The 126,365-nt window shown below is 38.0% G+C and overlaps 1 protein-coding gene across 5 annotated transcripts; it reads right to left on the bottom strand.

The window, feature by feature from the left end:
* Nucleotides 1–11,540: 11,540 nt before the first annotated feature.
* On the bottom strand, nt 11,541–95,861 carry TDRD15 (tudor domain containing 15). Of its 5 annotated transcripts, XR_003535372.1 has the most exons (6): nt 95,634–95,861; nt 94,394–94,474; nt 52,309–52,439; nt 13,281–13,442; nt 12,812–12,947; nt 11,541–11,736 (listed from the first exon to the last, which is right to left on the bottom strand). XR_003535372.1 is itself a non-coding variant. In XM_027690315.1 (3 exons), the coding sequence occupies exon 3, from the start codon at nt 92,516–92,518 to the stop codon at nt 86,555–86,557; it is 5,964 nt and encodes a 1,987-aa protein (XP_027546116.1). In that variant the 5' UTR covers nt 92,519–92,523; nt 94,394–94,474; nt 95,634–95,861; the 3' UTR covers nt 83,754–86,554. The 5 variants fall into 5 exon arrangements, 2 of the variants coding, with proteins under 2 accessions (XP_027546116.1, XP_027546117.1); XR_003535373.1 differs by lacking the exon at nt 12,812–12,947; XR_003535374.1 differs by lacking the exons at nt 11,541–11,736; nt 12,812–12,947; nt 13,281–13,442; nt 52,309–52,439 and adding exons at nt 62,455–62,718; nt 62,814–62,884.
* Between the last annotated feature and the right edge of the window lie 30,504 nt (nt 95,862–126,365).

The raw sequence follows: 126,365 nt of genomic DNA on the forward strand, positions 1-126,365 counted from the left end.
ACTGACATCCTGACATTTGTCATCTCCTTTCATAGCAGTTAAATCTTGCTTTATCTGTAAATGTCACCACGTCATTTATTCATGAAAAGGGGTCACATTCCTAAAATAGTACACTCAGCTTTTAAAAGGGAAGTTGGTTTTATTCACTGTGGTAATCCTTGGACAAACTTCACTGCTGCTAAGTACTGACATTTTTCCCCACGCAGTTGTTTACATCCCAACATACAGATTTCAGGTTTGATTTTTTTGAAAATAAAACCCTAACAGAAAGACAAATGATCTGGATGAGAAAAGTAAGGGCTTATTTTTTCAGCTTCCTACATTTAATCCACACGGATTTACCGGCACTGAATTTACTGTTGTGAAGCATAATTTTAATTTGACATTGTACTGGCTGAGAACCCACCAGTTGTCTTTTCTTACTAAGGCTTTGGCATGTAGTTCTCAGCTGGACTGTATTACAAACTCACAAAAACATAGTTTAAATAATCCTTGATAATAATACTTTATTTTTTCATCTTCAAATGTCCTGAAAGCTTAATTAATAAAAGTCTAGGCCCACCCTGTGAGATATATGGACATTCTTGTCTAAAAAGTGAAGGAAAGAAATAGAAGCTGAGGCAAGCAGGATGACTCTTACTATGATCTTGGAAGAAGTTAATTAAACCCACGTGCAGAGTCTGAATTTAGGAGAGTAGAGTCTCCCTCTTACCCCGTTTATACACCAACATGCATCTTTCCTGCAGCAGCATTACCTTTATCACCATTCCTCCCTTTTATACCTCTTTATACATTAACATTTTAGTGGATGCCTCGAGATGCTTGTGTTTTCTTGATACTTATGAATTTCACTTTGAAGTTCTTGTTCAGTTTTCCCTCACACCCATCTTAACAGCCAGGTATGTCATCTGGAGCGCCATCTTACTCAGGTTATCATTGTACACTAGCATTATTTCTGGAAAAAAATTGACTGTGGACAAATTTTAAGGCCAGATTCTAAGATAGCATGAATTATCTTAACAGTTGGGATCCATATGTATATTTATATATGTATATACATATTTATATATGTATATACATATAGTTATCTAGTGATCTGCCATCTTGAGGTTTTCTATAGTGATAAAAACATAGCAGCTCACTTCCCTACAGTAATTTCCAAATCATTTTATAAGCTGTATGAAGTATATGCAGCAATTACTTTTCACACCACTCTCAGCAGCTGCTTTATGAGCTCAGCAATGCTCCACAATAGCTGAAGGTAGAAAATAATAAAAACTGAGGCCTGAGTTTACCAGGGGGTTAAAAGGGCCGCATCTCCTCCATTAACGTTGCCCCCTGAAGCATATAATCAACAGCTGGATCCATTTCTGAAACTGTCACATCTCTTTGAAAGTAAAGAGAATAATTTAAGTAAACTGAGCAGTACCACAGAAACACAGAATAATTCAGACTGGGAGGGACCTCTGGAGGTCATCTTTGCTGTGAGCAAAGCCACATCAGATCTGGTTGCAGGACTTTGTCCACTTGAGTTTTTAATATCTCTAGAGAGCATCAACAACCTCTTTTCCAGACTTTGGCAGCCCCCATGGTGGAAAAAACCATTCCTCATATCTATTCTGAATGTCCTGAGTTCCAGCTTTTGAACTTTGCACTTCACCTTCTCGCCATGCATCTCTGAGGATGCTCCAGAGCCTCCTCTGAACACACACATCTCCCTTAGACACTCCTCATGCGCCAGCCAGACCAACAGTGTCCTACACTGGACTTGCTCCAGTTTGTCCCTGTCATTCTTTTATTGGGATTTCTTAAAGAGCACCATCTGTGGGTGCTGTCTGAGCTGCCATGTCTCACATGTCAAATCTAGGGGGAGAATTTTTTCTCTCACTGCAAGACATCACTGCTGAGGTGAAACCCTGGTTCTCCAGGTGCCACTGGCAAAATACGCTGCACACTTCCTCCAACAAGTAATTCAGGTTGCCATAGTTTCTGCTTCAAGTTTTCAGTGTCTCTTTTCTGCCAAATTTCCTGCCACTTTCCACCCTCCCCCCCAGCATGTCTTTACAACTTTCAGTTATGTGATTTTTGAGACCAGCTGGAACATAAATGCTCAGAGCTGAAGAACAAATAAAATGGTTGCTTTCAGAAAGTTAACAAATTAAATTCCCCTCTGTGCCAGCTATCTGTTGAAGTCAGGGTCATTACATCTACTTTAACCAGCTGAGAATTTCATCAAGTATTTGACCACAGCTTCTGATCACACCAGGTGTGGGACCAGCTTTCCCTGAGAAATCTGTAGTATTCCAATTATGCTGAGTTCTCAATTTAGACACACGTTTACTTCTTAACAGTATTGACCATATTGTATTTTCTAAACAATAAAAACCTCTCTCCTCTACTAAAAATTGGCTTCTTAAATTTGCCTCTATAGTTTTGCCAAACCAGCAAAGAAGGTCACAGAATAAACCTGTATTTGTAACTATTATATTTGAAAGGCTTCAGTATCAATAAAGGAAAAAAAATACTATCATCACACAGATTTGATAAGATTTATTAAGAATAGAATCTGTCCCCAAGAAATTCTGAAAATAGCTTTACTGGATATTCTAAACCACCATTTACTTAATACTGAGCTAGGTTTCAGAGAAAACTCTTTACCTTCAGGATCTCTACTCATCATTTTTTGCAAGAAAATTGATTTATTCTAAAGAAACACATACAAATTTTTCCTTTTGAGATGAAGGGTAACACATTGTTTAAAGATTTCACTACAATAAGGCAAAGTAATGATAATCAAAAGGAGAGGGACTAGGGTTCTGAAAGCTTATTTTGCTGTAGGTGTATTTTGCCAAGTGAAAAACATAATGGATGTAATTTTTGTTTCATGAAAGCCAATGGGAAGTTTGTCACAGGCTTGAGTAATGTCAGGAACTGACACTATTTCTCAGTCTGACAACAGTTTTTCCATATAACATGCAGTATTCTTGATGTGAGCTGAAAGTTCCTACAATTAACTTCATTTATCCAAAAGAAAGCCTTTTTTTCCTCTCTTTTTGCTTTTTTCCACTGGATTTTTTGTAGCTTTCCTAAATATACTGGAAAGCCATACATGCAGGAAATGTTTTTGTTCAAAATGTATTATCAATATCTTTTTGCATGTGTCTATGTGTGTGTGCACATGTATGTACACACACGTGTGTATACAGAATGTTTTGTCAAACATTAAATAGTATTGTGGATATTAAGAGATTTCTGTTCTCTCAACCCACCATGAAGCTTATTTTCTCCTGATAACTACAGCAAACTCTATTGACCTCTGATATTGCATATTGCCTGTTAAAACGATTGGAAAAGCAACTCCCTACTTAAGCAGAAGCTGCTCTTGTTCGTGTGAGATTTTGTTCCTGAATCTTTAAACAAATTTTGAGATCAAATGCTGACAAGCCAAATACTATATTTCTTATTATCAGATTAAACTAGTAAAAATGATCACACACACCCAGTCCTTTTTCTTTTAAAAATGCTTCTATTTTCTCTCAGTACCTTTATTCTCTTTTCTCTCAACACCTTTAATCTCTATTCCTTTCAGAAATAGCCTTCTTTATTGCACCAATGCAAATCAAGATTGTAGAATTCAAACACAGATCTGCTTTCCTGTATTATTCTCAGCTTACAGCATGTTTGTATTACTGGCTTCATCTACCCACTGATTAATTGTTTGACCAAGTACCTCTCTAGTTTGTGGTTTCATATTGTTTTTTTAAATCAAATGCTGACCAGTGACAGTGCCGCTTGTTGAATAGCACTGTCTATCACGTACGAAAATTGAATCACAATAAGGGATGCTGAAGGAGGGATAATCCACTTTTTTACTGACATCTGGCTTATAGCTATGGCTCACATTTCATGTAGAGACATAGCTCACAGTGAAAAACTGAGTGAGTGGTAAGTGACAAACGGTGGAAAGACTCCCTTCGTAATCCAAGGATTGGTAGGCGTTTTCATGTCCAGGTTCTCAAAGATGTTTCCACATGCTACTGATATTCTGGACAGCAATGATTACAGATTGGAGAACCAGAAATAACGGCATAGAAAATGAGGGTAATATGTCATAAAACATAACTAATGATGGATGGTATCCTGCCACATGGCAGGCATTTAACAGAGGGTCTACACAGTGAGGCTCAGCACATTCCCACCTTAAAGTCAGGTGCCCAGAGACAGGTAAAGTGTTAGTGTTAGCTGAAACCTCCAGATATCTCTATGAACACCAAGGAGGAGAGTTAGCCCTTCCAAATGTGGTTCACAGCTGGGAGAGTTATCACACACAGGGATATCAGAGCCAACGCACAGGGTCTGCCAGCAAGGAAGGATGAGCAGCAATGGGCGGAAACTGATGCACAGGAAGGTCCACCTGAACATGAGGAAGAAGCTCTTTACTCTGCAGGTGACCAAGCACTGGAACAGATTGACCGGGGAAGCTTGGAGTCTCTGTCACTGGAGATATTCAAAAATTGTCTGGACACAAGCCTATGCCATGTGATCTAGGATGAGCCTACTTGAGCAGGGAGGTTCGATCAGATGACCCACTGTGTTCCCTTCCACCCATTCTGTTTTTCTGTTTCTGTGAAGGTATCTCAGAACTGCACTTGGCATTCCTGTGAGACAGATGCAGAACCTGAGCACATTTCTGAGTACAGACCTCTACCTCTTCCTCTGCCTAGTCAGCCATTGAAGGATTTGGCTGTCAATTACAGCAGCTAAGGATTAGCCTATCCCCAGCCTGTGGGAGAGGAGGCAGACAGCTCCTATGTTCCAAGAATATCCAGATATCTGGCAAGCAGTCTGCCTGTAAGAGCTAAGTCATATACACGAAACCAAAAGGAAAGAAGCCAAGACTTACACCGCAGTGTCTAAGACTTACAAGTCAGTGGGAGGAAAATCCTATGATCTGCCTTCTCCATAGACTATCCAGTTGTCTGTCATTGTGAAAAATGAATTAATTCAGTGTATTCTTCCTGTCATGCCCTTACATCGTTGTACAAGTTTTAGTAAAACTCAATACAAATCAGCTAAATTCATGCAACAAACTGGGCTCTAGTTTGACCCTACATGTATGAATGGTGGTTTTCTGAATTACCCAAGAGAGACATCTCCTAAGCAGTAAATACAGTAAATATGTGATCCTGCTGTGCATTCCCAGTGTTAGAACTCTGTCTGAGGGAAGGTTTTCCCAAAAAATCTGTAGCAACTGGGACAAATCTGATGGCAAACAGCCTTGGAGAGGTTTTCTTGAATTCTACAGAATTTAAACTTAATCATTTTGCTTGAGTGACATATTTGGATTTTAAGTGCTGTGTTGATTTCTTAACTGTACCATAGACAGGAATCATTTTGGTCCACTATTGCTGCCAGAGGGACACATAGCAGTATCACGGTTGGTCTACAAAAGTGAAATTTCTGAGGCAAAATTCTGAAATGCTTCAGAAACAGTTCAATTTTCCCCAGCAGAGATGTGTTCCAAACCAAAACCAATATTCAGTGAAACTCAATTTCCTTTTCTCCTCCATGCAGAACATACAGTAGCATCAAAGGGATTCATTCCTGATCATGAAGGATAAAAACCCCAATCTGTATATCAGGGAACCAGGTGGAGAAAAAACAGCCTTTATTAAAGTGTAACACCTGTGGCTCACTTTCCCAGCTGCAAAGAGTGAGTATATGCTGAGGACATTTGACCAGACATGTACAGAGCTAAAAGCTGTATAGTATTGTATAAGAAGTTTCTGTCTCAGCACAATATGTTCAAGTAAAGAGACGATATCCCAAAATACATTTCATGTATTAAATGGAGTTATGTAGGTAGGCTCGTGAGGTAAGTTTTATTTCACCTATGGAGAAATGTGTTATGCTCTTTATGCTATATTTTGAATAGAAGGAATTTGATGTGGGATGAAAGACTTGAATAGTCCTAAGAGTAGCAGGAAGGATTATTAGGTAATTTGTTTCACCATCTCTTTTACAACCCTATTTCTTAAACATCCCCCACCTGCGCTCCTACCATGCCATGAAAAGTTGGCTGACATTTTCCACAGTGCTTTACAAATGTGGCAAAATAAGAAAAGAACAGAACAGATCTGCAATTATAACCTGCTATATTTCAAGACACTTTAACACAGGTAACTACACACTATAACTTACTAAATAAATCCCCTTTCTGATCCTCTAAGGATTACTGAAAAACCAAATAAACCATCCAGCTATTACACATTCATTTGCCTAGAAAGTATTTTGGATGCCCTCCCATTAATATGTCATTTGAAAGAATATTTAGTTCAGTGGGAGATGAAGCGTCATCACACAGGTCATGCCTAAATCAACAGAACAGCTTGTCTCTCTCACAGCCAATCTACACATAATTGATTTTCAGCATACATATTCAGCATCGAAAACTGGTTCTTTGAGAGATTCCATTGCCACATTTCACAGCTCTCTATGCACAACTTTGGGCAAGGTCCATCTTCCACTGCTACAGCATCAGTGAAAAATTATATATTGCAGCATTCCCAGATGATATTCTACCTATTGCAGCTGGCAAAAAGTCATAAAACACTGTTAGAAAAATGATTACTGAATTTATTAAAACCTGCTTTCAAGCTCCTCTTTTTAAATGACTTACACTGACTGTCACCCACACAGCAGCATATTCAGTGTTAGTGAGAAGTGTTAAGCAGACTTGGTTTGTTCTTCTTCCTCTGCACATTCTTGGTTTTGGGAACAAAGAAATTCCCACATAAGTTGAACAGATGAGCAGACATTTAACATTATCACCAGTCTGAGGTAATTTCCATAACAGCAAACAGCCATATGACACCAGCCTAGGACACAGTACTGGAACTTTGTCACACATCCTCAGCATGTCATTTGGATTCCAGTCTCAGTATAAATCTTAGCACGAAGCTACTTCATTGCTAACAAAGCGTCACACCACTTTGGTACAAACACCCACAAAACTGCAAAGTATCTGAAACAGAATGAGCAGAAATTTGTGGGGTTTGGATTTTCCAAGCTCACCCACAGATAATGATGCACATACATATACAGAACCTTGAAAACAGTGCTGTTGTGAAATATTTCCTCCTAGAGAGGAAGGCTGTATGTCAATGATACTCTACCACTCTTTGCAAGAGGGGGCTCCTGGATAATGCGAGCTCTGAGGAGGAATCACCAGGGAACTTTCTCCTCACCATTCTGCTAAAACCACGCTTGAATCTGCTCCAACTGTTATTGATTCAGTGGAAATTCTTCCTGTTCTTTCAGTAACAATGCAGATATGTGAGAAGCGCTTTTCCTCCAAATACCAAATGTTCTTGAACAGTCTTGCGGTTCAATTTGTATTCATATTATATTAATTTTAGCCTAAGAAGTACATGAATGAGTCTGGGGGGGGTTACATAGGAGGCAGGGAGAAATGTCAGAATTCTTGAGCCATGGGAGATGAAAATCACAGAAATGTAATCTTAGCTGCAAATTACCAAGACAGAAAGAAACTAAAAATGTTCATTTGAACTTATCCTGTTATCCAACATTATGATAAAGCAGTGACAGTCAGTACAGATTATTTTTATTTGAATCCTTGGGAGATAATTATTATTTTACCTGAATAATCCATGAGTTATTTAAAAGGAGCACTGGCAGAAGGAAGCAAGCTTTAAGCTGTAAAATGTATTGCTATCAATGAATATGTAATTTGTGCTTCAAGCCCACATACAGTAAAAATACACGTAAGACTCCAGAAACAACAAAAAAAATTTAGTTTGTGGCAAATAATGAATTGCCAAGTCAAAGACTATAGAAAATATTAGGGATATACTTTTTCTATAAATGATGCTCAAGAGGGAAGAGGAAATGGGAGAAAAAAAGAACGTCTCTGAAATGTAAGATGGGTCTTCTCATGGGTACTGTTAATGGAACAGCAAGAGGGACACTGAAATATATTGTTCACTTTAGTATCTATTCCTCTTACCCTCTCTTCCTTTATTCTTCTAGACACATTCATCAATGAGAAACAGGTTCACATTACAATCATTTACCTATCCACCAACCTAAATACATTAAATAAAAATAAAATGATATTCTGGAACAGGATGAAGTAACTGCACTCAAGCTTTAATTCATCTTTTGAATAGCATCGGGTTGAGAAAAAAAATGTAAAAAATCTATTTAAAAAGTCCTCTTTCTCTCCAAAAACACGTAGCTGTGAAGCACTGGCTAAAACATATATCTTAAGGAAACAGTTCTCTAGGGACCATTTCTAAACACATTTAATCTCGGAGGCTAAAGACACCATCTTGCTGTTTCCTGGTAATATACATTTAAGAAGCTAAAAGATCCCAGCTTCACAGCCCTTCCCGTGTGGAAAGATTGCCAGGCAGACAGTGGGGGAAGGTGTCCTGGATTTCACCACAGGGCTTTAGAGAGGCTGGCTCACATCACATGGAGCACAAGCGCATTGTGACATCTGGGCCAGTATGTCCAGACCTGAGTCCTGGGTTACATGCCTGGACAGTAACTGAACATCTGAAAAACCCAGAGATTTGCCAGCCTGCTCGGTTCTCTAACACAATTTCTAATGTAATTTTATTTTATTTTTAAATAAAAGCTAAAGATTGAAAACAAAAAGACTCTTTAACAAAAATACAACTCCAGAATTGAAAATCTCAGGCTATAAAAGTCATAGGATTGATTTAAATTGTATTTGTCTTTCTCCCTTGATCTCTCTGTCTGTCTTTCTTTCCATTTCACTCTACCCTCCCAAATACATGCAAATAATCTAGTCCTCTAGCCTGAGGGTTTGTTTTTCTCAAAATGTTGTTCACTAGATTATTTGCATTTTCCTTTAGAAAATAAACATCAGACTGACTAGCAATAGCACCTTAATATTAAAACAATTTAATATATTTCATAATCATAAGGAAAGACTAAGAGCTGACAACTTCACAGGGAAGGCTTTAAAAACCACATTTTGTCTTTCTGTCTTTTCAGAATATTGATGCATCTCCCTCTGTCTGACTCTAGTCCCTTTTACCCTGCTCAGAAGTCTCTCTAAGCTGCTGGCTGACCCAGCCATGTCAGGAGCACACTCTGTACTGCACACTTTGTTGTTGCTTTCTCTTCTCTGCATCAAGGAAATAGTTGTTCTTCTTTGATCCTTCTCTCAGCTGCATGACTTTTAGTTCCATCTGTCCTGTCTGCCGTTTATAAAATAACATTTTTTCCAAGTTCCTGCCAAATAACCTTATTTTGATATTTCCCTCTTTATGCTGAATGCCCAGGCATACATCTTTCATAACTGCAGGGTGTGTTTGGTTCTCTGGGTTGTAATTGAAGGCCTGGCTTGAGACCGAAGGGTGAAAACTTCTGTTGTTGAGAGTAATTTATCTGCGTGAGTCCCATTAATGTGAATGGAAGGTAGGTGGCTAAATCCCAACACAGCTCACGAAAAATATATAACTGACTCTCTATTCCTCAAAAATAATACACTGGATGTATTATTAATTGTATAGTGCAATTTACAGGGACTGAAATACAGAGTTGTTTAATTTCAGAGGTTGCTTTACGTGGATTTAAAATCAAGAGGACATTTGCTGAAGATTAGATATAAACAAGAATTCAGGTCAACTGCAGTACATCAAAAAAAATGTATTTAGATAGTTTTAAGTTTCCTTTATACTTAGAAGGAAAAACTTCAATATTTGTACTGTTCAGGCTATTCATCTGAATATTGACAAATTCTTGCTATGGGAGGAAATGGAATGCTGAATATTACCAAGGACAAAAAACATCCAAGAACTCTTCTTTTTCTTTTTTAAATTTACAGTGGCCAATGAGAATATCCTTCACAGAATAAAAGCTATGCCTGGCACTTTTCAGGTAGTCATTTTTTTATTGTCATTAATTATTGACTTGTCTGTTTGCCATTTATGCATTGCCTTACCTTTCCCCCTTGCCTTTATTTGTATCTTTTTATTCTGTCTCCTCAATTTTTCATTAACTTACATGAAGCTTTTCTTCTCTATTTTGCATTCCAAGAACCACATTCCCTCCCGTTCTAGGTCATTAAGCTGTATCATCCTGTCTTAATCCAACTGCCACATGAAGACACAATACCAGAAGGAGTGTAGTGACACCTAGGGAATCAACAGGTTGTAAAATGACCTTTAAGTCCCACCATGTAGCACAATAAGGCCAAAACCACTTAAATTGGAAAGCAGAAGACATAGAAAAGAGCAGAGTTAATAAGTAATTCATGAGTACCCATATATATCCTGAGGTTGTTTCCCTATGCAAGTGGCAAGCTTTCAAGTGCCACGACTAGCTACAGAATATATTTCTGTGTATCCAAATACTTAATAATTACCTCCTATTAAATAATGATAAGGAATATGCTACATGGTCTCTGGTTGAAACAAATAGCTTTTGCCATTCTCGTGTGGCATATGGCTCCTGATGATTGTACTATCACCTGAACTCTTCATAACATATTATCTTTTTTAATTTTTTTGTGATGCTAAGCAAAACCACTGAGTTACTCATCACAAGCAATGACCGACATTCCATCTGCAATGCAAATGTACGGGGATATCTATGGAAAAAGAGCTTTTTCACAGCTTCATGAGCAAGTTAAGAAGCAACTGAACAACTGGAGACACACACTAACAGAAGGCATGGGCAGCAGCCAGGACAGCATCTCCAGGCACTCCATATGTGGACTCTCTGTTGCCTACAGCAAATAAACTTTTGAAGCCAGCAGTGGTAGGAAATCTGACAGAACGAACTAAAAAGTGGCAGCAGGGAGCCAAATACTGCTGTAGTGGAGGTAACAGGGAACTCCCTGAACTCTGGGTAGGACAGGCAGTGAGAGGGTTGCCAGTGACAGAGAAAAGCAGCAGAGGGCAGGGATAGGTACGCAAAAGGTCCTTTCAAGGTCAGGAAAGGTAGAAGTAGAGGACAACTGTAATTACAAGTGCAATTTCCAGGAAACCATGGAGGAACAGTTTCCCTTGAGGGATGACAGAAATACAAATTCCTGCATGCAAGTATGTGTAGAACAACGGACAGCCATGAACTTGTGGGGATGATTTACTGGAAACATTCATGAGCTGTCAAAGAACTGCCAGATTTCTCTTTTCAGAAGAGAAATCTCCAGAGAGTGAATGACAAGGGAAAATGAGGCTCCAAATGGACAAAATGCAAGCAAACTAAATTTGCCTAGAAATTCCTGAAACCCTATAGTTAGGTAATGTTACTCATTTTCCAATTAAAAAAAAAAATATTCTGAGCATGCTCCAGATTTGTATTAAAAACTGATAGAAGAGGTGCCAACACATGACAGTCACAAACCCTTATCAAAACTTCCAGCAGCATACAACCAGCAAAACACCTTGTTGTGCACCAGAAATGGCTTCCTAGTGTAGTTTCTCTACACGCCATTCTTAACACCACTGTCTATTTTCTCATGTTTTATTATTTACCCTGTGAAGTGCAAATTTCTTCTTCTGTTCTGAAAGTCTTGTCACACATATACAGACACTGTAAGATAAAGTGATAGCTTTCTACACAGTTCTATTATAAGAACTTGAACATCAGCCCAAATTACCTGTCATCAGCTGTTCAAGTCTTCTTTCCATTACTGACAAAACAAATGAACAGCTGCTTGCTCCACAAACCTGTGCACTGAAAAAAAGATACGCTAATAAAAAAAGCTGTAAACAGAAATCAAAATATACATATAAAAGTTCCAAACGTAATACCAAGTTGGTTAAGTCTGCCTGCATTCTCAGCTACCTAAACAGAAGAGCCTCCTCTAAGATGCTATTTTATAAAATGGTCTCATTTATAAAAGTATTTCAGCAGCAGCTGCTCTATAAAGATGTAAAGAAAAAACTTAATTCTTTGTGGATATAAGCCTATAGTAATTTTTTTTCTAAGTACTGGAAAAAAGGTAAAAGCACACAGGTATCATGAAAATAATTTAATCATTAAATGATAGGACATGAGTCTCTATTTATTTAGGATTGGTTACAAATTTTTCAAAGTTCATTAAGCTGGGAAAAAATGTCATTGTACTGTTTCATTATTTTTCTTTGCATATGTCATGAAGGAAAACAGAAATGTGCTTTTCACTTTATTTTCAGCCAAATAAAAAACTTAAGACTAAAAGGACAGAGAGAAAAAAAAGGCAGGTAAATAAAAATATATAAAATTAAATAATATGTATTTTTTCCAAAAACTTATAAAAATTAAATTAGAAATAAATCAAACCAAAAATTTTAGATGCAAAATCAAATTTAAAACGAATGGATGATAGTGGGAGTAAAAATTCTGTCTAATTATTTTTCATTTTCCCTCCTTATCATTTCCCCATTTTTCATTTTCCTTTTTGCCTTAGTTAATAATTTCTCCCAGGCCTCTTTGGAAGTTGAAGCAACACTGATAAATGTACAATGCTACTTTTCTACCCTATGAAAACAGGTTTTGAAATTCATACATTTCAAAGCCAGAATGAATAATTGTGAGTATTCAGTCTGTTGCTTGGTGCATCCTGGGCCGCAAAATCTCACCAGGAATGTAACCAAGCTCATCTCTTTGCTTTGCATGGCAGCACATTGTTTAGGTATGCATTCAAGGCAGCGAGAAGCCTCTATATCCCAAGATAAGCTTTTACAGTCACTAGCTGTGACAGTCATACAGCTTCCTCCATACAGCTTCTTCCACTGTAAATAATGTGCGCTTTAATTTCTACACTTACTTTGTGCTAGTTTAAGCTTTCAACTGTTGGATTTTATGCTGTGCGTTTTGGGTTTTTTTCTGGAAGATTAAAGAGCCTTCTATGATCAGAAACTTCTTCTTCAGATGTAATCGTAGGTTGCAACCTCTTAACCTTCCTGGACAAACAAAATTGATAGCACTTCTTTAGTTTCTCACTACAAAGTATCTTTTCCAAACCCTGAAATGCTTCAATAGATCTTTTCCAAACTCTTTCCAGAATGTCAATAATTTTTTTTTTAATTGCATTGGGGTGCTATCATCTAATTTCAGTTTCACTATCTTTCCCCATATCTGATGGATGGAAATTCAGCCCCCTGCAGTGATGTTTCACTTCACCCCACAAAAGGCACTTCACCTGCATCAGCTGAAGCACAGGGGAAGGTGCATATTTTATCTGTTGACTTTAAAAGGAATCTAGTTTCAACACAGGAATATTAATTCTTGGATACCTTTAGTGAGGCAGATGAATCCCCCTCAGTGTGGTCACCAGGGGACAATCCAGCTGTCTAGACACAGGAGTTCTGTGTGGTTTCAGATACCTCAGGCATCACACCTGGCTGCACCCGTGGATGCCGTGTCACATCTGCCAGCTGCACGCAATGTCTCTGAAACTACAAAACATATAGATATGTTTCATCAGGATGATTTCTTTATGAAAATATTTCACGATCTCATCAAAACAAAGGAACATTAGAAAAAAATATTTTCCGTAATGTTGCACTGGCTGACATCAATTGTAATTTAAATTTCCATTCAAGTCACCCAAGAAATTCTTCCTAGGTAAGGCTTGGGCTATCTAGCAAATTGTTTTCAAGGCCAGTTAATTCACTATTTGTTAATGTTGGGCCATGACTATTTTTCCAAGCTTCTGGAAGTCCTTCAGAATATGGATTTGCTAAAATATTAATTCAGGCAACTCCACAGAAAAGTGATTTTCTTGACAGTGAATTATCTAATTCTGTAGATTTGAAAATATTTAGTGTTGCTGCTTAGAACTCTTTCTCAGAAGTGAGAGAAAATATTTCATTTTTCTTTTAGAAAACAGATGTATATATTTAATTCTGCATTTTCTCTACCACGGTTAACAATTTTACCATCCATAGCTCTACAAACTGTAAGCATTTTGTTCCTGTTTAAAGAACTTCTTGTTATCTTTGCCCTATTACCCATAGATTTTCAACTGACTGCTTTAGTTTTCTTTATCAGTTCTCTCCATTATCTAATACTGAATTTATTCATTGCTATCAGGCCCCATACTTTTCCCATTATTTTTTCATTGTGGACTTCACCTCCCTTTTAGCCAGGATTGGTTTTTAACTGAAGAAAATACTTTTTGTCAGTGCAAAACTCCATTTCTTTAGGTATCTAACACAACTTCGAAAAACTTCCCTCACCTATCAACTGTACTTTTTTCTTAGGTTTTTTCTGCTCAGTTTTGGTGCTAGTAGTTTTCCTTTTGGAGTGTTCATTTTATAATTAAGGAATAAGTAATCTGGAACTAAGGTGTGTGTATAAAGTCTGAATCCTTCCAGACTCCATTCTGAGAGATTGTTAAATTAGGGACAGATTTTAAAAATACTGAAATGGGACCCGTGGGTATGTCTGTTGTTACAGGCTGAGCCACAGAATCTCATACAGAAACAAAGTAGGAGATCGTAACTCATTAAAAACAGAAGCCATGAGGTCAAAGCCTTAAAGCAAGCTGAAATCAAGCAGAGAGGTATGCAAACACACTCACATTGCATAACATAGCTGCTACTACATCAGCGAATGACTGTCTCAAAAGGATGACAAATGATGACAAAACCATAAAGGTATAATCACATTACTATGCTTCAAACTACATCAGATGTTAACCCTTCATGCTTGCCTAAATTTACTCTGTCAATAACCCTGTAATTCTACAATATCCAGAGGTGTTTGAGGAGCCATCAAATTGGGGAGGTGAAAACTAAAATAAAAATAATGATTTCATGTTCACATTTTGAAAATTCAATTTTTTTTTCTTTGATTTGTTTCCCTACTAAAGTACTTTGTCCAGGAGTATAGTTGGAAAAGGCTAAGGAAAAGACAATCAGGTTCCCTTTTTTGTTTTTCTTTTTCAAAATTTGAGCAAGCCTCAGTTTAGAATATAGCCTTACCCTCAAAGGGACTAGAATTTATGCTTGTTCTGTTGAAACAGTGGTAGTGCTGACTAAGAAGGCTTGTTAAGTACATCATATAGAATAATCTTGGGAACTTTACAGCATTTAAAGAACCCATGACAAAAGAAGTGGCCATGTATCCAAAGCTCATCAATAAAAGATTCATGTCCTAGTTTCTAATTTTCCTTAAGGAACTTAAAAAAATTAAAAAGTCTATTGACCATGTTATTTAATGGTGTTAGCTAGCAAGAAGTAGTTGTTATTTCTTCTTCCTATTGAATTTAAAAGTGATTAATAAGTATAAACATTAATGTTTTTATTTATAAATAATTAGCAATATTTATTGCTCCTTTTGTCTGAATATATGCATTTCTGTTTCTGGTGGCATTATTAGCAGCTTCCTCGAGGATAATAGTCCCACTATGCTAATGAAGTGGCAGAACAGAAGACAGTTCCCAGATATTAAGAAGAGCTCAGCACCACTGCCCTTTAGGCCAGAGACACGTAAAGGGACTACAGTAAAGGTAACGAAGCCCTGCAAACAAAACCTATTGAAAGCAAGGCCATAAATGTCACAGACCAGGGATCTTTTTAAAAACAGTGTCACAACTGTAGACAGTGAACCCTACAGTTGACTTGGTTTGAAAATGTGGTCCCCGTATTGATAATCAATATGTTCCATTGTGACTGAGCAGACATATAAATGGATGCTTTCAGCTTAGATTGGATTAAAGGAGGCTATGGTAGTCAGTGGGCTGTGTGGTAAATGCTGCTTCTTTTCTAATTGAGCCACTTGCTTTTGAAAGAGTCAAAGATGTCCCTGGTGGACATAACATGGGGTGTGCTAGAAGGATAAGGTTAAAAGAAAGGAGGCTAGAGGAGTTCAAGGCACTGTTTATTACTTTGAACATTTCTGAACAAAGGGAGGGTTAGCTTTTCAGTGAGGAGAATGCAGCAGTTTCACTCTTGACTGTACTGATTCGTAAGGGTGTCTCTCCCCTTAATCTTATTCTTTGTTCTTTAATCTGTATGTTTTATAAACCTTATCTTTTCTCTAACATTACCTTTTGAGTTAATCCCTAGTGTCCTACGGCACTATGCCCGTCTGGGTCTATTCAGTTTTAAAAAGACACTCAGTGTTTCCAGGAGCACCACAGGGATCAGGAATGAGCAACATCCATCCTAAGGTCTTTCCCTTGCCTCTTCAAAAAGCCTGTGTTCTGTATCCACAAGCAAAAGGGTCATCACTGACATATGTTAAGTCTCTTGTGTTTCCTAAAAATTGAGATGAGAGACATAGAGACACAAATAGAGAGAGGAACAAAAAGAGAAAGAAAGAGAAAGAGAAAAAGAAAGAGAAACAGAAGGAAGGAAGGAAGGGAGGGAGGAAGGAAGGAAGGAAAAAGGAAGAAGGAAGGAAGAAGGGAAGAAGGAAGGAAAGAAGGAAGAAAGGAAGGAGAAATAAAATTTCTCTACAAGTGAAAAGAGAAATTCAATTCAAATACAGGAGTAAGTTAACAGCAATATTGGAAAAACTGGATACAAGCAAAACGCTAGAGGTTAAGACTTCCTGGGCTCATGATATAAGAGGCACTGCTTTTATTTTTTTAGCTATCAGTTAAATAACCAGGGCCTATAGCTACATTCTCATTGAAAATAAATGTGGGAAGTAGGCAAAAGTTTCAGGAAATGTCACAATAATCTTAGAGAAGAATGACAGACAAAGAAGCTCTGTGCAAACCAGAATCAAACAGGCTTTTAGTTCAAGACTGTAACTGTGCTAGGATTTTGTCTAGTAAATAAGAGAGTAGGCAAATCATGTTAATAAAGTAGGGATCTTTCATAAACAAATTGATGAGGGGAAGGTTCTCCTCTCCTCATGTCTTTTTCTGAAGTTTCAAAAAGAAAAACTTTGCAGATCCAAATAGCAGATTGGATCCTCAGGGTTGCAGATAGCCTGAAACTTTGTTCAGGGCTACAATCTTCTCAAGAAGTTCTTTCAAAGAAGTTTTCCCACAAAAATGCAACTATTAAAGGACAAGATGTTCCTAAGCATAACCACTTTTGTCTATATTCACACAGAAGCCAGGAGGTTTTGCTTCTGGGCCTGTAACACATGGCTGTAAAGTTGGTTTTTTCTACTTGTATAGGAAAGGACTTCTAGTGTCTTTGATACCATTATAAAATAATGACAGCAGAATAAGGTAGATCAAGAATTAGAAACATGAATTTCATAGGAAAAAAGAATCTTGTTTAGCTGATTGAAATCTGATTAATATCATAGTAGTCTTGGGGTTTTTTGTTGGTTTTTTTTTCCCCTTAATTTGCTGTCTTTTCCTGATCTGCTTTTCCTTGTCTTTCCATTTATATACTGCTGTCTTGAAGACACTCTGGAGAACAAGGACACAAATGGCCTGTATCAGGAACAGTGTGGCTAGCAGGATCAGGGAAGTGATTCTTCCCCTGTACTCAGTGCTGGTGAGGCCACACCTGGAGTGCTGTGTCCAGCTCTGGGCCCCTCAGTTCAGGAAGGATATTGAGGTGCTGGAGCAGGTCCAGAGAAGAGCAGCAAGGCTGGTGAAGGGACTGGAGCACAAGTCCTATGAGGAGAGGCTGAAGGAGCTGGGGTTGTTTAGCCTGGAGAAGAGAAGGCTCAGGAGAGACCTCATCACTCTCTACAACTCCCTGAAAGGAGGTTGTAGCCAGGTGGGGATTGGTCTCTTCTCCCAGGCAACCAGCAGTAGGACAAGAGGGCATGGTCTTAAGGTGTGCCAGGTGAGGTTTAAGTTGGATATTAGAAAGAAATTTTTTATGGACAGAGTAAGCAGGCATTGGAATGGGCTGCCCAGACGGTGGATTCACCGTCCCTGGAGGTTTTTAAAATGAGTCTGGATGTGGCACTTAGTGCCATGGTCTAGTAAGCACAGCGTTGTTGGATCAAGGGTTGGACTTGATGATCTCAGAGGTCTTTTACAACCTAGTTGATTCTATGATTCTAAGTGCAGATCATCAGACTGAATACAGTGTAAAAACATTGTTTCTACAGTCTTTTGAACTTTTAAAGTTTTTTTTTTTATGGGGAAAAAGAGAAGTAATTCCTCCCACTTGCCCTGTTCCACAAATCTGTGGAACATATTAGTGGTAAAGGGCATAACCTTTCCTTATATTCTGTGAATAGGACTACTGGGCCAAAGTGGGCACAGACATTCACCATACTAATAAATTTTCAGTAATTGTGAAGGCAAAAGGGGCATCTGTAAATATGCTGGCAGAACATAACCTTTCCACAAAGACATCCATCAGTGGAATAGAGCACAGATCCAGAACATGTCAAGGAGATGAGCTGTGGAGCAAATAATACCATCTGTACTGCTCATGATGTTCTTGGACCAAAGTATCAGAAAGTTGTAAATGAATGCCACATTTATGTTCCCAGAATACAGCCATGATGGATAATAAGCTACAGATATCAATGAGATTTTTTAATTTGGTGGAACAGAAATAATTTTGGATTAGAAACTTTCATGTGCATTATCACATAATTAATAGTAGTCTGCGGAATCACTCAAGCTGTAACCTTCCATTATGCAAAATATCACTAGTGGAAAAGAAAATAAATATTTACAGATGACTTCAGTAAATGCCTCCATTTAGAAATTTGTAGTATTCACCATTTGCAGATGAAGATCTTTCAGGAAATAGGTCACGAAAGGCCAATTTTAATCTTTTCGGGTCTATCTGGGACATCCGACAAGTATCTCTCAGATATTGTGGATGTCCCATCCCTGGAAGCATTCAAGGCCAGGCTGGATGGGGCTCTGAGTAACCTGATCTAGTGGAAGGTGTCTCTGCCCGTGTCAGAGGGGTTGGAGTGAGATAATATTGAAGGTCTCTTTCAAGCAAAGCCATTCTATGACAATTCTATGATGATAATTCCAGTTTTTGAGAAATTCCAATTCCACATTTTCAACAGCAGAGCTACCACAACTTAAAGCATGTCCACTGCACAATTTATTCTGGATTAAGGGTATGAAAGATTGATGGACAGGACTGTGAGCATACTCACTACATTAAAGAGAAAAGCTAACAAAGCCTCCCTGGATCTCCATGCCATGGCCACTCCAGGCATGAGGGTCATTTTGAATTTCTATGGTGACGTAATTTGAAACATTACAATAAAATAAGTAATTACTAACTTCAAAAGATGTTAACTTACCTAGAAGCTACACAATACTTCAGTGTTTTCATTTCAAAATACCTTTTCTTGGCCCCCATAAAGGTGTTAAGATAAATTTAATGCAGACCATGTTAACATAGTCAAAGTCACATCCTACTCATATTATTAGGAATTTTTCTGTTGATCTGAAAGAGAAAAAGGTTATCCCTGTAGTCCAGTCAATTACTATTCTGAACAATTAGCAAAATTAATCCTAGTAGTCATTGCTTCAAAATTAAATTAATCAACTATTTCCAATCATTTCAGAATTGGGACTCTTTCTATTTTTTTCCACTATCATAAAATAAAATTCCTTTGCCATGATTCTACTGGGGATCAACCAACTTGAATGTAAATGAATGTTTTCCATTGAATTTATGTCTCTGGGTTTTTTTTAAGATTTTTCTTATTATTGAGAGGAGCTGGAAAGGAAAAGAGAAGTCAAAGAAAGTTGTAAGGGGAGAAATATGACAAAGACCAGATAATTAAAATGGGCATTTTGAGATTTTTCAAAGTGAAAGCGCACACTTATAAATGTGCTTATCATCACAGGACAATACCATATGAGGCATATGTAAGACTCTATGCTGGTTGGTTTTAGTCTGTTACAATTGTTTATTTTGCTGTTCCTAATGTGCTTCTCCAAATTATCTTCCTTATTCTGTTTCTCTCCTTAAATTTCAGCATCTTAGAAATGGTGCGAAAAGCTAAGATTCCCTAGGAAAGTATATATATATGTATGAGGTACTTTTTTAATAAGCATTCATACCACAGAAACTGAAATGAATTCTTAAAGATCATCAGGCAAAGGGAACATTAATAGATGTGAGACAGAGAAAACAAAGGAATTCAGTAACACGTTTGCATATAAAATTTGCAGTTCTAGTATGGACTAAAGCTTTGATGTAACATTTATACCTCTGTGAGATACAAAAAAATACTTCATGCTTTGCAGAGCCAACAGATACCATCTGACTGCAGAAGATTGATCTCAACAGGAAGATAGCTTTGAGAAACAAAACCTAATCCTGATTGCAAATTTACCACTGGTGAAGAATCTCTTAATAAGCTGCATTAAAAGCAAACAATGCATATTTCAAAGACACGTTCATGTTTCCAGTCTTAGTTTGTCTAACTAAGATTCAAGCTAAATTTTGCTTGAAGAATGCACTATTGCCTCTTGTTCACCAAACAGACTTTCACTCCATAATCTTCTCTTTGATAAACTAAATACATGGAACTAATTTACTCCTTCAATAAAATGTGTTTTCCAATTCATTAATCATTCTCATGGCTCTTCTCTAAATTTTCTCCCATTTTTTAGCACTCTTCACTGGATATCAGAAATGATCCTAATACAGAGGGGTCAGTGAAAAACCCAACAATGCAGTCATTTAATCTCTCTATAACTTCTCATATCCTCTTGTGGATTCATGTAGTGGTCTCATTAACCTTTTTGCTACAGTGTTATCTTTAGCAGCTCATTTTCATCAGGTTAACTCCCATGACCTCTAAGTCCTTTTCACACTCTCTGCTCCCAAGAATATATTTCCAATCCTGGATGTACAACCAATTTTTTTTTTCCTGGCCTATGACTATGTATTGGACAACACTGAGAAATAATTTCCCTGTGACACAGTTCCAAGCAATCAGAGTGCCTAAATTTTCATAACCCATTTTCTTCATTATTTATATATTCCCCTAGATTTTTTTCAACCACAAGCTTTAGCAGTACAATTCTCTATTTTCCAAATTGTGATAATGCATGTGTAGTGAAGAATGGATCTTACTGGGGCTTCCCTGAGAGGATGTCTGCTTCCTAATAATTCCCATTTCCAGCTTGGGGTGGGTTGAGCTTTGCTGGTGACACGTGCCCACTAAGCCACTCTCTCAAACCCCATATTCATCAGGAAAGAAGGAAAAAAAAATTATGAAAAATTAGTAGTTTGAAATAAATGCAGCTTAATTAAATAAAACAAAGTGTCTGTGTGACTTTTTTTTTTAATAAGAATATTAATTTTCTACTTCCCATCAGCAGGTGATGTTCAGCTGCTTCCTGGGAAGCAGGACTTTGGTACTCATAGTGTTGCTTCAGAAGAAAAAAGACTTAATAATGAGTGCTCCTCATCTTCTTTCTCTTAGCTTTTATGGCTGAGCATGACATCATATGTTATATAATATCCCTTTGGTCAGTCTGGGTCCGCCTGTCCCAGCTGTGTCCCCTCCAACTTGTCACCCACACCCAGCCCATTGGCCTTCGGTGGGGGAGGGTGGAGTGACAGCCTTGGTGCTGTGCCAGAACTGCTCAGCAGCATCCAAAACACTGGTGTGCTACCAACACCTTTCTAGCTACCAATACACAGCTCAGCTCTGTGAGGGCTGCCATGGGGAAAGTTAACTCCATCCCAGCAAGACTCAATACACAACTGCATTTTGAGCAGCATGAATTACTTTTTTCATGGTTTTTAATCCAGTGATTTTGCACCATTCTTCCTATTCATTGAAATATTGCACTGTACCAAGTCAAGTGCCCTGGAGATGTCTAACTGTATTAAACCAATTCCTCAATCAAACTTGCAATTTCATGAAAATGTAGCAAGCTAGATCAACAAATTTTATTACCACATACTGATGGTAATTGGCAATAATTAAAGTAACCTCTTCTAATTCTTTATTAATTTGAACTGTGTCAACCATTTCACTATTGTTCAACAGGTTCATAATTATCACTGATGTCCTCTGTAACTTTCCCAAATATTGGTGCATTTATTTTCTTCCAGACCTCCTTTGGGTTATTTTTCAGGCTAAGATTTTCAAGACTAGTGGGAAACAAGTAAAAATACTCTAGAGAGGGATCCAAACATAACTTTCAAAACTCTTCACTGGGAACAGTTAAACTCAGTTGGATAAAAAGTATGTAATGCACGTCTTGTATGCATCAGCTTTCCTGTTGAAACACAAAATATGTTGGTACAGAATAATATATTAATATGGTGTGATATGAATGAGCCATTCCACTTTCTCCAAGAGAGATCAGAAATATTTATATGACTCATGATAACCATTGTCCTGCATTCAGGCAGGATTATGTGTGAAGGGAAAAAAGATGCACATTTTTGTCTTAATCTGTGTATGGCTCTAGCAATAAAAACAGTTTTCCACCTCTGCCTGACAAGGATGGAAAAATGAGAAAGGTTTTTGACGCTGTAGCTACCTTACATGTCCACATAGCAGCATATTTCTCATTAATGTCAATGAGGATTACAAGAACACAGGTGGGGGTGACTATGTCAGTAAGCAAAGAAATTGCCATTTGACTGTGTATAAATTTCAGAACATAGGTGATTCAACCTGCATTAGTTATCCAGCCTGCAACCCAGGATATTGACTCTTATTTACTGAAAGAAACAGAAAATTATTAACTGGCAAAGATTCTTCTCCATTAGGGCTGGAGCTAGACTATCTGTTCTCACTTACTGCTTCTGAGTCACTATCAGATTCTGTTACTGTGAAAGAACTTTAATGATTGTTTATTTTCTCTTGATTTATAGACACCGCTAGCAGCATTACTTTCTGCAAGTCTTCTAATTGCTGAAAGGTTTGGGTGTTTGTATGTTGATTAATAGAACCGAATTGGCAGCTAGATGTTCTGCCACCTACTCCTAATATATGTTCACTCAGGGTTTACTAGGAATGTGTAATCCACCAAATGTGCATTTACCTTCCCAATTCCCACAATAACATGGTGATAAGCACTGAGATAAGCACTGCCAGTTTGCCTGACAGCACCATGTTTCTGTTCCACTTAGATTGGGGCTACAACTACTCTTGGCAATACCGTGAACCTGCCTCAGCTGCCCAGTCTACAGAAGGGTTATAAAACTATTTCTCTTTTGGCTGCAGACACTATCTTTTCAGCTCAAGCTGCAGAGACTTCTGGTTTTTAAGTTAAAAACGTTCCTGGGCTGAATCTCAAAAGACAGCTAAAGTGGCAGCTGTCATCATGTTCCCGTGCCAGCAGAGTCTGAGGCAGAGATTCTCAAAGAAACTAGGGGGAACCCCAACACAACTGAGCCCTGCTGAACTTCCACTGATACCAAGTATGGCTTAATAGAAATACAGACCATAGTGTCTGCCACCATCTCTGTCTCTGAGCAGAGACATTGCCCATCACCTTTTCCAACAAGGGTCAATTTCTACACCAAGGCAGGGATGAGCTATAAGGCTTCTATTGTACAGCATATATCTAGGCAAAGCAATGGATTATAGCTGAGAACTAATGAATTAAAGCAGGTGCACACTAGTGTAAAACGTGCAGCATGTTATAGAGCTTTGCCATATATCCATGCTTTGTCTAATGAAGCAAAATATTCAGTTATTCTGCAAGGAAACTTTGTAGCACCGTAGAACTGAGCCAAAAAGCACTTTGTGTTTAAAGGTAGCCTTGACTGCTATCAGAGGGATCAGTGAATTTATTCTAGTTATGTAAATCGAATGTCCTATTGACCACATATTGAAACAGGCCTTGTAGTAACAGAACATGGGGTAGAATGCAGAGCATTTAATTTTGTAGCTGTGTTCCCCATAGTTGCATCAAAACTAAACTTAAATCTGTCCCACAAGGTGATTCTTTCAACTTGTTCTTAAAACCTCCAAAAATAAAGATATTGGATACCTTGCCCTAACATAATGCCTTATGCAAATTCACAACTATGTCAAAATACAATATAAAGACAGAATTTTTTTTCCTGTGTTTATAAGGATTCCAGTTCAAATACCATCAGAAAAATAAATATAATTCAACATACACTTGAGGGCTGACAACCAAGCAGTTACTTAGCAAACTGAAATGAATTATGTGAAAAATGAAAGGAGAAATCCAACAGAAAAAAAATCTCTAAATATATCCTGTATTTCAGTTATTGAAATGTAGTCTTGTTTAAGTAATTCACCAAAGACTAACACTCAGCTACTGTTCTGGCTTCAGAGATCAGAAAAAGTGCTGTAGAGCAGCTAAGATATTTGCACTAAGCTATAGAGAAAAGAAATTTCAAGTGATGTTTTTCTGGCCTCTATTCCTGTGCTTTGTCAAAACATTTCTAATCCATTTTAACCACATTATAAATATGAAAATATTTCATCACCTTTATATGCAGCAGCTTATAGAGTAAAAACTATATACTTATGGCCATTTTATATCAGTAATGTAATTAATATGATGTCATCATTAATATATACAATTAGCATAAACTGATTACATATGGCTACTTAACAAAGACATTTACATTTGCTACCTTGAACATTTTTAATATCTTTAAAAATATGTGAACCAAAGGATGGGAATTCTGTGCAATTCCTTTCTGCTTTATTTTTTTGTTTATTTATCTATTTAGTCACCCCTGTTCCACTGCCTTATTTGTTGAGACAGGCTGAAATAAGTGGAATTTATTAGGAATTACATTAAGAAAAACAACAACAAAATCCCAAAACAAAAAAAAAAAAACAACCAAACAAACAACCACAACAAAAAACCACAGAAATGAGCTCACTCGACCAGAAAGAAATCTGTGGCTAAGATCCTTCCTTTATAGATGTTCCAGAAACTAGTTCAGCCAATTCTTACTGTCATGTCAGAGGCAAAGTGCCCCCCCTCTGAAACACTGATAAGGAACTACACCAAAGCGAACAGATGATAGCCTTGTTATTATACTATATCATGTTCAAAATAAACCCCAAATATTTAAATTTATAAGCCTCCACAATGAGACTGTACAAGTTGTGCGAGAGATAAGCAGAAACATACAAATAGGTATTGTGTAAATTGAGAGTGGGGAGAGACAGAGTGAGTACAACACAAAGAGACTTTTCAATACTATCAAGAACCTCACCCTAAAGCCTTCTCCACATGACAGTGGCACCAGGGGGAGCAGATGACAAAGTGCTAATGGAATAAGGAGACATATCACAAACCTCTGGAAGCTGGGGCAGGAATCTGCATTATAGTCAGGTTATTGTGACAGTTCATATGAAACACCAAGGTATGTGCCAGACTTTATCAAGTGAAGGGTAATCATTCAAATTGGCATAAAAGGAAAACCTCCTTTGTTTTTATTTTTTCAGGAATCTATCCCCTGTGTGTCCTGATGTATACATACACACACAAACACACACACATTGTGTTGTAGCCAACATGAGCAGAGATTTGCATAATGCACAGTGCACACATCAAATTCTAGTCAGGTGCAGGAAAAGAAAGGAAAGGAAGATGTAGATTCTACAAATACAAAAAAAAGTTCGTGATGTCACGTCATGAAAAAGACCTGAAGGAAATTCAAGCAATACTAGACATTTGAAGATGATTGAAGAATTACTGTATGCTCTAACCAACATACAATATCATTGGGTGTTTTGGCATCCACCATGAAGTAACTATATGACAGTGATTCACAGTTTTGTGTGCAGCTTTCCTCTAGGGACATGTAGGGGAAGACATGGTCTTTAAAGGGATGGAGACTGAATAAAAGTGGGGAAACTGAAGCAATAAGTTTGGTCCGTTTGACTACATGGGTAGTATAACAAAAAAGATTTAGCTCTTTAAAACTTGGACTTCAGCTAGTTCACCACACTGGTTACATGATAATAAAACAACAAGCTGTCTTAAATTGATACCAGGCTATAAGCTGAACTATTTCAAAAAAACAACTTTTGGAAGCCGTTTTAAAACTGACTAAAATACAATCTTTTCCTAAACTTGAAAGTTATTTTGGAAGACAGAACAAGAAGTGGGCTGTAGTCAATTTATGGCTGTTGGTAACTTCCTTTCTTGCACAGAACCAAATTATTTTGACCACTATATACATGTATATTCATGAGTAATTTCTGCATTCAGATTCAAAAGAAAAAAAAAGTAAACCCAGTACCATATCAAACACTATGTTGTGCACAAAATAAATATTTTGAAAATCAGAATGTAACTTTTCATTAACTTTTGAAAAAGATGGGGATAAGGCAATGAAGTCTTAAAGCTTATGATGTAACTGTAACCAAAGCCGACCATTTGCTTATGGTGATGTGCCTGTCATCAAATGTAATAAAGACTTTCAAATGCACCAAGTCCTCACCAAGCTGCAGTCCCTGTCTGCTTACATTGCTATCATCATCACGTGTTCTTGACAGGTTGGGTTTCATCTAAAAAAGTATGCGGCAGGAGAGAAAAAAAAGCTGATCCTTGAAGTCACTTTCTATCTTCCATTGACAGAGGGACACTTAAGAGCATGCTTAAATTAGATATCAGCATTTTTATTGATCAAAGTGATGTGATGAATCTCACATATGTGAGTGGCCCACATTAGACTCTTAACTTCCTTCTGACATAAAAAACGAGTTTAAATAAGAACAGTGCTATCTTTCTCTTTCCTTATTCTGTCACTATACAAAGCAGAGATTATCAAAACATTTCACAGGTTCCTAAGTACAAGAGGGCTCAATGGTGCACAGATGGCCAAAGACAAAAATGTAGGGGTTTTTTTCAGTCTTCACTTGATCCAGTGGCTGTGATTAGATGTCTAACACAATTAGCATCAACGACAAAAGGGTAAGAACTCGGGATGGAAAAGGTAAAGCAGAGGTTTAATTCTACTTTGAAAAGCTGGATGTTTTTAAACGGGCTGGTCCTGATGAAATTCATCTGAGAGTATGTAGAGAACTGGCTGAAGTGATCTCAGAGCCCTTGGCAATTATTTTGAGAATGGAGTGAGAACAGGGAAAGTTTCAGAAAACGGGAAAAGGCAATCATAGTTATTACCTTTAAAAAACTGAAAAGAAGTATAGATCAGTCAATCTAATTTCAATTACCAAGAAAAAAAAATACTGGTTCAAGTATTCAAACGTCTGGATGGGAACAAGGGGATATGAATCAGCCAATGTTGATTTATCAGGAACAAATCACATCAAACAACCTAGTTTTTTCCTATGACATGGTGATAGGCCTGTGTATTGAAAAGAAAAATATCTTTACTTTAAAAAAATTTTTGACAGTGTCTTTTTTAACATTTTTCTGTGCAATCCAGGGTCTTCCTGAAATTGTTATAAGGTAGGGACACAACTGATTGGGATACTATCCATAAAGAGAAACTTTTCAGCTGGAAGGATGTAATGGTGAGGTCTGCTGGGGCTGATTTGAAGTTTAGGTTATGGAACACTTCCAATAATAAAAACTGCACAATGGAGTAGAGAATATAGTTCCTCAATTTCGAGATGATTCAAAGCTGGGAGAGGCGATGACGGGGTTAGAATTCAGACTGATTATTATAAATTGGAGAAATTATCTGAAGTGACTGGAATGCAATTTAATAAGGGCAAAAAATCAAAAGTTCTCCACTTAGGTAAGAGTAACCATCTGCACAATTATAGGATGAGTAATAACAGTTCTTCTGAAAACGGATGCATGGGCTATAGTGGATCATAAATTGAGCATGAGTCAGCAATGCTAGGCTATTTCAAAGAAAAATGGAGGCTTCATCCTGGAAGAGAATCATATAGAAGACAAAGTAAAAAAACTTTCTGTTTATTTCACTCATCTCAAGTGCTTTGTCTAGATTTAGGATATCTTCTGGAAAGATGCTGACCAATTAAAGAGATAAGAATAATCAAAAGGTTATAAAACACAACCTTTGAGGACAACCAAAATGAGTCAAGTTGTTTAGTGTAGATGAGAAGCACCTGAAGAGCATTTTGTTGGTCTTTAAGTATTTTAAAAGACTGCTGCATAAAGAACTGGAGCAAATCCAAACAGGAAAGCAACAAATCAGTTAGCCTAAAATGCAGCAATGAAGATATAAATTAGATATTAGAAGAAAGAACATCAAATATTCTTAAGCACTTGAATAAATTGCCTAAAGAAAATACAGACTTTTTAACACTGGAGATTTTTAAGAATTGGTAAGCTGAACATCTGTCAGGCATGGTTTAGGAAGAGCTGAACCTGCCTTGTGGTAAGGGGATGTACTGGATAACTTCTCAAGAACTCTTCCAGAAATGTGATTCTTCTATGACTTTTATTTAATGGGTTTGAATCCTGTGATAACAGAGACACATGGAACATGAGAAGGGAATTTTTCTAATAATATGTATGGCAGATCTAGTTTAGTTATATGAATGCAGTACTTCTGGAAAATATTTATTAATGGGACTACCTACACCTCTTTGTAACACTTCTTAGTTCTACAATGTCTCAAAAAAAGTTTCCATTTAAGTCAAGAAACAGTGCACTGGAATTACTGAAATGAAGTGACACGACTTGCCACAGGCACATGTAATAGAGAGAACAGCACCATGGAAGACCCAGAAGAATGTTCTAAATCGCCTTAATGGGTTGAGGTGGACAAGTACATCAAATCAAACTGGTAGCATGCATGCATTTGCCAGTAACTGTCAGAATCTAAAAATAAAGAGAGGGAGGGGGAAGTAAGAGCTCTAGTTGCTCTTGACATGATTTCATTTAACTCGCTGGGTCTCTGACCTTTCAGCGCTGGTGGAAATAAAAGTGGAAATGTAACACTGAGGGGGGAAAATTCATGCAAATAATAACCTTTAAAGCCACCAAGTGAGACTTTTTTTTTTTTTTAAGGAAAGAAATCTGATGATCCAATTATGCAAGTCATTAGGAAAACAATGCTGAAATTTTGTGGCTAATGGGATTTTAAGTTATATTGACAATGAAAACCAATTATACTTTCAAAACTTTTTTTCTCTATCTGCAATTGCATTATTTTAATGAAATAGCATGCTAAACCTCAAGTAACCAAATGAATGTTAATTATGGGAATAGTTGAGTTAACAAGAGAACCCCTCTCTTTTCATGACCTCATAATTTCACAAGTTTGAATAGAAGCATAAAGTCATTCATTTTGCCTCTAAATTGTTTGATGTAGTAAATATAGAAATCTTCAAACTCTTCAAAACTCCTACTTCAGAATAAAATTTAGACTAATTTTCTTAAGAAATACAGTGGAACCAGTGCTCAACCACAGGATGAAAGTAATTCCAAGACTTGGGAATATTTAGATAATGACCCAATTCTTTCAGGTCAGAAGCAATTCTAGTTTAACACATTTTAGCTTTTCTGCTTTAATTGATTTTTCCACTATGTATTTATCTTTCTAATTGGATAGTCAGGTACTAGGTTAAAAAAAATCTGTAAAATCCAACCAGTTCATGTAAGAAGTTTCAATGAGTGAAAGGGCTGATGGGAAATTTCGCAAGGTTAGTGGATAATTAATAGAAGTCACAGAATTAAAACAAGTTTTTGTCAGTTGCTAGTGTCATCATGCTAATGGCACAATAAATCTGTGATATCCTGAAATGTATTCCTCACTACAACACCAATTTTTAAGTTTTATTGAGTTGAATATGCAGACCGTAAAAAAATCATAGAATAGCTCAGGTGGGAAGGGACCTTAAAAATTATCTAGTTCCAACCCCCTGCCATGGGCAGGGACACATGTAGTAGAAGTGTTTTGAGTGGGAAGGAACATTTGAGGATGATCAGGTCCCACTTTCCCTTGAAAGAGGCCTTAGCCTCATTTATCAAGCCCAGCCTTGAACATTCCCAGCAAGAGAGAGTCCACCAGTTCTCTGGGCAAATTACCCCAACATTAAATCTTTCCCAAGATGAAGAATTTGCTTCTTATGTCCTTATAGAATTTCCTTTAACTTGTGCCTGATACTTCTTGCCCTGTCAGCACGCAACCTTGTGAAGTGAATACCTCCATCTTCCACATAACTACATTTCAGGTATTGGGAGATCATGATTAGACGCCCCTGGAGCCTCCCCTTCTCTGGGCTGAACCCTATTCCTTCAGCCTTTTTTCATACATCAAGTTCATCAACACTCTAATCCTCTTGCTGGCCCTTTAGTAGACCTGCTTTAATGCTTAGAGTCTCTCTTCAACTGGAGAAACTCCAACTAGACATGATAGTTCAGGTATGGCCTAACAAGTATGAAATATTATAATCACACCCCTTGATCTTTGGGATATGCTCTTGCTAATGGACCCCTGGACACAGTTTGCCTTCATTGTTGCAAAAGAATGTGTTGTGGGAGCACTACAACCTTGCCTTGATCGACAGCTGAGTGCCTGAGTATAGGAAGCTGCAGACAGCAGAGCAGTGCAAAAAAGTCCTGAGTGTAATGAGCTCGATGAGGGCATGGATCGGCAGGTGACAGGAGAACAATATCCGAACCTGCTGGGAAGGTACACTATGATAATCGACATGTGACAACATCTGACTACACACACACCCCCTCCGGGTAATAGAGGTCATGGAGAAACATTTTTACAAGGATATCTGACACCAGATACAAACAGGGGATGCCAGGTGGGACCATTACAGACCAGCACTGAACCACCAGCCAGTCGGTCTCCTGCCTTCACTGCTGCTTCTGGTCAGGTGCTGGACTTCCATTTGTCTATATATAGGCTATGAGAGGAAATAGGTTAAAGTGGACTGGTTGCTCCTTTCTTAACCTAACAATGTGCAAGAATCTAAAAATCTTGCCAAATTGCCTTCAGCAGTTGTATCACACATGAGCGAAAGAAGAGGTGTGTAAGCTTCCCTTCAGTGCAATTGCAATTCATTTCTTTGCCAAACAAAAACTTTCCTCTTAAAATGTGCCTGGGTCTGCAGCAGTATCAGATAGCTTACAGTCTACTGTTTGGCATAGGATTTTGGCTGTGAAATTAGTCATTTGGCTTCAAAAATATTCTTAGGGCTAAATTTATTTGGAGGTAAAATAGTCAGGAGCGAACATAGATTAAAGAACAGTATCCATGCATTAGAAAAAAAATATCTTTCCAGCTTGGCCATAGATCTTTTCTGTGAATTTGGGCAAATTATTCATAGTTTTGTATGGTTATTCTCCCCATCACCCTTGAGCTGTTTGTTATACTGAAGTGCTCTGGAGCTGGTATTATCTTTTAGCACAAATAATTGATAGTGCTGCTGCAGAGAATGTAACTTGGTTCTGAAATACAAATGACAACATATAAATGGACCCAGACAACTCACAGAGGTCAAATATCTTTTTTTAAGACAAGTTTACAGAGAAACAAGTGGTCTTCCAGCCCACTGATACTGAAAAAATTATAAAGTCATAGATAATTTATGTTGGAAATTACTTCAAGAGGTCACCTCGTAGAACCCTCTCTGTGTTCTTATTGCATCACTTGAGGCAGTCTCCCATGTCAATAGAAAAATTCTTCATTACACCATTTAATTTTTATCCTTGTTCTGAAAGTTTTGTCACAACAGAGACTTAAAAGATCTAAAAATGGATGAGGACTTAATAGATTCCTCTGCCCAAGTCTGCAGGCAATGCCCTCCTTCCTGTAGCTGTAAGGTGCTAAAGACAGTTTGCCTTTGACATGAGAAAAGGTATTTCTAAGAGTGTCTGGAGAGGATACCACTTCCAGAGCCAGATTTTGAGACACTTGAAGATCACATGAATTTCAGATTTTTGTACTAATTAATCTGCCTCCAAACCTACCACCTGCAACAATCCAAGGGAAGACCAAGAAGAAAACCAATTCAAAACATATGTAACAGATATTAGTCAGGTCTTGTAACGCACAACTGGAATGTAGTCAGAAATTTTGGTGATCAGGACAGAATCTGAAGCAGTGTTTAGGGGAGGGGGAACAAAACCCAAACACACTCAGAGAACCTGGTAAACAGATCCCTTGGAAGAGAAAAGCCAAAGCCTGATTGAACATCCCAGATTAAAAGGGCAACCGAGCTGGTATCCATGCTTGGGAAGGCTGATGAACGCTGATGTACTGATGTACTAAACATAGGACTAACAAGATTTTTATCAAAGTGGGGTTTCCCAATGTACTAGGAAAGGAGATGTGTGTCTTCAATAATGTCTGCAATTCATCACAAAGAAATACCTTGTTGGTGATATTTTTTATATAGATTGCTCACTGGATGCAACACATCAGGGATCCTCCTGCCAGCCTCTACCTACCTGACATTACTTATTAGCAGCCAAATAAAATACTTTTTTTTCTAGTTTAAACAAACATTTAAATTATCTTTATTATCCTTTGCTTTAAACAATACAGGTACTTATGTCTTCATACCAGACTAGAATATTGGCCTAGCTTTCATTGCAACAGCTATTTGAAATTCATATATTTTGATGTTAAAAAAAAAATAGGTGACAGCTACTTTTAATATCCTTTTTAAGAGCATCTATTAACAACAGCTACAGAATCATGGCAATTCTGCTAGCCATGAGAAATAGATTGGGTTGATTATTTCAGTCTCACCAGCTTCATCTTTGATTTTAATAACATCTTTTGAAATGGTTGTTTTTCCCTGCAGAACTTGCAGTAACTCAATGTAGCTAAGTGTCCTCAATTTCAATTGAAATCAAAAGAATCCAGACATCATCTAGAAAGTTTCAGTGTGGAAGACTTTAAACCAATAATTTTTGTATCATGTATTTACTGGGGTCCTAGACTCCTTGTACAAGAGCATACTCCAGGAGAAGGGTAATGTGAGCAAAGAATGCAAGATCTGAGATGTAAGCAATATTGCCTTTTTCCAACAGCAAAAAAAAATTTAAATTTCTATTTTATGCTAAAAAGTCAAAGCAATTTAATACTGCCTTAAAAAATATTTTTGTTTCAGGACACTTAAAAACCTCATTAAGAAAATTTAAAGGAACCAAACAAGCAGAAACAAACAAGCCCAGAATTTCTAAATCTGCTGCAGTTCTACATCAAGCAGTATGACAGGATATCTAAGTTCAGTGCTACTAACATCAGCTCAGTTGCTCCCAATTTCTGGTAGCTTCACTCCACAGGCAGTTTAAGCCCCAATGCCCATCCAATGCAGGATGAGTCCCTAGCAGAACTGCATGTGGCCAGGTGGAAGAGGGAGGACAATATCTCTTTAGAGCAGCAATAAACACTGATCAAGTTGAATTCACAAGAGGGTTAGGATTTAGATAATTTGATAGGAGCAGAATTTAAAAAAATGGCAGATGTATTTATTCTTTCATCTGTAATAGTATCCTTCCAATAGGTTTAAGAGACCTATAGCTGTCTTTTTTCAGAACATACTTAGGCAGGTAATAGCTGTGCTTCCACATTCAGCAGTAACACTGCGTGTGCCAAACCTGTCTCTGGCAGCTAAATCCAACCCCCTGGGAAAGAAATCCAATTTTAGCAGCCAGTGTCAGTTCCCCACAACAGCATTGCAGAAAGCTCAGTGCAGATGCAGGCATGAGTCAGAAATGAAAGGGTTAGGAGTGGTTTTCCTGGCACTGGCACTGGAGAAATAAGGGATGCCAGGTCTGAGATGGCCAAGGGTGCCAGAGCAACCCCTGCCTGCATCTCACCTTCCAGCTATTCCCCCCGAGGTTTTTCTGTGCTACAAAACAATAACACCAATGTTATCAAAACATAAGCAGTGTCGTGTAATAAGTTACAACTTAGTTCACTACTCTTTTTCTTCAGAACTTTAACTCTTTTCTGAGGATCAATACCCGATCTCTGTTTTCAAAAAACATTATTAACCTTAAACCATGTATGTAAAAATTCATAAGCAATTATCAGTAACTCCAGCAAGCTTTCAAAGAAAGTATCATATACTGTCTGAGTGAAACTCATTTCTATTCCCAAAGCAGAGTACATTCAGTATTCACAAAAACACAATTAACAGACAAATTTAAAGATGCTGTTCAAGCAAGTCAGTATTTATTGCTTCTACACAGGTATCCTCTAATGAAGGACTTCAGCACAAGCACTTCAGGCTAGCGCACCTCTTCCCTTATCTCTGGCTAGTTGCATTTGAACAGCACCTCATGTTGAAGGCTTGGAAGGTAATTTACAAAAAACACTGTGGCAACTTGAGGCCATGGGACCACCTCCATTAACTCCCGCATTTTACCTTCACTCCAAAGCCTGGCCAGTAGCTGAGTCTTTCATGGCATCTGATGCCTGCTCAGCTGGTGCTAAGAAAAAAATCCAGGAGCCGTTAGTTGGGGTGAGATAAGAAAGGGTTTAATTGTGCCAAGGCAATAGATGGTAAACGACGCGCGCGCGCCGGGCTGTGCCCGAGATGTTACATTTATAACAATATCTGGCCAATCCCAAGTGTGTCCTCCCCGTAACTTTTGCTCTGGTCCACCCCCTGGCCCACCTCCTGGAATTGGGTCGGGGGGCTTTTTGGGACCCCCTCTTCATCATCCTTCATCATCTTCGGGGTACAGAGAGCAGAGTCACCCAGTTCCTTGACTCTGTCCTGCGGTTTAGGCCAAGATACAAGCGTTCTCCAAACGAGACAGGCTTGCCTTGACAAGAGACTAAACATTTTCTACTGGATACGGGAATAGGGTTGACATGGGGGATATGGAATGGAGTGAGAGGATTAAGGAATGTATAAACTAAGGGGTGCTAGGGGAGGAGGGAGAAAGGGGTTTGTTTCTAAAATCTACTTCTATTACCTATAAAACTTGTAAGGCTTACAAAATTAGAAAAATAAAAAAACATTAGGGGGCTTAAGGCATCACATCAACAGCACAGAAAGTTACTATGGCAGCAGGGAGCTGCACATCTCGGCCCAGGGGTCATGGGGTTTTCAGGGATGATGGGTTGCAATAACTCACTCTTTCTCCTCCGTATGTCCTTCTTCCTCTAAACTAATAGAGACCCAACTTGATCTTATTAGGGGAACTATTCCCTGTTCCTGGAGAATGTCATTGGGCTGTTCCAGTTTCACCACAAAGTGACATGAAGATCTCATCTCCTCTTTCACCACATGGGCAGACGATGCAGATGGGGACTCAGCTCTTAAACAGTCAATTCTTCCCAGAGCTAAAGTGGAAAGACTATGCCACGGCTTGAATTCCACACTCAGAGGTATAAAGAAGGCAGAGAAGGAGGTACAGAGGATTTGCACAGCAGATAGAAGGTCCTGTCTCAGTAGGATAGGACATAACAAAGTACCATCAGAACATGAGTGGTGTTTCACACTAGCCCTGGTAGTTCTCAATATTTCCAAATCTTTAGATTCAAAGTCCTCATATCCAGTGCTAGAAACACAGACTATCCCAGGGAATACCACAACTCCTTCCTTTCTGCTGCTTCCTCCTCCTCCAGGGTAAAAAAACTAAAATGTCAAATGTTCACAGAAAATATTTGTGGGTTTCATGTACATTTTCAGCTTGTGGTATATATATAATACTCCTTGTATAAAATGCAGCTTTGCCACATTTCACTAAAAGAGACTTTATACCAAGTGAAATGGGAACTTATAATAACCTTCAAAATAAAACAAGAAGAGTTATCATCTTGTTTGTTGGTACAGAAAGAAAGAACTGAATATCTGCACGTAGGAAAGGCTTGTTCCTTTTCCAAGCAGACGGAAGCTCTGTGCTGGGAGACAGGAATGGATATTTTACATACTCCAGCGCCATCTAGCCCAAGGAAATAAAATTCCACATTGGACAATGGCTGCTGAAGGACACTTTTTAGTGCTAAATGTTAAGTTCATAAATAATTTCTGACCCTGGATGAAATTTAGCTTTTGGCTTATTGTTTGACATTTTAATATTTTTTTTCTACCCTATAAATGCAGCTGAGCAGTATAGAAGCTCCTCTGAAAGCCATCTGCTATGGGAAATAACTGGTGTGTGCTATTTTCATGATTTCTCATCTAAACTGAAACTTGAGGTGACCTGAAATAATGCAATAAATGAAAACCCAGGGCACGTACACTTTGTGGGTGTTTTGGTAGAAAACTGAGACCTTCAATAACAGAAGAAAGGAAAATAATAATAAAAAAATTCTAATAATAAAGGAAGATCTTGCCAGGTTTTCCATAGTGAAAATTTGTTATAAGGGCAAAATCTATAGCGTATTCTCTTACTTCTTTTTTATTTCTAGAAATGTCAAATGAATTTCTTCGCTTTTCCATAAAAAGTTCAATTAACTTGTACCAGTTTGAAGTTTATCTAAATTAAATATCTGGTTTTGGATAGAAGTGATTTTAAATCCACCAGGGGAAATAAGAAAGGCTTTCAAAAGTCTAGATAGCTTCTTCATGATGATGTTCAGTCTAGTCAATTCAAAATGTGCTCACAGGTCTTCTAAAATGTAAGTTTTCAAAGACCACATTGATATTGTTCCACTGTTTTCCCTTCACAGTCCGTATTCTGTAATTTCTGAGGAATTCTAGTTATAGCAAGTGAGAATTAATTTTAATTTAAAGTAAGGGCACATCTACCTTTGAAATTTATCACAGAATGAATCATCCTGTCTCTTGATTATGAGGGAGCTTACATAACTAGTTTAGCTCCCACTCTGTACACCTCAATTTTACTAGGACAGACCTGTTTCTTTGAAGAGTGTACTTGAGCCACAAAATTATTTTTTGTTTGTTTCTATGAGAACAGAATTTTCATAAGTAATTTTTTTTTAGCTTCAGGCATGTCTTTCCATACAAAGGATAACCTAAATCCAAATAGGGGATGCATTCCATAGCAGTGCTACAATGTAGTACTGTGTGAGCTCTGAGAAAGCAGGCTCGGGAATCAGAAACCATGTAGATCCACTAAAAAGGGTTCTTTGAGAATCTAATACACACTGTTCCTCAGGTAATTATACAGCTAATTCAGAGTTGTGTATCACCACAAGACACTGTACTGTGACACAAAGACATACTGTAACTCTTCAGTTGACGGACAAAAGCTTTTCCACGAAGAAAAAAATACATGTGTTGCTGCTGAATGAGAAGTTGGCAGTAAGCACACCCACAGGAATTTTAAATAGCACATTTCCAGTTTTTTCATAATAGTACTAAAAACACACCGGTGCACAAGTGGACCAGCACTGTTTAAAAAGACTGGTCCGCAGGGTAAAAAACAATGGAAGAACTGCAGCCACCCAGAAAGCCAAATATGCCTCAACAGGAGGACCAAGATTACTTGATGGCCTACAGGCTCATACCAAATGAAGTCTGTGCTAACATTCAAGAGCTTGGCACAAATGAAGCTTCCCTGGGCATGAATCCTAGAATTCCAGAATGAATTCCAGGAACCCACTGTGGAGCAACAGTACCAAGGTGTTTCACAACTATGGAAATATGTTTGTAAGCTTTTTTTTTTCCACAGTGCACATACTGGCCTACCTGAGGACCTTTATCACACACATTTATCCAACCACATGTTACTCCTACCTTTCCATGTTACTATCATTGCTAACTAATTTCAGTTAATTAAAAGATAATTATCAAATTTACTAACAGGTAAACTTTATTTGATGGTCAGCTTCTTGCCCTTTCAAGCTAGAAGCTGTTAAGAGGTGTGTGGTGCATATATAAATGCTGGTTTGTGTTTGTACTATTACAGAGCCCATAGTCATATAAATCTTATCATATAACATGCTGTATTGCTGTGCCTTTGCTACCCTGCAGCAAAAGAGGGATTTTATTATAAATCAATGTATAAGCACCAGTTACAAGGTATAAGTTAAAGTTCTTAATAATATTTGTTATTGTTATTTACAGTGACATCGAATAATTACAATGAAATAGGGTCATGTTTTTCCATCAAAAGTTGTCAATTTTAAATACAGTCTTTATACTATCATTTATTAGTTAGAAGTGCTGCATTCCTACATAATATTACTGTACCATTAAATCTGTATATAATGTTATGTTGGATGAAAATGAAGGAGGAGCTCTATTTTGCATATATTCAATATCTAATTAGGTTTCATAATTAGGCTTTTGACCCTGCTTTCAGCTGGGAACCTGAATTAGCAACTGAATTTCTGTTGGGCTGGTGACCCTATTTGCAGTGTCACAGCCTGAGACAGGAGAAACAGTTCCTTGGGAACCCTTGCCTTGCAGTTATATGTTCTCCCTGTACTCACTACAGCTCCCTGGGAGACTCAATTAGGGTAGGATCAAGTTCCTCTTTCTTGTATCAAACTTGCTTCTACAATTTCAGAGGCCTAATGAGTCAGACAGTCAAAAATAAGTTTCATAATATCAGCAAGGAGATGTAGGTGATCATAAAGGCTTTCTAGGGAGAGAAGTCATCTATGTAATTTGGTACCTAACCTGAGACTGGCAGATTCTCCCTCTGGACTCATAGAATCATAGCATGGTTTGGGTTGGAAGGAACCTTGAAGATCATCTAGTTCCAATCCCTCACCATGGGCAGGGACACCTTCCACCAGACCAGAGTCCTTCAGAAGCATCTGTTTTGTCTACTGACCACACAAGCAATTTAGATATTTACCTTAGGAAGACTTACTGATAAGACATATAAAACATATTAGGAAGTCAGATGCCTATGTGCCTAGGTTTGAACCTAGCTTTGTTCTCATCATATTTTAATTCATATCTCCTCTAGGCTACCAACATCTACTTTTAACCAATTCTGACCTACTTACTCATTGAAAAACAGGCAGAAATAGGTGGAAAAGAGAGAAAAGACAAGATGAGGCCTGAATTTAAATTACTGTCATGCATGAAAAATCGAACTTTCTTTCTCAATGGCATCACCTCTGAATTTTGCCCTTAGAATTTACATTTTATCATCTTCATCAAGTTTAAAAAAGTGCTTCCCTTCCCTTCAAAAACAACTCTAAACCTTACAGCATAAAATATAGTATAGCCACTCAGGCACCAAGTATAATGAAATCTAGCAACAATAACTCAAATATGTGTCTCCTTGTCTGAGTCACTTTAGAGACATCCAGAAACATAAATATATGTTTTCCGTGAAAGGTAACAGTTTTCTTCCTTTTAATCTGAAATAAAATTCTGTCCCCATCTCCCAGGGAACTAAAGGTGACAATAAGAGCTTGACAATGTTCAGGAGATGTGCTTTTCACATTAACATTGCCAACAGCTGCACCATAAATACTGGCTATATGGAAAATGCATTCGATCATTATAGGAGGTGCAATTTAAAATCTGAAATTCACTCAAATAAATCAGTAGAAAAGAGTTAAGGGGTCTAAGCCTCCAAAACCTAAAATGTACTGCTTTTGTGTTCCAGCTTTATTTGCAAGGAATTCTAAAATCTACTGGAACAAAATATTCCCCTTAATGTTCTGTAAACTGCTTATGAAATATCAAGCTTTGTTCAGTTCATCTTTCCTTTTCCTGTGCTACCCCCTTGCCAGACGTCAAGAGGCTCATGCCAAATGTCTGTGAATTCATGGCTTACGAAGGGCAGGATTGGATGAGTGAAGGAAAATCATGCACAAAAAGCAAATATATTACCCTCCTCCAACCTGCTCTCCTTTATCATCACCAACACACAGCTTCACACAGAGAGCCGGGAGCCAGTATGAGCATCTTGGAATTATTTGAGATATAGCACATGCTGTCAGACCTCTTGCATTCAGCCCTGGAGGTCCTCCATTCTGTTCCTGAGGATATCTGATATGATGGCATTGACTGCATCCTCTCTGCTAGGTTTGCTCTGCAGGGGCCAAGGGCTACAGGGATGTTGATATCAGCCCTTGCCAAAGACACCCTGTCCTTGAAATAGTGCTTATGTCCTGCTGGCACACACAGAAAGTGCCCAAAAATCTCAAGGGGTGCCATGAACTGCAGTAGTGACTCAGGTCAATATTCTTTCTATCCTTACAACCTCAGATGCTTTGTGAAAGAGTATAAGGAACAGAACAAGTATAGGATGAAAAACCTTTCAAAAAGCCTACAAGAAAAACACTGGAGAGTCCTGAGCCGGTTTGTATCTAGGACACACATTTTGTGAGAGCACAGTGAGCCAGCTGACATTCCTGAGGTAGACCTGGTGACTATTTCATGAGCAGATGGGAAATGCCATGTTCCTTAGAAGACTGTTAACAAGAAAACAGCCTGAGACAAAACACTAAAATTATTATTCACTCTCTACATTTCATAAAAGAAGTCTGATCTTTACCACAGGCATTAAAACTTCCTCTATTGATTTATCAGATCTACATATAAGCGTTTTTGCTTTAGCATCCCCATTCTTGAATGTCTCATGCAACATAATTGAGGTAATTTCCCAGTATCTCCTTTTAACAAAATTAGTTCCATTAGAAAGTGAAGATAACGATGAGGGAAACAGAAACCGCTATAAAATATAACTGATTGATTTATAGTCTCTTTTATAGAGTGATCTAACATGTCTAATATGTCTATGTCTAGCACCCACCTCATCTGAAAAAAAAATGCATTGCCAAAGTTTAGCCCATTTTTATAAGCCATAAATTTCAAGAATAACAACAGTTTCCCCACACACATCTTCTAGGCTGTCCTTATCAATAACTGCCATGGGAAGTTCAAAAAAAGGAGTATAAGAACTGGGTGAAATACAGGGAACAAAAATTCTCAACCTCCTGCAGTCCCACAGCATCTGGAAGATCTATTCTGCAGTCCTTGCTTCATTCTCTTCACATTTGTAAAAGATACCATTAAGTTACATATTTACAAATCTGGAACAAGCCCTATTTCTTCAAAAACAAGTCCCAGACTTTAAAAGTCACCCTGATGACTCTCCTGGATCGCTGAAAACAAGGGTAAGGATTAAAGCAGGATGAAAACATATTACAGATTGCCTCAGAAAGTAGTCCTTGGGGAATTGCTTTTGTAAATAAAAGCAAAGTATGAGGAATTTCTAATTCTGTCTTTCCCATTCAGCTTTCACTGTTATTGAAAATGGTGTACCCAAACACACAAACTGCCTCTGCAGCTTGACATTCTCTTTCAAGTCTCTCGGTGCTACTGAAAAGGAACATTCTTTTGATTTGTTTTGCCCTTCAGAGCCCATTACTCTATCCATCTAAAGTACCTTCTGAAGTTCCTTCTATCCAGTATACAGAAATGTCTCTTTTATCCAAAAAAATACACTTTTTTTAATAGCCCCCTACTTTTCAGTAGGACTGTTATGCTTTAACCCCAGCTGGCAACTCATCCCCCCACAGCTGCTTGCTCATTTCTCCCCAGTGTGATGGGGAAGAGAATTGGAAGGGTAAATATGAGAAAACCCATGAGTTGAGACAAAGACAGTTTAACAGGAAAGCAAAATCCCCACATTACAGCAAAGCCAAACAAGGTATTAATGTACCACTTCCCATGGCCAGGAAGGTGTTCAGACACCCCCAGGAAGGCAGGGCCCCATCACTCGTAACATTGACTTGGGAAGACAAACACCATCACTCCAAACATCACCCACTTCCTTCTTCTTCCCCAGGTTTATATGCTGAGCCTGAGGCCACATGGTCTGGGATATCCCTTGGGTTAGTTGGGATCAGCTGTCCCAGCTGTGTCCCCTCCCAACTTCCTGCTCCCCTGTTCCCCCTCGCTGGTGGGATGAGGTGTGGGGCAGAAAAGGCCCTGACTCTGTAAGCACCACTCAGCAATAACAAAAATTTCCCTGTTTCCAGCACAGACCCCAAACAGGCTCATACCAGCTACTGTGAAGAAAATTGCCTCTACCTCAGATAAAAACAGCACTTCTCACAACATTTTCTACTTCTTAAGCAATTCTAAATGAATGAAACGAGAAACAGGCATATATAAGAAATTTAGGGTGTTTTCAACATAGCATACATGCTACTGTATTGTAAATGACCATTTTATAAAATGATGCAGTCCTGTTTGATTCCAGTCGCAGCTAAAAGTAAAATAAAGCCATTTCCTGCTTGATTTCAGTTGGAATTGGAGATAGTTTTTCAATATGACCCTCGACAGTGCTTAAAAAAGTGGGGGAAAGAGGCAGATAAGGTACTGAATGAAATAAATGGATCCAATCTGTACCCAGTTACTTCAGAAGTTGATAACATATTGGAAAGGCAATACACAACCAGTAACCTCAGGCATAAGAAACTTAATGATGGATGAAAATCAAAAATGTCAGGATGCCTATTTATCTATGAGAATTAGAATCCTTTAAACAAGTTATGAGTGAAAGAGCTGTAGCTGAACCGGATTTTAAGCCAATTAGAAATGAATGAAAAATCTAATTTGAATGGACATAATTTTTCACTAATATTAGAAAAACAATACTTTCTACATTTTATTGGAGGTGATAAATTTATTGTGACACCTCAACAGGACAGCTATTTTATACTAAAAGACAGTTTCCTCTGCTTAGATAATAGCAAAAACTAACCCTCAATTTTGAATTTTTTTCCCTGGTTGCCAATCATTCATAATTTTAAATTATTCTTATTAGTTTTAACTATAATTGATGGATTAAAACAAACTTTTTTTGGCATACTCAACAAACGTAGTTTGAACTTTGCTGCATCATTATATCTTGGACAATTCTGTCTAATAGTCCAAAAGATAAAGTGTTTACCTGCCTGATGCATGTTAGTTATAAGGTGCTGGATTCTGTACTCCTCCACACCTCTGAAAAATTGCATATCTTTACATTCATGGCTATGTAACTGAGTTCAGATCTGGTCTGGTATATCTAACTTACCAACATGTTTTTGGCATCAGTTGGCCATTATATTATGACAATCTTATGAGTTGCATTGCCATGTCCTCTAAAAAGCTTCTGGTGGGACAAAATTGAGGTTATGAACTCTCTTTTCTCCATTCCTACGCATATTCACAGAGAGTATAGTAGAGAGAAGCAGAAGAACCTGTGAGGTCAAAGACTTTATCATCTCCCAGCCTCCTTGCAGAGGTGGCTGCCCTCTTCAAAGGCTGGCAAGAAGATTCATGGGGAGGAAATGTAGATATTTTTTGAACTAGGAGGGGAGGAAATCTTCAGGGCTTTATACAGCAGCCACCATGGACGACAGCAAAGAAACAAGGCCTTAAAGCTTTGTTGATCCAAAGGTTGGAGCTCAGTGCAGAACATCAAATAGAAAGGTAAGAGGAAACCTTCTCTCAGTCTCTCTGTAGGTGAACTACATATGGAAGGTATCTTACAAGCAGTGGTAACACGACTGTAGAGACATACTTTCCTATCACAGGGATAGGACAAGGGGGAAAGTTTTTAAACTTAAAGAGGAGAGGTTTAGATTGACATCAGGAAGAAACCAGCCAGGGGTTGGTGAGGCACTATAACAGGTTTTCCAGAGAAGCTGGAAACACTTCCCTGGAAGTGTTCAAGGCCAGGCTGGATGTGGCTTTGAGCAACCTGGTATAGTGAAAGGTGCCCCTGCTCGTGACAGGGGGTTGGAACGAGATGGTCTTCAAGGTCCTTTCCAATCCAAGGCTTTTTGCTATTCTATGAACACCTAATGTTGTTCAGGCTTATGATTTTATGGTGGTTTCTGGGACATAAATGAGAGCAGAGAAATAGCCTTCTGCATCAGATTTTCCTTGGAAGCTGATATTGTACATCACAAGCAAACATGATGTCAGCTGATGAGCAATGATCCTTCTGATCCACAAATAAAAAGGTTATTTAGTATTGCTGTGGCCTATGGTATATCATTATACTGAATTTTTTTAAGGTCAAGCAGAAACTGTAAGATTTATTAATTGGATCGTACCATGTTTGTTTTTTTTTTTTCCAAAAAGCTTTCATAATAAACATAATCTTTCTTTCCTCCATTGCTCTGATCTCATAAAATTTTAATGCACACAGAAAGACCTATACTATGCTATCCTCAGTCTGGAATATCATTTAACAGAAGAATAGGTGAATCTGTTTGACAGTAAATAGGAAAATTACTATTTTTTTTCTTAAATAGGCATTCCAAAGCATAGTCATTAAATTAATAAAACTAAAAATTTTAACTTGAACAATTTATGCTGTCACCCAAAGGAAAATTTCATATTTCCATCCCTCAGTCACTACAAAACTTTTTCTCAGAAGATCAAAAAAAAATATGTATTTTCCTTCTGGAAGGAAATACAAAAGTAAAACCTTACAAGAATACTATCATTTGAGCAATTGTATAAAAATTGCTTTTCCCATTCATAACATAAGCTTACTTTAGAACTGAATGGAAATCTTCAATAAGAATGCCAAAGTATGTTACTTTAATTCCAGATATATAGCTCTTCACTATTGTCAATTTGCTAGGATGGCATTTTCTTGTTTTCTACTGAGGACATCTAACCCTGTGCTAGGAGTACTTGCTTGGAATAATTGCAAAAACTTCTAGTCCTTGAAGAAGCTTTATGGAAGTTAAAAAGAGAATTAAAAAAAACCCTAAATACACTGAAAATCTCCCGGAAAGTCCTTATTCTTTAAAAGTTAGCCATTGTTTATGTACTCCAGATTTTTTTGAATAATGTTGAATGAACAGATGTTCCCCTATACAGTCCCTTAACACGCTGAACATTCATAATTTTTAAAAAAGACCTTTGAAAGATTGTTACTTATACAGCTTTCATTACCAGAATCCAAGTCTGATAGTTCTCAGTACATTTTTCCCCACAGAGGGATGTGAGCAGGGTTGGTCTATGGGACATGGACAAGCTGCTGGAGATGCTGGCACAGAACACCCCTGGCCTCAGAGGCACAGCCCAGCGGTAAAAGGGTGCAAGAGGAAGAAAGGACAAGTCAAAAATCCAGCTTTTATTGATGGCCTTTAAGACCATAATGCTGTGTTTGTCAAACAGTACAGAAAACTGCATGCAAAACTTTGTTCTGTGGATCTTTGTGAAGGTAACAGAATGTAGGAAACAGCACAGGGCCAGAGAGACCAGGATCCTCACAGCAGCAAAAGGTGATATTTTTCAACCCATCTAAATGATTCAGGCTCCTATCAATGTTTGAAAAAAAAATAAAACAAAAGAAAACAAAACAAAATAATCAAAAGACACAGAGAAAAAGCAAAAAGTCTGAGAGATATGAAGAAGGTCCTCTGATGTGTTACTCAGATTCATGCTTAGTGCTATATGCCACGTGCCATAGATTGACTGTTGGCAACTTGTGAAAAAAATCCTTCTAATTGCTGTCACATTTAGGACCATAATCCAGGTTGTTTTAGATGAACTTGAGGCATTCAGTAGATGCAAAATTTCCTTATAGAGAATTCCACTGTCTACCAGTGCAAACTCACACAATGGAACACACAGAAGCTCTTGCAATGCCTTGTAAATGGTAGATAAAGTCTTGGTTGGATAAGAGATGCTCACTTTCCTTGGCACTTAGAGACCACTACAGTAATACTCCTTAACCTCTTTACTAATTTGAAACTGCTCTAGAATCGCAGCTGGGAGATAGTAACTACACAGCCAGAAAAAGGACTATGGAAATATGGATCTGCAATTATCACCCTTGAGCAGCACTGGAATCACGTTACTATTGAGCTGCAATATTAACCCCATCAGGAGTTTTAAACCATCCTCCTGATCACCAATTCTGTTGCACTGAGCACTGCAGAATACGCTTAGCATAAGCAAGGCTAATTAAAACAAAATTCTAATTAGTACCTTTCTGGTTTTGAATCCATACAACATCATACATTGAGAATTAATTAAAAAAAATTAATTATGCATTGGTATTTGTCTCAGGTTATCAGCAGAAAATCTATGTAAAATATGATATCTGGTTAAGATAGGTCACCTATTAATTAAGAGCATTGTGACCAAACTAAGGGATGGAGGTCTTATTAATTCATAATAACACCATTAATGAGAGCCATGAGTTGCATTTAAAGACATTAATGTGTACTTTGAAGAAATAATAGTATCAGAGAAGCATCCTTTTACTCTCATCAAGCCCGAGTCTTGCCATAAACAGAGGTTATTCTCTTTTGAGGACAACATATTAACAGCTACGTTCTCTTGATGCATAAAGATCTACTCTCAACCTAGCACCCTTTGAGGAGGGACCATGACCTTTTTTATTTCTCAAGTTCTATTACTTCCATTTATTTGTAGAGGATGGGACAGAAGTATTTAAAAAGCAGTAAGTGCATTCCTGTTCACATTCTTCAGTGTTGAGAATTATGTCAGTGTAATCAGCATTCTTAATTATGTCCTTGAAATGTGAGAAGTTTACAAATCACTTAGATGTTAAAAAGGGAAGAAGAAAGGAGAAAAAAGAGACAAGAGGTCATTTGAAATAAGAATGCATTCCTTAGAAAGAAATCCTAATTTACAGAAGGTCCTGATTACAGTTGCTTTAGCAAGACCTTGCTGAAAAGCAGAAATGATTTATCTGTGGCATGACCTTGACAAAGCTATTCCTTCTGCAAGGAGAAAATTGAAAAGTAATAGCTGGCAATAACACATTAGCACTGAAATTCAGATCTGTGTATTTCAGTTCCTGTCATTGTTTTTTATTTTTCTTTTTTTCTGTCTCACAAAGAAAACTTCTTGAATTTCATTCATTTAAGATTCAAATCTCTCAGGTACAGAGCAGCACTGGAAGCTGCTGAATACAGTGAGTTTTCCCACCACCACATCCCCCTTTAGGGGATGAAGATTTGGCTCTGCTTCTTGCAGGATCACATCTTCAGTAATTAGTTACTTGATCCAGCTCCTTATGAAGCCAATAGGAAACTTTCTCCTGATTTCCATAGAACTGTATTGATCTCTCAGTATGTTTAGTAGGAATTTTCACTACATAAATACTGAGGGGTTTGCCATTATATTAATTTTTATCTTTTGTGGTGTCAGATTTTGCAAATCGAAGAATTGCCTCAGCTCTTGCTGAAGTCAATGGGATTCACAGGAGGTGCTAAACTGCAAGTTCAACACCCCATCTGTACCCTGCCTTTTGCAGCAGCCATAAAATTATGCTTGGAGACTGGATTATGACAGTCTTGTGCAAGCAGATATGCTTAATGACTCTTTTAGCTAATCTGCACAATTGCCTCAGTACACAGGACATGGTTCTTAAAAATACTTGCCAGTGCACACAGGAAACACTTTAAAAGTTAAAAAAACTCTAATTAAATACATGAAACAGGGCTTTGCGGAAACAAAAAGCCCAGCACACAATTAGCATCTTCTAAAAGTCTGAGGTAGAACAAGATCATCATATTCTGCCCCAAGGTAGCTCACATATTTCTATCATTTTACACATCTCATATTAATAGGCCAACTGAGTGAGAAATAGAGTAACAGTGGCCAAATCACAGATAAAACTCCAGGAGAATTTCTGACAGATTGCAACATAATTCCACCCTTTTTGTTTATTTGTTTGTTTGTATTTTAGTTGCCAGACACTTTCACAGATCCATTTTTAATGCAAAATTTTATTATTTGTTCCTTTAATGGTTTCGTAAAATATTTAACATGGTCTGTTTAAATAAAGGAATGACATCATGCATAAAAAATGAAAAATAATGTGCCTGTAATAAGCTAGAGGTTACATTTAATGAAACAATGCCCATAAATGAAATTTCATTGTGAGTGCTGATGATGCTCATTTCAGATGAATGCACTTTGTATTTATTAGTTTTAAGCGTGTTCATCCTCAGCTTCTGTAATCAGAATTACAATATCCACTCAGATGAGAAAAGTAATTAAATCATTAAGACATACTTTCTTAGGGCTGGGTGATTCTGTGGATATGCAACAGTTGGCTGGCTCCTGCCCTAAGTCCCTACTGCAATAGATTAATTGTTTTCTCATTATTTTCCAGGGGGTATCTATCCTCATAACAGTATGCATGTACAGTCTGAGAATTATGTGCTTCATGTGCCCTTCAGTAGCATGTGTATCTTTCCATCTATCCATCTTTGGGCTAGCAGCATAAAAGGCAGCAGATTCCTTGTATGAATAGCTAGGGAGAGTTACCTGCCACAGCACACTTGAGGTAAGACTCAAGAATGGCAGAGATGGCTGTTGGACAATGTCAAGGTTTGGTAAACACCTGACTCTGACTGTATTTGTTTAACCTATGTTCAGTGCATCAGATGCAAAGTTGTACATATAGAATTCACTTTACATGCACAATTTCAGTAGAACCCACTCTATAGAAGGATATAATGAAGCCTGCATTTGTGCATTCAGTTATTCTGTCCTTAATGTGTTGCCTTTTTCCAGCAAATGCCATGGAAAAGTTCAGGAGATTCATTGCCCTTTAAGGTTTACACAAACGTTATAAATGATTTTAAGGCCTCCTATCCAAGATAGACCATGCCTATTAAGAATATTATCATGTGGTCCACTCACAGCATCAGCCCTGTACCACAGCAGAAAGTTTCAATACCCTCCACTCATCTCCATCTCCTACACCTCAATCCTATGCTGTTTGCATTGCCAGTGTACAGATTCTGAAAGACAAGACCAACAAGGTAGGAATAAGATAATGTCACCATTATAGTTGGTAACAGCAGCTGATGGAAGAATTAAAAGCTTTCTAGCATTCCTTATAAATAACACTCTCATTTTGGTGCTTCAATCAGTTCTTACAGAAGGGCTTTCCAGCAGTCGCTCTCCCAGAGTTAAGCTCCTAAGTGCTATTTGCATGCATCCCTGATTCACATGTGCATCTGTAAAGTCGTCAGTAATGTTGTCTGAAATCATCTAATTTTAGATGTATACGGTGAACATATCTACATATCAGCTAGTCACATCAGGTTCTCCTTATAGTCAATAAAAAAAGAATTGACACACAGCCGTGGTTTGTATGTGCAGGAGGAAGACATGAAAGGCCAAAGCTCAATAAGAGTTGAGAAAGGACTGGGAGACACTCAAGCAAGACAGTAAGACCTTTACCTTAGGTCTCTACCTTAGATGAACATGCTCCTGTCCACATCAGTAGCTTGAAACAAGCACATTGAAGACTTGGAAGTATGTGTTCTTCAGTTTCGAATTACTGGCTATTTTGTGCAGTGTCTCCTCTTGATGAGAGACTCCCTTCTAAGCGAAAGGAATGAAATCACTCCCTATGAAACCACTTTCCCATAAAAGATTAATCAAAATTTTATTTGATTCCCAAAACAGCTGGACTTGCTATGTTTTGCCACTAAAAGCAGTAAAAATCCACATACTTCACTGGAAAAAAAAAAGGAAGTTGGAACACATTAGAAAATTACTTTTGTATTGTATTTTGATGTTTCAGTGGTGAGGACCTTAAAAGTTAATAGCAGCAGATTACCAAGCATTTTCTTCTCTGCTAAGAAAAAGAAAGGAGAGGGGCAAGAGCCCTCGCATAATAAGTTGATTTTTAAATGTTCCAGTTCGTCTTTGAAGTTCTTCTTTCACTGAGTCGAATGTTAGTGGTTATATTTACATTTTCTGTGAGCTTTGTGTTAAACTAGGCAAGTAAAAATTGCCTTTTCAATCATGTATGACTCTATTTTTATTTTTTCCTTCAAACCAGGAAAAGCACTGATTCCTTATTAAAAAAAAATCTATATGTGAAGATCTGAGTTTTAGGGTTCGAACATTTTGCTGCAGTTCTGTTCAAAGTTTTCTAAAAATGTAGTTATATATACTTTTAAACAATGGGAAAAGGGTTCTTTCAATGCAAACCTATAAGTCAGAAACTGTATATCAATGCTTGCATCAGCTTCTCAAATACACTGTTTTCTCAAATACATAGAAGCATGAAAAATGTCAAGCTCCTAAATGAGGGCTTCAGAAAGATATTCAATATTTTTAGGTCTTCAATTACTAAATCTATGACCAGTGATTGCTATTAAAGAACAAGAGTAAGTTGCTGGCATTCTATGATACACCATACTTTTAGTCATCATTTTGACATCTGATAGATACAAGGCATTGATTTGACAGTGAAACTATAAATTCAGACCATTAGAACTTCATTTCTGACATTAAAACAAGAAAATCACATTGCTATGAAGTCAGAATAAGTCCTCTGATCAATATGCACCTGAAAGATGATCTTCCAGAGATGAAAAATAATTTGAAAGCAATTTTGTTGAGATATCTCTATGCTACTTGGTCTTTATTAACTCACATTTAAATCTCTTACTATAGAGATTAACCTTAAGCCTTTTGTAACCTGGAAGTAGTTTATCTCTGAGTTTTTAAAAACTGCTACACTGAACAATAGCACCTTTTTGGGGGCACAGATATAACTGACTTTTTCGATAATTTTGAAATTTGTCAAGAATATTTTTACATTTTGTGAGGGAGTTAATCGCTTATATTGTGTAGACAAACAGTTTTAAGACTGACCACTATTTTAAATGTTGTGAAATTCCTCATGATTCATGACTGTGAAAATTCTTCATGATCTATTCCAATATTTTTGAGCTGCTGTGGTGAGGCTGTTACCTTTGCAAGGTAAGAAAAGCTACAACAAGAACAAAGGAATACACAACAACTGAAATATCTCCAAAGGGTGAGCTACACAAATGTGGTGACCAAAAGCAGTGACCTAAACACAGACGGTAAAAGGGTTAAAAAGGTAGAGAACACAAGGAAAACATGTTGTTGAAGGCTTGCACAATAATGAACTTAATACAGCAAGAAAATCAAACTGCTATTTGGAAAACAAACCTCCACCCATCCCTTGGTGTGACTGAGGAATTCTGAAAGTGGACAGCTGTGACTGCCATAATAATAAGTAAAGCACTTTTTGAAACCTGTAATTGGAAAGATTTTCTAACACTTTTCCTTTAAGTAAAACCAAAATGATGACTCCCTAGATTCCACTCTGGAAGGTTCCTGTTGATTTTCCTTTCTCCCAACTGATAAAATGTTTCCATGGCCATAGCTGGAAAGCTGAAAATTTCCACTGAAGTTTTTTCAAATGGAATTTTCATCAATTCTTAACCACAAAAATCTGTGGATTTGCCTTCTCATCTTGATTAAGGGTTATTTTTTAAAATTCTTTTTCAAGGGAAATAGTTTCCATTTTCCCATCAGTCTTAATAATAAACATCCTGTCTCTTAAAAAAAACCTTTTCATTTCTCATTAATCTCTACAACATGAAAGTGAGCATTTTAAATTACTCTTGCATCTTTCCAGACAGAAACAGGGGAAAAATGAAAATTCTGCGACCTTAACTGAAGGAGTAAGCACTGTGTTTGGTGTGAAAATAGCATTGTATATAATAGTGGTAGGGGTTTCTCCAGGGTTTTTGGGAATGATTTGCTGAGGTTCCTTTGTAAGGCTATACTCATACAGCTATGTCAAGATTTCACTTACATGTAATCCGAACTACAACCAGATATACATGACAGATAACACAATAATTTTGAATTTCTCTTTAAATTTTAAAAAGAAACATTCCATTTGTGGTGAAGAACACTGAAATATTTGTTCAACAAATTAGCAGTTCAATAGGTTTTGCCTTTATGCCCACTCCTGAAGTGGTCAGAAAGATTACAGATGACCTTATTCATACTTACCAAATAAAACAGTTGAATGACAGCAAGCCCTAATAACTCTATGTGAACTATTTTATTTACAATTTGTACAATATTTTAGTACAGGAATAGAGTAGAAAAAACAGAATAGAAAGCATTTCCCAGAATTTGAGAAGCAATTTACCCAAAAATTTAGAGAAACTACTTGCAAAAGCTGTTTGAGCTGTATCTAATTGCAATGGTTGGCTGTATCAGCCTGAAAACTAAGACTTCCCTACTGCAGCTTCATGAATAGTTATCCATATCATGCAATAAATAGCATTACTGCTTCCTGACTATGTGACCTAATTGTGCTAAACTACTTTCCATGTTGGCACAAATACAGCATGGGTTAAATAAATCTTTTGTGAAGGTTTACAATTCACCAGCTCTGAAGAAAGTTTTACTTCTACAAATGCTCACAGACAGTAATGGGAGAACATGTTGAACTGAAATCTATTTGGACAATTTTTCAGCAGCAGATTTCCATACTACCCAGTCATCCCTGTTAGTTTGTGGCGCACAGTGTCTGACAACTGAAAAATATGTAAATTGCTCTATACTTGTTATGAACACTCCTCCAGATTTTGTTCAAAAGCTGTAACAGACTGGGCTGCTCAGCATAATTTTTTGAAGCATTTGCAAAGCTGGTACCAGATCCTGCCCTCTTTCCATATGTATACCCCTCATTTGATTTCCATGGTAGAAATGCCCATTTAGCTACATGAAGAAAGTCATTTAAACTCAACTCCATTTCCCTCAACTCTATTTTCCTCCCATTATACACACACACTATACAGAAATTTTCAGTCTTGGTTATTATTTATGGAGAGTTTTCAGGATTACCTTTTACAGCTGATTTATAAAAGTAATCACCTGCCTCAGACCAAAATGTAGCACTTGAACTTAAAATGCTGCTTCTGATTTGAAAGATGTCATCTGCTTGAATAAAATCCTTCCTTTGAAGCACAGAAAATCTGTTTGTGATACAAAAAAAAAAATTGATTTCAAATTCAGAATATTCTTTTTACAGAAACCGCTTGAATATGTACAGGGTTTGCATTGGATAAATATTGCACTTTTAATTAATTGTATAATGAGATATGCATATTGTAAAAACATATATGCACATATTATTTCATTAACTGTCACTTGAACTAATAATACTCAGGGTTAAAAGTAGATGGTGTTTTCATGTGCATGTTTAGGAGAAACCTAGATTGTAAAGAGAAACACTACACTATATAAAATTGATTCAAGCAATGTAAAAAACTTGCTCAAAATCTGTCTCTCAGATATCCAGGGCCATTTCAGACCTTGCACAGAGTTCTGTTCTAATGCTCTCTGCTCTACATTAGACCCTCCACAGCCCCCGTCAGCACTGTAAAATGATAGAAGGCAGCAAGAACCCCTAGTAGAGAGGATAAAATATGCCACCTCTGAAATAGGCAGGTTTTGGCGTTCACTCCCAGCTTTCAACTTGGTACCTTCATCTGCTAAACTTCTTGGAATGTTTTAATGGCCACACCTTAATTTTTACTTCATTGTTATCCACTGCTTTGGGATTTGAAGAACCATCCAAATGGCAGAAAAGACCCTTTTGTCTTAAATCAAACAGCCAGTTCAACTGAACAAATTTTACATGTGGTTTATTTTTCTTCTTTATAAATAAGTCTGCATGTATTATATAACAGAAGGTGGCATTCCAGATTGTTTGCAGGATGTAGACACAAGGGTTTCGTTTTTAGCACACTTCGTAAGTATTTTGCATAGACAGATGAAGATGCACAACACACTGTAAGCAAAAGCAACATTTCATGCCTTCATTCCATAATTAGGCTTAGCTCTTAACAAGTCACATTCTAATTCCCACCAAGCAAGTATGAAGAGGGCATCTGATCTCAAATACCTTATTCATGCAAAGAATAGGTTCAGCTAAAGTGCAACAATGAATAAAATATGGGAAACGTATTTCTGAAAGGTTATTTTACTGTGTCACCAAGTTAATTCTGGCACAAGATGACTCAAACCATCTGCAGCTTGAACAAGAAGAATTAAACATTTTGACAGGCCTGAAACCTCATACTTTGATTTTCCGTTTTTTAAAATCCCAGTTTAATTCCACCTCACTCCTCCCTTTTTTCCTAATGCACTCCTTGCCACTATCTCTCCATTAAATCCAAGAGCTGAAAACCCCCCACTGTGTGACACTCTAAGCCATAGGTTGCTCAGGTTGAAATGAAGTACATGGTAGTTGTTCACAAACAGTCACTTGTTCAGAACTCAGTCTCCAGAACTTTTTGCAAGGCTGACTTAGAGCAACCTTAGCATATTACCCACAGTTTGTGTGGGTTTGAAATGCAAATGTTTACTTTCTACTGTAACACAAACATGATTTGTTATGCAGGGCACTGACACTTCTTATCATACCTCTAAGAAATGGTATAACTGCCACTCTTAAACACATTTCTTAACACCAGGATGCTTGAAAATTATACTTTGGATAACAACATCTTACAACGAATGCATAAACCAATATTCACTGACCCTCACTTGAAAATTTAGGCTCTAATTCAGGAAAAAATCTGTCATATTCTTCTGTTTAGGAAAGCATTTAAATATTGTCCTCTATGAGGATGGAATTCTTAATGTACTTATAATATTAGAGAGTGTCACTGCATCCCACCCTTCTGTAGTTTTCCCCCCTGTCCCTTTTCCTTGCCATCTGCCTTTCAGTGTTAATTACATTTATCTGTCTAAAATTTTGCCACATGCTGCATTTTTTATTGAGCCAAATGATACAGTGCACATGCATTTTACTGGCGAATTTATGGCTAGAGGGCCCTCTTTTTTTCCTCTCCTTTATGCAGAAGAACAGTTCTAGTTTTAATGCTTTGGCACATAAGCTTTAATAGCATCCATGCATCTGCTCCTGAGCTCCTCACTTAAGCTCCCTGTGTACCATCCAAGACGGAAGCTGTAACACAGAGAGAACATTTCTCATCACTCCATTTTCACACTTGCTTCTCAAGCTTTTTCATTACTGCTGAGCACATAGTTCTAATACCTGAAAGGTGAGGATGCACAAAAGAAGGCTTCTCCCTCAACAAAAGGTTCAAGCTTTCAAACAGTGAGATGAAGCTCAGATCCCAGAGACTGTCCCACCCAAAATTCATGTCTGCTTTAGGAGCCTTAGCCTTTCTTATCGCTGGGTTTCTGGGCTCTGCATGTGTGAAACTGTTAATGCTACTGTACTTCCAACCTTAAAACGCCAACATTCTACATATGAAGGGAAAATAGGAGCAGGCTTAGTCAAATAATTATGGGGAAATAATTTTATTTTTCCATTAAAATCTGAATTATATTGTTCTAGGGTTTATTTTGGGGTTTATTATTTTTGTGATTGTTGCTTAATTTGTAGCTGATAGATCCAAAATGCTTTTCCAAATTGGATGCAATTTCTACACTAAAATAAAAACACAGTCTCCAGTTTTAAGTCCATTCCTTAAATGTATGGGCCAATTCAATAATAAGTTTTGAGGAATAAAGCCATTAACACTTTGTAATGTCATCCAGTTCTTTTTTTGTAAACACATTATATACTTCTGTTTGAATTTAATCACTTTCTAAGAAGCTAAATAATTATTTCAAGCTAATGAGAATTAGTTTTAAAGTTGTTAGCATTAATGAGAAATCACCATATCCATATTAGTGTTTCATAGTACTAAATATTTGATACCTCAGTTCACATTACTGCATGGAGGATACTAGCAGCAAACAAAATTATTAGTTTCATTTTGTCAGATAAAGCACAATTTTTTTATGGTTTCTAAAAGCAAGTATTTTGAAATGAAAATAAAACTATACTCCATTACAATAACAACAAAAAAACTAGCCTTCGGATTTAGAAGCACAATGCTGTATACTTGTTTTAAGCCTTTAGGAGAAGGAGGGACAGAATCATAAGAATTCAGTGGCAATCTGGAGCACTTAAAACTTCCTAGGAGATTTTCAGCTCCTTTTAGGCATAAGCCCTAGAGAAATTGCTTCTTTATTTCTTGCAAGATCTGCCCTATTCTCTTCCAACCAAAGGAATGCATGTTTTGCACTTCTCAAGATTGAGCTCATCGTTCCTGTTCATTGGAATTTTAAATGAGTTTCTCTTTTGTTGTTTTTGTGAAGTATTCTGTGTGGTCAAACAGCTTTTCCTTTAAGCTAGCAGGAGTGATTAGATGGCACTTCCCGATTTAACAATCCATAGCATCTTAAAATTCAGGAAAACATGAGCATGAATGTTTCTGGTCTAAACAGTGTTAAAAGGACAGCATGGGAACACAAACAGTGAGCTAAGTTCTACTCTGTTTATAAATCACCAAAATTCTCACTGCAAAAGAAATCTGCTGATTTACACCAGGTGAGAATGTCTGTAGAATGTGTATAATTACCTTCTGATAACATGCTATCATTTTTTTAATGTTCTATGACTTAATGATGAAGGTACTTTCATCTCTTAATCTTTCTATGCATCTGCAGCAGTTTATCCCTTAATATCAAAGGACTCTCAATATACAACCTAATAATATTATTTTTTTTTATCCATACAACATGCTTGGGTGCAGTTTTGTAACATTCTGAGGTTCACCTTATTCACCTCTATGTTTTTCACATCTTATGAATGTGCCATGCTAACTATCTCTGGCAGTTCTAGACAAGCTTCCCAGGGGAGAATTTTCCAGGCAGTGTAGCTTTTAATTCTTTTTCAGTTTAGTTGTGATTGTGGGCTAACCTTGGCCATCAGCTGAGCACCACACAGCTGCACGCTCATTCCCCTGCAGTAGGTTGTGGGAGAAAATCAGAAGGGTAAAAGTGAGAAAACTTGTGGGCTGAGATAAAGACACTTTAATAGGAAAAGTTAAAAATAAAGGCAAAAAGCAAAGAAAAACAAAGCCAAGAAAAAAAAAAAGCTGTGCTAAAACCCCAAACTGTTCCCCACCAGCAGCCCAATGTCCAGCCAGTTCCCATGGAATTGCAGAGTTGACAAAAATCTTCCCTCTCTGTTTTTATTGTGCTGAGCATGACATCATATAGTATTTGGTCAGCTGGGGGGCAGCTTTTCCAACTGTGACCCCTCTCAGCTTCTTGTGCACCCCCAGCCTCCTCACCCTGGGAGCACAGTGAGAAGCAAAAAAGGTCTTGATGCTGTTCACTAATAACTAAAATATCCCTGCTCTGTTATCAGCACTGTTTTCATCAGAAATCGAAAACATAGCACCATACAAGCTACTATGAAGAAAATTAACTCAATCCCATCCATTGTACGGTTGTACAATATGTAGTTGGCACAGCCTTCTCCGCTTTCCCTGAAAAACTATTTCACGATCTATTCAAACTCATCGTAAGGAAGCTTTCCTTTGCTATATTTTTCCACTAGTAATACTATTGCCTTTGGAAAAAAAGACACATTCTTTTAAAATTCTTGATGTCTTTCCATCCATCAGTCTATCACCCTACTCCCACATAACCAAAACTTTATATAGTTGGCACTTTTATCTGCAATCACACTTCCTATAGCCCCACAACTATTTTGTTTCTTTCAACAGAAACACTTTCTACTGTGATATTCTTTGTGAATATGAACTCATCATTACACCTCACCTGGTCATGTTTTCTACAGCACCCTTAGACAGCCAGTTATTTCACACCTACATGTTTCTATGAGTAGGTACTCTGTGATTTATCTGAAACTCTCTATCTTCTAGATTTCTAGCACAGGATACTGTGGCTCTTTGATATTAATGAACTAACCCATGACAATCCTCTCCATGGCCACACTAGAAATGCCCCCTCGCTCTCCAATGCATTTAAACTGTCAACAAGGAATAGCACAAGTTTACTCCTAGGCCATGCCTAGGAATAGCCTGAAGAGCAGTCAGACCAGAGGGATGCCAAGAATCCTTGTAACCACACCCCAGCACAGCCAAATTACAATACCTGGTCCCTTGATCTTGATTTCTCCAACTGTGAATCCCAGAGTTCAGAATTATTTCTTCCGAGTGAAAAGGTGTGTCCTCATTTCTGCTTCCATGTGTCTCAAAAATTACAGGCTTTCACAAACAAAAAAGTATATTAGGAAATGTTTACTTACACAATATGTACCTGAACAAGGAATAATGGTTATGGGAATCAGAGTTACGAGGTATTGGTTTTCTTCACATAAAATTAGAGAATGTCACATTCAGAATCATGTCACCAGACTGGAGCCTGGAAACAACGTTTTTTAGGAAATTTTTGCAATGCACATGACAGTAAACTCCCCAAATCTTGTCTAAAAGGAAACAATTTAAATCACCTGTGTTCCTCAGACCATGCTGAACTCATGTCTACACTTGAAAAAAGTCTTTCAAAATCACTTGGTTATGATCATAAGAGTTGCTGAATTAGATGAAGGAAGTGGTCTATGTGGCTCAATAAACAGATGCCATCACAGATTAGCTTTGGAAATATATAAGAAAACAAAAAAGAAGGCAATCATGACATACTTTCTCTTTTGAAATAGTGTAACCTCCTTGGGCTACGCTTTGAAATGTATCTCCTAGATTACTTTAATCCCTGGTGCACTGAATGATCTCATTATCCATTTCCCTGTCCAGTCTGCATCAGAATCAAACAAAATTTTAGTATTTTTTAATACTAAATAAAGATAATCACAGGTTGTAAAAAAAAATCTAAAACCCTAAAAATAGTGAAAAATATGTTTCTTTAAAATCATATTTCCATAGTAAACTTGTAGCTCTTTCAAAATATTGCTTTTTCACAGAATCACAGAATATTCTGAGTTGGAAGGGACCCCCAAGGATCATCTAGTCCAATCCTTAGCTCTGTACAGGACCATCCCCAAGAGTCACACCATATGCCTGAGAGTATCATCCAAACGCTTCTTGACCTCTGGCAGGCTTGGTGCTGTGATCACTTCCCTAGGGAGCCTGTTCCAGAACCTTTTTCTAATATTCAACCTAAATCTCCCCTGACACAACTTCAGGCCGTTCCCTTGGGTCCTGTCACTGGTCACCACAGAGAAGAGAGCAGTGTCTGCCCCTCCTCTTCCCCTCATGGGGAAGCTGTAACTGCAATGAGGTCTCCCCTCAGTCTCCTCCAGGCTGAACAGACCAAGTGACCTCAGCCACTCCTCATACAGATTCCCCTCAAGGCCTTTCACCATCTACATTGCCCTCCTTTGGACACTCTCTAGTGGCTTAATATCTTTCTTATATTGTGATGCCCAAAACTGCCACAATATTCAAGGTGAGGCCACCCCAGTGCAGAGCAGAGTGGGACAATCCCCTCCCTTGACCGGCTGGTGACGCTTTGCCTGATGCCCCCAGGACAGGTTGGCCCTCCTGGCTGCCAGGGCACTGCTGACTCATATTCAACTTGCCATCGACCAGGACTCCCAGCTCCCCTTCTGTGGCACTGCTTTCCAGCACAACATTCCCCATTCTGTATATACATTCAGGGTTGCCCCATCCCAGGTGCAGAATCCAGCACTTGCCCTTGCTGAACTATGATTGGTGATTGCCCAGTCCTCTAATTTGTTGAGGTGTCTCTTTAGGGCCTTCCTGCCTTCAAGGGAGTCAACAGCTCCTCTGACTTCTGCATCATCTGCAAATTTGCTTAGTATCCCTTCTAGTCCTGTGTCCAAGTCATTTATGAAGATGTTGAAGAGCACAGAGCCCTGTGGAACGAGTGACAGGTCACCAGCCTGATGTTACCCCATTCACTGTTACCCTCTGTGCTCTACCCATGAGACAGTTGCTCACCCACCATATGATGTGTTTATCCAGCTGTGTGCTGGACATTTTGTCCAGAAGGATCTTGTGAGAGGTAGTATTGAAAGCTTTACTGAAATCCAAAAAGATCACATCAACTGGCTTCCCTTGATCACTGAGGTGGGTTACCTTGTCATAGAAGGAAATCAGGTTTAATAAGCAGGATTTTCCTCTCATGAAGCCGTGGTGGCTGTGACTGATGACAGAGTTATCTCTCAGGTGTTTTTTGAACAAAACTGTTTTATTTTATTTTTGAACAGTAATATTTCATTCTGTCCTTATTATAATTTCTGGCTTTTTTATTTCTCATTCAATAATTTTGAAATAAAACACATATATTAACAAAGTTAGTTTTGATGGATATTTTGGAGGAAAAAAAGAAGTTATTTATTGCTATTTCTTAAAAGAAATGGAAAATTTTCAATTCCTTTCTCTTATTGCCTTCCCTTGTCATTAGGTTTCTTTACAATTATTTGAGATGTGACTTGCTGGGTAAATTTTTAGAGACTATGTAGAGTGTTGGCACACTGTGATTTTTTTTTAAGGGAACAGATTGCTATTTAGGGAAAATAAATATCTGAGAGAGCAGGAAGTATTCACAGAAGTAGAAATATTAAAGGGGACTAAAATTTCAGTATAGTTCTGAGAAAAAGTTCTAAGAAAAGTTTTGCCTGATTAAAGATTTCATGTTTCAGGCAATTTTTACCAGGAACACAGAACTGGAACGGATCACCTGTGTTACTTAATGTAGCTTCAGAAACAGCGTTTCTACCAATGTCCTACAGCACTACTGTTATTTAGCATTTACTACATATATACTGTGACTCAAACTCAGCCTCTGCTGTCTACCTGCTCTCATATTAACTCATCTTGCATAGGCACAGATGAAACATATGAACCAAGAAAGTCGACCACATCCTACAATGAAAGCGGGTCAAAATTAGTACCTGCCAGCCTGAGCTGTTCTATTCTCTTAAATGTGTAATGGCTCCAGAAAAACTATTTCTTCTTTTGCACACACGTCAGGGGAAGGCAACTCTTCTCACTCAATCGCCAGTAGCCATTTATGGATCATCAGGGAAAAATCTACACTTCCTCCCCCAAGCAACCCAATCCCAGAAAGGTGTCATTAATATACAGTGTGATGAGTGATTTACTCTTGTTTCAGAGACACTAAATATCCAACAACTTGATCACAAATCTAATTTCCAGTCTTCTTAAACTCCCCTATTTTAATGTGCAATCCTTTTCAGTAGATTACCAAACATGATCTTAAAACAATTTTGATTCCTTCTCCAGCTGGCTATTTGTGGACCACCATTCCAGTGTTCCAGTAATTCACTCTTTTTCCTTTTTTACCCTAAACTTGCTGAAGACCAATTTTATTCTTTTTAACTTCAGAACTTTTTTCCTATTTAATATTCGTTCTTCAAAATTATTTGCAGAAAGTTATCCCTTTTGACACTCAGTTGGTTAGGTCAAAAAGGCAAAGTCTTTTAATCTGTCAACTAAGGTTTAACCAACGCTTTTTACAATGGAAAACACCGGAAACCAAGTAAATTCCTTGGCAGTTCATAGCTTCATCTTTCAGCTAAGGAACGACCTTTTTCGTCTTCCAATTTAGAAATCCTCTATTTATAGAAAAAAAACAGGAACCAAAAATAATATTGATTTCTGAGTGCCCAGTATTGTAATTTGAAACTCTCAAGTTTATCTCATATTTTTCATTTCAGCTGCCTGAGTCATCTGATCCACGCTGGCTTCTTTCAGTGGATGATTCCTTCCCCACTCCCCAGCATCACATCCCAGCTTTATGACGAGGTCTGAATTTCAGAATCCCATATTTAGTTCTCTATATTTGGGTCACATTAAACACAATCTGTCACAGATTGATCCCTTGAGGATAATAACAGTAGCCTTTCTTTGTCCCAGTGTCCCCTTCTGCACAGTCTCCCCTTTCAACAGCTCTTCAATCCACCCCACAGCCTCTGTTAATTGCCATCATCTCCATCTGCAGTACAAAATTCCAATGCAGCATGGTGGAAAGTGCTTTTCTGAAATCCAAAGGGATAATACCGCTGTATTACCTTACACAAGAAAAAATACAATAAATAAAATCAAGGAAAGATAATTATTGGCTAATCTGACCAAAAAAAAAAGCAAAGATCCTCAGACCAGCCTCTTCCATCTGTCTCTACTTCACTAGAACTTTAAAAATTTCTTCAAGCCCCTTACTGCCTACTCTGTCCTCCCAAAATCCTTCTTTGAACTGAAGTGTCACCACAAACAATGAGGGTTAAATAAATATCTCTGATGCTCACCCATGCAGTGGCAAACTTCAGTTTTGCTCACATTGAAAGAAGCCCTGAGTTGGCCCTTGTGAGAAGCGAAAGAGCAGAAGGTTGTTGGGGAGGAGAGGTGAGTCATTTCTAAAAAATTGTTACTGGTTTTGACACTCTCTAATCAGACAATCTAAAAGTCTGTTAAAAATTCTTGCTGCTGGACTTGGCATTTACTGCACTAGATTCCTTCATCAGTCTAGAACACAGATTATCTGGATTTTGTCACACTTAGCAATCTAACCTTTGCTTCTTAGAACTATGTTCTGCTTCTTCTGCTTTTCTTAGAGCTACTGCATGTAGTGAAGTTACAATGACTGATTTATAGTTGTGACAGAGATAATTTACAATGTACAAAACAAAGGGTTAACATGCATTCAAACAGAAACGCCCCAGTGGAGCCAGTCTGAGATAATGAAATTATAGCTCAACAGGAAGATCCTGAGAAACAAGTGTAACAGTATTAATAAACAAGGATTGCTGATGTTTGGGAGAGAGGTTTTCTGGAGGCTTAATTATTCAAAACAGCTAGGGAACACCTAAGCAACCACAATAAATAGTGAAAATAATTGTTGTTTATGTGAATAGTTTACCAAACCAGGATTCGACTTCCTAATTTAGCAGTGGAATGATACAGAGAGCACAGAGCATATACAATGTCCATAGGTTCATAAAATCATAGATACGTTTTAAATCATTTTAAAAAATATTATTCTGTTGATTGGCTAGGAAATGTGGTTAGAAAAGCAGAGTCTATCATCTGAAATGAGATGTCTGTTGTATAATTTTTCTTTAAGGGACTGTACAGTAGGAAATTGTATCTGGCGATTTCATCCAAGGCACTTTATAAAAGCTTGGACAGTATCTTGGATGCTGCTTTTTTCTTTCAAGTTGAATAATATGTGATTTTTCTATCCTGCAGGAGGAAAGAGTCATTCGGGCGAATACCTGGTTCAGAGCAGCATTTCTTACATGTGCCCATGTGCTCTCCATGAGAAATGCATCACTCTAACAACACTTTTTATGACATCCCGGCGTCAGCAGAACCAGCTGTCGAGGCTAATGGAAGTACACAATCTTCCTGATGATTTCTGGAATAATCCAAAGGAGAAGATGATGACAATTACCTTTGAGACACCTGCCTCTAAAATAGCACATGCTCATTTTAAACAGGCTGTAATCTCACCTTGAGTGACTGCCAGGCTTCATTTGGATCCTTCATGTTTAATATATTATTTAGATTGCATGGTTTTAGGCCTGAAAGGAAGCAATTTAGATTGAAATTAGCAATAGAGTGTGGAATTATACTGACAGGCAGTGGAAGTTTAGGTAGTTATTTCAAAAATTTCACTCTTTGCTCTACATGTGCCTCTATGGTACTAAAAATATTTAGAGGATGTTAAGACACCATAGATAAATGCTCAGAAATAACAATTCTTAAATTAAGGTGCCAGGATGTGGTTTTGCTCCTTTCTTTGTTTCCTAGTGCATGACCAGCATCGGAATATCACACACACCCCTCTGGCTGTTGCCCATGATCAAACAGGGAGAAATGCAGAGAAGGCTGGTAGGCTGATCAAGGAAAGAAAAACATTCTTTATGAGAAGTGAAGGAAGGTTGGTGGGCTTGTTTGCTCTAGTCAAATCAAACTTGAGTGGAAGCTGATTAGAAATATGTCTGAGATGATACAACAAAAAGGAGGAACTATTTAAGTCTGAAGAATAATTTTGGTACAAGAACAAATAGTATAAATTTACCACAAATAATTTGAGACTAAAAACTAAAAGAAATATCCTGTTAGAACAGCCTGTTGATGACAGAAATAACAGGGAAAAAAACTTGCTAAATTTTAACTTTCTAATTGCAGTAGTCTTAATTCTGTGAAACACTGGCCAGCTTCTCATTTTAGATCACATGAAATGCAGCCCTATGTCATTTAAGTCTTGATAAGGGAAGAGTTGTGATGATTATCTCCTTTTTATCTTTTTCCTGCAGACAAATGGGTCAGGAAACTTTCAGCCAAACTGGCAAAAGTTTCTGAAAGTAGAAGGTAATCAAGAGCTCTTTGACATCCAGAAATAAATCTGCTAATGGTGTACACTATGTGCCATGATATATGGAATTGCCATTCATCTTAAACAGCAGGCAGTTATTCAGGGAAACTACAATTTGCAGATACTGACAAGCCCTCATGCATGAGTTCCAGCTTCATTTCTTTTACTTGCTGGGGACCACATACCAAAAACAGATCCCAATAAATCAGTTATGTTAGCCTAATCCTGAAGTCACACAGGCATGGACATGTGTGGTTAGACTTGTATAGAAAAGAGGCAGGCAGACATGCTAGTCAACACTGGGTTTAGTTGCTTGTCTTACTTCAGCAACATTGTTTTATCAAAATGCAGCCAAATGGCATTTATCATTTAACCATCCAGCCATGTTTCTTAGAATGGTGCTTACAGTCTTACCTATGCCCAATCTTAGTTATAGCTTGCATCTGCCGCTTTATATTGCATAGTTAAGTTCTGCAGAGACTGGAGAAAAAATTTCACTAACCAACTTCTTGCGATTTATTTTTTTCTACCTTTTTTTTTTTAACATACAGCAGCTTCTACTGCTTTTTTATTTTAGACAACATACCTTTTCTTTTCAATCCAGCCAGCCTTCAGTGGCAGTGTATATTTTTAGGAAGCTGTACAGCCATCTGGAAAGGTTTTATTTTTTTGTTATGTTTATCCTTTGCACTTTTCAGATTTCTGTCAACGTCCATGGTAACAGCTGCTGCTATAATACTCTCCATTCTTGTGTGGTTTGAGAGCTGCACAATCCAATGAGGTTTGCAGTCTACACTTCAATCAACCACCAATTTGTAAGACCAATACTTGGGGAGGTTTGCCTTTGGAGACCATTATATAGCTGCCACACGTGTCATTTCTGTGTCCTTTTTGCTCATGATTTATTTCAAAGGTAGCTGATCAGAAGACTATGCATCAGTTTTTCATACTCATGTGTACATATATATATTTTAAAAATCCTGAAAATGTTGACTTTTGAATTACAGGTTTTGTGTTTGGTTTATGGTTTGTTTTGGATTTGGTTTTGTTGGGTTGGTTTTTTTTGGTGGAGAGGTGTTTGTTTGTTTTTATTATTCTCTATACTGCTATCATCCACCCTGTAAATTAAATTTTTTTCCTTGTTTGGGAGAGAAGAAACTCTGAAGTGTTGTGGTTTATGTATGGCTCTATTTTATTTTTCATGAACAGTAATAACTTGCATACTCAACTCACAGAATTTAAAAACGTGGTATCTCCTGCAGCACATGGTAACTGTTTCAACAGTAAATGCAGTAAATAAGGTAAAATTTTTAAAAAGTAACTGAACCTGAGAGAGATGTTTGTGAAGGTGAACTATATTAATATGACCTGAAATCTGAGTTGCCTTGACTGTTTAAAGTAAAAATGGCCAAAAATTACCTAATGATTGCAAAATATTTTGAAACAAGCTCCCTAAACATTTATGGTAATCACTGGAAAGAAAAATATTCCAATTATTTGCTGTCCTGAATTCAGGAGCCTTATGGTATGTGATCTACATCCAAACACTTGCCAAACTTTTAAGGGCTTACATCCCAGAGATCATCAGTAGCTCTGAGAAGCGTGTCTGTCAAGCACAGAGCTACCTGAATAACCAACAGCAAGGTGAGATTGGTTCCTGAAAACGTCTCCTGGGGGCTTAGGGGTTTACATCTAAATTATCTCATGCATTTTAGAGGCATGCAAGGCAGGTGCCTGTTCCAACCTGGAAGCTGATGCTCCTTTGTAGTCAATGAAGAACACTCAGAGAGAGATTCATGCCACAGTAAGACCTGAACAAACATTTAAGGGAATTTCACTGGCAAAAATCTGTATATCTAGAAGCTTAGAATCACAGAACTGTTGAGGTTGGAAAAACCCTCTAAGATCATTGAGTCCAACCATTAACCCAACATCACCATGTTCACCACTAAATTATGTCCCCAGGCACCACATTTACAGGCGTCTGAACAATTCCAGGGACAGTGATTTCCACACTTCCCTGGGCAGCCTGTTGCAAGGCCTAGGGTATTAAAGAGTTTAATGACTGTGTACTTGGAATTCAGCATTTCACTTCAATCTCTCAAAATTCAGATTTTGCACAAAGGTCTGTGAACTGGGACATTAGTCTCAGAGCACTATCTGTACAGCAAGGATACGAGTATGCCCCTTTCTTTCACACAGGAAGTTTAGTAGGAAAATTTATTTCCATGAGTTATTCAGATTTTGCACCAATGGGCCATGCAGGTGCCTAAAAGAGTTCCTGACATCAAAGAAAAATTGAGAGTCTCTGCTTGGAACCTGCCTTCTAGCTAACCAGTTCTTCAGTTCACCAGTGAGGATTTTACCCTTCCCTTACACAAGCTAAACAGGAAAGCCAAACTGCAGATAAAAAATTTTCATTACCTTATTTTACCTCAATATCACATGATCATGGCAGTGCCTCCAAAAAATTGTATGGATCTACTAAGCCAAATCCTCCTTAAAATATTTAACTTTCTGCAAAGTTTGACCAGCCTTAAGGAAAAACGAGGGAGAAAAAAAGCCCCTTGAATTTATACCCAATGCAGTGTGTTGAACTGTAGGCCCAGCAATGTCAGCATATCAAGGCAAACAGCTCTGGGGAACTCTTAACACCACCGAGCAGAGAAAAATTTTGTATACAATGTAAATATTGGACTGCCTGTCTTTCTATATTGTTCTTGCTAAGCTCTTTACTGTTTAGGCTGTATGGTACAGTTCTCATCAGTCTCTGTTGTACCTGGAAGTTCCTGTAAACAAACAGCATTATGATAAATCTCTTGAGTTTCCCCAAGGCATTTTTGCTGCTGCTGGAAACCTGAGGTCACTGTGCAGTCAGTCCTGCAAATATCCCCCTTGACTATCAACTACGAGGGCACAAGTCTGGATGCTGAGACACTGGAATGCTTTAATAAAAAACTCGTAGAGCTTTGGGAATCAGCATCTTTAGGAAGTCTGAAAAATCTTTTCATTTCTTCTAAGGATCAGGAAAAAAATCATGTCTGTCAAACTGTCAATGTGCAGCAGAAATTGTCCCTGGGCATACGCTGTTAGTGCACAGACGGATCTTTATTGTGATCTTTATTGTGATCCACCAAAAATTCACACAAAGGTTCTTGCCTCCTTCAAGGCTCAAGCTACAAGGAAACTAATTTGTATTAAATAGGTAAATGAATAAAATTGGATATCGGGTTTTTTTCACTATAGAGGCTAGAGGTCAGACTGAAACAACCTAAGGCAAGCTAACAACTAAAAATGACATGCTGAGATTTAATGTGCTGATTCAAAAAATCTGAGTTAGTCATCTTGGTTGTTAATGATAGGAAGCACTTGTAGCCTGCGCTCTGACTGTGGAGCCTTATAGAGCAGGACAGCGACCAATAAATTGTCCTGCCTAATTCGGGTCTGTTCGATAGAGATAGGATACAACCATCTTAACTTTAGGCATCTAAGACAGTTTTCTGTCTCTAAGCTACCTCTGTAGTCCATACAGAAAAGCAAGATGGTTAAAGCAGCTTCCAGGACACCTATTCCATGAGAGAAAGTATTTCCCTAGGTGTGTCTATTAGTCTCCACCGACTTAGGCTTACACAGGTAACCTTTGAATGTGCACATTTCAGGGAGATAAAAGACATCGTAGCTGGCATAGCTCATTTCTCATCAAGTTACATAAGTGAAAGCACGAATATGTTCCTCTTACAAATCTTAATCACGAAACATGAAACCACCATTCCTCGGTTTTCATTTCTGAGACAGGCAATTGAGAAAACCTCATTCTGTGTGGACTACTTGGCCATGTGCACAAAGAAAATATTGTTTTATTTGCACCAAAAAAAAACCTGAAAAGCTTCCAAGGACTTTAAAAACAGTCTTGCTTCTAGTTACATTAGATCCTATAGGAACACGAGGAAGACGAGATGTTTCTTGCGCCATTATGAGACATCAGCAAGATCAGGGCAAAATTGTTCCCGTTTATCTGGATGACTTAAAAACAGCCAGAAGATTAATTTGATAACCCAGGAAGACTCATTCAGTTCATGTTTGCAGGCTAGCCTGGCACAGAATGAAATATGGAATCTTCTCTGAAACTCTAAAATCTCCCAGAGTAAATCTGTGAGGATTTGCAACACTCCATTGCCCATCCATCTCTGTGTCCTTGCCCCCTTCAGTAAGGCCTCCTCAGGCAACTACCTGGGAAACAATGCCAAGACCTATATAAACTGGTTATATAGCCAATATTTTTTATTACGTCTGCTAACAAAAATTACACAGACCCAAGCTCTTCTCCATGACTGCTCACTGCAGACCATGTGGGATGCACTTAGACTGAATGCTATCATAAGCTATATGAAATATAGCCCCTGAGATCTATCCCAAAATGTCCACAGTGTCCTTATGTGCAGTATACATTCATGGTCACTTAGGAAGCCCAAACAGGCAGCTAAAGATCTCCTGGGTGCTTGGAAGAACACCTGGCCATCTTTGTGGCAAAAGGTGGAACAACCAACAGCTGTGTAATGTGCTGTAGCTCCCCCTGACACAGACGTGCACAATGTAAGCATCTACCATTGTCCCCTGCTCTGCAACTTAATTATTTAAAGGCAATTCTGTCAACAACTAACATAGATGGGCTATTCTCACCATCCAGAAGCTACCCGGTCAGCCAAGGATCACACAGTCAAGCACCTTTCCCCAGGTGCCTTACAACCATTGAGGAACTTATATACAATACACCCTCTCTACACTTAAATGCTGTTGTTTGTGTCTTGTGCCTGATAAAAGGTGTATCTTGATCTTTATGATTCAAGAAGAAAAAAAAATGCACACAAATGAAGAATATACATGTATCTTTTTAAATATAGACCAGAATACCCTTGATGTGTGAGTCAGGTTTTTGTCCTTTAACATAGGAAATAAGAGATTTCCCAGACAATGGTGTCATGCAGATTTCTAATATTTGTTATCCTGAGTGAGATGATGAAACTACTTTTGTTCTCCACACAAAAGTGGGTGCAGCGAAAATTGTGTGTGAGTTGCCAGCACATTTATGTTTTGAAGGGTTATTGATGTGAATAGCAGGTGAAGTGTAAAGAAAAGGCTCCAGCTGTTTCTTGTTTTGAATTCTTCCTTGATGAAAGCACTGAAAGCAAATACTAGAATGGGAAAAGTTAAATTCATAAGTGTCCCAGTTACACTCAAAGAGAAAAGAATTAAAACCCTTTTCTGTTGGTGTGCTATGCGGTTCTGCAACACTGATTTTATTCACACACAGTGCACAGCTGTTTATTGAGTCTGACCCTTGAGGGGAAGTCAAAGAAACACTGGAAATGAAACCACTCAGAAAAAGACAGTTTTCCTTTCCTGTTTACTTGATAGATGTTTCGTATTAAAAAAAAAAATCAGAAAAAGAAGGAAACATTTTTTATATAGCACTGACTTGCAAGTTGTTGCTTTGAATATTAGCATAATTATTTCAATACATCTTATGTTTTTCCCATCTTATTCTCCTGAACAGTTGCTTTCACTAAAAATGAAAATAGTGGAGAAGGTACTGTTTTTATTGTTCAGGAGACTATAAAATAAAACTAAGCAATGCTGTCCTTTATTAGAATGATTTAGTAACCAGACCATCTCACTTTTTTATACTGCCTTAAACGCTTCTATAACCACCCTTAAATATGTCATTCCCATTCTGTTTGATTGTTTTGTCAGAATAAGAAATATAAAATACATAATGGATTCAAATAAAGAGAGAGTGAAATGCAGTGAGCACATTCAAATCCCTGCAGATCCAATTTTGTGGGTAGAGAGGACGACTGTGAAGTTGCTAGCTGAGTACTTTTTGCTAGACTCCTGCAGAACCTCCCTTACTCAATGCAATTCTTCTTGAATCCAGCAGTACCATTATTGGAATATAAGAATGTACGTAAAAATGTGAACCATCATTTTGGAACTGAAACTTTTCTTTAAATTAATAATACTGAAGACAATAAATGTACAAAAAATGATGCCTTCAGTTCCCCTTCTCCTTAGGTGCTTCTAACCTGCCAGTGGCAAGACCTACACAGCAGAAAGTGATTTCCACAGCCATCAATTCTGTATTCAGTGCTGGGCAATTCATCACAATCAGAGAAAGCTAAATTCTGTCAACTTGAAATGGCAGATGTCTATGCTTTAAGACTTTTAGGGGGATTCAGATTTAAGAATTCCTTTTCCTTTAGTTTATTTTATATTGCTATAGACTCAGTTCTAGTATATATGTCAAAAATTGAAATTCTAAGTCTTCGAGTAAAGAGACGTGAGTGGTTTAGTGACTGCAGAAAAGAGAAATGTTCTCCTGAAGGACGGCATGATAAAATCATAAACTACTGTGAGGATGCTACCAGCAAAACTAGTGTTTGAACCTCAGGAAGGTTTAAAAAGCCAGGTCAAGGGGACTTGACAGAACACAAAATCCAAGATACAACCAGAGACAGAGCTGTCAAGTGCTCTGAAGACAGTTCAAACTCAGTGTTGCTTACAGAAAGAGCCAGTGGAAGATCTGAATGATGAAATGACTGATACATCAGAAAAAGCAGATTTCCAGATATTTCGATGAGGAATGCTAAGTAAATGCAAAATATTATTACTTTCCAACAGGGCAGTTGGTTGGCCATCACAGAAGTGGAATGAGAAATGCAGGTTTTAATTAAAAAAAAATAAAATTGCACATCCAGTTCAGAGTTAGTGCGAAATACTTCCCAATGTATTAACTTTCAGATTACTGCACCAGGACAAATGGGTATAGGTTTTCCCTCGTCCTTTTTAAACCATCTAAGATGAAGGTCAAATGTTTGGATAAAAGTAAGCCCGTGCAAATTTTCCTTTTTTCATATGTAGACCATCTTTTCCTATTATATTACTTAGTTTTATGCTAAAGTTATAATGCTCTTAATCTTTTCCTCTGTGATATCTGCACGAACAAGGACAATGGTGCAAACCTTCAGCCTGCTGAATAGTTCAGCAGCTTAGGCCGGCACATGCATTGATCAAATGCAAATAATGTCCATGACAGTCTGTTATTCTGATTTATTTCAACAAAGCTCAAAAGCTGTATTAAAAGAAAAAAATCTCAATAAGGGGTTTAATATTTTGCTGCAATTAATGCTCTTCTTCAGCTTAAGCATACTGGTCAATCATTAAATAAGGTCTATGAACCTCACCGCCCTTTAAAGAATCTGTTGAAACTCTTTTGCTCAGAAATACACAGAAGAAAATAAGTATAAATTTTAAAAGAAGGGCAAATATTAAGGTACACATTTAAACCTGCAGATTATGTAACAGTCTCCCTTTATAAAACTAATCTCAGTAATATAGAAGCAAAACATCACCTTGAAGAACTGTGGGTTGCACCACCGTAGAAGGTCTAATGTGGATATGAGAATGAACCCTGAAGATGGGAGCACAAGCTTTGCCCCACTTAGTATTTCACACTAACAGTGACTCCAAATAATATGAGGGACATCGGACAGTTTTCAGAACTTATTTTAAGTGCTAGATTCTCCTCCTTCTAACCACATTGAACTATGTTTGACTGCACAAACAGTCCACTCTTGGAGAATCTGCCCTCAAAGGGCCACACATCCCTCATGTACAAACAGCACTAAAGCACACTAATTGTGGAGGTCTTTTTTCAGTCTTTGGGTATTTTCCTAGTGATACACAATGAACTCCTTAGAAAGCCAAACTGCGAAGCACCAAACACCACCAATGGCTGGAAGTTAAAAAAGGCAAATTCTTAATAAAACTAAAGATGAACATTTCTAATGACAAATGGTCAATTAGCCACGATGAATGGCTAATCAAGTGATTAGTTCAAATTAAGATGAAATACCTTTCCAAAATTTGTTCTGTATCTCAAGAAAAAATCAGAAGATTGATGTGGATAATAGAAGGAAAACTAATCCTTAGTCCTGTACTGAAAACTGAAAGCCCATCCAGGTTTAGCTGGCCTAAGGCACTCTGGATCTCTTCCACAGCACACAAGGGATGAGTGTGACCTAGAATCACATTTAGATGCAGTAGTAACCCCAGTAGAACTCACTGGGTACCTTCACAGCTTTATACCTGCAGGTTTCACACCAAATCTAGAGCAAATCAAAACCTGTAGAAAATTCCTCAGCTGCCCAGCTCCCATGAACTACTTGATCCTAGAAGTCCTTTTGAATCTTTAAAACTGTTTTTCTAGTATTTACTTATTTAACTTTCATTTTTCTTCTTTTGAAACGCTGTCAGTCACCAGTTTTCCACCAGAGCATCTCCTTCCATTCCAAAACTCCCTTTCACTGCTACAAATAAATATTGTGTTTGTCCTCAGGCCCAAAGTGGATTCACCAGCCCTGGCTTAAGCTTTAATTCCATTTGTTCTTTCTTTCAAATGAGCATTTTTCAAATGTATTTGCTGATGGGATACACCAAAAGGAGCAATAAGGGTGGTATCCTTTTTTTTTGTTCTTCAGGATGAAAACCGGGAAATAAATTAAGCACACCAAAGTGCAGAGTAGCAGAATACTGCAGAAATCCCAGTGAGACCCCTCTGCTCCTCATTCCCATCACAGCCTCATTCCTCATCTGCCTTCAGGTCCTATCCAAGATCACCTCATCCTCATTTTTTGCGGGGATAAGCTTCTGCATAAACTAAATCATCTGATTCATGGTATCAGCCTTTCATTTCCTTTACTCACCCAGATTTACTCACAAATCACCCCTTTCCAAATAACTAGTCTGTAGCTGAAAAATGGTATTATTTCTGATTAGAGAGAAAAGAATGGCTTTACATTCCTGCCCTATTACTGAAATTCTCCAGCCAGATTAGTTACAGGGCAATGGATCCTCACCTCTTTCTGCAGCCTCTTCATGGTATAAAAATGTAAAGAAATATGGTGGAGCCCCAATTTCATACTACTCTCCTCCATATTAATAAATAGCTAGCCTGGAAAAACCAATTTCCTCCATAAATTTGCAGATTGTTATAGATGACACTGTCTATTAGTATTTGCATTTAGTGACTTCCACTTACAGAAAAGCATGCAATTATGTCTTTGCTATTAAGTATGCTACACAAAGATAAATGTTATTTAAACCTGCTGCAAATTCTAAAGGCTAAAGAGTTTTTATAAATAGGTCATTTTTAATGACAATAATTCCAGATTGGTCAATTCCCCGCCACTTAAAAAGAAGAATCAGGAAGATAGAACATATTTAACTTTAGCAAATTCCATTATTTTACGAAACAATTCAGCAATATGTTGCTAAATCTTATACTCTATGCTTCTCTTTTTTTTGAAGAATTAAGGTTTAGCCTCCTCAGATCAGCTTGGGAAACTTTTCATTGCAAGAATTATCTACAAGAAGACCTGGAAAATAAATGAGATTATTTTATTTTTGTGCAAATGGCTTCTTAGGCTGATATCTTTTCTTGTAGCTTTGTTTTGAGAAAATTAATACAAAGTCTCCACCTGGTGGCCAGTTGTATTTTGGTGAAATCGAAATATTTTGCTACCTGGTCAACATAATATCTTAATCTCTTTCTTACTTAGCCAAGCCACTGCTTCAAATTGATTGCTATTGTTAAATAGGGAAAAAATGTGCTGCAGAAAAAGTATCCCTAATCTACCGAGTATATAAAACTATTCTTCAATATCTCCCAGGTTTGTAATTTTGCACAGATCAGCACACCATTTTTGCCAGTGTCCTGTTTTGATCACACAGTTTTGATACACACAATCCCCAAGGAGCCCAAGGATAGTATGTAATACAAACTGTAAGACTCTGCAAATGTGTCCTGACAAAAACTGAAAACTTCATAGCAGATTTGGAGGTAAGGAATGGGACACACTCTCAGCTCAAGTGAAAAAATGTAAGAAAATGTTAATTAGAGGAAGGAAGTTGGTGAAAGAACAAAGCCCACTGTGGTGAGCTGACCCTGGCTGGACACCAGGTGCCCACCAAAGCTGCTCTGTTACTGCCCCCCTCAGGTGGGCTGGGGAGAGAAAATATATCAAAAGGCTTGTGGGTTCAGATGAGGGCAAGGAGAAATCACTCACTAGTTACCAACACGGGCAAAACAGACTTAACTTCTCCCTATTTTCTCTATCTCCTCCCCGCCGCAGTTCAGGGAGATGGGGAATGGAAGCTGTGGTCAGTTCATCACACATTGTCTCTGCCACTCCTTCCTCCTGAGGGGGAGAACTCTTCACACTCTTCCCCTGCTCCAGTGTGGGCCCCTCTCCACAGGGCCAGGACCCTGGTCCAGCACAGGCTTCCCACAGGGTCACAGCCTCTTTTGGGCATCCCTTTGCTCTGGAATGGAGCCCTACACAGGCTGCAGGTGGATCTCTGCTCCCTCATGGACCTCCACGGGCTGCAGGGGCACAGCTGCCTCACCATAGGCTGTACCACAAGCTGCAGGGGAACCTCAGCTCCAGCACCTGGAGCACCTCCTGCCCTTCCTTCTGCACTGACCTTTCTGTCTGCACATAGGTGCATATGTTGCTCTCACATATTCTCACTCTCCTGGCTCCCATGCAATAAGTTTTTCCCCCTTTTTAACTCTGTTATCCCAGAGGTGCTCCCAGTGCCACTGATGTGTTCGGACTTGGCCATCAGTGGACTGGAGTCGAGTGAAGCCGACTGGTATTGCCTCTGTCAAGACATGGGGGAAGCTTCCAGCAGCTTCTCACAAAACCCACCCCAGTAGCCCCCACCTTCTATGAAAGCCCTATCATACATACCCAATGGACTCAGAAAATTCATCTAGCAGTATTTCTGGAAGTGGTGAAATTTAATCACAATTTTAAAGAAATCTGTGCACTTGCCATCCATGACAGTTGAATGGTCACTTAGCAGTGTTGCAGTGGATGACAATATGCCATCTGGTGATGAAGACATTTTTGTATTACAGGATTGATCTTGCATAACTACAGGTAAAGAAAAGTCATTTCAAGTAAAAATTTTTAAAAATAATCTATTAATTGTTTAAATGTACTATAAACTATACATCTTTTTCTTGATGAAAGCATTGCAATTATATTGTCACATTAATGTAAGTGCTACATAAATGTATTTCAAACAAAAATTTCATTTCCCCTCTCTTTTAATCTTGCTTGAAACATTCGGTGCATGATCCAGCTCTTCATCATTAATCTTCTGTTTTGAGCATCTCTGGTCAGCTAAGCCAATCACTAGTACAACTGTTCATTGGTTTTGACAGGGACAAAAATAATAGCGTGCCATAACCAGCAGGACAGCTTTGGATCTAATGATCCAAAATTAAATGAATGTCTACACTCCCTCTGGCATCAGCTATGAAATCATAACTTGTTGGAGCAGATACTGTGGATTCATACTGTAGAACTGTAAATTTATAGGCCATTGGTCCCTTAGTTATTTTGAGACTTTGCACCCTGACTGAATACTTGCCAAAAAATCAAATAGAGTGCTATAAAGACCAGCAAAATGTTTTGTTCTATACAAAATCTTTTCTAAAGCCACTGTAGAAGAAACTATTGCCTCTTGTGGAAGTAAAAACTACAAATAAGGAAAGCTCAGATCATATATGTCTTATGAGTTTATAATGGAGACTAAGCTAGAGAACAAAAAAAAAAAAGTGTTGAAGATTTTCCATGTTTATGGAAGAGAATTTCTGTGAAACTGCACAGTGCTGATCTTTCCAGAATCATCATCATGGCTGGGCTTCGCAAACAAAGATTTGGGAAGGGCTCTACCCACGTTTGTTACAAGCGCGCTGGTGGCTAAAAAGGCCAATATAAGATAGACATGTCCGGTTGCAAAAGGCACAGCACAAAGACTCCTTAGGTGGTATATTCTGCAAGGCAAGATTCTTTCTGCGTTGTCTTTTCTCCTCAAGGGTGATCCTGCGTGCTTTCTCAAAGGCATCAGCAGCGTTACAGATGGTGTGTCTCCAGGCCTCCCGATTGGAGGCCAGAGTAGACCAGTTATGGTGATCAATATGCCCAAGGCTGAGATGTTGTTTCAGGGAGTCCTTGTATCTTCTCTTTGGGGCTCCCCTCATGTGGCGGCCAGTGGCAAGTTCACCATAAAGCAGGATCTTAGGGAGGCGGTGGTCCTTCGTCCTTGAGACGTGTCCTGCCCAACGCAGCTGCGTTCTCAGCAACATGGCCTCAATACTTGTGATTGCTGCTTGTTCTAGAACAGACGTATTAGTCACATAATCTGACCATGGATGTTTAGGATTGTACAGAGGCAGTGCTCGTGGAAGCATTCTAGGAGACGCAGGTGGTGGCGGTAGATGACCCATGATTCGGAACCATATAAAAGAGTGGACAGCACAATGGCTTTGTAAACACTGATCTTTGTACTTTTCTTCAAGTGTTTATTTCACCAAACTCTTTTATGAAGCTTTCCGAAGGCACTATATGCCTTTGCTAACCTGTTGTCTATCTCTCCATCAATCTTACCATCCGAGGAGATGAGGCTGCCTAGGTAATTAAATTGCTGGACTGCTTTGAGTTCTGATTTGCCAATGGTGATATGGGGATGATGGAAGACTTCCTGAGGTTGATAGAGAACTTCAGTCTTCTTTAAGCTGACTTCCAGCCCAAAGAGCTCAGCAGCGTCTGCAAAGCAGGATGTTAAACGCTGCAGAGCTGCTTCTGTGTGGTGAGAAAACCAAACAGCCATCTCAGATATGCAGTCACTAATGCCTATGTAGCCATTCTCCTACATCCTTTTATTCTGGGACTGTTCCACTTGATATGAAATAGCTGAACAGTCACTGATGCAGAGAATAATAAATATATCTGGCCTTTTACAGAGGAGCTTCACAGTTAACCTCCAAGCTCCCTCATGTACCCATCCAAACTGTGGCTGAGCCCTGGGTGAGGGCTGAGATCACCCTCCAGCATGCACAAGTCTGCACTCACAGGTATCATGGGCTTGCATCATGATCACAAAAACTTTCAGGCCATCCATGGATATGTAGAGTCAAGTTTGTAATGACAACCACCTTAACAGTAAATTTCTAACTCTAAAACCAAGAAGAAAAACTAAGGCATGTGTGGATACTTCTACCTTTGTCAAGTTATTCCTGATGTTATATTAAAAAAATATTGGTTTTACTCACAGTTAGTGTGCTACATATCAGTATAAAGACCTATAAACTCCTATAATGGTAAAAAACCAAAAAAAGTTCATCTTAAAAATCACACAGAAGTATTGTAGAAAGAGGAGCAAAATATTCCCATATAAGAGTGAACAAGACTTTCCCAGACCACATCACAGAATAAAATATTTCAGAAGGAAAAAAATACCTGAGGTAATCTCCTTCAGCCTTACAGGAAACAGCCCAAGCTTGCTCCCTTCAGGCACTTCATCTAATCTAGTTTTAAATAAGCCATATAATGAGGCTTCTACAGCTTCCCCTGGGAACTTATTTTACAGTCTAATAGAACTCATTTTCAGGAAGTTTAAATTATTTTTAATTTCCTCCCATTACTTCTAGTTATATATATATCATATTATTCTTCATACCATAAAACTTTTTTGAAATACAGTAAACAGTAATTTTTCTTTGTAAAAAACTAACCCTTACCATCATTAATAAGCTTACTGATTTCAACAAGGTTTTCTTTTTCAAATTAATTTAATTCTGTTGCAAGGTTATAAAGTAAAAGCTGACTAAAAATATTTTGCTGTATTTATATATATATATCGTATCATAATGTTGTAAGATATTCTACAAACATGGCCCATTCAAAAATTAGTATTATTAGTACCAAGAAGATTTGCTAGGTGACTGTCCATTCTCTTAAACAGAAAACCTCCTTGTTGAAAAATACTTGGAGTCTAAAAATAACAGAGAAGAGCCAAAAGCTCACTGTGAATTTTTTCTGTCTGGATGGAACAAACAGTCATTGTCAAAATAAGATACCTGTTTATTACTAAACCCTTTTAGATCAGACAAATTTACACTCCTAGAAGTTACTTGCTGGGAAAAAGCCGTTACACCAGAAGACATGTAAATTTGAAAGAAATGAGCTGGGAAAAGGGCTTTTTGGTACTATAGTATATTTTCTGATGATGAGGCCCTGTTATTGATAGTTCTGGTAAAGGATATTGGTTCCTGGAGAGCGGTATGGTGGTAATTGGGTATGTCTATACTACCTCTATGCTGTATTATCATATATATATATATATATATATATATATATATGTGTTGCTATGAAGTAGCCTGAATATGATATAAAGTCTAGTACTGACCATGAATCCAGTTGCCCAAATGGGACCAAGCTTAGTTACTACAGAGAAACCATCTGTTTCCAAACTTAATCACCTAAAATTAGTTCAGGTATTTGTACAATACACTGTGCATAATCTAAGAATATAATAGTTAATCAAAGAGTAAGTAAGGCTGGAATGGGCCTCTCAAGGCCATTTGGTCTGAACCCGGCTCAAAGTACCAGGGTAATCTGTGAGCAGAAATCTGTGCTCAAAGCAGGGGCAACTTCAAAGCCAGGACAGGATGTCCAGGGCCTTGGTCAGTCAAGGGTTTGTATCTCCAAGGAATGGGAAAGCCACAGCCTCTCCAGACAAGCTGTGCCAGTGCTTAGCTAGTCTCACTGGGAATATTTTTTTTCCTCTTGTACCTGTCTGAAATTTCCCTTGCTCCAAATTGTGCCCATTGTTCTTCCACCTTCTACTGCACATCCCTGAGAAAAGTCTGGCTGTTTGCTATGTACCTTCAGTTTAGGTAGTTGAAGACTGATTAAACCCAGCCCAGTCTGTGGGCAGATGTCCTCACCACACAGGCACACTGCTCACTCCCATTCAACCTTCATCAGAAGCTCAAACATCTGATTTTGGGTACATCTCCCCTTTTGCAGCAGAGTTGCCTTCTAGCCAGCCAGTTCCCAGCTTGGACTGTTGTACAGGGTTGTTCCATTCCAGCTGTCCCTCTCTTGGACTTGTGCATGTCCAGGTTGCTCAAAAGTGGTCCCTAGCTCAATCTTCCTAATCCATCCTCGAACATGAGAAAGTGTTGATTTTTGGTGGGAAAAAACTCATCAGCAGTAAGTTTGATTTAAAAAATACATTAAATATTTCTGAAGAGAACTAACTGCATGAGTTAGGGTGCATGGACTAAATGTAATACAATATTACAGCAAGTATTAAGCAGAATTGTATTGTCCAGGTTCAAACTTGTTTTTTAAAACACCTTGTTCAGCACCTGCTGTACCTGCAAGCACCTGCAATTACAACCTTACTCCCTGTCTGATTTCCCAATTCCCCAGGCACTGGGAACTATACTCCCCAGCATGCCCTGAACTACTTCAGTCTCAGCACCTCAGTGCTCCCACATACACTCAGAATCTAAGCATGGGCTTTTTTCAACTGATATCCTTTAGGAGCCAAGCATCCAAAAAGCAGCCTTTCTTACTTTCTAGCTCTTAGGGGTCCCCAGTTATGAAAAGGCTACTCTGAGACACCACTTTGTATAAAACATGGGGCAGTGCTCCTACCCTATTTTTTTCTTTTTTTTTTTTTAATGGGTTGACAGAGAAGACTGTAGCAATCACTTAATAATCAGCAGCTTAATGGTTAGGTCATTTACCTAGAAAATGAGAACTGTTTTCAGCTTGACAGTGTCCAAAAACATACCTTCCATCACCAACCTATACTGACATAAGTAATCTTTTCATTCCCTCCTCTTGAAACTGTTCTCCTGTGGAAAAAGTAGTGATCAGGTCACAGAAGCAAGTGTTTAAACCACACATCTTAATCCCTTTAGTTCTGTGCCCTGCAGCCAGGCTACCAAATCATACCTTTTCCTCTGTTGCACAAGGGATCCCAAATGCCTTCCTGCACTGTTGCACAGCTTCAGAAAGAAGGGAAACTGTTCTTTCTCAAAATGTCATAGTCTGTAGGTGCTTTCCATGGGTTGTGGCTATGGGTTTAATAGGAACTTGTTCTTTGAACCCGTAGTAGCTGAGCAAGTGATGTAAACAGTACACATTGTATGAAAAATGTGCATTATCTACTTAACTGGTGGATGTGTTTTATGAATGACTGTTCACTGTGTAGAATGAGCTGTTTTCAGATGTGTAGCTCAGGGACACTGCACAGACAGATGTCTCTACTTACTCCACATAAAGCACCTTGCTCTAGAAAGGTGTAAAACTTAGAATACATTCTCATCCTCACATTTTACCATGTCCAATATGTAGATTGTTTTAAATATGACACTGATGGATCAGACTTCTCCCCATACAGTCTACAAGAAGCCTTTGCATTCCCCCCAAAGGTTTCTGTGCTTGAGAAACGAAACCCACATGTTAGATACTGTCCAAGCCCTTCGCTGGATCTAGTGCCATAAACTTTTTGTAAGGCATTACTTCTCATTAAGCACAAAATAAGGCATACTAAGTTTCACTTAACTGTTTCATCTGGCTATTAGAGCACACTCCAGAGCCCATGGCACAGAGCAGATGTTTCAGGATATGCTCTTAATGACTCATGAGTTTGAAGGGAGAAATGCCTAAATCAGCCAACCAGAAACACTGACCTGAGATGCCGCCCTTCTTTAGCCAACTTATGCTGCAGGTAGGTTCTTCCATCCTCTCATTCACAGCCCTTTAGCTTCTTATAAAACTAATTTGCCTCATACTCTACTGTTCTTTATCCTTTAAAACACAAAACGAGGATACACTCTACTAGGAAGTAGGCTGGTGCAGTCAATCCAAGTGAAGAAAATGCAAAGCTAATTCTCTGTTTCAGACTAAAGTTGGTCTTTTTCTTTTCCTTTTCTTATTTTTAATTTCTTTCAGGTGTGTGCTTTAATCAAAGAGCTATCAGTCATTTGATCTCTCTTGCTGAAGGTGTCCCGCTTTGCAGAAAAGGATCCAAAATTAATGAGGGGAAATAAAGGGTGCAAAATGCAGGGAACATCACTGGATTATGAAAGTCCTAGTGTCTGCTCCCAGAGTTGTTTCATCACTGAGTGTTTCATATTAAAATGCAAAAGAATTCCTTTGAGGAGAACCTGGAGCATAGGTTTCCCCCACTCAAGAAATTGTCTAGTTCCTAGTCTTGACTCCTGTGGCTAGAGAGAGAGAGACATATCACAGCTCTTTAATACTTTTAGTACAGTGAAACAGCTTCAAGGGGGTCAGCAGCAAGCTTATAGCTTGAAGGTGGGAAATGAGAGATGAAGGCTTGAACCCTTGGAGCCAGAAGGGGGAACAGTGGCTTAATGCAAAAGTAAGTGAAATTCCATGTTATATGGAATGTCAGATTAGAGGAGATCAATGGCTCTATGGCTTAAAAGAAAATAAACATAATTAAAGGGCTTGATCATATATTATGTGTTAAGTTCAAACTCTTATGAAATCAGGGTGATTAAACACTAAAGAATTAATCAGAATCAAAGTCTGTCAAATAGTGTTTTCTCTCTTAACACCTTGGTATTCCTTTAAAGTACAAAAAAAAAGAATATTAAACCCATTTAATTTTTTTCCATTTCTTTGTATTCGCAGCAAAATAATTCCACAGAACTAGGCCTAATTATATTTCAGGGTCACCCAGTAGGATTCCTAATGTTTATTGCTCACTAAAAATATGCTGCAATCACAGTTTTAATTCCTTCATTATGCAGATCTAGGCATAGTAGTCCTAGAAACTTTCTTATTAAATCTGCAGGAATCAAGATAGCTATCCCTAAAGTCAGTTCAGAGCTGAATAAATATTTTCATGATTTTGTTTTCTCAATGTTTATGATGGAAAAAAATGCTTTTTGAACAGAAATAAAAAAAAATGAGATTTTAAAATGTGTTCAAACCACTGAGAAATAGACATTTAGTGAGCATTAATGGGAACGCGTATTTTTTAGTGCTTTTGAAGACGCAGTCTGCAAACACAGTATCTATTTCTCTACAGATAGCAGGATTTTGCCACCAAATGTCTTCTTATATCAGGCGTCCCCTAAAACAGTATCTCCAACCTTTTTCTCCCACAGCGCCTAATCTTCAAATCATAGAATGATTTGGGTTGGAAGTGACCTTTAAGGCTCATCTAGTGCAATCCCTGTGCTATGTGCAGGGACATCTTGAACTAGATCAGATTGCTCAGAGCCCTGACCAACCTGCTCTCAGGTGTTCCCAGGGATGGAGCATCCACCATCTCTCTGGACAACCTATGCCACTGTTTAACCACCCTCATAATAAAAAACTTTTTCCTTGTATCCACTCTAAATCTACTCTTTTAGTTTAAACCACTACCCTTTCTCATATTGCATCAGGCCCTGCTAAAAAGTTTGTCCTCAGCTTTCTTGTAGACCCCCCTTTAGCTACTGGAAGGCTACTGGAAGGTCTCCATGTAGCCTCCCCTTCTCCAAAAGTGAAGCCCAGCTCTCTCAGTCTGTCTATACAGGACAGGTGATGCAGCCCTCTGAGCACCTTTGTGGCCTCCTCTGGACCCGCTCCAACAGTCCCGTGTCTTTCCTATGCTGAGGAGCGGACGGCTGGACGCAGTAATCCAGGATTCACCTTTACTCAGGCCAAAAGCAGAGAGATCCTCACTTAATGGACATTCAAGGGCGGGGTGAGCACTGCAGGCGCTGCCAGGAGCGATTCCTGCGCGCACAGGGCCGGCAGGTGTCAGTGCAGCTCACAGGATCCATCGGGACAAGCTGCCTGTCGCACACTGGCAGGAGCTTATCCCTGTGTGCCTTCAGGAGGCACTGCCACCCTACAAACACCTCCCAGGTGAATCCAAAAATTATCCAAATAAAAAATTATTCCCAGCTGTTGTGCAGGAGAACCCAACGCGCCCTAGGCTTTCCTGGACTATCATTGAGTAAGATAATTGACTCATAGTCATATTTACATATCAACTACAGAAATTAGATTTTACAAACCTGGTTTGAGTCGGGCCTTGACCAGCACTAGGGTTGGGAGGGGGGCATTGCTCAGATTAGCCCTTGGCTATTGTGCTGTTACCTGTATACTCTGAATCCACTGATTCGGATGCAGTCATTACATTTGCAATGGGCTGTTTATTTGGGAGGAATGTGGGCAAAAATAAGGCACCACAGGGGCAGCAAAAAGTAAGTTCAAGAAGTGCATTTGTCTATGGACAGTGGTAAAACTTGTCCCCAGACTTTGATCTGCAGCTAACAAAACACACCCAAGCACACACATGCAATTCTCTGCAAACATTATGGGTAATTAAAAGCACCGTCAGACTCTTTTCCATCCTTAAATTTGCCTGTATGAAATAGATGATAATTTGTTAGTTTCTAAGAGCTCTTCTTCAAACTCTACACTCCTATTTAATTTCCTTTTTATTGAAAATTTTAAAAATCCTTACACACTAAAATAGCACTGAAACCTACATTTCTGTCTGAAAGCCAAACCTTTTATATTGCCTGACCCATACAAACATTCAGTAACTAGTCAGCCATTTCAAAGTGCCTGAACCACCCACCTCCTACCCCCAGTGAAACTTCTTCATTCTCTGCCTCTATTCCTACATGAATCCTTAATGACCTCCAGTCTCCTCCTCTCAGGCCCACAATTTCTGGTGGCTCACGTCTGAACACATTTCCTCTGGAAATAGAGTATAGTTACTCCTAAAACAGCCAGAAATATTCAGCAAAATCAGGAAGAGGTACTTCCTCTAGGGAGTAACACTGCATGGTAAGCTACTAAAACTCAGTTAATACTATCTGAATAGAAAAAATTATGCACGCCTCTCCCTGTCCAGTACCTGTTACAATGGCATTGTAGCAGTTTGCCCACCTGGCAGGTAACGCCTGTCTGCCTTTACAGAGTGTGCCAGCGAGAGCACACCTGCCCAGGACAAGGTAGAGGCAGGCTGAGCTCGGCCTGCATCTCATCTTTCAAACTGCATGGGCAGAAACATGGTGTCATTTCTACAGCACTCAAAAACAAACCTTGATTAGCACAGGACAGATATAACACATGCCACAGCTGCTGGCCCAGAGAGCAAGGATTGTTCCTTGGCACTGCCCAATGAGGAACATACTGACGTAGCTTCCAATGTGTTTTCCAATGCATTCACCAACCTCAACGGTTACAGAAAGCTTCAAAATATTCGTAATGTCTTAGGCAAGGCAAGTTACACACAGAAGATGAGCATTTTATTTATTTAGTATTTTTAGTATTATTTTTGTTTCATTCACAATAGAAAGGCAGTATACACAGGAACACTTAATTCCAAACAAATGAAACTGGTTCTTTATCAACTTCATGGATTAAAAATAAAAATGATCACAGTAATCAATGACACAGTATAAACAAACACAGAAACACATATAGGAAATTCAACCAAACGATAAACAATAGTTTCAAATTAAACTTTACCAAAAAAATTCACTACTACGCAAAGTTGTGTGTGTGTGTGTGTGTGTGTGTGTGTCCAGCATTATGCTTGCCCTAAAACAAATACAAAAACTCAACTTCCCACACCTAAACTTCCACATCATTAATAAATGACACCTTCTTTCCACTAGGTTCTGACTACAGCTTCTCCTACTTACAGGAAAAATGCTATTACAGCTGAGGCTGGGGACAGGAGAGGTACACACTAAAGAAAGAAGACTGGGCATAAAACATACAGTGAGACATCCCTGCAACTTACTCTAATGATCATATCACATCTGTGTAACACACTTCTGAAAATCTGCATCAACAGTGGCAACAAGACATTTTCTGTATTTACAGGTATAGTATAATCCTGAAAATGCTTTCAATTATCTAGTTTCTCCTTGAAGCACTTTGAGAATCAGACCTTCAGAAACAGAAATACTATTACGAGCTAGTCTCATTACAAGTTAAAAAAAACCACATATTCTTGCAAATAAATCTAATATTTGGAATTTAGGGTATCCAAATGATTTTTAAAAAGAAGAGACACTCAAACACTTACTTTTCCAACTCAAAGATAGCCAGAAGTTAGAATCAGAGTTAACTGACCCTTAAGTGTCAGTGCCTCTAGATGAAAATTATTACTTGGCACTACAATGAACATAGCCTAGTGCAGCAAGTGCAGTCATCACTCAACATAAGCAACGTTGCCCAGAATGACTTTTGTGTTTTATCCTAAGAGCAAGCAGTATATCAAAGTATTGACAAAGCAAACTTTTTTAATTTTAGGTAAGAAAAACTTGAAATTCTGCAATATAAAGAAACAGAGCAATATAAAGAAAACAGTTAATCACAAACTGTTAAAAAAACCCCTCTATTTAATCAATACATTAACATAAAATTTCTGATACTTTAGATAGTATTTAAGAAATTTTACCCTACACATTTTCTGATTTGTTACTAATGGGCATTTTTCATTTGTACGCTGAATATTTGCATGCTTTCTTTATGTAAAATTCATCAGCAGAGAAAACCTTGTAAAGATCCGTTGGCATTGTCTTACTTATTTATTTGACTTTCCCAGACACATCTCTTTCCCTTAAAAAAAATTAGATTCCGCTTTCCAGATAGAGCTTTCAGGTTTTCATATTAGTTAAATACATCGTGATATGGGGGGGGGGGGGCAGGGGGTTGTGTGTTCTTAGATCTTGTTATAGACATGCATTAGATGTGTTGTCTATCATTAGGGTTGCATTCATTTTCTCATTGAAATTCAAACAATCACAAAACAAAGAAAACCCCTCATACTTCAGGCCTCTTCATGCTTTATCTTTGTCCAAACAACTGAGGAAGGAGGTGAGGGGAAAAATAAATAATCAGAAAAACAGCTGACAAATTCTTACCATTTCAGAATGGATACTGAAAAAAAACCCTCTTCTTAGACACATACAGTATACCAACACTTTTCAGTTCTGAAATATCCTCCTCCTACATAGAAGAAAAAAAGCAAAGGCTCCCAATGTTTCGCTTTAAGGTAAAAACAGTATCCTGACTTGACTAAGTGCTCAGAGAAAACTTCCTTTCCTCATTCTGACAGATGAGGAGGAGGATGAAGGAGAGAGATCAATCAAACACACACTCAGCAGAGTGAATGACCCCAACTGTGATGCAACTCAGATACCAAGAGAACCTTAAGATGGGTCAATACTAACTGTACATCAAGAGCTAACTGACAACAACTTCATTCATGTTCCTCCCATAAATGGGGACCCAGGTTTCTGGATTATTATTAGTAAACATTCTCCTAATGAGAGAAACTATTCTTACATGGAAACTTCAGAATCAGAAACAAAGAGAAGGATATGTTTTGCATCTTTGTTTTCTGAAAATTCAAAACAAGGAGGAGACACCACCACTGTAAAACAGATGTTATTGCAAATACAGTTTTACACATAGACACACAAAAACTGCAAGAACATTCCAACAGAAAGGTTTGTCAAAGACACGATTGTCTAAATATAACAAGAGATCTTAGAGGAGAAAAAATATATACCAAGAGCAGTATCTGTATTCTTTTTTGCATTGAAGTAGTGCTTTCCTAACTGCAGTCTACTCATTATTTAACTAATTCTTTTGACAGTATCTTCACACACTTCCCAGACTGCAGAACATCAGAATCACAAGTCTCAGACAGAGCTTCTGCTTGCAGATTTACTCTGTATTATGTCAACTTTACTTTTCTTATCATCATAATGCTGAAAAAATCCCAATGTCTTCACAGTATTGTCCATTTTTTGCAGGTTATTTTTTCTTTCAGTGTTGTGTGAATTCAGATCCTTTGTTAATGATACTCCAGCAGTCACTTTACTGACTTCCTTACTTGAAACTATTATAGGTAGTCCTGTGCTTCAGACAGCTTTTCTCTTCTTTGCCTAACTTCTGTCAGCAAAATCAGAATTTTCATCGTAATTATAATCTGGTTCACAAAGGGAAGCACAGTAACTAGAATCCAGACACTCAGGCTGCCGATCCATTTCTTCTGATTTAAGACTGTCAACTGGAATGGGGCAGCACCTACTCTGAGAGCAGACTGCATGGCCAGAAGCAATTAAGACATCAGCTAGACTGCTGTCATCGTACAGAACATCCACTTCTAATTTCATTTCAGAGCCATAGTGGATGAAATGAAATATCAGAAACGGTTTAAGAAGAAGCTTCTGAAACAAAAGTATAGCTTCATCACTCCAGTGTTCCCCTGTGGCAGGAACTGCATCATGCAAAGAGCAAGACTGTGCCAAGCGTGGCAAGTAAAACAGACTTTCTGGAATAGCTTTAAGTTTATGGATTTCAGAGTAAGGAATGCTCTTCAGAAAGCCATAATCAATAAATGTAAGAACAACAGACTGACTTGTTACTTCGCTAATTTCTGCCCTGTACCACTCTGCTTTCAGTCCAAATTTGATCAAGCAGCTGGCACCAGGGGTCACATGTTCTTTTGGGAGAGCTGGCAAGTTGTCAGGAACATCAGAGAGCAGTAAGGACAACTTTCGCATGCAATCAAAGAAGACTTCAAACTGGACGCTGAAGTTTGAAGGATCAGTAACTGCAGTTGCAAACCCCGGATACGTTCTGCCACTTCGCAGCAGCATCCACATGACTGAATTTATCTTGAATGACATACCAAGTTCCTTACAGTTTGTATTTCTGGATTTTTCTGGTCCAACAATTGTCTGACAATGGCTTAAGAACTGGTTCAAATACTCCTGAAACATAACTTCCCCTATTAAAATATCTACCTCCCAGATACCAGAGGATTTCAAAAACCTCAAAAACAAGATCCTTATTTCAGAATCCAGGAATGCATTTAATACATGGTCAAACTGAATTTTCTTCAGGTTTTTAAACCAAATCCATTTACAAAACACAGCTTGTTTAGGAACATTTTTAATCTCATCACTGAGCATCTTTGCATTATTTAAGGACACCATTTCGCACATGCCATAATCCATGAAAAAAACTAGCATTAACTTCTCCCTGACAAATTTCTCTATCACTTTCGATCGATACCACCTAAAGTTCTTTTCAGATTGTGTCATGCATTCCAGTCCTTTTTCAATGTCATCCACTCTAAGCAAATCACTTCTTTGTGCTTCTTTGTCAAGCATTACATTTAACTCATGCAGTATTTGCAAATTTGTAACTAACTGTACATAAAATTCTCCAGTCTCCGAAATATTAACCACTTCTGCTGCTTCTACTTGTCCAAAATTTATAACTTGATGAAGGATACTTATGGGGGTTTGGGAAGTATTTTTCATCCTAACACCCTCAGTTTCACTTTGACCATCTAAACCATTCCCAGACTTCCTATCTTGAGGATTACCGTTTTGGTTTGGCCTATTGTCACAATGACACATTTGTGCGTTTTGCCACCCTGCCTCGTCTATTTCCCGCAGAAGGTCATTAGACACAGACTTTCCATCACAAATTACATCTATTTCCCATTGCTCTCCATGCTGCTGTAAGAACTTGCAAGTAACTAGCCCATTACTTAATTTTCTTGCTAAATGAGCAGCACTTTCCTTAGTCCAGCTTTCACCAGAAACACTTTTTACACTGCTAAGAAAACAATGAACACTAAACCTTGGCAGAGTTAAGAACTCTTCTGGAATCCTGCAGATGTTTGATGAACTTACAACTGCAGCATTACCATAGTCAATAAACTCTACCTCAAAGGAGTTTCCTGATTTCAGAGTTTTAATAACTGCTCTATAGTAAAAACAATCAGCCTCATGCTCTGCAACTATGAGATCTCCTACCATGAGCTCATCTAAGCAATTTTCAAGACCCCTATTCTCCAAGCTTTCATTTAAATCATTTGCTAATTTTATTATTAAGTTTTCATCCTCTGCAAGGTGAATATAGAAACTTGATAGACTATTCATATGAGAAATATAAACTGCTACTTCGGTATTCACCTGTATATCACGTTGAGGAAGACTGATTAATGTAGGTGTATTTTTATTACTCCTTTCCTGTTGACCTGTACAATGAAGTCTTTCATTATGAGATTCAGAGAGAGCATTTACAGTTATTTCCTTTGAAGTTAAAGCAGAATAAGAGTGTGAGTGAGAAGCGGCTTCTCCAATCAGAGGTTTTCTGTTCTCCGGAACAGCACTGAAAGTATTTCTAAAGCCTGGCTCTTTGCTGTTCTGTAAAGTTTGCTGGTTTAAGGATCCAGTACACAATTTTGATGTGCTACATGCAGTTTGCTCTTCATCTCCAAAATTCTCTCCAGTATCTGTCTGGTCATCATATACTTGGCATTTCACTTTGGTTTCCAATTTAAGTATTTCAGGATTTTTAACACTTACTTTGTTAATTTCTTTGTCATCTCCTTTGTGACATCTCACTCTTCCATAACTTCTGAATTGTTCCATACAGCTTTTCTGTGCCCGCTCTTCCGATATTTTTTTTTTAAGTTTTTGACTTACTTTGAGCTGACCATCATACAACTCCACAACAATCTTTCCATCTGATTCTCTGGATAAAATTACAGCCTTCAGCAGTTTACCAAGAAATCTTTCCTCAAACCATCTGGTAATGCTTGCTGGAATTTTTTCCCCCCTAAAATCTGACAGACAGCATTTAATAGCTTGCATAGGTGTGAATATTAGGTCAGTCGCAGAGTCTGGAATGGGCATCAACTGGTCTCTCTCTACCATACTCTTATTTCCAAAATCCACATAGTGAGCCCATACATAGGACGTTGCTTCCACAGGAAAAGCTAAAGCTCTGTAAAAGAGACCATCTTCAAAATATCTGGCTATACATAATCGTGTATTGCTGGTATCATACTTTGCATTATTTAACGTTTTACTTAGGTCACTAATTCTCTTCATCAATGCCTCCACAGTTTCAGTGTTTCGATTAAGCTGACAGTAGAATTTTGAAGGATTATTTATGTGAGTTATATAAACCTCCTCCTCACTTCCAACTTTTATATTAAAAGATGAGTAGCAAAAACTGTACAGAGAACCCAAAGATGCAAGGTTTCTCAGTCCAACGTACTCAGACTGGGTGAGACCACGTTTTCTGAGGAATTCCTCTGCACTAGTAAGTGGAGTCTGTAAGTCAACAACATTGCATAAACAGTTGGGGCTCACAAGAACAACAGCATAAATGACACAAGTCAGTGGTCCTCTAGAAGAAGAAATGAAGTCTTCAAATTGTCTATGCATTTCTTCAGACCAACTGAGTGAGTCAGTCTGTAAGGGTACACTTTTAAGTCCACATCGAAATGCTTGACTTTCCAGAGTTAGGAAATCTGGAAGAACAGCCTGAACATCTTTAAGTAAAACCCTTTCTCGATAACCATAGTCTACAAAAACCACATCAACTTCATCTCTAGATACCTGCTGCACAACAGTTGCTCTGTACCACTTCCCATCTTTGGGACATTTAACAATACAGGCAACCTGTCCAGTTTTGTAAGGACTGGTATGATCTTCATAGTAAGTCTGAATTTGTCCCATTAAGTTACTTAGCTCTGGCAGTTTGCTTTGCAACTGACATGAAAAATCTGATGGGGAAAAAATGCAAGAACACACCACTTCAAAAACATCTCCTGGTTTAAACACGAACTCTTTATAAAACAATTTTTCCTCACATACCGATTTATGCATTTTAGAGACAGCACCTTCTCCAAAACAGGATGGCATAACAGATTTTCTAAGCATTGGAGACACACTTAATGATTTTTCCGTCTGAAGTACGTTTCCATTTCCAGATACCTTACTTTTATGAATATTACCAGTGCTCTCTGCATTGATTTTTGATTTTTTACAGTTGCGCCTTTTCTGTGCTGACCTTGGTGGCTTTTCCCGGTATTCAGCATACCCAGCTTGAACCATACACACAGCAACACTTCCTTGCTGCAAACCAATACTACACTGCACATTAACAATGTACTTGTTGTTTTGCTTTCCAATGACATGAAGCAGCAGTAGTTTGTTCAGCACTACACTTTTAAAGAAATCAGTTTCTTTTTTAACCCACACACCATCAACAGGAAATGTGCAAGCAAGGGAACAACCCATAGCTAAAGCTGGTAAATCAGAAAACTGAGGAAGCAATATTTTCACATGGTGACAGGGTACCGTATCTGTATTTCCAAAATCCAAAAAATTAACAGTAATGTTTGCATGAAGCACTTTTATGACAACAGCCCGGTAATAACACCCATCTCTGCTATACCGGGCACAGCACAGCAACCCCGGTTCTGGCTTTTCAAGGACCATTTCATCAGCTCCACATTGACTGTATGTGTGGCCAATATTTGTCATCAAGGCCTGAAACTCATTCCGGTACCTACAAGTCTGAATCCAAAAGTCAGATGGATTTATGATATGTACCACAAAAGCTTGATAGAAAGAATTCATTTGCATTTCTTCTCTTTTGCAGTGGCTGGAGAAAGAAACATCCCGTTCAGGTAAGCATGTTTTTGTATCTTTATTTCCAGTAAAATTCTTAAACGAATTGTGTCTCTCAGGACATGGTTTGTAGTTTACAGCAATACTTGTGAGTTTTGTTTCCAAAAGCGGGACACATGATGCAGCTACCTCATTCAGGTTTTCAGGATGCTTAGCATTAATTCCAAGATCTTGTTTTTGCAGCGTAATATAATACAAGTGTTCCATGTTATTGTATAAATCAACATGGACACGCACAGAAGTTTGTCCTATCAGGGCCCGCATAAGTTCTTTCAGCTGAAATTTTATTACTGTTTCATCCTGACTACCAAAACAAGACAGTGCACATGGAAACGAAATCATTGGTAATGTTATGAACTCAGCTCTAAGTTTCTGAACACAACTAGGTGGCACAGCTTCAGTAACACCAAAATCCATAAACCAGACTTCCACGTGGTCAGAGAGAAGTTGTTTTATCACTCCTCTATGCCACTGCCCATTTTGCCTCTTGGCAGCACAAAGCAGCCCTAAACTATCACAAGATGTAGTATTTTCTCCAACAAGAGCTTCATAGTACAAATGCATAGCTCCAGTCAAATCTTCCAGCTCTTTCTGCCACTTCTGTATCTGACAATAAAATTTATTTGGGCTCACTGCACCAGTTATTTTTACATTTTCTTTACTGCCAACAGGTAGACATGGAAAAAGTTCATCTGGAACATGCCAAAAATTTGTTGGTTTCTCAGAATTATTTAAGGTAAACAACTGCCTGACATGATACTTCTGTTTCAATAGTTCCGGCATTCTATTACAAAGCACTCCTTGGGGCAACACTCTTAAAGTTTCTACAATAAGACAAAATGAATCTCCATCAATCAATTTACCTAACTTCAGTTCAAGAACGTCGGTAATAATCTTTGGCACTTCTAGAATAAACACCTGGTGTGGTATAACAGCCTTCACGTGTCCTGTAATCTGTAATCCCACCAGAGATGAAAAATAGTTAATGGCATTTGGACTCCATTTGTCTCCAAGAGGAAGTATGCTTGCAAAAACACCCAAAACCACCTTTGGAGGCAGTTGAAACAATTCATCACAAGCAGCAGCAACATGTGTTTCCTCAACTGCCAACACATATCCAGCGTCTATAAGAAAAGCCTCACAGACAGTCCCTTTCTTTCCCAGAACTCTTCCTCTATGCCATTCTCCTTCTGTGTCTTCCACCAAACAAGATCCACCAATGCAAACATTCTCTTTTACTTTGAACACACGCTGTATTTCATTCTGCAGTATGTAATAGTCAGGCTCACACCCTGTGTTGTATTGAGCGTGGAACATTATGACCAAGCACTCAGGATGGCATTCTATGTGACTTATCTCCAATTTCATATCTCTTGGGTCTGGTAAAGGAGTCAGAGATTCCATCCTGCCTGCAAAGAAAAGAAGTATGATCATCCTGATAATTTTCCATATTTTTTCTTTGCAACTAATTCCTTACCTGGCATTTGTTTTCAAAATCTTTTAATAGCATATTTTTAAAATTCCGGTTAAAATGTATGCTAAACATTTTAGAATGTCATGTTTTATGCAACTGGGATACACTTGACACAATTCCCTTTGAAAGACATGCTCAGATAACATGAAGAAAGTACCTCTGGATTCACTCTTGTGGCTACAGGCTAATTCTATCACTTGAGATTAACTTCTAACCAAAATGTTGCTCCCAAATAACAGAGAGAATTTAAGATTATATCAGAAAAGTAGGGGGACAAGGGAGGTAAAGGACATGTAGGAATGTGGAATGTGGCAGGACAGACAAGCAGGAAGACTGTATTTTTTCTCAAAGAAAGGTACGTCTTCTCAAAGAAAAAAAAGAGTGGAAACCAATTCCTGTCATTTACGTAATGTCTGCTCATCTCACAACTGCTACTTACCTCCAGTAAATTTAATTGCAAATCTCTCCAAAGGAGATGCAATTCAGTGTTTTATTGCACTGAAACTGCAGTTACAAAGAGACTTTACCTGCAAAAGTACTTTCAGTCTGTTTCTTTTTAGCACGTCAATGACCAAGGACTCATCCCTCACTCACCCTGCTTTTTCTGTCTAAATCACTTATTCAAATCATTTTATAACTGTGCTTTACTGTTTACATACTCTGACTCTCTCTATACTATCACTTACAGCAATAGCATATTTTAAATTCTCATAACTAAAAGAACATAATAAGCACATCAACATGTGCAACACTTCACTTTCCATCAAGTAACAATTGTGGCAGCTGTGTTTTGTACTGTCTCAACGTTCCAATTCTGACAGTTTAAGTATCTTCAAAACCTTCAGATATTTTTCTGATCTTCATCTATAATCTGGTCTTTAAACTCAGTTTCCAGTTCAATTCACAAGTCAATGAGTCAATGGATCTGTGATTTTACATTGTCTAAAAATGCTGTCCGTGACCATAATTTCATCAAGCAATTCCCTTAAATAAACCTCTAATAAAGTAATTAGAGGTAGACAACAACAAATGCAAAGACAGTGGATAAACACACAAGGAGAGACTAGACAAAAATTTTGATTTATGAATTGTTATGTAAAGCTGAAAGTTAAACTTTCAGTTTCAATAACAAGTCATTAGGGCGAGATCTTCCTTGGCCTGCAAAAATCTTCAGTGGAACTGCCATGAGAGTTTTCGTCATAAACATACACGAAGTGACTACCCAAGCTCTCCTCAGAACAAATATTGATCCCTATCATTTTACTTCCACAAAAATAATAAAAAAACCCGTAATAAATAAATGAGAACTCCTACAATAAAGCAGGAGGGCAGAAAGACAAAGAATACATCACATCTAAAACCAACAGAAAACCCCCCAAAAAATCTAAAACCACCAGCAGCAAAAAAACCCCTCACAGCAAAAGCAGTACCAAACCCAGATCTGCCAAATAACAAAGGCCTTGCCTCCAACAAGGCCCTTTTCTATTACTTTTCCCTGTAACAGAAAGATAAATTCTGGGGGTTTTTTAATGAAAGAAAACAGCCTTCAGGGAAGGGTTCTCTCTGCAGGGAATAAAGACCTGATCACTACAGAGAATCAGACTTTTGAAGGGGCATTACTGATGCTCTGAGGTCTTTTTCTTCTCCTTCACCAAAACAAAGCCCTGCCTACATAAATACATAACAAATTAAAACAATTTGGCATCAACATTTGCTTCCCTGTTACTACAGCCCAAATAACAGCAGCACACTGATACAGTCACATTTCTACAGTTTACAAAAATGGCCTTTTGCTATTTACTTACCTTTCCACTACTTAAGGCTTACTCACTCAGAAGACACCTTCTAAAGAAAAAGCAGCCCATTATTAACAACTCTGCATCTCTCTACAAGGAAAGATGGTAGACAAATCATTAGGATGGTACAAAAATCATCAGAGAATCTTAAGTAAACTAAATTCCTTTACTACTTCTCTTATCAAAAGCAGTGCTGAGGATGAAGTCTTGGGGGTGTTTGTTCATGAGAATCTCAACATGAGCCAGCACTCTGTGTCTGCAGCCCAGAAAGCCAAACGTATCCTGGGCTGCGTCAAAAGCACCGTGGGGGGCAGGTAGAGGAAAGGGATTCTCCCACTCCGCCCCTCCCTACTGAGACTCCACCTGCAGTGCTGCATCCAGCTCTGCGGTTCTCAGCAGAGGAAAGATGGGGACATGTTAGAAAGGATCTAGAGGAGGCCACAAAGATGAACAGAGGGCTGCAGCACCTTTTCCACGGAGACAGGCTGTGGGAGCTAGGGCTGTTCAGCCTGGAAAAGAGACGGCTCCAGAAAGACCTTACAGCACCTTCAGGTACCTAAAGGAGCTACAAAAGAGCTGGAGAGGGACTTTTACAATGGCATAGAGCAATAGGACAAGGGGGAATGGCTCCAAATTGAAAGAGAGCAGTTTTAGGTTAGATATTAGGAAGTAATTCTTTACACTGAGGGTGCCCAGAGAAGTTGTGGATGCCCCACCCCTGAAGTGTTCAAGGCCAGCCTGGACGGGGCTCTGAGCAACCTGGTCTAAGGAAAGGTGTTCCTGCCCATCGCAGGGTGTTGGAACTGGATGATCTTTAAGGTCCCTTCCATCCCAAACCATTCTGTGATTCTCTAAATCCTCCTCCTGCCCAACAAACACACCCTGCACGAGTTCCTCACACCTAGCTTAACTATAATCTTAAAATCACCAAAAAAAAAAATTACAAAACTGAATCCACCTTCCTAAAAGCATGGTCTGAACACTCTTTTTCCACTGCAGCTCAAAAACCACCCCAGTCAGAGAAATACCACGCGGGTATTACGACCTACTTTCTAAGCAGGAGCGGCCACTCATTTACTTTTGCTTGCAACGCTTTAGCCACCAAAATGCACACTGTATAACGCGCCACCTAACATACAGGCAAGACATGGCACGACAAAAAGGGCTTTTAAATGCAACCAAGTGCAGGACATGAGGGACATGTTCCGAAGCAGCCGCTCTGCCCGGGGCTGTCTGACGCCGCGCTCACCTAAGAGGAGCCAGCACGGAGTCGGGCACGGCCCCGCACCGCGCGGACGCTGCCACCGCCAGGCGAGACCCGAGAGGGAAGACCAGCACCCCTCAGCAACTGCCGCGGCTTCCTCACCGCTTACGGGCGAGACAGGACCGTGCGAGACCCAGGAGCGCCAGCACCGGATCGCGCCAGCACAGGATCACGACACCACAGCGACAGCACCGCTCGCACCCCCACGGCCAAGATGGCGGCGCAGCGCGCGGCGGGCGCACGCTGCCCGGGAACGCGCGTGCGCCGCGGCACCGCGCGCGCCCTTCGCGCCGCTCGTGAGGAGGACGGGGCTGGAGAGGAGGGCCGCGGTTCGAGTCCCGCCTTTCTGTGTGCGGGGGGGCGCGGGCTCGTTGGCTTTCCGTATAAAGTCGTGCCGCCGTCTGTTGTTTGCTTCTGGGTTTTGTTTGCTTCTGGGTTTTGTTTGTTTAGTTGTTATTTTCCCGTTGAGTTTTCACGTTGCAGTTGTTATTTATAAGGTCTTCCCTAAAGTTCGAGTAAAGTGCCTGTAGTCTTATGAGTCTCCTGTAGGTGCCTCAAGAGGACTTGAGAGCTCCTATTCTTTCCCATTGGCGGAAAGAAATTCTCCAGGCTGTGAAAAGTACATCTTAACAGGCTGCAAAGTGCTGCCTCACTTGCTTTTGAGTGTATGTCTGACCTTTTTATTTTTTGTTGAGGGCAGTGTTGAATTGTTTGGATTTGTGGGGGTTTTGTTTGGTTTGGTTTTTTGTTGTTTTTTGTGGTTTTTTTTTTACAAAAAATGTAAGCTTAGGTGATCACAATAAGAAGACTTGATTTGCTGTATCCTACAAATATTAACATGCTGGTGTGTCTATAATTGATTGCACTCTTTAGAAAAGAGTTCACCTGTGTATAATAATTTCTAAGGGTTTACCTTTAATTTTCACCCTTCCCCCCCTCACTGGTCAGGATTGCTGCACCATAGTTACCCTTTGCAAAGTTAAGAGAGAAAAGCTGGGTTTGTAATACTCGGAGATGTAGTAACTTCCAAATACAGCTAATATGTTAAAGTCTGTATAATACACATTTAAAGTGGTATTGGAGTTACTGGGATTAACTCTGAAATTTACAGGAGCTCTTAATTTGATTTTGCAGGTCATGTTTATCAGGGTCAAGTATTTGTAAGGGCTACTCAGAACAAAGGTTATACAGGTCTATCACTGATTGAGCTTCAACTGTATGTTTCTGGATAAAATGCCTAGTTTATTCTTGCATTCCTATGTTGGTCAACAGAATTCCACTACTGGAAAACTCCAATATCTAATTCCTTTGAGTTTTTTCTGGTCTGTTTACTTCTTTAACAGAAAGTAACATTGTACACACTCATTCTGAACAGTAAAGTTGTTTATTTTCCTAATGCGACACACTAATGTCCTGAGCACTCCCCTCTGTACCCCAGGCTTTCCATTTTGGACTCAGCCCATATCAGCTTTTTTTGTTGTTTCCTTTTTTTTTTAATTTTTGCCCCCCTAGGTAACAGCAGCACACTTCAGGGTTTGAATATATGTACTTTTCTTTAGGCAGCTCCTCCAGAAGGCCTTCCCACAGAAAGCATCTTACCCTCAGCAGGTACCTCTCTACAGAAGGTGCAGACTTCAAAAAGCTTTTCTAGTCTTACAAGTAAATGGGTTTGTAACATTTCTATTCTGAGATGGCAATTTATCACCTTAGTGTATGCCACACATTAATTTATTTTTTAAGAGAACTGTTTACTTGAGATGCTGTGTTCTGTGTACTGGTTGGGCTTAAGTGGGCCGTCTTTTAAGACTATTCCAAATTTATATTTCCTTGAGTACACATCTTATTACAAGAAAACTATTCTAAAGAGATGGATATGCAGTGTATCTAAAGACTTTGGAGAACCTTGCCAAACATCTGAGCATACTTGTGTCACTTTGAATAAAAAAGATAGAATACCAGTGTTTTTAGCATAGCAGTAGGCTGATGAAAACTGTGTAATACTGAAATTTTCTGTTCTCTAAGTTGCTTTGAAGCTCTGACTGAATTTATCTATGTAATTCTACTTGGTGTTAGATGATAATTAATGAACTCTAGTAAGGTTATATTTCATTGACAGAAATAAAATACAGTTGAAAAAGAATTTTGTTGTGTGAGGCTTTACTCTTAACAAATCTTGACTAAGACAAAACCCCAAAACTGAATCTCAAGTTTTTCTTTGTATGAAACTACTGGACGAGGAACACACTTCATGTGTTCCAAAATATGTCCACTCAGGTATATTTTCTCATCAGGAACATTTTCCTATGACTCCTGTAAATGCTTTAAAATAGTTAATGAAAACCTAAAATTAAAATAACCTTTTGTGCTCTTCTGAGATGAAGAGTCTGTTTATACCCATTTTTTTTCTGTAAGAAATGGCTGTTTCAGAGTTGGCCTACTTTCAGTACATCTCCACATGAAACTCTGTGTAGAGGAGTGAGTACTCGTTTTCCTTACACATTCAAGCATAGTATAAGGAAAATAAAAGCTTTCTTCTAGAGTTTAACAGAAGATCATAAGTGAAGCTCTGCTGCCAGCTGCCTGCCAGTAGGTAGAACATAGCACTGTTTGAGTAAGCCTCTTGTTGAACTCAGATAATGAATATCTAATCACAGTTCTCGCTAACTTCCAACACTTAAGAAAACTGGTTTTGAGTGGAGGGAACATAAGACAAAGTTATCCTTTGTTGTCAAAACTGAGGGGCACACTGAAAAATATTACCCAAAGGACATCTTTTGGATGACGTGGATGTTCATCTTGCAGTCTAAACACCAAAAGTACTCTGCAACCTTCTTAGATTGTTCTTGGCAGGTAGTAATTATGTATTTGCTTTGATCTGAGCAGTAGAAAAATTACAAGACAACATTGCAATCTGTAAGATACCCTATAAAGGAGGAGAGGAATCGTCAGCATCTTCTCTTCTGTTTGAGTTTTAAAATAAAAGTGTGTTGCTGAATTCATTGTGGGAAAAAAAATAGTTATCTACCTACCTCCAAGGAAGAGAAGAGGTATAAAGATTACAAGAGGATAAGAGTATCTCCCTAATGTAGAAACAGAAAAGGGTTTAAGTCTTGATTTTCTCCTTCATGTTTCCTTTCTGGGTGACTAAATAGCTGAACACTCATTGTGCTGGTTCTATGCTTTGTATGCTGACTGGAACGAATCCCGGTCTGCAGCACCTGACTTTCAAAATGAATTATGTAATGATCATAGCTGCTTTGATTCCACATGGGGAGAGAAGGAGAATTAAGCCACAAATATCCCGCTTTTGATCACAACAACTATTCTGACATCTGTCCTCAGTTTTGCTAAGTTTGTTTCTGAATATTAATATCATAAAACTCTTTCTAAAATAGATAACTATTACACTTCTTTGCTTTTAAGAAGGAGGCCTGTCATAACAAAGTACTTTTAAACTGTCTCCTATGGGTTTTGGTTAGTTCATGAAATGCTAAAGTTTATGGGAGAGGAACTTGCACTCTGTGGCTTAGTTCCATCTCTCTCAGCTTGATTATTGTGCAAACCTGCAAGTATGTCAGTGATATCTGATTACCAGAAACATTTGTTATTGTATGTAATCAACTACTTTTCTAAAAAACACTGCAGCATTCCTTGTTGTAGCATTTTTGTTTGTGTTTTAAATATATAGCTTTAAAAGGGAAGATGTAGGTAACGCAGAGGTCTGAGTGAGTGGTGACAGCAGAAATACAGGACGTTTCAGAGTTCTGAAAATAAAGAATGAAAGCACCTCTGCCTAAGATAAATCTCACATAAATGGATTTTTTTCCAGGTCAGCTCAAGTTTAGTGTTTAAACAATGGCACTTACAATTAGAAATATGTGATATAAAAATAATCATATTGTTCTGTTAAGTTTTCCTGAAAAAATCAATGTCTCTTCTGAAACTTTGATACTACAAGATCAGTATAAAACTTTTTTCTTTTTTTACTGAAGTCAGTCCAAAAGGTTTGCTGTTTTTTTAAGTAGTCAACAAACTTGAAAAATAACGGGACTCAAAAGTGTCATTTCAAAACAAAAGTTTGTGCTCGTTTTCCTATTTTGTCTTTCAAAGTGCGTCCTCGATGTGTTTTTCTTGGTTTGTGTTTCTGTTAAGCTGGGCAATAGCCACTAGGTGGCAGAAGCAGCCACGAGTTTAGCAGGATGCTTGGAAATACACTTGTGTTTCTTCGATAGAAGGAAGGAGCACAGGAGGGTTCAATTCAGTGTGACCCATAATGAAATACGAGGGTGCATGTGCTGTAGAGTTTCACCAGAATGGTCGTCACATTTATCACACCTTTTGAAGCTACTTTAAGTGTTTTCAGGTAATCTAAAGTAACTCTCAAAATATTTTCAATCTATTTACGGTTCTTATTTACTCAATACACAGTCAAAATTTCATTTCAAATATTTTACTAAATCACGTGTCAATTTTACCACCCCTAGATTTTTTTTAAACTATTTTAATGTCATCACTTATATAAAATTAGTCATTTACTGAGCAGCTTACACATAAGAAAGCAGAGGGAAGAAACAGCTTTTACAAAATACTTTCAGTAGTAGATGATAAAATTATAGAATGGTTGGGGCCAAAAGGGACCTTAAAGGTCATCCAGCTTCACCCTCCTGCCATGGGCAGGGACACTTTCCATATTGTTGCTTCTTGAAATACCCATTGCACATTCCAGTGACAATTAGTGTCAGAGCAGAGAGATTTTCCCATTGCATCAGAAGATATGGCCATTTTACAGGTGAAAGAACAAGCTGAGACTTGTTAAATAGTGGGACAAAGCAGAAGGTAGAATTTCTGTTAAAAGGGGCCTCCCCAAATAGATGAATTTTGCCATATGGGTTAGACCATAACCAGTACAGCTGTGCAGATACAGAGCCATTTTTAGTGGTGAGATTAAGTTTCTCTGCTGTGCAATTTGTAAGGATGGGGCTCTGTGGCAGGGTCACATCACTATGTCATCTTAACCACCATTTGGGCCCAGAATGCAGAGTTGTGCATAAGACCTGCACTACAGTTTTACCGTGGTACCTGGATCTGCTGTAGGGGATGAAAGACTCTCAGGGTCCATTTACATTGGGAATTCCTGAGTAGATCTGCAAAGTTAAATGATTAGTGCTGGTGACCCAATATCCAAGTCAGGGAGTTTTAAGGGAGGGAGGATTAGTTAAGACTAGCTCTAGTGTAGTCACATGGGCTGGATGTATTCTAGCATTTGAAAAGCATTTCTGAGTTAGTTTCATTCCAAAGAATTTGTTTCCCTGCTGTAGAATAGGTCTACACTGCTGACTAAAGCTGGGTAAGTGGGAATGGTAGGGAGATTCACCTCCTGTTCTTAACTAAAACTAATATAAAAGCTCTTCAGAGGAAAGTTAGAGTTAGGTACTCCATGGGTAAATTCCCATTTCTTCAGCATGGTGGTGCAGGAGTAGGGCTAATAGGAGATTGAGTGGTCATACAGGAAAAGTATCTTCAGAATAGAAGTATAATAATTTCAGTTATTTAAATCCAAATAGTTCTAAAGATCTGCACATCAAAAATCTGATGGTTGGTCTGTTGGTTGAAGTTTTTTTAATTCTGACAGTTTATCCTGAGGGGGGAAAGGAATTTGCATATGCAGTGGCAATTTTGTCATTTGAAATATTGAATATTTCAATTCAATGTGAAACAATCAGTGAAAAACTGTGTCATGTAGTGATGGTTGGTGAAATAATTGAACTATGTGTCATGAAGTCACAGGAGCTGAGAGGTGGAAGCAAAACCTATTAAATCATCTGATTGTCTCTGAAGAGAGAAACTGAATTATCTTATAGGTTTTTAATATTATCCCTTTTTGTGGTCCATTTCAATCACTTAATTAATTTCTGACCCCAACCCTACAAGCTGTATGTGAAGAAAGAGCCACAACCTCTTGCATAATTTAGTGAACACAATGGGTGTCTTCACAGGTACACATTTTGGATTATGCAGATCTGACAGCAGTCGACTGATCTTAATTCATATTCAAAATCTTAGCAAACCTGTTTGTGAATTTTAGACATTCAAGTAAAAAATCAAACTTCCCCCACTCTCAACAAAAGAATTATTTTTTTCTCAGACACTGTCTATGCATCTGTGCACTGGACACATAATGTTTAAGGAATATAGTCTTACCTGGAATCTCTATACTCAATTTTCATTTAAACATAAAAACGTATGTCAGAAAATAAAAAGTCTCTGGTAACTTAAGTTTCTCCATCTCATAGTGGCAGTTTATAATCTGTAAAAGGCCTTTCTATTCAGGGATGTTGAATATCTTCATTTCTTGCTGTATCAGTGCTCAGCATCTTTTAGAAGCTGATGTCCATGGTTTAAACCAGTCTGGTATTTGTTTTTTCATAAAAACCTTACAATGTTAGACTACTGTGTTAATCATTATATCCATCTTGTTAAATATTTTACATCTTGTCTCTGTTTACAAACAGAATGAGTTCTCTAAACTCTTTTCTGTCATTTGTCATTGGCCATTTGTATGAAATTTGAAATCATAGTGCAAACAATAGGATCTTGGAATGGTTTGGGTTGGAGGGGACGTTAAAGATCACAGAATCATAGGGTAGTTTGGATTGCAAGGGACCTTTAAAGGTCATCTAGTCCAACCCCCCTGCAATGAACAGGGACATCTTCCAATTAAATCAGGTTGCTCAGAGCTCTGCCCGATATGACCTCAACTGTTTACAGGGGTAGGGCATCCACAACTTCTCTGGGCAGCCTGTTCCAGTGCCTCACCGCTCTCATAGTAATTAATTTCTTCCTTATATGTAATCTAAATCTACTCTCTTTCACTTTAAAGCCATTTCCCCTTGTTCTGTTGCAACAGGCCCTGCCGAAAAGTTTGTCCCCGTCTTTCTTATAGGCCCTGTTGAAGTATTGGAAGGCCACAATAAGGTCTCCTCAGTGCTTCCTCTGCTACAGGCTGAACAGCCCCAACTTTCTCACAGGAGAGGTGCTCCAGCCCTCTGATCATCTTTGTGGCCTCCTCTGGACTTCCTCCAACAGTTCCACATCCTTCTTATGTTGGGGGCACCACAGATGAATGCAGTACTCCAAGTGAGGTCTCATGAGAATGGAGCATATCTCTGACGAAGCCAAAGACTGCTCTCCTGAAATCCAGGGTAGTGAACTTGCTATGCACCCTCTTCACTGCCCTAAGAGACTCCATTATTTCTTTGTCACTGCAGCCAAGGCTGCCCTTGAGCTTCACATTCCCCACCAACCCCTCCTTGTTGGTGAGAACGGGATCCAGCATAGCACCTCTCCTTGTTGGCTCCTCTATAACTTGGAGAAGGAAGTTATTGTCAATGAATTTCAGGAACCTCTTAGATTGCTTAAGTCCAGCCATGTTGTCCTTCCAACAAATATTGGGGTGGTTGAAGTCCCCCATGAGGACCAGGGCTTGTGAATGTGAAGCTGCTCCTGTCTAAAGAAGGCCTTATCCAGCCAGTCTTCCGTGTCAGGCAACCTGTAGCAGACCCCCACTACAATGTCACATGCCCCTGCCCTTCCTTTAATCCTGACCCATAAGCTCTCAGTCAGCTCCTTATCCATCCCCAGGCTGAGGTCCATCCAGTTCAGCTGGTCATTGACATAGAGGGTGACAGTCCCTCCTCGCCTCCCCTACATGTACTTCCTGAAGAGCCTGTATCCTCCCATTCCAACGCTCCAGTCATAGAAGCCATCCCACCATGTTTCAGTGATGCCAATAAGATCACAGCCCTGCAGGTGAGTGTACATCTTTAACTCCTGTTTATTCCCTGTCCTATGTGTGTTTTCATAAAGGCCTTTAAACTGAGCCCTTGATGAAGTTGACTTACCGGCTAGAGTAGCAGAAATTCCTTTGTGCTGCTCTTCTGATGACCTGTGATCCCTCTCCAGCCTCTTAGCATCTCTTACTGGCACCGACATTAACCGGTAGGGGCGGAATGGATTGTGGTTCCCCTTCCCCAGCAAACCTCAGCAACGTTGTTTACAACATACATGTGCTTTTCGTACTTCCAACACAACCTGCTCTTTCATATTAGCACTTCACATGTTCACATGTGTGTGGGCTTCAGCACTGGTTCTCTTTTTAATAAACGATCCAATCCTACCTTCAGATAGCAGAGGAAGTTTGCTGAGTACTGAGATATCTGCATACATATTGTAATCCGTTTAGAGATGAGTTTAGAAGTAGAATTTAAGTTAAAATCTCTTAAAACTAATTTTTTTTCTGGTAAATTGGAGCTATTTATATAGCAGAAAACAAAAAACATTTCTCCACTATGGTCTTCCAGACAATATACTGGATAAGTATACTACAGCAATTTTAATTGCTGCAGGGTGCTGATCCATCCTTGGAATCGAAGTACAGGATTTTGTCATCACATGTATTAAAGGAGCAAAGACAGCCTGAAAATCACACCAGCCCTGGGAAAAAATTTTGTCCTTATTGAAGTCAATGGCAGAACTCCCACTAATTCACTTGGGCAAGGATTTCACTCCATATATTTAAACAAGAAAAACATTGCATGTGTTACTAATACTGTGTGGATAGTAAAAAGCAGACAGATTTTCAGTGTCTATCTGGATTTTCATTGTTTGTGCTGCAGATTGGTCTTGATTCTCAAGTCCCCAGAGCAAAAACATTTTCACTTTTGGGATCTGACTGCATAGTCAGAATTACAAAAGTCCAACCATGTGCCTGTCAGCGTTTCATTGAAACTTTCATCTGTGAATTTGACTGTAGGATCAAGACTCTAAAGATGAGAGTGCCAGAACTGAAAGACAGAACACACTCAGTAGCCTGATTTTTTTGTTGGAAACACACTCCCACTTGACCCAGAGTTTGGGCATGTTCAGCAGATTATGTAAGTTTCACCTCTCGATCCAGACTTTGCGCTAAGCTGTTTTCCCGGCATTCAGACCACTCTTAAGTTTCCCCTTTTCTGTCATGTAAAGTGGTATTTCTGGGCAGGTGGAGATTTCTGCTTCATATACTTTATGTCTACTTGCAGTATAAGCCATGTAAAACACATTCAGGCCTTGTACACAGTAAGTTTTTGGTACCAGCTCGACTGCCTTAGTGGAAAACCGAGTCCCCTTACACTCTACATGGACGTGCTGTGAGGAGTTACATAAAAAGGCCAAATAAACGTGGTTCCAAATATTACCCTATGGATTTCCATATAAATTCTTATAACAATACTTTTTTTCTATGTAGATTTCTTTATACAGTGACAGGGAATGTTCTGAACTAAGAAGTCATGAGGAATTACTGGATGTTGTTAACAAACTTGTATGTTAAGAATAGATTCCAAGTACTGAGGCAGCCGGTCATCTTCAAAACGAGATAATTTCCAAGTCGCAGTTATGCACAGCTCATGTACAACCTCTGTGTGCACCAAATGAATTTAACTCTCTAATTCCCACATATTGCTGAACATGTATATCACCAGAGTGCTTGTACTGGTGTTTTATGTAATGGGTGACGTTTTGTTGAAATACTTTGTGTGCTGAGACCAGCCTTTGAGATAGCCAGTATGCTCATGAGTAATAAATGGTGATGATCTGCTAACACTGCTGCTTCTGTATCTACTGCATACAGAGCTCATATGAGCTTCTGTATCTACTGCATATGAGCTCAGTAAAAGAAACCTCATATACAAATTACATTTGCACTCTATATAGAGAGTTTGTCCCAATCTTCTTCTATGAAGCAAAAACAGTACTGATAATTAGGGTAAAAACTGAATGCTTTTGCAAATAAGGGCATGGCACAGAAAGGGATCTCCTGATCTATTAAACCTAGTCTAATGCTTTCACCAGCTACCTTACACGTGACTCAGTTCTTCCTTTATAGGCTTCAGGTGAAATTTATTTGGTTTGAATGGGGTTTTTCTTTCTGCTGTTCTTATTGAAATGTTCAGATACAAATATTTTTTCTGAGAAATAAAATATTTACCCTACTTGATATTTGCCTGCATGGAACAAAAAAATTCTATTTTGTTTTAACTATACCAAATAAAAAATGTCAAAATAAATTTATAATTGCAATTACTTATCAGTTAAAGGAAACACACTTTTATAACACCATTAAAAAACCTACCTCCATCAGAGAGAATATATGATAGTATTTATAATTTTAGTATACATTTTTTGTCTGGATTTTAGGTGAGGTTTGTGAGAAGGAAGTTGTCCTGTCCCGTGTTTTATTGCAGTATATTATCAGCTTTATTAAGAGCTCCCAGTTAATAGAAGCTTCATTATATTGTTCTATTGGTCAATGTATTTGTAAATTAGCACTCAACCTAATGATGCTTAATCTGTGTAGGAAAAGCAGGTCTGTGTTTATTACAAGTGGCAATTTTCAGGTCTAACTACTTCAAATTATTATTGGTGCCTGCTGTGTCATTTTCTATTTTTGAGAATGAATGTAACATTACAATGCTCTTATGGATACTTTATTTAAGACCACAAATTACAAATATTTTATATGTAATGAGAATCTTATTCATATGTATATCTTATTCAGTATAATAAGTATATATATCTTTCCTGAATATTTATTTCCCAAATAATGCTATTGTGAAACCCAAACTTATGCTTCAGACACTTCTTGTAGGTTAAAAAGTGAATAACTGTTAAAATAAAAAATTAAGTTCTAATGGTCTTTTTCTAGATTGAGCTTAATTAAATGTTAGTGTTTGTGCTAGATTTTGTTAGTCACTTTGTACAATTGACCCCTCACAATCTTCATGAAATGTTGGCTGTTAATTCATGCATCAACTTCCGTAATCTATGGATAGAATTAAAAACAAAAAGAAGAAATACTTCATTACCTCTACTATAACCAGTAGTTATTTCAAGGCTAAATTTAGATAATATTTTATGAAATTTGCACTTAGATATTTTCAAAATAGGAAATGAGTAGGTAAATAGGAAAATATACCCTTCTGAAAGTCAGTGATAGATTTACCATTGAATTTGGAAAGGTCTAGATTTTTTCTTAGTGGCAGGTCTTTCTATTTTATGTAAGATTTGAGCAGAAAGAAAACAATAAAGTCTATGATTCTGTGAATTCTTATGTATTGAGTATTCCTTGGCATGGTTTTGTCTTGAGCCAGCAAACCTTCAAAAACTTCCTGGGCATGATTATAACTTGTCTTGGGGACTATTTTACAATAGGTTTGGATGCACTCACCTTGTTTTGGAGAGTAAGGAGATTTAATGATGAGGGTGCAATTAGATTATACCAGTTGAGTGAAGAGGCAGAGAATAATCCCAGGTCCTGTTTGGAACACCTGGGGCACAGATGTAGCTTTTTTGTGTGGTTTTCTAAGAACCTGCCTTCGTTCCCACTGGAAATGGTACATAGTGACTTTTCTAGATATTTCATTGGATAGACTACATTGTCACTTCCTAATATAAAAGAAAGGTTGCTGAAAGTACAAGTTACTCATTCTCCTCTGTTTCTGCGAAAGCACATCCTTATTAGAGGAAAGCAAGCAATTTCCGTTTTGTCCAAACAGAATCGATCTGAAGCTTAGCTGACAGGTTGTTACTGCAATTTTCTTTGTTTCACGGGATAATGCGGGGGACTGGAAAAGGTAGGAGGGGCTTGATGGTCACATTCGTTCAAACGATCAAGCAGTTCATGGAAGTGACTCGTTTTCTTTCATGTGCTCTGTGTCAGGGTGATCTTTCAGCTGGACAGGTCACTTTGTTCTGAAATTGGGCATTATCTGTTGATCTGAGGCCTAAAGTGTTTGCTTAATTCTTATCGTTATCCATGTCAGTGTTGTCCTTCCTTCCCACACACCAAGAATTACACAATGTGAAATACCTTCAGAAGGTCTTATCAGGAATCTTTTGTGGAAAGAATAGTCAAGTCTGTAAAGGCAAGAAAATAAGTAATTGACAAAATATAACATTATCGAAGAACTATATACCACTAAGAGTACATATCCAGCAAAATAAATATCAGAATATAAATGTGCATTGAATATAATGAATTTATAAATGTGATAGCTTTGAACTGGCTACCACAGGTAAACAGGAAAGAGGTGATTGCACAGATTTCACCATGGTTTGTGCAGTTACACATAGAACCTTAAGCATATGCTTTAGTTGCTCTCCTACTCTTACGTTCACAGTCTTCAAATAATGTTTGGTGCTTCCTTAAACCATTCCCCCATGCAGTGGCACCTTCGTTGCAGTGTCAACAGACAGAGAAAAACTGCTCTAAATTCTCACGACTGAAAGTCAAACTACGTACTGGGCTCTTTTAGTATTCAAAGAATGTGTAAAAAAAAAATTTGGAACCAAGCATTGTTTCACTGAGAAATACCATTTTGAAGATTTTTTTATTTTTTTTAACAATCTTGGCAATTTGGAGACTTTTCCACACCTCCCCCCAAAAAAACTCAACAAAACCAAACCAAACCAAACAAAATATAGCATAACATGAGTACATGTTTGGGAACAGTTAAGAGTTTATTAAAACTGAAAATCAAACACAAGTATAAAAATAATTTTTCTTTACAATCCAGAAACTTGCTGAGAACTTTAACAGACTCAAGAATTTTTCTGCTAAATAAAATAAAAATATCCATAGTAGGATTTTTGTTCCGATTTTAAATTTTCCTTGAATAGTAATTAATAGCTGAAAACTTCTGAGACTCTTTCAGAATTCTGTCCTGATGTGTCTTTGTCCTTGGCTTTGATGCTGGGACACGGAAATTTCAGGACCAAAATGACCATAATGTATACAATGCACTGATAACAGGTTTTGAAGTTGCATAAAACATCTCCACTTAAGGGGTTTTGAGGTTGTATAGACTTTCCAGATTTCTCTCTTAAACAAATAAATCCTACCTATTTTGCATTTTAAATACCAAACTCTCTTCATAGTAATCTTTTTCAGTTCTTATTAAGCAGATTAATATACCTAGTTCTGATAACTTTATTGCCATTTAGAGTTTTAATATATAGCAAAGAACTCTAATTATACTTGGACTTGAACCCAAAATCTGACTTACATGCTAAAAGAAGGGTAGGGAAGTGCTGTGATACCAATGGTTCTCTTAAGATCAATTCAACTCACAAGGCTTCCACCTTCATGAACTGAGTTGAAATTTTGTCTCTAAAGCTTTATTTCACCCTGAATACAAAAAAATTCCTATGGAATTAACGACAAGTGATACGTAGTGCCATGTAAAGCTGTGACTGTCATCTTCTATCAAGCTAAAAGCAATATTGGGATGGGCAGATCCAATTCTATGTCTTCTTTTTCAGCTATTTCAGAATTGAGGAAGACTTGATAATGGACACCTGTTAATTATGCCTGTTCTAGGAAAGTCTTACTGTATAAGAGATTCATAGCTGCTTCAGAAGTGCATATTTGTCCGATTATTTTATTTTTCCCTCATAGGAGCTGATGAAACATAATGTGTGATAATTAAGTCTGTTTGCCCAGGTGGGCTGAGGCCACATTTGAAGAGTGTTCTAATATCTGATTAAAGAGTGACTTAAGAAGATGGTCCTTGTAACCAAATGAATGGTAAGGATGTACTGATAATTTTCAAGGAGAGAAAACCACAAACTTTTACAGACAAGCTTCACAAACCAGGCTACAAAAAATAGGCTAAGGGGTAATGATGCTAGTAATGTGACTTCTTACATCAGCCTTTCTTTGGAATCAATAAAATAAGTCACAGTCATGGTAATTTCACAGGAGGAACTCACTGAAGATAAGCAGTATATGCCTGATTGAATGCTAAAGCAGCACAAATGAAGATAGCTCAATCTGCAAAGCAGAACCTTAAAATTTGGGAGATCATTCCTTGAATTTGGTAAACACCTACACTGTGACTATTTGAGCCAACTCACAATAGAAATAGTGAGTATGTAGAAACTGCAAATCCTGAATTTATCTTGAAGATTGCTACGTTGCTATTGATTGTACACTATTACCATGCAATTAATGATGCTGTTAATGACCTTCATTTTCTTCCTGAGCCTTGGTAATCTCTAATTTGCTTTTTTTTTTTCCCATGTCAGAGATATAGATCTTTTATAATTTATTTAATTTGATTTTTATTTTTCCTCTTTGTTTACCAAGAGCACTGGTCCATGTCTCACACTGCTAAATACTTTCTATTAATTGCAATACAGTATTTCTGTTTTGTCACAATTGGGTGTTGTGGAGCTAAAAACATATATGTTGCCCTAAAAATTTACACATTGATATTATGACTCTGTCCCTAAGAAACTTGATTTAACTTTGAAGTCAGCTCTGTTCTGAGAAGTGATTGCACCATATGGCATCCTGAGTTTTCTGCCAGCTTAATTTCCTGTAGAATTCTATGATCTAACAAGTAAGGGAGATCAACCATTCAATGCCTAACTCCCATAATTTATGGACTTTCCTGTACACAGTTTGAATTACAGGATTGTTACTGCCACAAATCAAGACAAAATGTATGTAAGATATCCATAATTGTAAAAATAATTTACTTTCTGTATGAGAAAACAGGAAAACTAAAAATTCAACTACATAAGTAGTGCAGATCACTCAAAAATATGAAAGAAATGTAATGTTAATGGCACAAATTTACAAAACATTTTATCTAAGTTGGTATTAAATATAGAAAAAAAAATCTTCTATTTGGGTGGTCTAGATTTGAAAGATCCAGCTTTTGAAAACATTCTTCAGCTGTCTCAATTGGATGCTTTTAAATTCCTGTAATGTCACAGAAAGGCCTCTGTATCCTGAAACCATTTTTAAAACATTTCCTTCCATTTCAGAACAAAAGAATATAGTTCAGACTTGAAAATACCTTCTCACCTTAAGTAGCAGTAACTCCAATATTGCTAACAGCATTGTCATTCATCTTAGTGCTTTTTAACCAAAATATCCATTGTAACATAACAATATCCAGTCCAAAGATACGGTGTTTATACTGTATCTTTACTAAAATCCTAAGTGCTTCAGGGATCAAATGTTCTTCACTGCCAACTCAATGTAGAAATGATAAATGACTGCCTGTCATAGGAATGGGTTCTGGAAGAAGAGGTAATTTGCTTTCGGCCCTTTCCAGTAGCAGCCTGTTGTCTGATCTTATGGTAAGGTGGAGCCAAGGTGTTGTTGCTCTCTTTTTTCTGTTTATTTCCTTCCCACCTGGGGATGAAAGCAATGAACATGCACTGAACCTACCTGTGTGTAATGCTAAAAAAAAGCCACCTGGTACTGGGGAAGAAACAAAACTGAAATCCAGTTAGGGCCTGTCATAGTCTTATACATCAGCACATATCTGAGCTGGGCAGAGCCACCACTGTGTCACTAACTGTCATAAGAAATTAAAGGGAACCTATCCTTTGGAAGGAGAAAGACTTCAGTCCCAGTTATGTATAGTATATGGTGGTCTTGCGGGTCATTAGCAAACACAACAGTGACAAAAACTGGAAAATGGGCACAATAATAATTAGATTTTAATAAATTTGAACTGTTTCTCGATAACACCTGTGAGTGGAACGTAAGTCAGTTCTTTTCTGTACTGTCTTAGTCAGTAGTATGTGCATTTAAACAACTGTTGATGAGTGTATACTTGCTCACTTGTTTATCTCACTTTTCTGACTGGATTTTACAATTTCCTCTGTGAAGTGTGAGGTGGGATGAATACTTCTGACCTCTAGTTAATGGTAGACAATAAAACTGTCCTAGATATAATGGTCCAGATTCAGTTTCATTGAAAAGACAACAACACTATCTTCTGGTACTTCCTGTCTACTATGTGGACGTGCAGGTGCTCAGACAGGCTAGACTCTGAAGATGCAGGGGCAGTATAGTGGTTTTTTCGCTGAAAATTACTTCAACAAGCAGCCTTGGGAATCTTTTCAACTGCAAAGGCCTGTATGAAGTATTTGTACAGGGAGCAGGACTCTTATCAATACTGCTGAGTCCACCACTGTTTATCAGTATTGCGCATGTAGGTTAAAACTGGTGTCACTGACAGAACGAACTCAAGCCTGAAACCAGTGACTACCTGTACCTCCTGTTTACCCCATTCCTTATCAGACAAGTTATAAAGAAGCTGTTCTACCTGAACTCATTTGGATTATAAAGAAGCAACAAGAAATTCCATGCTTTAATTGCTGAGATCCCAGATACCTGGACTTTGCACATCACAAATCTCTGTTGGCTGTAACCTTTGCACAGCATGATAAATATGTCTGCTGTGTGGCAGTGAGCTCATTGAGTTAGTAAGAGAAAAACAAAAAGACTGCTTGAAATTAGTTGTGTAAAATTACTCTTAAACCCAGAAGAAACCACTGCTTTACAGCAAATGTATGCTCTAATTTATTTGAAAAAAGGAAATACCTTAATAGAGGAAAAAAGTTTTTGTCTTTCAGTACTGTTAATTAATAACAGTTTTATAGCAATGTTGGAATTTTATTCAGATGCAAAAGTCAGATATAAATAAACAAAAGAAAAAAGTACTTTTTGGCTAGAGAAAGCATTTAATATGTGCCAACTGTAATGCCAGATGTACGCTGATACACTTTTTGGAAAACTAAAACCAGATAAGTAATTCAAATAGTATTGTATTTGTTTTCACCCAAACTTGTTTTTTTCCCTGGGAAAAGCAAAGAAAAGATATGTGAGATTTTCATAAATTTCCCCTTTGCGTTTTTCAGTCAAGTGAAAAGACTGTTTTACTGTTAAGAGTTGGAATTTCAAAGAGAACTGGTCCTGGAAGAGAATTTCTTAAGGCATCCAGACAGCGAAGTACAAGTGACATGAATGCTTGAAGTAGTGACATAAATGGAAAACTTAAACTGTTATTCCTGTTGGGTGCCCTTATGTATCACAAGATTCTTAAACGCTTTTGTAAACTGGCTGTAGGCATTATTCTCTTTTCTTTGGGTTTAATTGTTTTAGATTAGAACAACAGTGCAAGCTTTAAGCAAATCAATATTCTTTTTCCTTTAAAAAAGTAATGCAGGTATAAATTTCAAAACTAATCTTTTTCTTAATTCCCAATGTTCAAACTTATCTTGCTATTTTTAACATACATGTTTTACGAGTGCAGAATTCTGTTCATGGAAATGCATTGGACTAATGCATTGGACTAACCCAAAACTTGAATTTTATCAACTTGCTTTCAAAGGGCAAGGTAAAAAAAAAGATCTTTGAGCACATGAAATTGAATGCAGTTAGGATTTTAGGCAGCTGATCTTATTAGAGTTGTTTATATAAATCTTATTTGGGCACATGAGGTCTTATAAGTGCTTATTCTTATAGTGAAAACTAAATTTAGTGCCAAAATGTTTTATGTTCCCTGAAGCATCACTGTCTTGGCTTCTCAGTGCTCCTCTCTCCTTCAGGCTGTTTATGATTTACAAACAAGGCATTTCATAGTCAGCTCCTCTGGGAGGTCAGTTCAACCAGTGGTCTCTCGGCACCTCTAACACACATGGACAGCATTTATTTCAACACGAAGTACAGCAGTCACAGACAGTTTCATCCAAGAGTACAGCTGGAGGAAGCATCAGACTTGTGTATAACAGTCTAGAGATTAAACCAACTGTCCAGGAAATGGAAGTCAAGGTTTCCAGACTCTCCTCTGTCCATATATGTTCTGACTTTGCTCAGCCTCTTAGCTGATAGACAAAAATGCATTGCAGTGCAAACCAGTCACCGCTTCTCTTACTCAATAATTTAGTAAATAAATTTTAATAACATTTTATTTTTACTTTTACTCAGATATTAGGTCTGTGTAGCATAGCCCAGAATTGCATGCTGAGTCAAAATTCCTACCCAGATAAGGAGTCCTGAGCAAGCAAAGGCTAAGCTCTGTTTCTTACAAGGGTAACACTGACAGGCTAACATCATCTTTTTAATTTCTAGGGAGATGATAATAATAGCGATAACATACTGATTCCTTAAATAACCTCAGTTTAAAATACCGCTTTCTGAGAAGTGATGCTTCATCTTACTTGTTCTTTAGTGGAAGAGACACTGTAGCTCTTTTACTTTCCAAAGTACACAAAATAAAAGTGAAGAGATGAGAAGGAAGCAATCAAAACAAATGGGAGAAAAAAAACCAAATCACTGAATGGTCAAGGAAGTCAAGAAACAGCTAAATTTCCTGGTGACAGCTGCCAGCTGCAGGGGTAAAAGGAGATAAAAGACACTCCTTTAGACTATTATTCTGGCTATGTCTATTATGAGGAAGAGATAGGGAAATGGAAGTGGGTTGTGATGCAGGTAGCTACTCTAAGAAGGAGTGAATCACTTCAGACAATCTGAAGATGCAACTATGAAGATTCACTTCTTAATCTGGATCCAGCACATGCTCCTAGAGCGAACCTCACGCTTACTCTGGTTTGATTCACATCACAGAACTATCTTGGAGTGCACAGGCTGTATTCCTTTGAAATGAGGTTAAACCAGGAGTCCACCTTAAGATCTCCAGTCCTAACTTGTGTTGTCTGTGGTACTTGATCAAAACTAGTCTGAAGTCTACAAAACATGCATGCCATGGCTACTTGGTCCTCAGCATGAACAGTTCTGCTCCGCTTGTCCACTCCTCTGGATATGCAGTATTTTGTGGTGAAGGTGTAGCAAGATAAATGCTCAGGAAGAAAGTACATCTTTCTGGTGTCTATAGGTGAATTTGGAAAGACTTGCCAGGTCAGTGCCTAAGAACAGGAAGCTGAATAAGCTCAGTGAATCTCAGGGGTTTTTCTACTTTGGCACTAGCCACCACACAAGACTCCAACTCCTTATTGTCAATGTGAGGCAAAGCCAAGGTTCAGTTCCAAAAGAGTACCATAGTTAGGAGTAATTTGAAGATTAATATGAAGTTATTTCTTTCCTCAGTATTTGTTGTGCCTTCACCTAATTTTTTTTCCTAGTAGGAATGTGTTGACTGTTACCACTTATGCAGCTTTTAGGAGTAGAAAATGTAAAGTGCAGACAGATCATAAGGATTGTAACCAAATTCTGGACCATTTCAGAAATCCATGACCAAAATACCATATTTATTAAAATAAAAATAAATAAAATCTAAATATTAGTGTTCAACTTTTAACTGAGATATGAGCTCAATTTATTCTGGCTTCAGAAGTTACTTCATGTCAGCTAAGCTGATCTAGCTGTCGACATACATATGCTTAACCCTATGGAGAGGTGAACTTAACCTGACATTGAGTTGCGTTTGGTGCAAGCTGGGAGTGAGCAGATGGAGAATTACTCTGGTAACTTGGCTTTTCAACTAAACCTTCATTCTATTCCTAGTGGATAAGCATTCAGCCATATGAAAAAAAAAAATGCAGCCATGTACCTTGCATATTATTTCTTTTCTTTGAGGTAATAGGGATTTATATGTTTTATGATTCACTATAGAGCACTAGGAATGGTTCATGACCTAAATTATATTGAGCTGCAAAACCTAAGATTTCATACAATGACAACTAGTTCTGCAATTTATGTTTAACAGACAATGCTTCCCTACACCCCTTTGAAGATGAATAGTATGGCACTCACTGGCATTCAGAGAAACAAATGGTTAATGGTGAGGATAGCAAAATAAGCTTTGTAGAAACAGTGGTCACCAAATAAATGTTTAACTAAAATAAATTTGCCCTGGATTTCTTTGGCAAAATAACCAGGACACTGAAAAACACACAGAAGTTTTCCCAGCACTTTTCATTCCCTTTTCATGGAAAACAATAGTTTAAAATTCAAGAAAAAGAGCTCCAGTCTCAAAATACTTTGCTTTCTATTAGTATTTGTTCATGAGAAGTTCTTCTTGAATCTGTGGAGGGTTTTCTAGGAGAAGTTTTCTGTCTTTAAGAGGCTTTTAAAAACTCACGAAATACATGATGAATCTCAGTTTAGAAGATTTGAGTTCTGTGTGCTGGTTTTTTGTTTGTTTTGTTTAGTTTTTGTTGTTGTTGGTTTGGGGTTTTTTATGATGCATCTTTAACTATAAATGTCTGTGGCTTCTGTATAATTGTTGGAAGGGAGTAGAAGTGCAAATCCACCACTGGGAGCGTCCATGGCAACATGGCACATGACTGCTTTTATCCAGAGCACTCTAGGAGAGCTGTAATCCCTAAAGACCCTGACTGTTACTTTGGGCCAAAATCTTTATATTTCAGTAGCCTTTACCTGCTGTCACCTATTCCCTGACTTGTTTGAGAGTTTCAATCTGAGCATGATCTGTGCCAACCCTCATCCAAATCAGAGATCTAGGAGTGTGCTGCTAACAGAAAAACAGAACAACCAGGATTTTTGGGCTTAACCTCTTCCCTTAGCAGATTTTTTTAATGGATAAGTAATGAAATCCTACAGGACTGAAAGATTCTTGAAAGCCCTTCCTAAGGGCCTTCTATTTCTCTCTGTGAACAAAAACTCAAAGGATGAAATCCTGGCTCTCTTGTAGTCGATGGCAAAACTCCCATTGAACTTCAATGGGGATAGGATTTCTTCCAAAGTGCACAGAGTATTCCCAAGTCAGAATGTAAGCACACTGGCTTATTAATAAATGCACAATAACACAGCAAGCCAAAAGCAGTATAAGTACTTAGATGGAGTGTGATTCAATTTAAATGCCAATAGCAGACTTACTTTTGGAATCTGCGAAGCATCCAGATGCCACAGCTAAGATCTCTCACATTCAGACATCTGGATTCACTGATTGCTATTCAAAAGGAAATAATTAATAAGGAAAAAGTGGCAGAGTGGTGCTATATATCTAATGGCACAGGCCTTTATAGTGATTATGAGCTATTTGCTAATGCTTAAGTAAGTGAGAGCTGGATTCTTTTTTTACAGTCCTTATTCTACCTTTTTCCAAGAGAAAGTGATAAGTAACAACTGGAGTTAACAGAGTGCATATGAAAATGTCAGGAAATTTTAGAATTACGGTTTAAAAACATGAGAGAAGGTGAGGATTTTGATTAATTTGCTTTCCATGTTATAGCTATATCTACAAATTAGTTGGCATTTATGTGTATGTTTGAGTTAGAGATGAGTATCCCACTATTGACTGGTTTCTACAAAAAAACCAAGTCATACATATTGAATAGATTTGATTGAGTATGGGGACATCTTTCCTGTAAGGAGTGTAACTGAGACTGAGTGCAGTGGTCTGTTCATTTTCTTTGTGCTTCAAAGGAACTGCTAATTAACTTGATAGAAATGGGAAAGTTGTCATAAAATAGCTGAATTTGCATGTTACTTTTTAATGTCTCTTATCAAAGAGGAGTCTTGAAAACATTGTTCCTGCCTGTAAAGGCCACAGAAAAGATGATTCATGCCTTTGAGAAAGAGAGAGGGAGAGAAGTCTTTTACATAGGCTTTTTTTTGCTGTTTTTATTTTTAATCCTATCTTTGCAGGACTGGTGACCCTAACCAGGGGTTTTAGCAACAACCTTTTAACAGTGGTCTGAAGGTGAAGTAATCACCTTTTCTCTAATCATTTCCACTGCCATCCTATAATGAAAGCATTTGCAAGTTAAGGAAGTACTTGGTAAAAAAATTTTCTTTGCATTCATTGCTATATAATTTTTAGGTTAAGAAAACTATTTTTCCCAGTTTGTACAATCATAGCAAGACATAAGACTGCCACTTGAAATTCCCACACCTGCTTGTGACCCAGCACTTGGAGCCATGCTGATTTTTGTACTGCAGGTATCAAACATGAGCAAACGCTGACATCCTCTCTGTTTTAATTTATGTTAAGAGTGGGGAAGATCACACACGAACTGCATAGTTGTTTGCAGTGAATTCACTGCCCTTGATACAAGCAGTGCTTATTTTAAGTGATTAAGGTGTCTATTTTAAGTGATTCAACAAAGGTACACTGGGTTAGATGTACAAAGTTAGATTAAATAATTCCTAGATAATTAAGGTATTTATAATCTCATTCAATTTCATCAATACTTAAAGCTCCTAAGGGATAGAGTGTAAAAAATCTTAGACACTAAAATGAGAAAATAAGCACGTTCTGAGACTTTATAAAATATTGTTATACTTTGGAATCTGGGAGAGTGCATATTATAAATATTTAGTGTGTAGCATTAAAATCTGAACCAGCTGTCCAAGAGAGCTTAATGTTCAGTGGAAATAAAAAGGCATATTTAGCACAAGTCACCTGCTCTTTTTTTGATTTAACTATAGGAGAAGATGAATTTCTCCCATTAGCTATGAGAGAAACCTAGGTTCCAGATGAAATACACATATTTCTATTATGAATGTTTGGTCAGAACAATTTAGGTGGTGAATATAAATTATAGATACCCCAAATTAGGTTAAAATAATCCTGCTTTAATTCCATACCTATCGATACCTAAATACCATTAAAATATTACCTGAGGTGGCAAATCAAAAAAAACAAAACCATAGCAAACTAGAGGTGTTTTAGTATAAAGTGTCTTGCTATAATGTGGAATCTTCTGGTGCAGGATGTCCCTCTACAAGCCTAGGAAGTTTCAGGTAGTTGAAAATAAAATACCCACGCTTCAGTAGGAAAATACCCTCCCAGGTTAACCTTTAGCAGAGGACCACAAGGACCCATGGCACTGAGGAAACTAATTAAATATATACTATAAAAATGAAAAAAAAAAGAGTAAAAAAAAGCAAAAATAATAGAAAATTTGATATATCATGGCTTACAAACATTATCCTAATGGAAGAGGTGTGGAACAGAAATATTGTGTAGGCTTTACTGAATTGAACAATTAAGAAGACTTTGGTTCTGTGTCATGTTATTTCACCATGGGTCCAGTGCATACCCCTTATTCACAGAGAACTTCTTAAAAATTGTGATTTTTTGTGTACCTAAACTCATATTTCAAGATGCTGAACATCATTTCCTCAAATGGCTATTTACTTGTTCCTCAGCTCTGGAAACATTCTCTGCTGTCTTCAGCTGGACTACCAAACAAAGAATCTGGTCACACTTGTTGGCTCTGATTTATTTGTCTTTGTCCTCGGGTTGTGCTTTTGTCAAATGTCAACCCCATAATTCAGAAACTTAACAATGTGCAGAGACTTTAGTAAGGCTTACAGTGCATTTGACAAAAGTTAGTAGATGAAGAACCATAATAAGGCACTTAGTTATCCTTCTGGGGTTTTTTTAGGGCACAAAACATCCTTGTCTACTTCCATGGAACAGGGTGGTGGTGTTATATAAGGGTGATGAGAGTGTGTCAGCTGTAATGGAGCCTGCCTTGATATCCCTTCAAGTTTTTTCCATCAGGTGTAGTTCTTGTTTAACTAGTAAGACAGATTCTGTCAGTCAACCATATCATGGCAAGCTCCCTCATATCAAAATATTATTTGTGTAGTTTCTTCTTTTTTAATGCCTTCCTTATCTGTTAGGTTAACAAGTTTATGCTGAGTTTCTTTACTTTGATCTTTCTTCTTTTTATCCCATGCACTTTGCTCCTTGACCCCTTCCTCAGTCAGACTGAGCTTGGCTTGGCAAGTGTCTGCGTAGCAAGGACTACAGTGCATGGAGGTGATCTTGAACTCGGTAATAGTGATTCTGCTCTCAAGCAGAGCCAGAGCAGGGCAGAGCTCAGAGTACCTTTGCTGCCAATCATTCATCCAGCTCACAAAGTGGGTTTTGCTGCTTTGTTATCGTGATTTAGAAAAATCTCAAATTGCCCTTCCCTTTATTTTACTGTTAAAAACCAAAATTGGTACTTGGTTGTATCAAGATGTTAGGAAATTATTATCTTAGCAGCTTTACTGATGCAGAAATAATTAATGCTGTACATTTCTTTAATGTCTGTAATTGCAGAAATACATTGTGCTAAAATGAATGCAAATTCTAAGACAAATCATTCTTGATGGCACCCTTGCTTTCTGGGAGAAACTTACTTCCATGGAAGCAGCTACTGCTCTGTCCAAGAAGCAATTGTTCTAAGCCAGTGCCTCTCTCCAGGGTTTCAGATGAATTCCCAGTAAACACAAGGCAAACATTTTGCATGCAGTGAAATGGTGTATCAAGAATGATTACCTTTAAGCAATTTCAGATACTTGAGGAAATGTCACCGTTGTGGCTTAGAACTCTGAGAACTGATTTATTCCACAGTTCTCCAAATATATTAGTGGACATAGAGCAGCTCACCAGTTCCTTTTAAAATGCACCCCTAAAAAGGAATGGAAGTTATGACGAAAAGTGAAGAAGTTATTCAACATTTGCCCTAACAGCACCAAATGTTTTTTAAAAAGTTAGGCTCCCAAGTCTGTATAAAGTATTGAAAACTAGTAGCCTGATTTTCATTCAGTTAACTTTTCAATTAACTTTTTAAAATGTAATGTGGGCTACCAGATTCTGACAAAAAAAATCTTTGTGGTGCTTATTTTAATTGTTTAAATAGGCAATCATATTTAGCAGTTAGCAAGTTCATCTTAATTATTGTCCTCTTTCAATATCTTTGCTCAGATCTTTTCCGTCATTAACTTTTATGACTGTCTATATCAAAACCAATAAATATGTAATTTAAGAATGTCTGTCTTTTAACTGTGTTTATGACATAATGACTTTTTCACTGTTGAATTTATGCCTGTGCTAGTGAAACACAATGTACGTGTTTTCCCCCCACATCACTTGGAATTCATTCCTTGGTTGATATAAGCAGCTAACTGTAAGCCAGTGGAAAGAAATCTTTAAAATATTCATAAATATTTTCATGAGTAATGACAGCATAATAGATTAATAGACATACACATGCACACACACATATACATATGAGAATAGTCACTACTTTATACCAGTAAAGTATCAACATTCAACATTTAATGCTTTATTTGCCTGACCATCACATTTCACAAATTAGAACAGAAAGATAAATTAAAGTTCAAAGAGAGTTTAGTGAATTTTGCTGTCATTCAACAGTTCATTGAAATACCTTCTATTCCTTCTAATTCTTTTCTTGCCACAGAATGGTATAAAATATAAAGTATATTCTAATAAGCAGTGATTGAAAAAGTTGGTTTTCTTAATGAAAAGCCCCAGTGAAGGGAAAAACTTTTACGAGCATTTTGAGATAAAACCCAGTGAAAGGTAAAATGGGACCTGGCAAGGTGTGAGTGTCAAGAGAGGTGGCCAACCCTCCTGCTGAAGGGAGTTGGGATGATCCATGGGTGGCTTCTTACAATGTTGAAATTTACATCCGTGGGAATAAATCTCCTTAAATCCTGCTCACCACTTACTCCAGATCTTATTAAATAATTTAGAGGAAATTATGTTAAACATCATTCCTCTACATTAATTAATAAAATGAAATGTTTAATAAAAACTGTGTTTTATACAGGCAGAGCTTTTGGGAGCAGGCTGACTTGCTTGTATCAGATAGTTTGGAAGAATAACATTGTCACACTAAACTAGATACCTCATTGAAAACTGCTGTTTTCTACCATTTCCAGTCATTGTGGAAGAACAGGTCTGTTTTAATATTCTTTTGCATTATAAAAGCATTTATTTTTGTTGCAGGTGTGATGAGGCAAATTTCTTTAGTCAAGGCAAAATTTGACTAAAGATTTTAAGGGAAATAATGTCTCAGAAAAAAAAATGTATCCAATTGTAGAGCAGTTGCTCTGGCAGAAGTCCCAGATTTATTACTATGATTGTATGCATATAGTGGTGATCCTATGTACATCTTTAATTGCAGAAATTATGGAATCTATACACAAAGGGGTGATACCGCTTAGGCATCTAATTTCCATTCATAAATGGTTCTTGGTGCCTTTGAAGATCTTGCTTTTTGTCTTCCTCTACGTTTTTGCATTCCCTGACATAATCATGCATCTAATAGGAAAACATAGGAAGTGCAATACTGGACCTAAATTTATGTCAGAAGACATTAATAGTCTGTGTTTTTCTGCATTATTGTCAGTCATTGACGCGGTTCTTATTTTAGAAGCATTCCTGAAATCTTTGGTGTAGGTTTTTAGTTGGGTTTTTTGTCTTTTTTTTTTTAAACTCATTAGTGTGTGAGGAAAACTACCATCTGATGTTGCAATGAGGGGCTTTACCTTTCAGTGTAATGTTTAACCTTAGGTGTAAATGTACGCAAACAGAAAAGTTTTTCTGTAAGAACTCTGTAGTTTTAATCTAAGAAGTAACCACTGTGTATTTTCATCTTTCTCTTAATTCATTGCTGGTCAGCAAAGTTCTGCAGCATTTCTGAAGCAGAAAACTGGAAAGGACTATTGAAATCCTTAGGATCATCGTCTTGCCTCCTATCACAAGCAATCACGGGTTTTTTATGCTGGTCATAAATGTATTAAACGAGGCTCTCAAAATGTATAGTTTTGATTCCTTAAATACCTCTATTCTTCTGCAAAGGCTCATAGACTGATGTATAATTTCCAGTCTTCAGCCTTGATGCACCGTCGGCTGCTTTATTTTGGGCCTGTAACAACATCACCCTTAAGCTTGTGTGGGTTTTCTCTCTTCCTATGGATTTACAGGGATCAGTCGTAACCCTCTCAGACTTTTCTAGGACAGAACTGTCAGGCTGTTTTTTCTCATCTTGAAAAAAAAGACTTTTTGTTTCTTTATTGATTTGGATAGTCCTTCCATTCCCATCTAGTTTGAGTTCATGTTTGCTGAATATAAAGTGCTTAGAATGTTCTACTTGAAATTACAGCAGTACCAGGTGAAATAATCAGTAATTACCGTTATATTCTAATGAGTAATACATCCCTACCACTAGTAAAATACTTTCAGTTCCCTCTATCTGTTCCTAAATTAACTGCCTTTCCCTTTGTACTGCAGAAACCGATGCTATTCCTAAAGTTCTAATTCTTAAGATTATTTAGTTCCTTCCTGGGTGACCTGCTGATCTCTTCTGTGTTGACTATATCCCAGATCCACAGAAAGATATGACAGGATTCAGTCAAAGTTTTAGATTCACTGTATGTGCTGAGTTGCTCCCCATCTCTGATGGCAGTGTCATTTCGAAGTACCACTCTCTATCACTGGAAAGTGTCACAGCAATTCTGTTCCTGCATGTGCCCCAAGCTTTGATAGCGAGAATTGAGTTTGTTATCAATTTAATTTTCAGACCAAGCTTAACAGTATCTTTCTATCAACTCCTTACTTCCTATCCTTGCTTTGCTTTACATTTTTCCTTGCAGCATTCATACATTCCCTCTGGAGTTTTGGCAGGTCTCCCTTAACCCTTCCAAGATCTAACTTTTTTGTTGATATGCTCATTTTTCTTAATAATTGCTAATGTTTTGTTTATTTAATAGTATTTTTCTGATATACTGATATATTCAGTTAGGCTTGGAGTTCTTCATTTCAGGTTTTGTCCTCTTGTTTAATATGGAAATTCCGAAGTAGCATTGCACTAAAGAAATTACATTCTTCTTCCACATGTCTAAGATCATGCTCTGAATTTGATCTTTTTTCCCCCAAGAACTGTTCTCTTTTCATAAATGCTAGTTGTTGGGTGTTCATTTCTGAGTTTCCTGGGAATATTAATCAGTAATCTACCTATTTTCCTTCCCCTGTCAAATGTTTATCCTCCTCCTTTGAAGTTAAAAATCTCTGAAATTCCACAAGAGGAATCACTGGAAATAACACCACTTTCTTGACTGTTTTCCTTAAACTGCCATAATCTGGACCTGCTTCAGTAGAAGAAGCAGGATCAGCTAGACCAGCAGGAATGATCCTGCCTAAAAATTAATGGAAAGTTTTTCAGGCTTCCTCACATTCATGTTTCATAATCTTACTTATAGCTAGCATTGCATAATTTTGTTCACTGCATATATTTTGATGACAAAATATAATGCCTTTGATGGCTTATTAACTAATTCTTGGTAAGGTGCTTCGCAGGCTTTTAGATCTGACCTGTCCTGGAGTTGAGAGGAATCCCAGCATTTTTCCTTCCTGCTTTTCTTCGGTCCTTAGGTCATGGCATTCCATTGCAGTTCTTTGAATATTATCTTCATGTCTCCTTGGACTCTACTCTCCCAGGCTACACCTATGCTAGCAAACTAAACAGAACTATGGCAAGTGGGCCTTACTTTTTCTCACAGCTAAATAGCAGAGTCAACAGCACGGTTTTAGGCCAGCCTGGCAAGCACTTTCTCAAATAATGCCCAGGCACTGCTTCAGACTTCTCTCCAGTCAGGAACCATTCTTAGCACACATATTGCATGTGAGCACTTTGGTGACATGAGAGAATTTAACTGATGAACATGGACTGTGCTACGACCCTTGGACTCTGACCCAGAAAATTATCCTTGGCCTATTTTATTTCTCAAGTACAAACAAAACCAACTGTACTCATCACCCTTTTTCCCTGGAATTAGTTAAATTTCTGTTCTTCTTTGCCAGAAATTTTCTGTTTGTGTCTTTTTTATTCTCCACTACAGCAAATTTGTTTGTCAAATAAGCCTTTCTGTCACAAGTGGTGTCTTAATTTCTTTTCATGAAAGTTACTGTCTGCATTTCCGAACATCTTTAGGTGTGTGAATATTTGAGCATCACATTCCTAAATTATCTGTTCCATCCCTTTTTGAACACCACCTTTCCACTCCTCAGATATTTTTCCCCTTATATTCTACTTTTTAAAATATGTAGTGTCATCCGGGTCCTCATACAAAGACAATACACATTCTAGCTTTCTGGAGCTACTCTCTCCTAACCATCATCATCTTCTCTCTCTGGACTCTAAAGAAACAGGAAAAATCCCATCCAAAGTAGCCTGCTTGTGGTCTATTTGACTGCTGACCATTTGGTGTTTCAATTTAATTCTCCTTCCATGCTTTGGCTGAGTTAGATGTCCATAGCAGTGATTAAGAGCTCAAAGTTTCCAGCACTGACTCAGCTAAGAGCTGGTAAGACCGTGTATAATTTCATTTCAGAATAATTTTTTACCAAAGCACAAAGTGATGGGAAAATTTTAAACACTTTCCCAACATAAATCTCAGATAACTGAAATTCAACATTAGGCTTGATATTAATCCCATAAAACTGAGTAATAAAAATGTTAACCTGAATTTCGGAGCACAACTACCATTTCAAAGACTTGGAGTTTTACATTCTAAGCTTTACCTGTTTTAAACTTTAACATCCATTACCAAGTAACCACATTCTACACTCCACATTTTTCCTTAATCTATATTGTACACTTTTACCTGGGTGCATCAGTAATTATTTTACTTAACATACAGAAAAAGAAATGTCTATCTATGTAAGCCTGTTGAGAGAAAATTCTATGTGTGAACATAATTGAATCTTTGAAACTTATTTTCTAGACTCACTAGAATCATGCCTCATGAATTAGTACTCAGACTGAAAGATGGTTTTTTACAGAATATAAAGTAGACTTACAGAAACTGCTACACTCTTTCCCCAGCAACGTCAGTTGATTCAGAGAGATACGCTAGAATCTATCAGAAGAAGCTATAGAATTACCTTCCTATGAAAGAAAATTCTTAGCTCACATGCTTAAGCATGAAAATTTGGATAATTTCAAAACTCTGTTGTCTGTGATATGGGTATCTGCAGGTCATCTAAATGTCTAAGTTTCCATTACAGTCTGTGGAGATCTAAATGTTTAATTAGATGAGTACCTGATGCTATCTGAGTTTCCCTATGTTCCTGAAGGAATGGCAGTTATATTACAGAAAAGTGGTTCTTAACCTTTTAATGTGGCAGCTGGAAATCAGACAAGATACTCTAGTATATGAAATTACTTAAGATGTCCAAGTTTTGGCAAATATATAAATTGCATCCTTTCTGTATTTTTATATTGTGTCTGCCTGTTTCAGTGTCTTTTGGCTATATTCAGATCACCAGCTCAGTCAAGGAAAGAAGTTTTCTTTTATATCTTTGTAAAAAAGCAACTGTGATACTGCCACAGTCCAACTGGAATAGGATATCCAGGAGATAAGCAAAACCAGAAGGTACATAAATAAGTAGACTTAAACCAGAAGTGTCCAAAGCTACCTCTGGATGATATTTATTCTTGTATTTAGTTAGTTAGATTAGGTTTTACACTCAGATATTTTGCCAAATTTCAAGTTCATTGAAAGCAAGATTAAATAGACCTGGGCATCTAGTATAATTTTTTCCTTGGTGGGTTATCTTCTTTGAGCTTCAATTGCTAGCTGAAAAGGGTGCAAATCTCCTGTAAGATCCATGTATTATCTCCAGTCACCATAAAAATGTCCTTGATATCCAAGGAGCTGAAAATACATTTGGATGGCACTGTGTCAGGAACGGATTTCAAACACAGGCACCCTCCAAATGTCTTCTAGTACTGCAAGAAAAGTAGATCCTCAGTGATTTTCATCTTTCCCTGTATTTGTAATTGGATTGTGTGCCTTTATCTTAGCTCTTCTTATCTCCTCTGCAAAGCACACAATTACAGTCTTCAGTCTCTCTCAGACAGGAGATGGCATGGCTCTGACCTGTGTTTCTCTGATCCTTCTTACCTTCCACTACATGTTCTCTGAATGGGAACTGCAGGAACTGAGTAATTGCTCTGTTTTCTTCTATTATTATTGTTGTTACTGTTGAGATCACACCACTGTTTGCATTACTATAGTAGTTAGGATATTTTGATACTGTTCTCCATTCTCTTCCTTCATTATGTTACTTTTTGCTTTTT

This window comes from Neopelma chrysocephalum, unplaced genomic scaffold (genome assembly GCF_003984885.1).
Source record: "Neopelma chrysocephalum unplaced genomic scaffold, ASM398488v2 Primary Assembly neopelma1_80b, whole genome shotgun sequence".
Classification (NCBI taxonomy): domain Eukaryota; kingdom Metazoa; phylum Chordata; class Aves; order Passeriformes; family Pipridae; genus Neopelma; species Neopelma chrysocephalum.

Bases quoted from the DNA above. Each gene is read 5' to 3' on its own strand.
- TDRD15 (XM_027690315.1), bottom strand. From the start codon at position 92,518: ATGGAATCTCTGACTCCTTTACCAGACCCAAGAGATATGAAATTGGAG.